Raw genomic sequence first — 144,179 nt, 5'->3', positions numbered from 1 at the left:
AGACAGAGATAGAGACAGAGTGTGAGCTGGGGAGGGACAGAGGGAGGGGGAGGCACAGAATCCAAAGCAGGCTCCAGGCTCTGAGCTGTCAGCACAGAGCCGGACGTGGGGCTCGAAATCATGGACCACGAGATCATGACCTGAGTCGAAGTGGGACACTTAACTGACTGAGCCACCCAGGCGCCCCTGAAATTCTATAAATGCATGCAGGTTTGTGTATCAATAAAAAGGTTTATGTCACATGGAAAAATCTCCAAAATATGTTTTTATGTGGAAGAATTGGAAAGTTTATAGGAGTATGTATAGTTCATTAGTACACGCTTGTTCTCCTATTGTTAAGATAGATGATAGATAGACAGATGATAGATGATAGATAGATAGATACTTCCAAGTAAAGAGCACTGAGGTTTTGGGGGGGGGGGTGTTGGTACAGAGGACAAAGATTTCTTCATTCTGTACTGTTCTTTACCATTTGAAGGTTTTATGTGGTTTATATATTACCTTTATTTTAAAAATTCTTTTTCATCAGAAAAAAGGTCTGGAAAGAATTGGGCAAAAAAAGAAATATTTCCAGAGTAATTTCTGCCCTAAAAGTAAATGCAAGAGTGGTTAGCATTTAATATCTATATAGATATCTGTAAAGCCTGATAATCCTACACCTTCTGGAATCCAAATTTGTGTGTTGCTAAATTGCAAGAAATTTTAAACATTTGTAAAAGCTGCTGCACATAGCTCGTGGTGGAGACTGCTTTTTGTCCCCTAATGTTTGTTCTCCCATTGTGGCACAGCGATGGAATTTTAACAGCTCAGAATAATAGATAACTGCCTTTCCCAGCTTTGACTCCTGCCCTGCCAGCTTCTGTCCCTCTTCCCCCAGCCCACCCCCACCCCGTCACTATCTTCCCATCCACTCCTTCTCTTCCTTCCCCACGGAGACCTCACGGTAGTCAGATGTTGTGCATGATAGCTGAACGCTCCCAGGATGAATATCCCAAGAGATACTGGCAAAAGTCTCATTTCTGTTTCTTCCTACCTGGGAGATCACACGGCATCACTTTTGCCACTTTCTAAAGGCCTGGGCAGGTTCAAGGAGAAGGGCTGTATCTCTGCCAGTTTCTGTTGGTTTTTTTAAAAATATTTTTTTAAGTTTATTTATTTTGAGAGAGAGAAGAGAGCACAGGCAGGGGAGGAACAGACAGAGGGAGAGACAGAGAGAATCCCAAATAGGCTCTGCGCTGTCAGCACAGAGTCCTATGAGGGGCTCAAACTCACAAAACGCGAGGTCATGACCTCAGCTGTAATCAAGAGTTGGACGCTTAACCGATTGAACCACCCAGGGCCCTTCTATGCCACTTCTTGATGGGAGTGTCTGGGGATTTGTGGGTATGTCTTAGAACCATCACAAAGACCCTTTCTCTAAAGGGAGTGCATACCCCTTTTCTCTTCCTTATCCTTCCCTCCATGCTGCTACCTGGAATGTGGCTTTTACCATCCTGGACCGTGAGGTGAGGCCACCACCCACAGAGCAACAAGATGGAGGGAATCTGGGTCACTGTGAACCATCACGCCGGCCCTTTACCGCCTACTTGGACTCCTACTTCTATTTTGTTTCAGAATATGTTATTCTGAGGTTTCCATCACTCACAGCCAAATCTAACCCGTGCTGATTAGCAAGGTCAGCAGGACTAGACAACGAAAACCTTAAAAAGATCAGGGAGTAAGAGCAATCCTATAAAAACGCAGGAAAAATAACATTCCACTAGCCTACCACCCTTGAAAACTGAAGTTATTGTTATGGCTTTGTAGGGGGAAATCTCATATTCTACTTTCTGTAGGTAGTCAAGGGGTCAGCCCTACAGAACCAGAGTGATGGATGTGAATTGCAGTGCACGTGGTAGGTGTGTGTGTGGGAGGGGTCCGTCTACCTTGACCGGGGTGAAGCTGTGTGCCTGGTACACGAGCCTCCTCTGGCTCATCTCCTTAGATCCTTTGATGAAAACTCTCACAGATTCTCAAGTCAGAATACTTCCAGGGGCGCCTGGGTGGCTCAGTCTGTTAAATGTCTGACTCCGTCACGGGTCACGATCTCGCGGTTTGTGAGTTCGAGCCCCACGTCAGGGTCTGTGCTGACAGCTCGGAGCCTGCAGCCTGTTTCAGATTCTGTCTCTCTCTTTCCCTTCCCCACTCGCACTCTCTCTCTCTCACTTTCTCTCTCAAAAATAAACATTAAAAATTATTAAAAAAAAAAAAAAAGAATACTTCCAGTGAAGCTGACAATCACCTCTTAATCCAAGGCAGTGCTTAGCATCTGTGAATGAGATTTGGGACAGATTCCAAGGGCTGCTTAAAGTTAAGGAATTATTGAAGGGAGGGAATTGTATGATGAGTAGCTACATACAATACATATATGAGTAACGGTATAACCCACTCCACCAGGATTACATTTTCCTACACAAAATATTCCTGCAGTCACTTTTTTTTTTTGAGAAGAACTTTTCAGAGCCCGTCTATCCTCTGACCGTTTATCATTTGGGGTTTTCCCGTGTCTTATATCCTTTTGGGTGAGTTTTTTCGGAATCAAGGTGTCTGGTAGAATTAATTCTGATGCATTTTAATGCCACTCTTCATTGTTAGTCATTCTCAGAAAATTATAAATATTTCATGTTGGGTATTGCCAAATGTTACGCATCATGGTTCTACATGAATAATCTCTTGCTGATAATTGCTAGTGAGGCTTATGGTCTTCCGACTTGCTAGAGTTCATGGAGATTTATTGACTTAGAGCTAATTAAATTGCTGCCTGCTGCTTTTGAAATTCTGCCACAGAAACATGCCTGTCATTAGCACAGCCTTTGTGCAGGAAGCCTGAGTTGGATTGAGACACAGACATTTTTCCCAAGTGCTTGCTGGGGCTGGGGGTGGGGAAATGGGATGGCTTCATAGGGACTGAGGTTGTATAAAAAATGTAATCACGGGCACCGTTTTGCTGTTTTGTGTTTGCGTGTTTACTTTTGGTTTTCTGAGATTTTCGAAATGTATGCTTAAACTTGCTACATTTCCTTTCCAGAATTTCTCTACAAAAAGGGATTCTGTTTGCTGGCCAGCCATCCTGATTTCTTTTGATGTATAACTTTTAGGAGCATTTTTATTTTTAAAATGTTTTCCAAGTTTATGTATTTCGAGAGAGACAGAGACAGCAGGGAGAGAGAGAGGAGGGAGGGAGAGAGAGAATCCCAAGCAGGCTCCACGCTGCCAAGCACAGAGCCTGATGAGGGGCTTGAACTCACGAACCGTGAGATCGTAACCCGAGCTGAAACCAAGAGTCGGATGCTTAACTGACTGGGCCACCCAGGTGCCCCTTAGGAAAAAAATTTAAAACGAGTATATTTTGCTGCAAGATTGTGAACCCATGAATAACTTGGGATAATTAGAGAATTTGTGAATACGTGAATAATTTGTGAATATCTGAATAATTTGGGATAAAACAAAATACATAGATTTTTGATTTAGGACATGACTGAAGAAGCTTTCGGAGCAGAACTAACCATCCTTTGTGGCCACATTAGACCTGTGATGTCCCTTCACATCAAATCTGTCGGAGGAGAAATGATCAAGAAGCCCAGCTGTGGCCTGGAACACAACTGCCTTCTGCCACTGCCCAGTTATGTGGCCGCTTTGTCGGTTGTATGTCATTTAATCTCTGCCTCAGTTTCCTCCTCCAGGAAATAGTGATCGCAATCGTACTATCCCATAAGGTGGTTGTGAAGATTAAGAGACCACCTGTTCACAGGCTTTAAGATGGTCAGCAAATGTTAGTTGGTACTATTTTTATTTTCATCGTTATAATTCTAGTAATAAGACTCACGTATATGCTGAGCTTGGGCGTTTAAGAAGTTTTCCACCTGCCGTTTCATTTGACCTCAACCGCAAGGAACTCAGTTTTGTATTACTTTTATGATTCTGTCTTAGAAACGAGATCTAGATTAAAAGGTTAAGAATTTTTTTGAGAGTCTAACAACTACTAAGTGGTAAAACTCACATCGAGCTCTGCTCACTCCAATCTTCCCCAGTTATTTACTACATCGCTGTGTTTTTCTCATAGTATCATTGAATTTAGAACTGGAGGAGGTGCCAGAAAACATTTATTCAGACTCCCTAATTGTAGAGGTGGGGAAAATGAGGCCCCCCCCCCCAAAAGTGAAGATTTGCCCAAGATCACATACTTTGGAGAAGACCCAGATTTCTTGATTATCATCTAAAAAGCCTTTTGCCACAACCCTTATCAGGCAATAGAAATTCCTGTAAAGCGCTGAGGACGCGGTGATAACATTCCCACATGAAGAGTAAGGTTTCCCTTCAGCAGTTTGAGAATTTTCGTTATCATTACCGTTCTGCAAGCTCACTGTTGTGAGGCAACGGGCAAATAACAAGGCAAATAACATCCTTCCCATCGATGAGTTCTGGTCATACCCAGAGGATCTCTTTAACTTCTGCTTTGTAGCACTTTGGTTTTGTCTCCTAGTAATTTCTCCCTTTTCCATGGGGAACGAAGGATCCCACGGTGGCTGCCCTGCCTCACTGTCATTATGCTCGTGTTTAGCGCTTCTGTGGACTGTGAGGTGTGACCACAACGCAAGAAGGCTAATCTTCACGTGCAGCTTCTGGAAAGCAAAGAGGAATCAGGATGTCGGGTAGCACACGTCATCTTGCAGCCTCGGTGGGACAAGTGCATGCAGTTTAGTGGTGGCAACTTTGTTACGCATGTTACAACAAAGGAGAAATACATTATTTTGTGTGAAGTCAGCTCTCCAAGCCTGGCCCTGTGTTATGGGAACGAGAGGGAGGAGGTAATTTCAAGATAGGAAATCTGTCTATCGCGATGGCTGAAGGGGTGATAGAACGACTCACTGGAAAGATTTCTGGGAAGGGCTTTCTCTCCCAAGTCCTTACCAGACCACTCTCTCCTCTGATGCAGGGAACCTGCATATTCTATTTGATTCTTGTCCTTCTCCATATCCTACCTGATTCTTTTACAGCGCTGGTCACAATTTTAAATTACTTGTTTATTGTTGCAATAAATATTCTCTCCTTCCAGCTCGATTTTAAGATGCATGAAACTAGCGGACATTCAACTCGTAAATTCAGTGCCTAGAAGATGCTTCGTAAACACGTGCTGAATGGATGTATTTGGTTTGGCCAATTAGATTGGATAACCGAGATCCTTACTAAGGCTTAAAGTGAAATAGCACATTTAAGGAAAACAATTTAAGATGGTATCAGGGCGTGACCACAAAATAGCAACTGATGGGTTTTAAACCAGCAAGTCTGTGAATGAACATTTGTCCTAGTAGGTGCCATTCCAATGTCAGAGGTAGCCTAACCCTTGAAAGCAAAGTTAAATTGGCATGAAGCTACTCCACGTGCTCGATTTTCTGAGTCCCTCCAACTCTCTTGGGGTTTGGGCAGAGGACCCTGGTTCTTGGTCACCTCTGGATCACCTTCCGGTTTTGCTGAGTCGTTTAGCTCGTGGGGATCTGAACGGCAAGTACTGTCCTTTCCTTTGTCCTCTGCTGCCACACACACACAATGCTCTACTCTCCTCCAACGTCAAATTCCTGCTCGATCCTTCTTTAGCAGCTCAGTTCTTTCCGGCCAAGCTGTGTCTTAGAAATTTTATCATAAATCCCTAAGCTACTTTTCAAGGTATTTTCATAGGCAAAAATAGTTCTATCCCTTAGAGCCATTCTGGGGCTGTTAAAATAATTTGTTGTCTCACCTTGCTGCATTAAAGTTCATGTGGTTATGAGCAACAGAATCCAAATGAAACTAAGAAAAGCAGGTTAAGGAATTTTTGTAAGGATGGTGTGGTTTCTAACGGAACTGAACTGAATAACCAGGACTTGGGAAGTTGTCTCATAATAAAAACAAGTAGTTTCTAGGGCTCCTGGGTGGCTCAGTCGGTTAAGTGCCTGACTCTTGGTTTTGGCTCAGGTCGTGATCTCACGGTTTGTGGGTTCGAGTCCTGCATCAGGCTCTGGGCTGACAGCACAGAGCCTACTTCAGATTCTTGGTCTCCTCTCTCTCTGCCCCTTCCCTGCTCTCTCTCTCAAAATAAATAAACATTAAAAAAAATGAAAAATAAAAACAAGTCGTTTCTGAGGATCATAGACAATTCCCACAGAAGGGGAAATCTATGAGCTAATCAGACACCCCCAGAAATGTCTGTGATGTGACCTGCTGAGTGTACAAGATCTCTGCCCATTTCGGGGGGGGGGTCCCTGATTATAGAACACTTCACGGTATGCATGCAACTTTTACATATAACCATTTTCAGATTTTTAAAAAACATACTCATTGTTTCACTTGGTAAAAAAAAGAAAAGAAGAAAGAAAGAAAGAAAGAAAGAAAGAAAGAAAGAAAGAAAGAAAGAACTCCTTTACCATTCAAGTGAGACGTGGATGAGAAAAAAAAAATTCCCTTTTATTTATTTTAGAGAGAGAGTGCACGAGCAGGTGCGTGCACAAGCAGGGGAGAGGAGCAGAGGGAGAGAGAGAAAGAGGGAGAGAGAGAATCCTAACAGGTCCATGCTCAGCATCGAGCCTGATGTGGGGCTCACTCCCATGAGCCTGGGATCATGACCTGAGCTGAAATCAAGAGTTGGATGCTCAACTGACTGAGCCACCAAGGCGCCCCCAAATAATTGACCTTTCAAACTAATAATGCCAGAAATTATATTGACCTTTGAAGCGACCATCTTAAAAGCCCAATATTTATTCTGTGCTGCTATTCTTAGCATTTGTGTGTGTGTGACACTACATGCCCCTGTGAGACATGTAATAGATATTTCGCTTCTACAAAATTTGAGATATAGTGTGGAGACGCTGACAACGTGACTCCAGCTTCCCCCCCCCCCCCCACCTTGGTCTCCCCTCTGGCCCACGCATGGTGCCACTTGAGCTAACTAGCCGAGATCCTCTAGAGCACAGGTGGCTTTTCTTTCTCTCTTGTTTTCTTAATAGGCTTTAATTCTTGAAAATGGCATCAAACGTGGCTTTGGGATAGGTGCCCGCCGTGCCAATACAGCTGAAGTGTGGCAGCCATTAGTGCCAGCCCATCACCAGTAGCATCATGCGCTCAGGACTCGCATGGTGTCAGTGCCTCTGGGGACAGGGAAGAGGCGCACCAGCACAGAGCCACAGCAGCCGGTCACCTTGCACGGAGTGTGGGGCTTGACGACCTTGTTCGCCCAGCAGCCTCACCCGCACAGGGACGACAGAGGGCTTGGCCAGGGAAATGGCCCCAAGGGTGGCAGCGGCTACCTCCCCAGAGCCCTTAACATCCAGACCCACGTGTCTGTCGTAAGCTCTGACGGCAACAGTTGCCTTGAACTTGGTCCCCTGGCCGGCGGGGGTCTGCTTTTACGCGGGCATAATCAAAACCTCATCCTTGAGGGAGGCCCCCAGGAAAACTCAGTGATTTCATATTCCCTGATGGGCCGGGAGAAGAGAGACATCTCTCCTCCAGGGACCCGATCGTGTTCCGGACCCGGTGGCCCAGCCTGGGGAAGGGGATCCACTCCTCGTCCTCAGCCTTGTCTCCTCCCCGGCTGGGGAGGCTGCTGCCCAAGGCTGTGCCAGAAGCCAGTGGCCGCCCATCCAGGCCCTGCCCTGCTCCGGTGTCACGTGCCATCCGGGGTTTTCGCAGAGAAGAAGCCAGGTGCGATGCTTTAGGTAACTCCCACGTGACCTCCCCACCAAGCCCCTGGCTCCATAAGAGCGTGGGCCGGGCCCCGGCAGGGGGAGCTTGGCTGGGGAGACATGGCTGCCTTCTGTCTGCATCTTCCACCGGGGGCTCTCCCAGCCGGTAAGTGACCCTGAATAACTGTAGACGCGTCAGAGTGGGTTGCTTCCTGTTTGGGTCTCAAAGTGCCTTCTCAGTCTGGAGGATACGTTTGCTCACCTTCCTCCACCTTCTAACTCTTGGCTTAGCCAGCAGCGTACCGGAGACCAAACGAGCATGGGTAAGGGGGCCGAGCTGGAGAAGAGCCTGTGGTCCCCGCCAGGGGAGAGCCCCTTGTCCAGGCCCCGGGGGAACTCCTGTTGTCCGTGCAATTGGGGGAGCTACTGAGCCGCTTGAAGCAAACAGGCCGAGAAGGGCCGGCACCTTGGGTGTCCCGACTATGGGATCCTGGGGGAGACGGTGTTGTGTTAAGTGGGTCCCAGATGTCAAAAATGGTCTCAGTCACTGTTCAACCTGACTTTCAGAAAAGAGTGTGTATTATAGGCATGGTAAAGCATCTGTAAGCGCTTAACTAATTTGATTGAGTGGATGAATGCCAGCATTAAGATCACCTGGCCTGACGAAGGGAGATGTTCCCCCCCGCCCTCTGCCAGGCTGAACCTCTCTGGAAGAACTACAAGAAATCGTAGGTGGGAATGAAACGTGATCCCTCTACCCAGTGTTGTAGAGGCCCGGACACAATTATTTTCCTCCGGTATGAAAGGTCGTACCTCGCAGTCAGCCCTGGGGACACGGTATGGGATTGGAGTATCTATCCTTGCCCCTGTGGTTAATTGGGCCATTGCTACAGTGGCCACTACGATGGCTGATGTAAGTAAGACCAAAGAATTTTCATGGGGGAAAGAGATGGGTTGAAAAACAGGGACGAACCAAGGATCCTGCTGACGATAAAATGGTGGAAAAGGGGCGCACCAAGGTCTCTTGTAAACAACTGTGTCAAGTTCTAATATCCAGGGCCACTCAAGAGAAAATACAAAAAACCTGATTGTCTCGCTAAGTCTATGGAAGGCATTGCCTAAGGGAAAGCAGTGTGCTCCCTTGGAGGAAGGCTTAAGAAGCTAGCTGTGCTACCAAGAGCCCCTCCACTGAAGAACTTTGGGGCTGGATACCCCTAACCCGAGAGACCAAGGGTTGGGCCGGTGTTGCCTTCTGGGGCATGCAGTCGGGGGCGACCAGAGGCTCCATGTGGCATTAACCACTTATTGGTTCCACAGCCTGTCCTACTCTGATAGACAATGGAGCTGGATGCATACTCCTCAAAATTTGGGGGAGAAATAAAGGCTGTTGATGGTTACGGGGGACAAAGTAGTGTTTGCCTACTGATTGGTAGGCTTCTTCCCTGTTTTCTAGTGCATATTTCCCTTTTTGAGTATATTTTGGGTGTAGATGTTCTACAGGATCTGGATCTAACTGCAACAGCAGGTGAGTTCAAGTTGCATAACTTGTGATTTATACGCCCTGTCTCAAGCGGCCACGTCATTATTACCAGCATACTTAAAGCCATGAGGATGACTGATAAATACCTACAAGATCCAAGGGTTGGGTCAATCAGTAAAGCTCCTGGGCATCAGCCTGGGGAAGAACAAAGGGATGCTGGAGGGGGTTCCTGATAAAATGCAAACCTTCCCAATCCCTAAAATGGTAAAGGAATTACCGGCTTTGTTGGTTTATTGGGTTACTGGAGACCTTTTATTCCCCATCTAGAACACCTCTTAAGACCTTTATATGCCTTGGTTAAGAAGAAAAGCCAATGGGCGTGGGGTGAACAACAAGAGGCTTTCTTAAAGGCCAAAATGGTAGTAAAACGAGTATAGAGCTTGCAGGTATTAATGCCAGATGTGAGTTTTGAATGTAAGTTCATATCCAGAGGGTTTGGCCAGGCCTGTGGCAATGACAAAATGGGAAATTGTAATTATTTGCACAAGTTCAATAAGAATCTGTTCTCCTTTTTACATGACACCATTGGAACCATTGGTTATATTAGTAAGGCTTTGACTGGAATGTTACATTTGAGAGCAACCTGCCTAGACTCGGGTATGACCAGACAGCTTGAAGGGACTAGGGTTGACTTTATGGAGCCTAAGAAGCCCCTTGGAAAAAAAAAATTGGCCTGGTACCTTGCTCACAGGGTTCCTGGGAGCCTTACCAGGTGAATAAGTGAGGGTCACTTTCTGGCAGGCTCTGGAACCTCAGGAGATTTGGGGGATCTTGAAAAGAGAGGAAGCAGTCCAAATCTATAGCTAGAGCAGGCAAGTCTGATGGAGAGTATTTGCCTTGGCGCTCAGCCTTGAAAGGCTGTTAAACGCTCACTCTGAAATTCCTTATTAAAAGTTCGAGTAAAGCAGATTTAAAAGCACCCAAAGGGTCAGTCACTATTCTTGCTGCCCTTACGTAAATAGGCCAAGGTTGTTAAAACCGGACTTGTCGTTACAAACAACTTGGTCTTAATTTCACTACCTTTTCTAGAAATAGGGGTGACTTTAGAGGAGAGAAACAGAACTGTTTCAGTAACATACCTTTGTAGATGTTGGATTCTAGTTCTGATTGATTGTCCTCGAATGTTTATGGTTTACCTCTAAAACCAGGCTGAATCCTGAATTCTGGTTTCCTTGCGTATCTGGTGAAATTTCTACCTGATCGCTTGCACACTGTAGGCCTAACGGTGAAAGGCCATCTGCAGGACCACCTCCTGACCTGAGACCACTGTTTAACTGAACTGACCTAATTTACCTTGTCATGACATGGGAGAACAGGTGCTGAGACTATCCACGAGTGTTCCAAAATAATGGCTCTGCGAAGGATGGGGCTCGACTTAGTACTAAGGAATGTCTGCAGTTGGACGCAAGACTGTTTCATTGCTCAAAATCCTGCTCTGTGCTCCTTTTCGGCAGGAAGCGGCTAGATCTGTACCTCAAGACTGAGGATTGATGAAAAGCCAGGGGTGGTGTTGGCTCATGGGGCCCAAACAGGCACTGTGGTGTCCCAATAAGCTTTGTCATTGCTGTTGCCTGTGAGACAGGTGTCTGATGGCCCGCAGCCTCACCTTGCTGGTGTTGGTTTCTGTCGCGTCGGAAAACGTCTTCCTGTCATGGGGCCACCACTGACACAGAAGTTCACAATTGCTCCCACTGTTAAGTCTGGGGAAAGAACCCATTTTACCAGGTCACGGGGGGAATCTCCTGTTGCTCTTGACATTGCTGCTGTGGGGTAGGGATGCCGCTCCCCTCCCGATACCTGCCTCTAGGGTCCTGACAGATCGGCGTGCAGAGATGATAGGGTCCTAAAGATGTTGGGGGTGGAGGGTAGGCGCGCTGCCAACCGTGACTCCAGCTTCAGCTCCCTATCGTGTTCTCCCCTCTGGCGCGCACACACACGGCGCCACTTGAGAAAACTAATGGAGATCCTCTGCTGCACAGATGGCACGACTTGAGATAACTGGCCCGTGACTACAGCAGCGTGCCCCTCCCTCCCTAACAGCCGTGGGCAGAGGGCCAGGCGAGCTGGAGACTCGGCTGGGGGGAGGGACGCTGGAGAGCCAACTGGCGGGGCAGAGCAAAGCTGGATCCCACCCGTCAGTAAGTTGCTGTGAATAACACTGTCAACGGGTACGGAGTAGCTGGCTTCATTTTGGGGGTATTAAAGTGCCTTCTTGGGATTGAGGATACACTTCTGACCCTCTTCCACCTCCTCAAATAGAGTTATTTTGCCATTTCCTACACGAGAGAACTGAGGCTTGGGCAAGTTAAGAACGCGAGGATTTTGCATCTAGCAGATAGTGAAAATATTCACTCAACTTTCAGGCTTCAAGGACTATGATTGAAAAGTGTTCTCCTTGTAATATGGAGGGTGCATGTGGTATGCATATATGTATATCTATATACAGGCACACATTTTAGAGCATGAGTGGGGGAGTGGGGAGGGCAGAAAAGGAGGGGGAGAGAGAGAGAATCTTAAGTAGGCTCCACACTCCACCCGAAGCCTATCGTGGGGCTCCATCCCACGACCCTGGACTCACGACCTGAATCAAACCTAGAGTTGAATGCTCAACCAACTGAGCTACCCAGGTGCCCCTGAAGGATATTTTTAACAAAGAAGTTCTTAAAAAACAAAAACAAAAACCACTATGGCCTTATCTAAGAGGATAGTTTTTTTTTTTTTTTTTTTTTTTGTCCAAATGAAAGTAGTCTTTAAGAATACGGATTCATCCAGTCCTCAGAAGCTGAGGCTCCGGGTTTCATCCTTAGATGTGGCAGCACCACCTAGTGGTTAAAAAAAAGCCCAGCCCTAGTGAGTTGATTTTCTTCGTTGGACAACTATCCCCGCTTTGAATAGTAACCAAGATTAATATGGGGCTTCCAATTAAAAAGACTAGGTATGTTTGTCTCCTTGTGAAAAATTCAACAAATACTAAGACAGAGTACAAAAGAACCATGCATAAAAATAAATTCAAAATGTATGAAAGACATAAATGTGAGGCAGGAAACCATCAAAATCCTACAGGAGAAAACAGCAACTTTATATGTCTCTGGAGGCAAGGGAAATAAAAGCAAAAAACGAACTCTTGGGACTTCATCAAGATGAATAGCTTCTGCGCAGCAGAGGAAACAATCGACCAAACTAAAATGTAATCGATAGAATGGGAGATATTTGCAAATGACATTTGGATAAAGGGTTAGTAGCCCAAATCTATAAAATAAATCCAGGAAACAAATAATCCAGTGAATAAATGGGCCAACATGAATAGACGTTTTTCCAAAGACAACCTCCAGATGGCAAACAGACACCTGTGAAGAGATGCTCACCATCACTCATCAGAGATCTACAAATCAAAACCACACCCTGGCAACCAACCTCACCCTGGTCAGGGTGGCCAAAATTAACAACTTGGGCAACAACAGTTGTTGGTGAGAATGTGGAGAAAAAGGAACCTCTTCCAAGGCCAGGATGCAAACTGGTACAGCCATTCTGGGCAACAGTGGAGGTTTCTTAAAAAATTAAAAAATAGAACTCCCCTATGACCCAGCAATTGCACTACTAGGTATTAATCTATAGGATACAGGTGTGCTGTTTCAAAGGCACACGTGCACCCCAGTGTTTATAGCACGACTATTGACAGCAAAGTATGTAAAGAACCCAAATGTTCATCAACTGACGAATGGATAAAGAAGATGTGGTGTATATATACAATGGAATATTACCCAGCCATCAAAAAGAATGAGATCTTGCCATTTGCAACTATGTGGATGGAACTGGAGGGTATTGTGCTAAGCGAAGTTAGAGAAAGAGAAATATCCTATGACTTCACTCATGTGAGGACTTTAAGACGCAGAACAGATGAACATAAGGGAAGAGAAGCAAAAATAATATAAAAACAGGGAGGGGGACAAAGTGTAAGAGACTCTTAAATACAGAGAACAAACTGAGGGTTACTGGAGGGCTTATGGGAGAGGGGATGGGCTAAATGGCTAAAGGGCATTAAGGAGGATACTTGTTGGAATGAGCACTGGGTGTTCTATGTAGGGGATGAACCACTGGATTCTCCTGAAATCATCATTGCACTATATGCTAACTAACTTGGATGTAAGTTAAAAAAATAAATGAAAATTCCTCCTGCCACCCCAAACATCTGGTTTTGCCCATTTGACTCCATCATCGCCTCTGAATTTGGTAAACAAGTTGTTCTCTTAGGCTGCTATAGGTGAAGTCTTCATGACTGGCCACTTAGGTTTGCCCTAAACTCAGAGGCGTGTGAACCACCAGACATTCTCCAAAGAAAATAAATTACTAGCTTCTTGTCCTCATCATGTTTAATTCCTAACATTTATTTTATCAAAATGCCATCTAAGATTTATCCCCTAATGATGAAGTTTGAAGCACAGATAAATTTATGCATTTCTTTGCGTTAATGAGGTAAACAAATATTCTATGTGCTTATCGATGTAGTGAAGTTTATGAACTTTCAGATAACATCTGAGTTAACCTCTCATCTAGGAGGTTGGCAGAACCATTGTAGGCTAACTAACAGTAGGCTTTTGTGCCTACGTGTACCTGTCTTCATTAGTAATTACTGTAGTTGATAGAGAATTCTAGGCTTTTGCTCAGGTTGTTCCCCGTGTCTAGAGTTCACTCCACTTTACCCAATTAAACAGACTTCATCTTTAAGACCGCCTAGAGTCCCTCGTTCCAGGAAGCTTGCACAACAACATCACCACCCGACACTCCTATGGATTTAACTGATCATCTTTAGAACTTAATGCCCCAGGTGTTTCTCCATTCATTCTTCCCACTGTAATGAACTCACCTTGAGGGCATGGATTTGGTGTTAGTTTGTGGCCAAGCACCTGGTGGGACATACTAGATGTTCTTTGTGTTAATGAATAGAAGTCACAATTGCCCTGAAAGAACTTTTACAGGTGGTTCTATAGCCAAAGTTCTCCTGGCTGTCAGTGATTTCTTAGATTGTGGGGGCAAGGACTGGCTTGAATTTAAGATGTGACAGATGTCAGAATGGACCATAGGAATAACAGTGTCAAATAGAGGCCAAAGGACAATGATATGGTAACAGACCATTCAAGGGGATTCTTCTGGTTAATTTCCTTAGCCTGAACGCAAGGTCTTGTGAATAGTACCAACGTAGGGAGAGGAGAGAATTGGGAATTCAGCCGGCTCCCAGAAATGCGGATGTCTTTAGGACCAGAAAACTTAAAAACTTCAATTTGACAACTCACTGCGATATTTCATACGTTACTGTCGGCAGCAAAAAAGTCTCAACCAAATGGGATATAAACTAGTAAGAGTTGAGGATGAAAATGTGCCACATCTTGTCTTTAAAGGGTATCATTTTAATAGACAGTATGAAGCTTGAGATTTGGTATGTATTCCTCTATTCGTGTCAATTGTTACAAACTTCGGATCTTTGGAAGCTGATGGGGGGAATTTTTAGACTTATTAATTGAGACTGTGCTACAACTGAGGAAATGGTGGCAGATGGTGCTTCCTACTGTATTGTTTTTTCCAAGTTTCTACCAATATAGTATGAAGAAACCTCTAGTAAGCCTCTTCTGTCTAAAAACATGTCCAAACAGCAAACAGAGCGCTTGAAGGATTGGATAACTGGAATGATGGGGAAATTTTGCTTCTTTTTAAATGTCCATATCTTCTCTTAAAATGTACGTTATGCTTGTAATCATATTAAAACAAATGACTAAACAATCCTCTAAATCACTTTTCAAGGTTTGGGCAGCATTCCCCAGTGCATTTACAAGTAAGTCTATGGATGGGGCAGGGGTGGGAAGGAAGTCTGAACCAGACATTTACATGCAAATCCCATTTCCTCTACTGCCCCTGCCCCTCCCCTACCCCCACCCCAAGACTATGTGGGAAAATAGGCTAGAAAGAGTTCTACAAGCTTATTTCAGCCTGAAGTTGATCTTCTGAACACTAGGTGACACTGGTGTGCCTCTACAAGGAAACCTTCATTTAGAAATTTTCAGTAATTAGAAACAGTGGACAAATTGCCAAATTAACCCAAGGAGAAATGGAGTATACATGTTTTCTTGACACATTTTTATGAGCAGGTCAGAAAATTTTATCTTGGTAAGACTGTCTGTTTTCAATTAGGAAAAGATAACATTCTTATTTCTGCCTGAACATCCCCATATCTAAACTCTACATTGATATATAAGACTATGAACATTGAGTTAACAATCACTCAAAATGTGCGTAACGTGTACATATTCATCTCCTTCCAAATTTTTGGGTGCCCCCATGCAGTAAAAAAGTCAAGACCTATCTTAGACTTAGCCTCCCCCACAGTGTAACTGAAAAACATGTTTCCTTCCTGGCTTTGGGTTATTTTGCACAACAGTCTTCCATTAATGTAACAGAAGATGGCACAAAACCCAGCTCCAGTCAGCTCGTGGGTTTCCCCAGCAGTGGAAACTGATGCCACCATTCTTGGACTCAGGGCCTTTTTTTGACCTTCCTAATGTGTTTTTTTCCTCATTAAGACATATACACAAATGTGTTACTGATAAGTGCAAAAAGAATATGCATGTTTACTAACAGAAGACATAAATTGTGGTAGGTTCATGAAATGGAATACCATCTAGCAAGGAAAGTGAACGAACTAGAATAATGATTGAAATAAACTGGACACAGGGCGCCTGGGTGGTTCAGTCAGTTGAGCGTTGGGGCTCTTGATTTCAGCTCAGGTCACGATCTCGTGGTTCGTGAAATTGAGCCCCGACTCGGGCTCTGTGCTGACAGTGCAGAGCCTGCCTGGGATTCTCTCTCTCCTGCCCTCTCTCCACTTCTCCCCTATTCCTATGTGTGTGCGCACATGTGTGTGCACTTAAACATTTTTTAAAAAGCTGGATGCCAAAAGCATATGATTCCATTTTTATGAATTCAAAAACAGGCAGGATGAATCTGTGGTTTTAGAAGTTAAGGTAGTAAATTTGGGGAGGAGGTGAGGGTAGTAATTTGGAGTGGGTGCAAGAGGAACTTCTAGGTTCTGGTTACGTTCTTGTGCCATCTTCATATTTTGACATTCTGACTGGATGTCTTGTTATAAATTCTGGAGTACGGGAATAACATCACTTCAGTCTACCGTGAAGAACTTTTTGTGGTCTGTCACGTATGGAAACAACAGGGTGAGATCAACAGGTGAATATCTGGTAAGGGATGCTTCTGGAGGAGAAAGTCCTCTTTCTTTCTGCTACCTTTGTAATTTGACACCACCCACTGCTTCAACCTCCTCTAGGCCCCCTTCTCGCCTCCACTACTCTGCTTTTGGCCACTTGGTAAGCAATACTTACTCCCCCGTATCTCTGCTGACCCCCTTGTGTGGACGACTCCCCACCCATTGTTTCACCTGTCCGGTCCTGGCCATTTATCACTTATCTGCTACCTCACTTCATCTATTTCAGAGCTGCCATCTACTCCCCAGACAGCACAGCCGACCCTGGCGCATTGATCAGGCACTTCGACCTCCATGGACCTGTTTTTTCCCTACTAAACTATATGCTTCTAAAAGGCTGATAGAATCCCAAACACCTGTCCCAACGTTAGGCACAAGGTAGATGCCAGTGCGTATTCTCAGAACCAAAGATCTAACTGTGAATAGGAGTGTTACTAAAAGAGATCTAGATTGTCTCTGTGTGGAATTCCTAACCTTCATGCACCGTCAACAACGTGAAACACAGGTAGCATTAGAATCTGTAAAATTAAGAATGAAAATAACTTAAAGACAATTGCGTTGTCCCAATAAATGCGTGGATCCCTTTGACTTCATAAAATTTTTATTTCCCTATAGACCCCCTTGATGTTTTAATTTTAAAATCTTTCTTTAAAACATTTTTTTTAATGTTTAATTGAGAGTGAGAGAGAGAATACGGGGGAGGGGCAGGAGGAAGGGGGAGAGAGAGAATCTCAAGCAGGATCCACACTGTCAGCACAAAGCCCAACAGGGGGCTGGAACTCAAAAACTGTGAGATCATGACCTGAGCTGAGATCAAGAGTTGGACCCTTAACCAACTGAGCCACCCAGGTTCCCCATCTTTAAAACATTTTTAATTTTAATTCCAGTATAATTAACATACAGTGTTATATTAGTTTTAGGTGTACAACATAGTGATTCAACAGTTCTATATATTATTATTCCATGCTCATCATAAGTGTACTCTTAATCCCCTTCACCTGTTTTACCCAACACCCCCTGTGCCCCACTCTGGTAACCATCAAATTGTTCTCTATATTTCAGAGTCTGTTTTTATTTTTATTTTTTTTATTTTTGAGAGTGAGAGAGACAGAGCATGAGCACGAACTGGGGAAGAGACAGAGAGGGAGACACAGAATCAAAGCAGGCTCCAGGCTCTAAGCTGTCAGCACAGAGCCCGACGCGGGGCTCAAATCCATGAACCGTGAGATTATGACCTGAGCTGAAGTCGGATGCTTAACCGACTGAGCCACCCAGGTGCCCCTAAGAGTCTGTTTTGTTTTTGTTTTTTGGGTTTTTGTTTGTTTTGGTTTTTGCTTGTCTTTTTTCTTTGAGCAAAATCATGGTATTTGTCTCTTAGTTATTTCATTTAGCACTATATTCTCTATATCCATCCAGATGGCAAGATTTCATTCTTTTTTTATGACTAATATTCCATTGCATGTGCGTGTGTGTGTGTGTACCACTTTATGCATTCATCTATCAATGAACACTTGGGCTGCTTCCATAAATTGGCTATTGAAATAATCCTGCAATATACAGAGAGATGCATGTAGCTCTTGAAATTGGTGTCTTTATATCCTTTTGGGTAAATAGTAGTGAAATTACTGAATAATAGTTCTATTTTTAATTTTTTGAGGAATCTCCATACAGCAGCTGCACCAGTTTGCATTCCCACCAGCAGTGCACGGAGGTTCCTTTTTCTTCATACCTTTGTCAACACTTCTTTCTTATATTTTTGATAGCCATTCTGACGGGTGTGAGGTGATCTCTCCTTGTGGTTTGGATTTGCATTTCCCTGATTAGTGATGGTGAGCATCTTTTCATGTACCTGTTGGCCATCTGGGTGTCTTTGGAGAATTATCTGTTCATGTCTTATGCCCATTTTTAAATTGGACTGTTTGAATTTTTGGCATGGAGTTATAGAAGTTCTTCGTATGTTTTGGATACTAACGTTTTATGGGACCCGTCCTTTGCAAATATTTTCTCCCATTCAGAAGGTTGTCTTTTAGTCTTGTTGCTTGTTTCCTTTGCCGTGCCAAAGTTTTTGTTTTGATTTAGTTCCAATAGTTTATTTTTGCTTTTCTTTCCCTTAGGAGACAGAGCTAGAAGATTGTTGCTATGGCCAGTGTCAGAGAAACTACTGCCTGCTCTCCCTTCTAAGATTTTTATGGTTTCAGGTCTCACATTTATGGCTTTAATCCACTTGGAGTTAATTTTTGTGTATTTTGTATGAAAGTGGACCAGTTTCCTTCTTTTGCAAGTAGCTGTCCAGTTTTTGCAACACCATTTGTTAAAGAGACTGCCCTCTTCTCATTGGATATTCTTTCCTGCTTTGTCAAAGATTAATTGAACATATAAGCATGGGTTTACTTCTGGGCTCTCAAATCTGTTCTATTGACTTATGCATCTATTTTTGTGCCAGTGCCAACTGCTTTGTAGTAGAACTTGAAATCTGGGTTTATGGTGTGTCCAGTTTTGTTCCTCTTTGAGATTCTTTTTTCTGTTTGGGGTCTTTTTATGGTTCCATGCAAATAGGAAATTAGGGTATTTTGGTTTTTTTGTTTTTGCTTTTTGTTTGTCTTAGGATGATTTTGTTTCAGCTCTGTGAAAAATGTTGGTATTTTGATAGGGATTGTGTTGAATCTATAGATTGTTTTATGTAGTATGGACATTTAAAAAATATTCTTCCAATCCATGAGCATGTTATATCTTTCCATTTGTTATCTACAAATTCCTTTCATCCATATTTTACTGTTTGCACAGTACAGCTGTTTCACCTCATTGGTTAAGTTTATTCCTGTTTGTTCCTAGAGATTTTATTCTATTTGATGCAATTATAAATGGGACTGTTTTCTTAATATCTCTTTGCACTGCTTCATTACCAGTGTATAGAAATGCGAGAGGTTTCCATACATTGATTTTTGTAAACTTGCTGAATTTACTTATCAGTTCTAGTAGGTTTTTGGTGGAGTCTTCAGAGTTTTCTGTATGTAGTAGCAAAAGTTTTACTACTTCCTTACCAATTGGTATGCCTTTTATTTCTTGTCTGATTGCCATGGCTAGGATTTTCAGTACTATGTTGAATAAAAATGTTGACTGTGGACATCCTTATCTTTTTCCTGATCTTAGGGGGAAAGTTCTCCGTTTTTCTCCACTCTGTGTGATGTTAGCTATGGGTTTTTCATATATGGCCTTTATTATGTTTAGGTATGTTCCCTCTAGACCTACTTTGTTGAGGGTTTTATCATGAATGGATGTTGTGCCTTGTCAAATGCTTTCTCTGCATCTATTAAAATGATCTTTCTTTTTTATCCTGTCTCTTGTTTATGTGATGTATCATGCTGATTGATTTGAGAATATTGAATCACACTTGCATCCCAGGGATAAATCCCACTTGATCGTGGTGAAAGATTTTCTTTTTTTTTTTGGTCATGTGTTGTTGGATTCGGTTTGCTAATACTCCTTTGATAATTTTGGCATCTATGCTTATCAGAGATCTGGGCCTGAAGTTCTCCTTTTTTCTTTTGTAGTGTCTTATTTAGTTTTGGTAACAGGGTAATCCTGGCCTCATAGGATGAATATGGAAGCTTTATTTCCTCTATTTTTTTGAAATAGCTTCAGAAGAATAGGTATTAACTGTTTTTTAAGTGTTTGTTAGAGTTACCTGTGAAGCCATCTGGTCCTGGACTTCTGTTTGTTGGGAGTTTTCTGATTACTGATACAATTTCATTACTGGTAATTGAGCTTTTCAAATTTTCTGTTTTTTTCCTGGTTCAGTTTTGGGAGCTTTATATGTTTCTCAGAATTTATTCTCCTAAGTTACCCAGTTTGTTAGCATGTAATTTCTCATAATATTCTCTTATAACCCTTTGTCTTTCTGTGATGCTGGTTGTCATTTCTCCTCTTTCCTTTCTCATCTTGTTTGAGTTCTCTTTCTCTCTCTGTCTCTGTCTCTATCTCTATCTCTCAATGTGTCTGGCTAAAGTTTTATCTATTTTCTTATATTTTCAAAGAACCAACTCCTGGTTTCATTCTTCTGTTGGGATTTTTCGTTGCCATATCATTTATTTCTGCTCTAATCACTATCATTTCCTTCCTTGTACTGGTTTTGGGTTTTCTTTGTTCTTTTTCCAGCTCCTTTAAGGTGTAAGGTTAGGTTGTTTATTCGAGATTTTTCTTGCTTCTTGAGGCAGACCTGTATTGCTATAAACTTCCCTTTTATTTATTTTTTTTAAATGTTTATTTTTGAGAGAGAGCGAATGGGGGAGGGGCACAGAGAGACGGGGAGAGAGCATCCCAAGCAGGCTCTACACTGTCAGCGCAAAGCCCAATGTGGGGCTCAAACTCATGAACCGTGAGATCATGACCTGAGCTGAAATCAAGAGTCAAACGCCTAACCAACTGAGCCACCCAGGTGTCCCTAAACGTCCCTTTTTAGAACAGCTTTTGCTATACCCCAAAGATTTAGGGCTATTATGTTTTCATTTTCATCTGTCTACATGTATTTTTTATTTCTTTTTTGATTCCTTGGTTGCCCCAGTCATTGTTTAGTGGCATATTATTTAACATCCATATACTTGTGTTTTTTTTCTAGATTTTTTTCCTTGGGGTTAATTTCTACATTCATAGCATGGTCGAAATAAAGGCTTGGTAGGATATCAAACTTTTTGAATTAGTTGACACTTCTTTTGTAGTCTAACATGTGATCTGTTCTGGAGAATGTTCCATGTACACTTGAAAAGAATGTGTATTCTGTTTTAGGGTGGAATGTTCTGAATATATCAGATCCATCTGGTGCAATGTTCATTCAAAGCCACTGCTTCCTTGTTGATTTTCTATTTGGGTAATCTATCCATTGATGTAAGTGGTGTGTTAAAGTCCCCTTCTCTTATTGTATTACTATTGATTACTTTATGTTTGTTATTAGCTGCTTTGTTTTGGGTACTCTCATGTTGGGTACATAAATACTTACAATTGTTCTATCTTCTGTAGGATTGTTCCTTTTATGATTATGTGGGGTTATTCTTTGTCTCTTGTTGCAGTCTTTGTTCTAAATTCTATTTTGTCTAATATAAGTATTGCTACCCTGGCTTTCTTTTCACTTCCATTTGCATAATAACTACTTTTCCATTCCCTTCACTTTCAATCTGCAGTTGTCTTTAGTGTTGAATGAGTCTCTTGTAGGAAGCATATAAATGGGTCTTCCTTTTTTATCAATTCTGTCACCCTATGTCTTGATTGGAGCATTCAGTACATTTATATGCAAAGGTAATTATTGGTAGATACATATTACCATTTTGTTAATTGTTTTACAGTTGTTTTTGTAGTTCTTTTCTGATAATACTTTTCTTCTCTTGCTCTCTTTTCCCATGGTTTGCTGCCTTCTTTAGTGATACACTTGTACTTGTCTTCATTTTTTTGCATATCACTGGTTTTTCATTTGTGGTTACCATTAGATTTATATATAACATTTTATGCATATAGCCATCTATATTAAGTTGATCATTACTTATGTTTTTATTTAAAAAAATTTTAGAGAGAGAGCATGAGTTGGGGAAAAGGGAGAGAGAGAAAAAGAAAATATCTTAAGCAGGCTCCATGCCTGATGTGGGGCTCAATCTCACAACCCTAGGATCATGACCTGAATAGAAATTTAGTTGGATGCTCAACTGACTGAGCCACTCATGTGCCTCCATGGTCGCTTATGTTTAAACCCATTCTAAGAGCATTAAATTTTTACTCTCTATTCCCCCACATTGTTATTATATATACATATATATATCCACACACACGTGTGTGTGTGTATGTATGTATATAGTATCATAGTTTACATCCTTGTATTTAGTGAATCTCTTGACTGATTTTTATAAATCCACTTAATTTCACTGATTTTGTGTTTCCTACTTTTCTTACTCCTGCTTATGGTCTTGCCATTCCACTTAAAGAATCCCCTTTAACATTACTTGCAGGGCTGGTTTAGTGGTCATGAATTCCTTTAACTTTTGTTTGGGAAACTCTTTATCTTTCTTTCTATACTGAATGATAGCCTGGCTGGATAGAGTATTCTTGGTTGCAGATTTTTCTCTTTCAGCACTTTGAAAATACCGTGTCACTTCCTTCTTGTCTTCAGAGTTTTTGCTGAAAAGTCTGCTGATAACCTTATGGGGTTTCCCTTGTATGTAAATGTTGTCCCCCCCTCCCTTCACCCCCAGCTGCTCTTAAAACTGTCTCTATCACTACTTTTTGCCATTTTAATTACTATATGTCTTGGTGTGAACTCTCTTGGGTTGATTTTATTGGGTGTCTGTGTGTCTCCTGGATCTAGGTTTCTGTTTCCTTTTCCAAATTCAGAAAGTTTTCAGCTATTATTTAATCAAGTAAATTTTCTGCCCCTTTATTCTCTCTCTTCTCCTTCTGGGATCCTATAATGTGAATATTGCTACACTTGATGGTGTTGCTGTGTTCCCTTAGTCTATTCTCATTTTTTACTTTTGTTCTCTGTTCTGTTCAGCTTGATTGCTTTCCATTACTCTGTGCTCCAGGTCACTGATCCATTATTCTCCTTCTTCTAGTCTACTATTTATTTCCTCTAGTGTATTTTTTAATTTCAATTACTGAGTTCTTCCTCTCTGATGGGTCTTTTTTTATGTTTTCTGTATCTTTGTTGAGGGACTCACTGAGGTCCTCCACTCTTAATTCCATTGAGTATCTTTAAGACCATTATTTTAAATTCTCTATCAGACATACTATCTCTATTCCATTTAGCTCTCTTACTGTGATTTTTGTCCTGTTCTTTCATTTGGAACATCTGTCGACTCATTTTTGTCTAACCCTCTGTGTCCATTCTGTGTGTTGGGAAAGCCAGCCAAGTCTCCTGCTCTTAAAAATAGTGGCTGTATGAAGAAGAGATCCTGTGGTGCCCGGCAGTGCAGTGTCCCCTGTCCACCATAACTTGGCACTTCAGGGGTGTCTCCTGTGTGTGTTGCTTATGCCATACTGTTGTGGCTGAGCTTCAGTCATCTGCAATGGCTCTCTTTGCCTGCTGTGGGCAGGGTCAGGTGCCTGTTTGGTTTGGCCAGTCTGGGCTGCTTTGGGCTTGAGTTGAGTCACATCACGTGTTTGCCACAGATGCAATAGTACCCAACTACAGGTCTTTCCCTGTGTTGTCCCTGGAGAAGCTTTTGCTGGTGGGTGGGGCCCATAGTCAGACCATTTGACTGCTCCCAGCCCACTGCTGGGACAGTAGTTGAACTGGTGTGTGTGGTTGTCTTTCCCCTCTCCCTGGGGCCCAAGCCACTTTGGGGTGGTGCTGGCCCTGTCACAGCTGCTTGCACAATGCCACGCCAGTGGTGCCAGTTTGGATGTACTCCTCTGGAAGGTGTGTTGGAGGGGGTGAGTCTGCAGGAGAACTTGGGGGTGAGGCATGCCGTTAGCAAGCTAGGTGGAGAGTATTGGAACTGCGCTCGTTCCCACGGGTATCCCTGTATGTAGGCCAGGGGGCAGGCGAGGGAAAGGGTACCTGCCAGCTCTTTTGTTCTTAGAGAAGTCTTCCAAAGTTCCCTGCCCTTCCAGCACACACTATGGGATGAGTAAATAAATCTCTGCATATACTCCAGGCATCTTTCAAATTGCTGCTTCGCTGCTGTATCTCAGAGGATCTGTTTGTTGTGCTGTGTCTTTAATGGCAGGGACTCGGTTTCCTATTGCCCTCCTGGCTCTCCAGAACCAAGCCTGCTGGTTTCTAAAGTTCCAGGTGGCAAGCCCCACTGATTGTAATAACTCATGAAGTTTAGCCCCCTTTGGTTTTCAACGCCAAATGTTATCAGGGATTTGTCTTCTCAGTGTGGATCCCCTGTGCCTGGGATGCCTGGTGTTGAGTCTGTGCCTCTCTCTTCTGTGTGCCTGTAGCACCCCTTCCTCACAGGGACCTTCCTGCAGGTCGGTTTGGCTCCTGACCACGTCTCTGCCCTTCCACCGTGCTTGATGTGGCCTCTTCTCTACATTTTGCTTTGAAGGATCTGTTATGCCAATCCTTGGGTAATCATTTACACTGACTATTATCTAGGTGTATCCAAGTGACGAGGTGAGCCTAGAATCCTCCTCCTCTGCCATCTTCCCCATCTTAATTTGAAAATCATATCAAGTTGATGGTAACATGAAATCATTTGTTCATGTATATCCAGATATATGGTCATTCGGTACACATTTATTAAGTAGTATATATACAAGGTGCTAGAACCATCCAGACAATTTGACTTGGGATGGAAGGATGGATTTTCCTGTCTATGTGTCTCACATATACCTGCTAGTCTGAGTGGATTTATAAATAGAGGTTTCTGGATCCAAAGGGATGATTATTGTGAGTCTGGTCTGCTAATTTGTCTCTAGGTCCCTTCCTTTACTCATGTTTGGCATTTTTATCTCTATCTACAAATTCTCTACTTCCAGTTACTAGACTAAGTTATAATCTGAGAAGAGAAATTTTCAACCAGTTGCAGCCCGGCTTTCTCATGGCTTTTGCATCATAATCCTTGTCAATCTGAAATGAAGGTTGTATTAATGTCCTGAGGCTGCCATAGCCAAGTGCACCACCTTACTTATTACAGCTTTGTAGTAAAGCTTGAAATCAGGAAGTGTGAGTCCTTCAACTTTTTTTGTATGATTTAGCGTTTCCATTAATTTTAGGATTGGTTCAGTTCTGCAAAACAAAGGCATCTCTATGCATAAGGAATATTGTTCTATAGTTTTCTTGTATCTTTGTCGTAGCCAGGAATAAAGCTGATTTTTAAGAAACCTATGAAACAGAAACTGTAACACAATACTCGAGAGTGAATTTTGTATCGTTAAAGTAGTATTTGAAAAGATGAGAGAACATTTCAAATCAAGATATTAAAATTTTGAGTTAACCTGAATTATGATAAAAAGTAAAAGAAAATCACCTTAGAAATGAAGACTTAGTTACATGGTGATCAAATAAGAACAGATGTAAGTGAGCATCTTAACTGATTGTGAAGAGGGTAATGAAAACAGCCTAGAGAATTGGAAACAAAGAGGTAAGAAGGATAGGAGAGAAAGTAAGAGAGAAGATAGGGAAAGAACAGTCAATGAAGAAAACCAGCAAATTATTTTTTAATTATATTCAGGAGAACTTTTTATTATAAAAGGTCTGAATCTACACATTAAGAGTCCACCATGTACCTAAGAAAACTGAACTTCTAGTGTTCAAGTTTGAGTCCTAGCCTTAACAAACTATTAGACTTGAATGACTTTTTAAGTTGGAGGCTCCAGGTAAAAATCTAGATCATTTAACAAAAGAACAGAAATCGGTGTGGTGTGATACTTTGAGTAGCGCTCGCGCACTTGCTCTAATAGTAACTATTGCAACTATTTCACTTGCCACTTACTGCGGAGTCTAGGAGTTGAGCATTTGAGTACAAGAGGTAAACCACAGGTCTGTTCTAATTCCACTGATGTGGAAATATTCTTGGAACTAAAGGTATGTTTTTCTTTCACTCCCCGTGTTGCATAAGGAGTTCTTAAAACCTTTCACCTTGCCATTTTGTTTCCTTTTGTCCTTGCTTAGACATGTTCTAGCATGTTCTACTGTCCAACAATGATTTATTCTGTGTGCTGGTGCATCATTGTTTCTTTACCACAGACACAAGTTGTTGGTGACCAGTTGTTGGTGGCCGTAAAATTCATTCCATAACCCCACATACACACACCTTTTTCCTTCCCTCCCTTCTTCCCTCCCTTTCATCCTCCTTTCCTTTGCCTTTTGAAAGTATGTGATCTATTGTCGCTTCCTTGGAGTATCTTGACTAATTTCAGTGGCATTGATTTATAAAGAAATCAAGTAGATCAAAGTTTGGTAATTATTCACTGAGTATTCAGCAATAAAGGCATTTCAAAGAATACAGAAGCTATTTTAAGTATGGGGCACAAAAGCATACAAGATTTTCCCGATTTAAATGTTACATAGCATTGTTCTATTTTTGTTCATTTTGTTTTCATTTGGATCTCTGCTAGTTGAAACTACATGAAGGGATAAGAATATCCTGCATGAAATCCGAGTAAACAATACAAAACATGTAAAAAGTACAATGCCTGATGGATGTTCTAATCCGAACAGGCAGCAAGTAACACGGGGCAAAGCAGAAAGACCATTCATGCTGCTTGAGAGGTTGGGCATTTGACAGGAAAGTGCTTTTTTTTTAGTTCAGCCTCGGAAGATAAATAGAATTTCAGTATATAGTATAAAGGAATGTGGCTTCTAAGGCCAGGAACCAATGTACAGGGGTATTAGTGGAGAGTTCTTTGAGACTCTGTTTTAGGACAGATGTGACACAAATTCAATAAGAGGCTGGGAAGCAGAGGCTTCACAGGCTGAAGCCAGAGTGAAAGAGGCTAATTAGGTTTTCTCCTCCCTCCAAAAGGGACCATCAAAGGTTTTCAAGCTAGAGGATCGGAATTTTAGAAATATTTTCCTTGAAGCGATGAAGGAGGTAAATGATGGAGAGACCATCAGAATAATTCATGAAAGGAGGTGATCTACACAAGCAGTCCTGAAACATTTTTGCTCATGAAGTCCCCCCAAAAAAATTTGAAAAATGATGTTCCTCTTCACATATTTTAACTTGAAGTATACATTTTTATCATAAATTTGAATAATGACAAAGTGCAACTTTCAGCTTATTATAACAATATTTTAAAATAAAATAGTTTAAGACTTTTTATTTTTTTAATGTTTTTATTTATTTTTGGGGGGGGTGGAGGGGGAGGGGAAAGCCTGAGTGGGGGAGGGGCAGAGAGAGAGAGAGAGACAGAATCCAAAGGAGGCTCCAGGCTCTGTGCTGATGCGGGGCTTGAACTCACCAGCTGTGAGATAATGACCTGAGCTGAAGTCGGACGCTTCACCGACTGAGCCACCCAGGCTCCCTAAGACTATTTTTAAATGTATCTAATGGAGTAAATATGATATGATTTTTACTGATAACCATTTTTCTTTTAGATATACAATTTCTTTAATCCTTTTGTCCTTTAGCTTATATTTCCATTCCACTAACCCTCTAAGAATGTTATGGTTATATAACATTTTATACTTGAAAGTCTTTCATTAATCATGATATATATTTTTTGCAACAAAACACAGGTGTGTGTATATGTATATATGCATGTCTATATACATATATACATGCTAGACCCAAATCCCTTCAAGCTGGAAGTTAAAAATTGAGCTACCTCCTTGAAATAGTTTTTTTTTAAATTTAAATCCAACTTAGTTAACATATAGTGTAACCATGGTTTCAGGAGTAGAATTTAGTGATTCATCACTTACATATAATACCCAGAGGCCCACCCCTCTACCCACCTCTCCTCTGGTAACCATCACTTTGCTTCTTGATTTCTCTGTCTCTATTTTTACCTTTTGTTTCTTAAATTCCACATAGGAGTGAAATCATAAGGTATTTTGCCTTTCTCTGACTGACTTATTTCACTTAGCATGATACTCCCTAGTTCCACCCATCCAGAGAGTATAACATTTTTGCAAATGCTCACATTTCATTCTTCTTCATGGCTGAGCAATGCTCCATTTTGTGTGTGTGTGTGTGTGTGTGTGTGTGTGTGTACATACATACATATACACAATACAATACACAGCTTCTTTATCCATTTATCAATCAAAAGACAATAGGGTTGCTTCCATATTTTAGCTATTGTAAATACAGCAATAAAAAAAGAGTGCACCTATCTTTTCAAATTAGTGTTTTTTATCCTTTGGATAAATACCCAGTAGTGGAATTACTGCATCATATGACAATCCTATTTTTTCTTTTTGGGGAATCTCCATACTGTTTTCCATAGTGACAACACCAGTTTGTATTCCCATCAACAGTACATGGGGGTTGGTTTTTTCTTCACATCTTCCCCAACCATGTATTTTAGCCATTCTGACAGGTGTGAGGTGATGTCTCATCATAGTTTTGATTTGCATTTCCCTGATAATTGATGGTAAACATCTTTTCATGAGTCTGTTGGCTATCTGAATGTCTTATTTGAAGAAATGGCTGTTCATATCTTCTTTTGGTGTGTGTGAGTGTCGAGTTGTGTACATTCTTTATATATTTTGGATACTAACCCCTTATTGGATATGTTATTTGCAAATATCTTCTCCCATTCGGGAGGTTGTTTTTCAGTTTTGTTGATTGTTTTCTTTGCTGTGCAAAGACTTTTTATTTTGATGTATTCCCAATAGTTTCATTTTGCTTCTCTTTCCCTTGCCTCAGGAGACATTTAGAAAAATGTTGCTATGACCAATCAGAGATATTACTACCTGTGATGTCTTCTAGCATTGTTGTGGTTTCAGTTTCACATTTAGTTCTTTAACCCATTTGGAGTTTATTTTTGTGTGTGGTGTAAGAAAGTGGTCTAGATACATTCTATAGCATGTAGGTGTCAAATTTTCCCAACATTTATCTAAGAGACTGTCTTTTTCCCATTGGATATTCCTGACTCCTTTGTCGTGGATTCATTGACCATAAAGCATGTGCTTATTTCCATGCTTTCAATTCTGATCTATGTGTCTGTTTTTGCGCCAGTATCATACTGTTTTGATTACCACAGACTTGTAGTATAACTTGAAATCTGGGATTGTGATACCTTCAGTTGTGTTTTTCTATTTCAAGAGTGTTTTGGCTACTCAAGGATTTTTTTTCTGGTTCCATACACATTTTAGGATTATTCTTTGAAAAATGCTGCTGGTATTTTGACAAGGATTGCATTAAATCTATAGATTGCTTTTGGTAGTATGGACATTTTAACAATATTTGTTTTTCTAATCCATGAACATGAAATATCTTCCCATTTGTGTCCTCTTCAATTTCTTTCATCCACGTTTTACAGTTTTCACAGTATAGGTCTTTCACCTCTTGGTGAAGTTTATTAGATATTTTATTCTTTTTGCAGTTGGGATTGTTTTCTTAATTTCTGTTTCTGCTGCTTCATTATTAGTGTATAGAAATAGATTATTACATTATTAGATTAATACATTATTAGTGTATAGTGTATAGATTGCTATATGTTATGTAACCCGCAATCTTACTGAATTCATTTATCAGTTCTAGTAGGGTTTTGGTGGAATCTTTAAGGTATTCCATATATAGTATCATGTCCTCTGCAAATAGTGAAAGTATTACTTCTTTGTTACCAATTTAGGTACCTTTTATTCCCTTTCCTGATTGCTGTGCCTAGGACTTCCAATATTGTTTTGAATAAAAGTGGTGAGAGTGGACATTCTTGTTTCCAATCTTAGGGAAAAAGCTCTCAGGTTTTCACTGCTGAGTATGATGTTAAGCTGTGGGTTTTTCATATATGGCCTTTATTATGCTGAGGTATCATGAGTGAATGTTATATTCTGTCAAATGCTTCTTCTGTGTCTTTTAAAATGATCATATGTTTTTAATCCTTTCCCTATTGATATGATGTATCATGTTGATTTGTGAATATTGAACCACACATACATCCCGGGAATAAATCCCGTTGGTCATGGTGCATGATTTTTTTAAATGTATTGTTGGATCTGGTTTACTAATCCTTTTCTGAAGATTTTGACATCCATGTTCATCAGAGATATTGGCCTATAGTTTTCCTTTTTTTGTAGTATCTTCATTTGCTTTTGCTATGAGGACAATTGTGACATCTTCAAATGAATTTGAAAGCTTTCTGTCTTCTATTTTTTTTTTTTTTGGAATAGTTTGAATATAATAGGGATTAACTCTTCATTAAATATCTGGCAGAATTTGCCTGTGAAGCCTTGTGGTCCTGAACTTTTCTTTGTTTTTTTAATTTAATTTCATTGCCAGTAATTGATTTGCTCATATTTCCTATTTCTTCCTGCTTCAGTTTTGGGAGGTTATAGGTTTATAGGAATTTATCCATTTCTTCAAGATTGCCCATTTTGTTATATAATTTTTCATAATATTCTCTTATAATTCTTTGTCCTTCTGTGGTGTTGGTACTTATTTCTCTTTGATTTATTATTTCAAATCCTTTCTCTTCTCAATTTTGTTTATCTTTTAATGAATCAGCTCCTGGCTTCATTAATTTGATCTATTGTTTTTTTTGTTTGTTTGTTTTTTAGTTTCTATTTCACTTATTTCTGCTCTAATCTTTATTTCCTTCCTTCTGCTGCCTTTGGGTTTTGTTATCCTTCTTCTAGTTCCTTTAGGTGTAAGGTTAGGTTGATAGAGATTTTTCTTGCTTTTGAGTCAGGCCTGTATTACTATCAACTTCCCTCTTAGAATAACTTTTGCTGCTCCCCCAAATTTTGGACCATTGTGTTTTCGTTTTCATTTGTCTCCAAGTATTTTTTGAAATACTCTTTGATTTCTTGGTTGACCCATGTATTGTTGAGTAGCATGGTATTGAACCTACATGTAGTTGTGTTCACTCAAGTTTTTCTTGTGGTTTAATTCTAGTTGCTTACATCATTGTGGTCGGGGAAAGATGCATGGTATGTCTTCAATCTTGCTGAATTTGTTTACACTTGTTTTGTGGAGAATGTCCCATGTGCACTTGCAAAGAATGTGTATTCCCCTCTTTGAGGCTGGAATGTACTGAATGTATCTATTAGATATGTCTGGTCCAATGTATCATTTGAAGTCACTGTTACCTCGTTTTTCTGTTTGGAGGATCTATCCATTGATGTAGGTGGGGTATTAAAGTGCTTTACTATTATTTTATTACTATCAATTACTTTGTTAATAGGTGCTTTATGTATTTAGACGCTCCCATTTTGAGTGCACAAATATTTATAATAGTTCTATCTTCTTGGATTGTTCCCTTCGTGATTATGTAGTGTTCTTCTTTGTTTCTTGTTACAGTCTTTGTGTTAAGGTAGATTTTGACCCATATAAATATTGCTACCTTGGCTTTCTTTTCACTGCCGTTTGCATGATAACTGCTATTCCAACCCTTCACTTTCAATGTGCACGTGTCTTTAGGTCTGAAAGGAGTTTCTTGTAGGCAGCATATGGATTAGTTTTGCTTTTTTTATCCATTCCATCACCATGTGTCTTGTGATGGAACATGTAGTCCATTTACATTCAAGGCAATTATTGATAGGTCTCTTGTTGCCATTTTGTTACTTGTTTTATGATTATTTTTTTCTCTGTCCCTTTATTCTTTTTTTTCTTTTATAGTTGGCTTTCTTTAGTGATATGCTTCTGTTCCTTTTCTTAATTTTCTTGCATGCCTATTACCATTTTCTTTTTTAATGGTTATCAGGTTTCTGTACAACATCTCGTGCATATAGCAGTCTATGTTAGGTTAATGGTCATTTAAGTTTGAACACATTCTAGAAGCACTAAACCTTTACTCCTTTCCTCCCACCCCTCCATTTTATATATAGAGACATACTTCACATCCTTTATTTTGTGAAATCTTTGATTTTTAGCAATATACTTTTTATTGTTTTCATGTTTCCTACTTTCCTTATTCTTGGTTATTGATTTTCCTTTATACTCAAAGAGTGCCTTTTAATATTTATTTGTAAGGCTGGTTTAGTGGTGATGAATTCCTTTAAGTTTTTTTGTGGCTTTTTCCCCCCCTCCCCTGGGAAACTCTTTATCTCTCTTTCTATTCTGAATGATAGCCCTGCTGGATGGACTATTCTTTGTTGCAGGTTTTTCTCTTTTAGTACTTTGAATATACCACTCCCTTCTGGCTTGCAGTTTCTACTGAAAAAGCCACTGATAACTTTATGGGGTTTCCCTTCTTTGTAATAGTTTTCTTTTAAAATTCTTTTACAATTCTGTCTTTATCACAACTTTTTGCCATTTTAATTACTATGTGTCTTGGTGTGACCTCTTTGATTTTATTGGGGGCTTTCTGTGCTTTCTGGATCCATAAATCTATTTCCTTCCCCAGATTAGGGAAGTTTTCAGCTATTATTTTTTCAAATAAATTTTCTGCCCCTTTTTTATTCTGTCTTCTCCTTCTGGGATCCCTACAATGTGAATGCTTTTAGGCTTGATGAGTCACTGAGTTCCCTTATTCTATTCTTTTTGTTTGTTTTTTGAGAGAGCACTCACACACCCTAGACACCCTAGCAGGGGAGGGGCAGAGGAAGAGGGAGAAAGAGAATCTTCTTTCATTTTTTATTTTATTTTATTTTTTTATTTTTATAGAGTGTGAGTCGGGGAGAGGGGCAAAGGGAGAGTGAGACTTAGGCTCCATGGAACCTCACATGGGGCTTGATTCCATGACCCTGAGATCATGACCTGAGCCAAAATCAAGAGTTGAACACTCAACTGACTGAGCCACCCAGACACCCCTGTCATTTTTTTTTTTAATTAAAAATTTTTCTTCTCCTGTTCAGTTTGATTCCTCCCCATTACTTGATTCTCCAGGCTGCTGATCTGTTCTGCTTCCTCTAGTATATATTTTTTTGTCTAGTGTAATTTTATTTTATTTTATTTTTTTTCAACGTTTTTTTATTTTTGGGACAGAGAGAGACAGAGCATGAACGGGGGAGGGGCAGAGAGAGAGGGAGACACAGAATCGGAAACAGGCTCCAGGCTCCGAGCCATCAGCCCAGAGCCTGACGCGGGGCTCCAACTCACGGACCGCGAGATGGTGACCTGGCTGAAGTCGGACGCTTAACCGACTGCGCCACCCAGGTGCCCCTCTAGTGTAATTTTAATTTCAATTATTGAGTTATTCATCTCTGATTGGTTCTTTTTTATGTTTTCTCTCTTTGTTGAGGGTCTCACTGAGGTCTTCCACTCTTTCCTCAAGTTCAGTGAGTTATCTTTATGACTAATAGTTTAAATTCTCTATCAGTCATATTATCTCCATTTCAGGTCTTGTGATTTTGTCCTGTTCCTTATTTCGGGACATCTTCTTCTGTCTACTCATTTTGTCTGTGTGTCTCTGCATTTTAAGAAAGTCTGCTACGTGCCATGCTCTTGCAAATGGTGGCCTGCAGTGCCGTGTCCCATTTGCTAGAACTTGGTGCTTCTTGGGTGTCTGTGTGTGTGGCATGTGCCCTACTGTTGTGCCTGAGCTGCATTTGACTTCAGTCGTCTGCAATGGCTTTGTCTGTAGTGGGCAGGGTTTGGTGCCTGTGTTGTTCATGTGCCAGTATTGGGCTGCCCTGGGCTTAATTTGAGTCAGAACAGATGTTTGCCAGAGCTGTGGCAGCACTAAACTGCAGAGCCCTCTCCCTGTGTTGTACCCCGAGGCTTTGGGTGGGTGGGGTCTGCAGTCAAACCAGATGTCTGCCCCCAACCCATTTGACCAATGTCAAACTGATGTGTGGTTATTTTCCTCTCTCCATGTGACTCCAGTCACTTTGGAGTGGTTTTGATCCTGTTGGGCCATTTGCACACTGCCAGGCTTGTGGCACCATTTTGGGTGGTCTGCTGAGGGTGGGTTAGAGGGGGTGGGTCTGTAGGAGAACATGGGGGCTGGTTTCACTGTGAGCGACCTAGGTGGAGAGTGTTGGAGCTGCACAGGTTTCGGCAGGTGTCTGTGTCTAGGCTGGGGGGCAGGGGAAGGAAAGGGTACCCTCCAGCTCTTTTGTTCTTGGAGAAGTCTCTTAAAGATCCCTGCCCCTAGAGTGCATGTTCTGAGATGAGTAAGTCAACCTTCTTCCTGTATATACCAGTCTTCTTTCAAACTGCTGCTTCTAGGTTGTATCTCGGTGTCGATATGTGCTGTGCTATCTCTTTAAGGGTGGGGACTCAGTTTCCTGTTGTACTCCTGCCCTCCCAAAGTAGAGCCCACTGATTTTTAACTTTCCAGGTGTCACCTCACTGATCGTACGAACTTGTCATGTTAGGCCCCTCTGGTTTTCAAAGACCAGTGTTAGGGGGATTCCTCCTCCCAGTGTGGGTCCCCCATGCCTAGGGTGCTTGGTGTGGGGTCTGTGCTGCTCCCTTTCCTGTGCTTGCAGTGGCCCTCCCTCCTGTGGACAGTCTCACAGGTCAGCTTGTTTCCTGACCTGGTCTCTGCCCTTACTACTGCTTCCAATGTGGCATCTTCATGTTGAGCTTTGGAGTTTGTTCTGCCAGCCTTTGGGTCATTTTCTGGATTATTTGCCGATTGGGTGTTGTCTAGGTATATTCATGGGACAAAGTGACTTTAACATCCTCCTACTCCACCATCTTCCCTGGAAGTCCTCTGGCTACCATGGCTTAACAGTTTTACTACTAAAATAGTTTTCCACATTTACTTCTCTTTGTATTTCCTAATACTGAACAGTGAAAGAACAATGCCAAGTACCCTGAGTTTTTTTAAAAGGTGCATGCCTATATAATCATTCTTTACTACTATTACTGTTTCTAGTTTCAGGCCTTCAAACTTTCGTGTACTTGAAACAAAAGTTGATCCGTATAATCATGATGTTCATAAAGGTTCACGTGGTCACAATCTCAAATAGTAAAACCCAAGAGTAATGTAGTTGTGGGTTGAACTAGATGGCTGGCCATCCCTACAAGAAGGACATCAAGGATTTCCAAAGAAAAATATATTACCTGCTGATCTTACTGATTTCATTTTTACATAATATCTTCTTCTTCTTAATATACATGGTAATGGTGGTATAATTTATACTTTTGTTGAATTGTACATTTTCACACAGTCCATTTGTTGCCAGTCGTAGGCACCGGTTTTTGAGTTTTTGCTGTTCTAGAGGCATTAAAAGAATATCCTCATTCATGTGGATTCTATTTTCTTGAATTATGAAGTTACTTCCTCTAACATAAGATTCGTTCAAAGAATGACCGTTTTAATAATCCTTGATACATACATTGCAACATAACTTACTAAAAAGATTGTTAGCCATTTGTTAGCCACAAAGCACATGGCTAAACCTGGTTTGGCCATCTCAAGATCTCGGGGAGGTGCTTACGAACTAGTTCTAATTCCAGAGGTGTAAAATGCACTCCCTGCCACATGTAAAGTCTGCTATGTCAGAAAGTCGAGTGACTCATTTCCAGACTCTTCTCTTCTTTACACAGTGACCTTCTTAGATCTGTTTTCTGTAACTTGACATGGCAGTTTCACCACACATTAGCAGTGTAAATCCTTTGACAAATCAGTCTTTCCCGTTTTCTCATCTGTACAAGGAGACTGCCTGCTTCAGTTTTTTCCCCCCTGTGGCTTAACTCTTACATTTTGAAAGTAAGCCTATATTCTTTTCCATACCCTAAATTGTGACCCCCCCCAATCTTTAAGGATATATTTAATTTTGGTGAACAGCCAAAAGCTATTTGGAGGCAGGTCGGCAAAAGAGCTCATTTATTAAGTTGAATTATAAATGTTTTATCTATAAGAAATGTTTAACATTTTTAAAATGTTGGCATTTAAACATTGGTTTATGAAGAAAAATCATATCAAACTCATATCATTGGGCCATTCCTTGTGTTGTAGATCAATGCCAGACAGCTGAGTTATTACTGTTGTTTGTCCTCTACCTGTGTTTGTCCCCTCAGTTTGCCTTGTTTCCCTTTAAATGGATGAATTTGGTCCCTGGGAAAGCAAGTAGGTTATTGTCTTCAGGTTGGAGACAATGATATTCTTTTCCACTTTCCTTAAGAAACTTCTATTAGAGGGGCGCCTGGGTGGCTCAGTCGGTTGGGCGTCTGACTTCGGCTCAGGTCATGGTCTCGCGGTCCGTGAGTTCGAGCCCCGTGTCGGGCTCTGTGCTGACAGCTCAGAGCCGGGAGCCTGTTTCAGATTCTGTGTCTCCCTCTCTCTCTGACCTTCCCCCATTCATGCTCTGTCTCAAAAATAATAAACATTAAAAAAAAATAATAAAAAAAAGAAACTTCTATTAGATAGATGTCAAAATTTTGAATATACCTTCCATGTCTCAATTTTTCTCTCATACTTTGGCCTAACTGGTCTCTCACTGTGTTCTGGAAAGGGCTGTAATTCAACCTTCTACCTTATTAACTCATTCTTGGCATTCATTCTTCTATTTATTTCATCTACTTATTCTTAGGACTCATTCACCAATCTGATAAACTTGTATTGACTGCTTGTGGTACCAGAGACTGGGACATTTTTTAGATCTCTAGATCTTTTTTGGGATTGCACATCCTTAATTCTAAGGATACTGAGGTTTGTCTCGTTTCGTTTCTCCTCAGATTTCTAGGATTTGGTTGTCTACTTCTCTTTGTCATTTGGGATCCCTGTTCATTCTTTTGGGGTTGCTGTTTCAATCACAGGTAGTCTGCCTCTGTTGATTGTGGGAGAACCCTGGAACACACTGCTGCATGAGGTAGGTCAGTAGTTTGTGGTCCTTTGAGGGTTCTCCATCCTATTGGGCATCTGTAGCTAATGGTTCAGGGTCTTCTCTGGCCCAATGTCCACATTCTGTGATTTGGTCTGAGAACAATTGCTGTTTCTGCCTACTGCTTGGCCCAAGTAGGGAAGAAGCCAGATGATCCACCTAGGTCAGGTATAGTCTCCCCAAGAAATCCTCTGGGGTTTTCCAAGACCTTCCCCTAGCGTGGGGTATATTCCTCCACTTCTGCAAAGCTGTGGTCTCCTCAGTCTTAGGGGAACAGGATTTGACACAGATCTCAGAAAATTCCTCATAAGCATTTGTCAATGGGTGGGTTTTTGTCTTCACAATGTCATTAGACTTCATTCACTTCACTGTCATTTTTGTTGGATTTGGGGAAGGAAGAGAAGGCAAAGGTTATTTCTCAGTCTAACCATCTTTATCCAGTCTCCCTTCTTAATTGGCATTTATTTCGGTTCTGTTCAGTGGTCAGCCTATTAAATCTGTTGAAAGTGCTAGACACCAGTCATAATATTCACAAGAGGGTTGGCTCATGCATGATTCATTTATCTCCTGTAAGTGCCAAAGTACAAAGTAAGTGCCACTTATCTCCTGTAAGTGCAAAGTACAAGGAAGCTGTGGAGTTCGGAGTTCTAGCTGAGTGAAGGCATTAGAACTGGACCTCTAACAGGAAGATCTGGACATGTAGAGACAGGTGTATTAAGATGAGAAAAGCAACAACTGGCTACTTTGACTCTGGCTTGAAATGCTGAGAACTTAGTCACTTAAAGCGATAAGGGTAAGACTCTGTCAGATACGTATCTTTCTAGTTACATGGTATGTAAGGTGCAGTTGGAAAAAATTATTTGGAGATGTGAAAAATCTATACACAGAATAACAGAACATTCATCACAAAATTAGGATCAAATGATAAAAGTCATGAATTCCCATTAGTAGCCTATGTATCCTCTCTACAGACAGAGATCATTTAATGCCCATTTGTGGGTGCACGTGCATACCACAGATGTAGATTGGGCACCAGGTAAATCCTACTTCCTTCTCATACATGCTTTGAGAACTATAGGTAAACTTTGCGTGTATGCTACTACCCAAACACTACTTAACAGGCATTTAATAGTTGGTTATAAGAATGTTGAACACTTCAGCAGGACTATGGGTAAGGTAACTTTGGGGGGAATGGCCCACTCTTGAGACCACGTTTTCTGGAGATTTTTCAATAGTGTAATTGTGGGGGCAAAGGGTGGTCTTCCAGGTAGTCATTTCTTAATATATTTTTATAAAAAGATTCACTATTAAAAAATGATTTCTTTATATCTGGAAAATCCTAGCTGGGAAATGGGGGCCTGAAATGGTCAGTTCTGTTTAATGGTGTCAAATAAGGGTAACATGAAAAATGTCATCTTTATTCTAAAGGGACATGGCTTTTTTCTAAATGTTGAACCAATAGTACTTTAAAGGATTGTTCTAGGGCCCGAAGTCTCCTTAAGATACTGCCAAGAAAAAAAAGTAAACAGTAAGCAAAACTCATCTGTCATACTGACCTAAAGTTTAAGAAAAAAATTATGAATTTAGCTTTTATTCAAAATTAAATAAGCAAAAGCAAAAGTTTAAGAAACTTTTACAAAGTACTTACATAAAAGAAAGTTAATCGGGACAGTCACAAGTTTGCAACAAATAATTACAAAAGTATCTAGGGCAGCATGAATATAAACCATGTCACAGCATGGTGATCTAATTGTGGTATGAATAAGGCATAACTAACATCTGCACCAAGACTAGAATTAAAAAATAAAACATACTTTAAAAGCTTACTTCTACATTAAGCTTCTTCTCTTCCCCCAGATCCTTAATGGGTTTATACTATGTAATATATTTTTTTTTTAAACACATCATGTCAAACTATAAATTATATTGATGGGCAGTTGATGTGAAAAGCCCCCTAAAATGCACAAACTAACTGGTACTGAATTGAGTTCTCCATTTACCTTTATGTACAATTAAATGTAAACCATATTTTCACAGTTTTAAGTGTTTTATGAATAGATGCACAGTACCATGGCAGGTTTGCAATTGTTCCTGAAAACTGGCTCTAGGTTCTGCATCCAAAGCCTGTTGGCGGCTAGGATGCAAGTATTTACATAAATAAGAAACTGTGTCATAGTCAATGGTCAAGACAGTTCAGCAAGAGCAGTATTTCCAACAAAGAGTGATACTCAATACCATAGTTTACATACTTGTGCAAATATAAGCATTAGGACAGATAAATCTGAGGCAAATTCAACTTGCAAAAACTTGTATCGCTATTGTTGTAAACTTGGGCAATAAAAACCCTCAGCAAGTTCTGCTCTCTATGGCTTTTTTTTTTCTTTTAAAATTTTAAAGCCAGAGAAAATGCACGCGCGCGCACACACACACACACCCCACATACACACAGTTCTCATTTCGTTTTTAGAATATGGTACATAGTGCAACTTCATCACAATGTAGAGGTTTAACACACATTCAGTGCGTGTTTTTCTGTGCAAGTTCTTAGTGGTCTAAGTCCTAGTTGAAGGTAATCATTTGCAGAACCACATGATTCAGGAGGTTGAAGGAAAAAAAAGTTTCGTTACGTTTCTCAAACCAGCACTGGATGTGCAAAAGGCAGCAGACAATCTGGCTGTCAACACAGCCAGATTAGGGTAACTTTAAAGGAAGATCCAAGCAGTTAGTTACTTAGATTGGTCTCTAGAAAAATAGGTCAGTATATGCTGTATCTTTGTCAACCGTTCTTTCAAAGATTTCATTGACAAAACCGATAGCTGGTATCGGGGATCTACGGGAAGGACTGCAAGAAGCCACCAACACCACGCGGGCCCATTAGGGGTCGCCTAAAAATAAACAACAGTTTACAGTATTAATACAATATACGTCTATGTAACAAAAACAGTGCTCATATATCCGATCCTATCTCAAACTCTTAGCGATCATGGAAGGAAGGCTATTATGTCCCTATACAATGAGGAAACTAAAGACCAGAAATGTGAATTGTCCAAGACTGAAATCCAGACCTGACTTCCATGACTAACACTCTGTCCCCTGCACTGCCTGAATGCAGGGTTTCTCGACTTCAGGCTGCTCACATTTGGGGCTGGATAATTCTTCGATGCGGGAACTGTCCTGTGCTCCTGAAGCATGTTGAGCAGTATCTCTGACCTCTATCCAATAAGATGCCAATGGCACCTCCCAGTTGTGACAGTGCAAAATATCTTCAATTTCATGAGGAGTGAAACATTGATAGAGCCACAAATAAATTGAAGCGGCAAGGGAAAAAAGTTAGAAAAGACTTGCTAAAAGTATAGGAAATGATGCATCTCCCAACTGTCAAAGAACAAGACACTGCCAAATATGCCAAGGGGGCAAAACTGCCCTAATTCAGAACTACTTTCTGAAAACACATATTTAAAGCATTAAGTTAATTAATATTTAAAAATGTCTCCCAGGAACCATGGCAAGACGTAAGATCCTAGGCAAGACATAAGAAAAGGTCTCAGCCTCTAGTTTTGTTTGAAAAATAAACATTTCCAGCAAAGAAGTCCTTCTGATGTTGCAAAGGCTGACTAGTGGCCATTGAAAGAACTTGGAATTTACACAAAAGAATTTTTAAGCCATCTCTGTTGCACACCGAATTGCTTTTTATTGAACCTGAAACCTGAAGTTTCAGAATGACAAAAGGAGCTCCTGATCTCAGTAAGCTCCCTCTAGAATCACACTAGATTTCTGTAGTTGTGTACTATCTGTTGTCCACTCAGCATCACTATGCCATCCTTCTTGCATTTCAGAGAGGTCAGAAACATTTCCCAGAATCCTCTCCCTCACATGGTTCTGGGTTAGATTTGGCCTAGGAGAGGCATAATCCCGTGAAATGTGGAAGCTGGAAGAGAAGAAGCCATTGTTCACTGGAGACTGTTGCCAAGTGTCGGCAGATTTGCAGGAGCCTTCCAGAGAATTCTTAACCACCTGCTACACTGCTCCAGACTGAGAGATACTGGTGGGTACCTCCCTCGTACTCCTAAGAAATACGAAATTTTCCCTGCAAGTTCTTGAAAAGCACAGTGCTCCCCTGTGTCAGGTACCCCATCCTCCTTCCGTGAGGACCCTCATCTTCACTCCTCCAGCTCTGCAGACAGCTGCATCAGCCCTCCATCCCACAGCACACCCTCCGTGCCTGGATTATGCAAGAGTGGCTGCTTTTGTTTCACTGACCAAGTCCTGACTCACAATACTACCAACAAAGCAGTGGTAGAGGGCTGAATCATAAAAGGCAAGAGTGGTGAAAGTTTTTACATTTAAGATGTACTTACTCAATTTTATGCTTAGCAAAGGCTATTTCTATCAAGTTTAATCAGATTTAGGAAGCCAGAATAAAACAAACATGAGCAACTGATAATATGTACGACACCGAATGAATGCTCAGTTTAGAGATGATCTGATGTTATAATTTCAAGTTCAGGTGAAGGACTCAATTGGGATTCAGACAGACTGAGGCCAACCTTTGAAAACCAGAATGAGAGGCAGTGTCCATCACAGTGGGCTGTTTTCTCTCCATCTCCGTATATTTATAGCCATTCCATTATGTAATCTACCTTCTGACCATAACCATTTTATTCAATTCAAAATGCTTGTCTAAAAGTTAGCGCCTTGATCAGTCTATCAGATTTTCCAGAGTCGTCTTTCTGTGCGTCTTACAGTGCCTACCACACCGATCTGCTTGCACAGAAAGTTAACCGTCACCCCTAAGCACTTGAACAAGACCATCAGAACAATACTTTCATGAGGAGTGAAGCATTAAACATGAAGAGACACAAGGGAAAAAGCTGGAGAGAAAACGAGAGGTGAAAAAAAGATCTCCCAATAATTTACTGTAATGCCCCATTGTTAATTTCCTTATTCCGCCTTTGAGCAAATCCTCAGTGAAGGGCTTTCTCCTTCTGTGCAGTCACAGCTATGGACCCCTCAGCTCCCAGCTCTGTCCATCCCCTTCCCCTACAGATAGCAGCAGACAGCACTGCTCTGGAAATACGGTCATCACTGTAAAGACAGTGGGGACAATGGAAAGGCTGTGCAAAAAGGAAAACAAAAAAACTTAAAAACCCATTGCTAAAAAAAAAAAGTGAGACTTTTGGAAACAACATCAAAGCCATCATACCTGAAGGTTTTCCTCCCTCCCGGGCATTGAGCCAAAGTGCTGAAGAATTTGGCTTCGAAATCTGTCTCTCAAATTCTGAAACCAGCTGCAGGCTTGTGAGTATACCAAGTCATGAAGCTGTCTGAGATTCTTGATCTCCTCGTCATTCTCAACCTAGAAACAAAACAGTAAGACGTGCATCTAGTCCCCCTGGTCCAGATCACTAACCCAACAGAAATGCAAAAATAAAAATGTAAAAAGAGGCATTCCCAATTTCAGTGCTGGATCAGAGTATTCTTACGCAATACATATCCTGTGCTTCTGCCTCACAAAGCGCCAATGGCCAGACTAAAGAGACACCACAAGGTGTGACTGCCACCTGGCCTCGTTACCGAAGCAATGCAATACTGTGGAACCCTACTGCCGGCCTCCAGCTGGGAGGGGTACAACTGACAGTGAGTTGGGAATTCCTTTTTGTCTCTCTGCATTGATGGTTTTTGAAAGCAGTGGGACAAGAAAGGAATATCGTCACTACAATAAGAGGGAAGATTGGGAGAGGTTTCAGGCAGAGAGAACATGGCAGAAAGCAGGTAACAGGAGGGACAATAAGCATAAGTACACCTTTTACCAGGGAACTGAGTCAAAACACAACAAGAATCTTAGCATAGAAAACCAGTATATCAAAAGACAAGAGAAGAAATTATGCAAGGAGGAAGTTCTATAAAGGCAAGGCTGTGGCTACCTCCATCGTTCCTCCTTGCACCCTTCAGATCACCAAACTACAAACATAAAATTAAATGCATCAGCTTTGCAGCCTCAGATCCAGAAGTAGTAGTCTCACAGGACACAGGAGATGAAATAGAGCATTAACTCCTCCATCTTCTATTGATTTCTGTAGCACGCTCTTCTAGCCCACTCGCTATGTGCCGGGGAGGGCTCTAGTTCACATACATTAACTCATCTGAACAAATACCAGGCCTGACTCAGCCTTTCATACTTCAAGAATGACTCACTATAAAAGGGACTCTGAACACATACTTTTTATTTCTGAAAGATGTGAAATGAAAAAACTAAAAAGCACCTGCCTTTTGCACAATACTGTGAATGTACTTAATACCACTGAGCTAAATAATTAGCTATGATTAAACTGGTAAATTGGGTTAAAGAAAAGGTAGAGGAGCCAGTTGAAGACTTCTGCTCTTGCAATGACTATACAAGATTCAGTCCCCTGCTAACACACGTTGGTCTTGACATGAGCTGGAAATAAACTTGTGACTTGTTAAAACTATTAAAGAAAACCTCTACGTTGCACCCTTACAGAATTCAAGGAAACAAACCATGGGCTGTAGAAAACAAGGAACGACACAAATGACAAGTGTCTGACGTGGAAAAAGGAGCTGGCTAAAAAGCAGGCAGAACTTTAAGGGACAAAAAGACTGCTTATAAAGAAAATTTGAGAAGCTTTTCCAGAAGGAAGGGACAAGAAATCATTACAAAGATGAGACATTAAGATGAGGAAAAATTATTAGACATTCCTAAGACTGCAAAGACAGCAAACAGTTTCTAAACACCACACTCATAATGCTTTCAAGATGCTATTGTCCTATATTTCTATCTAGGCATATGGTTGGCCATATACTCAAGGGATTGTGTCATCAAATCCAAATGTGAAGATGTAAACTTACAAAGAATGTTGCCTTTAGCAAATGATTCCATTAACTAAGCATGCCTAAGGCACAGAAACTACCAATCAGCTCAAAATTTCAACTTCCACAACACTTTTGGCCTACTGCACAAAAAAGTCTCCCCATAGCATCTTAATCATAAGACAGGACAGGAAATATCAGCCCAATCAAGTTGATCAGAGAGGCAATATGGCATCATGATGAAGCACAGCACTTGGGGCCAGAGAGCTAGCTTTAAATCATTTCTATGACTCTACCTAGAGGATCTAAGGTATATTTATTACCACTTTTGGATCTGACTTTCCTCATCTAAGGATCTCAGAGTTCTGAAAATTCAAAGAGCTAATGTTTGTAATGCCAGCGTTCAATAAACGATTAAAATGAAGGGCCCAAATCAATGAACAGGGAGAGCATATGATCAATGGTTTTATAATGCCCTTCCAAAAGAAACTGCCTTTCATCTGATACTCATAGCATCACAAATCATTTTTTTGGTACCTAAACTAACTGCAGATGGTGAATTACTGGAATGATCAAAAGGCCCACATTAACCCTTTGCAAGAAGGTTATCACAATAACGCACTCCAGGAAAGCTCTCACCAGTGAGGCTAGTGACAGTACTTTCTCTGTGAACACCTCTCCTCTCACTGTGTCCATGTTGTCATTAAGGCTATGGCAGATACATACAGAACAGTTTTTAAAGGCTTTCATGTGTTTGCCTACTAATAGATTTGATTAAAAAGGGCAGGGATTAGCAGCTTTCATAACCTAGATGGGTTCTAAGTTCAATTCAATCCATCGCTGGTGTTAAGTGCCCACCATGCCCACGTACACTCTAGGCACCACGTTGGTTGGGGAGCCTACAGAAATGAAGAGGATCTGTGCTCTGGACTCTTCCAAGTTGACACACCGTGAGTGAGAGCAAGATAAGCAAAAGCTAACTGGGAGCTAACTTGTGTAAGTATCGACCAGAGTCTCTGGGACAAAGAACTGTTGTATGCGCCTAGACTATCAGCCTGTGCAATGCCAAGGACAGAGTACCCCGAGGTGTGCTCAAGAAGCATTTAATACCTTAACATCTTCCAGATATTCAATGTCTGCAGTGCAATATCCATCTTTCATTCCTCTCTTTAAGACCCTAAACCGCTTTCCTCCAACTGTGTCAACCACAGACCTCCCGTCAGGTAAGAAATGTACATTCCGAATTTGTAGCATACACCCATAATCTGCAAAACTAAAAGAAAACTTCTGATTAATATCAAAGTTCAAGTAACAAGCATGCAAATTCTCAATATTCAAAGCAAGTTCCAATGTAAACAAAAATGTTTCTGTACAAAAACATACCTATTCTGGGTATCACTAACACACATCCCAAACTGTTTAGTTCCAGTTTGTATACTTCTTCGAATCATCAGTCTGTATCTTGGCTCAAATACATGAAGAGGGCAAGGCACAGTAGGGTAGGCCATAGTGCAAACAAATATTGGAACATTCTTGGTCAAGCTGAAGAGGAAAAAAGTCTCATCATCCATCAGAACGTACCACAAAAATGACTGAAGCTTGCAACACTCATCAGCATCTATTTATAAAACTAAATCTGAATTTAAGATACCAGCTTGTCATACAGAGCTAAGTATCTTTATGAAGCAGGAGTACAGTTTGTACTAATACAAACTTTTGTTTGTATTTTGTATTAATCTGTTTAAAATATTTAGAACAGTTAGTCTTTTATCCATCAAATACTCTTCCTTATAGATAATAAGAAAAAAATGGGCTCCCACAGTCCACAGAAGGCAAATCATTAAAATTCCTAGTGCATTAAAATATTTTCAAATTCACGATCAAAAACATAACTCAGTAACATTTTTTCTAGGTAATTAAAATTATAGAATATTTTTCACTGCCAGATTGGCAGGAAAGAAGGAGGACAACAGTACTGCCCAGTTCTGGCACGGGCATGGGAAAAACTGGCAGGGCTGAGGGCAGTTTCAAACAGTACAACCAAACTGAAGAAGAATCTGGCCGACCCTTTAAAAAGTTCATATCCTTTAAACTCCTAGAAAAACTTATACAAGTACTTGAAAGGAAAGCTCACTGTAACTGTGTACAGTAACCAAAACTTAGAATAAACTGACATAACCATAAAATGAAGATATACGTGTGTGTGCACACACACACACGTTGATATGGAAAAAAAGATCCCACTTTTGTTGAAACTGTATTTACACATCTTAAAATCTGGAAGGATACATGCCGAAATGCCAACGGTGATTCCTTTTGGGTTATAGATGACCTTTGCCACCCCTGCTTATTTACAGGATCTTCTAGCTTTTCTTCAAAATGACATAATTATGTGAAAGTAATACAAGTATTAGCTCCTCTTTTAAAAAATGTGTAATCTACCATGACTAAGCATTCCATTTGGTCTTTTTCAGTTCTTCTGCTGACAAATATTAATCAGCAAAACTCTGAAGTACCAGGGGATGAGTACTTAAGATGAGCACCCCATAAAACAGCCCTGGTAGTAAGTAACCAAGACTCCCTCAAGCTTCTCTGCATCACACTGAGCCCCCCTCATGTGATGACTTCATCTGTCATTTGCCGATTCCACTCGTCTGCCGGGAGTCTGGTTGCAGTCACTATACTTAAGATTTCAAAAGCATATCTGCGGCTTTCCTGTAACCAGCTTTTGGCAGTGTTGATCAAGAAAGTTCATCATCCTCATATCAGGACATTTTCTATCAAAATCACAATGAAATATCAGTATCATGGAAGACGAATCAGTACCAACTTAGAAGAATGGACACCGTTCTTCTATCAAAGGGCACTGGCCCAGTGAAGACATTTGGTGGACACATACTAAGTTTGCAAGCACAACTTTTTCTTAGAAAGAAAGAAAAAAATAACTGTGTTTCCATTATTTTCCAAAATCTAGTACATAAACACGGCATGTAAAATGTGCAGTTCTGTTTCTTTGGTGTGTCCAGTGAAAGAGAAAGTTAAGAAATTACGCAGGAAAGAAATTTAAAGAGACTCCTGTGACTCGAGCAAGAGGGAAAGACAGGAAGGGAAAAGAACGTCAGAAAAGGACAAGGAAGAAAGAATACAAAGCACCAAAACCAGGTCCAACCTACCCAGCCCCAACTAGCGAGTGCGTGCTCGCTCTCAGTAGTGCTCTGTACCACTCTATCCCTAAATTACCTCCCGACACTAAATCTGCTACCGGTAATCTTGACTAATTGAGACTTTGGCCCCTAAGCCACTCCTACCAATTTCAGCCTCAAGGTCCCACCCACTTCCCGACCTCTCATTGGCTAAAGCAGCTGCCAGTCCAGGCCGTCTATGCTCCACCTTCCTGCTAACCCTGCCTGGTACCTGAGGGTTCAGTTCCCAACTCCACTGCCTGAGGGCCCGTAGGAAATTCCTCCTCCACCGAAACTGCCACTGCGGTGCAAAGGGCTTGAGTCAACAACCCCCAGTGGAGCATCTGGAAGTTACCAAATGAACTTTTAAAAACTCTGTCTGTTGAGGAGAGGGGAACCTGACCCGGGTTTGTTGAAAATAGCCTGGGGCTACACTAGGTTGAACTCAGGATCCAGCTGGCTGCGAGAAGGTCTCTCCTTACTGTGTTAAAGGGTGGTGGCTCGGGGCTTGATCACATTAGCTTTATGAGAAGAAACTTACTGTGACAGCTCAGCAGTTTCTTCATCATATATTTGTTTTCTCTCAGACAGCTCATCAGGCAGATACTTCACTATCAATTCTTCCAACAGCTGTGTCACACAGTACCTCCTATCTGCTAGATACTAAAAGACAGTGTTATTTCACACTCCAGTACTTTTCCTACAGCAGAAAACAGGCAAAACAGTTCATAGTAAAGCCTTTATTACATATTTATACAGTCGATTCTGAATTAATTTGTGAGGAAGAACGTGACAAGTGATGCCACACAGGTCAATCTGCGCAGGCTTTGCCCCAAAGCACTGAAGACACGTGGCTGCGGTGGAGACTACCGCCGTCCAGAAGACCCTTGTCCTGCTACGACCTCAAATCCTTTCTGGGCAGCAGGAGGCCCTGCCCTCTCCCACACCAAAGGCCAATTTCTATCTGACAGCTCGTGGGTACTTCAGACTAGCATTTTAACTGAGAACCAAAAAAAATAAGCTAAGGAATAAAGAAAATAATACACTTGCTTTTATTTAGGAAAAGTGAAACTATTCTTTTTGTCCCAGTTTTGGTGGCCGAGTCTCCAGATCGTTTTTCTTGACGATTTTCCTTCCCATGTCACCCACTGTCACTCAGACCCTTGTCAAGAGGTTGCTTTTCCTACACGATCCACCCCCCAACTCTATATAAAATGGTACATTTGTACCACTCCCTTAACACTCCGGAAGACCGCCACTTGCATTTCCGCGTCATTATTCCAACTGCTAAAAGCCACCCCTCTCCTTCCAGCCTGTAAGCCTGCCTAGCCTGCAAGGTCTGGCTCCAACTTTACCTTTGTCATGAAGTCTGCCTTAATTTTTCTGTCTCCCGAGAAGCCCAGTTTTACTGCCTTTATCCCATAAAAGGCAGTTACCACACACCGCACTGTATTCCATGGACAAAAAGACATGTTTCTGTAGGTAAGTTAAAAAACTGCATAAGGCTGGGACCAGGTCAGGACGTGGGTACAGAATTTTGGAACAATAACCCATATAATAAAGTTAGGAATGACTCTTGGGAGACAATCAGAGGATAAAGAGAAGCCACATACTTTTAATCTGCAGTTGCAGCAAAAATAAGGGTTTGTCATTATCCAAGGAAGAATGGAGGAGGAGGAAGGGGGAGAGGTTGGGAAAGGGTAACAGGAGTGGTTTTCAAACTTTAGCATGAAATCAGGCTTGTTGAAAAGCAGATGGCTGAGCCCCACCCCAGAGTTCGTGATGTCGTGGCTCTGAAGTGGGGGTCTGAGAATTTGTAACAAGTTCTCAGGGAATACAGATGCTGCTCGTCAGAGGAACACATTTTGAAAACCAATGGGCTAAATAGTAGATATAATACTCGTGTATTAATTTGGGGGGAATAGGAATCTAAATTGTACAATATTTCTGGGGGATGTAGGTAACCCAGCATTTGGTTTTAAGAGTCTTATAAATACATGGTTTTGGATCAGCCATTCACCTTCCAGAAATTTATCCTAAGGAAATAGTCAAGACGCAAATCACGGAATACAAAAAAAAGAACAAAACAACTTACATACCCAACAATAGGGAAATGTTAAATCAATGGATTATTCTGCTATAAAAAAATCTTAAATACATTCCGATGAAAGAACAAAAGAAAATGACAAGCATAAAATGATAGAGCGTATCAATTTGTTTTTTTAAATATATACTTAGATTTTACCTATTAATACAGGATACCTTTAGGACACAGGATAAAGTTATTTTCAAACAGTATGCTGGCTGTATTTTTAAATAATGCTTGTTTTCCTTCAAACTCCAGACCTTTCTTAAGGTGAGGTAGCTCTAAATTTAAAGCCACGTATCTAATTATTAATTTGAAAAAAAAACACAATATACTACAGAATATTTAAAAACTCTGGAAACACACAAAAAAACATGATTAGAGTACTTCACCTGAAAACATGAAGTATATAGGCGGAAATGTAATTAATAAACTTTTTAAGAACGAGTGTGTCTTAGGTTTTTGGACTTTGTGAAAATTCTATATATGGTTTTATGTTTGACATATTGGCTTGTTATGTAAGACTCCTATCCATGTATTTAATACACATATGCTATTATAATATCTGTACAGAGTTGTTTTTTTCTGCATAGGAATTAACTATGTACATTCAAATGCAAAATGGCTTATTAATTTTTTATTCATATTTGGAAGACTTTTTTTTAAGCAATGCTGTCACCCCCCAGAGATAGGATCATTCTCGTGATCAATGCTACGGTCGTAATTGGGACCCAGAATTATAACACTGGGGCCTCACCTTATGGCTAAGGACACCCAAGCAGGATTGGGAAAATGCTGTCTTCCCATTGGTTACAAAAGATATGTACCTGAGATCCAGCTATTTCCCTAACACAGGTTATGAATAGCATTGATCATGACTGTACAAGGGGTGTGGGAAGCTGTGCCTCCAGTAAGTACACCACTTTCTAGAGCTGTGCTGCCCAAATGGTAGCCACCAGTCACATGTGTCCACTTAAATGAAAATTTAAAATACAGGTCTTCAGCTACACTTGCCACATGTGACTACCATGTTGGACAGCATAGTTATGGAGAATTTCCATCAATGCAAAAAATTCTATTAGTTGTTCCAGATGTTAAGAAGGCAGGACTAGGGCTGAAATCCAGGGTATTAGTGAGGGTGGAAGGCAAGGCAGTTGGGTTTTCCCAATACTGTCTGTCATCATTAAAACTGAACCAAGTCTCGGCCAGGTACTTGACCATACCCCCCTTTGTTTAAAAAAAAAAAAAAAAAAAAAAAAAAAAAAAATACATGGGGCTTGGCCTCCAGAACGGCCCTCCTTTCCCCTATGCTCTCCAAATTCACATTTCTCCAGCACTAGCATTTTGGGTAATGTAATGTTTTCCTTCTTGGTCAGTCAGCATATATAATGTAATTTATTCTGAACATGATAATCACTCTATTTCTGTGGGCTAAATACAAATCAGTATTGCCAAGCTTAAGATCAATAAACAGATAAATATGCAAATGTTTACCTCTTTTAAGCTTTCTTTGCAGAGAGGACAATACGGTGTATGATCTAAACAGCGCTCAAGGCAATTCTTACAGAAGGAGTGTCCACAAGGGGTTGTTACTGGCTCAAAAAACAACCTGAAATCAACCAAAATACATGTTTTCACATTAAACTATCCATGGGAAAAAGTGAGGAAATAATGGAACCATAAGACTAATCTCTATTTGAGGAAGAAGGAGGGTCTAGTGGGCAGGAGAGGAAGGAAGGGGCAGTGATATATACAATTATCCCCTCCTGAACCTTTTAAAAGTTCTCCGTCAACAGGGGTACTACTCTGCCAAGGGGTGAAAGCTATACTGACCAATGGAACAGCCCACATGGGAGCTACTAAACATTTGAAATCTGGCTGGTCCAAACTGAGAAGTGCAATAAATGTAAAATGCACATAGTCTCTGAAACTTGGTGTGTAAAATAAACAATATGAAATATATAATTATTAGTTGTTGACTAGAGTATTTCTTAATAAGCCTATAAAAGCCTTACTATATAAAATCCGTGAAAAAGAATAACCCAATAAACTTTACAGTTAATTCGTAAAGAAATATTAGGCTTAATACCAGTAAGTAATGAACAATATAGAAATACTAATTTTACTTACATGATAATTATTTCCTGAAACATGATACTTCGGAATTTCCTAGATAAAAAGGTACTTGAGAAATCATCTGGCCTAATGCCCTCACCTCACAGGTGGATGAAGCAGTCTAGGCTCAGAGATAAGGGACCTGCTCAGAACACAGCTCGTTCTTACCAGCCTGATGTGGCCAGCCACCAGGTCTCCGGGTCTCCGTGCACTGTTCCTCTGACTCCACCACAACTCAAGTAAATGGAACATGTCTTTCAAAACTATTAGTCTTCTAGAATTACAAGCATTCTACACAATGGAAATCTTTTTTCATTTATTTTTATTATTTTTTAAATTTGTTTTAAATTTACATCCAAATTAGCATCTAGTGCAGCAATGATTTCAGGAGTAGATTCCTTAGTGCCCCTTATCCATTTAGCCCATCCCCCCTCCCACAACCCCTTCAGTAACCCTCAGTTTGTTCTTCATATTTAGGAGTCTCTTCTGTTTTGTCCCCTTCCCTGTTTTTATATTCTTTTTGTTTCCCTTCCCTTATGTTCATCTCTTTGGTCTCTTAAAGTCCTCATGTGAGTGAAGTCAGATGATTTTTGTCTTTCTAATTTCACTCAGCATAATACCCTCCAGCTCCATCCAAGTAGTTGTAAATGGCAAGATTTCATTCTTTTTGATTGCTGAGTAATACTCCATTGTGTGTGTGTATATATATATATATATATGGAGTATATATGTATATATACATACACACACACACACACACACCACATCTTCTTTATCCATTCATCCATCGATGGACATTTGGGCTCTTTCCATACTTTGGCTATCGTCGATAGTGCTGCTATAAACATGGGGGTGCGTGTGTCCCTTCGAAACAGCACACCTGTATCCCCTGGATAAATGCCTAGTAGTGCAATTGCTGGGTGGTAGGGTGGTTCTATTTTTAGTTTTTTGAGGAAACTCCATACTGTTTTCCAGAGTGGCTGCGCCAGCTTGCATTCCCACACAACGGAAACCTTTATCCAACTTTACTTAAAAAGGACTTTATAGTTAAAACAAGACAGAATCATATATATACAACACGTTGTTAGCATTTTTACCCAAATCTAAAACCATGTATGTGTCTAAGTTTCAATAATATGTATAACTTTTATAGTCCTTTACAATATGTAAGTCATTAGATTCTTACAACACCTGCAATATAGGCTATGGAAATACCCCACTTTGTATGTAACGAAAATCCAAATAATATTCAGAGATTACCTGCCCAAGTTGTGAAAGGTAAGCCGAAAACTAAAATTCATATCTTTTGATTTTTAGTCCAGTATTCTGTCACTTTAGAGTAGATTACCTTTATGTACTCTGTATTTTATTTGGTAATATAAAATATGCATCTTTATAAAATTTTATACACTTACCTCATGCAGAGAGAACACTCAAAATCTGCAACATCTATTAATTCTTCTGGGATGTCACCGTAAGTTAATGAAAACGTACAGACTTCATTGCGAGTTTCTATTAAAACAAAGAGGGTTATCATCTTTAGGAAAAAGTTTAAAGACCATTCTAAATAAATAAATGTGTTCTAAATGAGTGTAGTGACATTTTTACCTCCTTGTTTTTTAAGCTTATTTCTTCCGTCTTCGTCAACAATCACATCCTGGTCTAAAAGAGACAACTTTCTTTTCAGCAGAGCACCTTTTTGTTGAACAGAGAGTAGAGGTTCCGAGGACACTCTTTTTAAACAGTCCTCTCTGGCAGGCATTTCTGTTGAATTTATAGCCTGTGCTGACCATGCACGGTTTAAGCTTCCTTTGATAAGCTCTGAAGTGACCTCTGGTATTTCTTCGTTCTACAAAAGTACAATAAACAAGGGTAACTGTATTGCGGCTCTCACCACGAACCAAACTGAAATGAAATTCCACTGTCTCAGAATGTTCTTTTTACCATTCATTTAAAAGCACCAACTTTTAATTCTAAAACCCTGATAAATAAATCATTTTACTAGTAATTATAATATAGCCTTAGACATCAAGCTGACATGTTATAATGAGGTCGATGCAGTTATGCTAATATAGTTGTTACAACCCTGAAGAAACTAAAATAAATACCACGTTCTACATTTCCCATGAGACTAAAGTTTTCTGATATTCAGGTGACCTAAAATTGTGATTAATGAACACATATTTTACATAAAAGTTCAGTGTAAAATAAAAGGCTACAGACAAAAAAATCTAATTCAGACCATGCTTAATAGATTCTATTTCTTGAAACCCAGAAAGTGAAAATCTTAACCTGTAAAAAAACAGATGCACTCAACCCATGAAAATCTTTTCTCACCCCTTACCTGCTCTGGGCTAAGCTCTGTGGCAGAGTGAGACTCTTCCATTACTACAGGAAAACCAAAAGGTTTGTTTTTAATACATGGCAATGAACTCCAGGAAGAGTCCTTCAGGCCTTCTTTTAAGTTTTCAGGTGACAATAAATCACATAAAATCTGTAAGAGAAATGTAAAGGTAATGGAAAATGTATGATTAGGGATAATTTAATATAAAGCTATCTAAGAAATTTTAGAAAATTCACAGCAGACATTGTTTTTAATGAGCAGAGGAGGAAGAGATTAAGCAACAAACAGAAATGCCAAACTATTCAAAAGTCTTGTAAAACCACGGCGTGCCTGAATGGGGTCAGATCACGTCAAAGAAATAATTCAAAAGAAAAGCATTGGAGTGGCTAGACTACCAGCCTAGAAGTTACCCAATATTAAAACTGACTTTTTAATGGAGGATTATAAAGAGATTTTTGGATGAGAGAGAGAGAGAGAAGGACTATGGGAAGGGCAGACAGAGGGAGAGAGAGAATCCCAAGCAGCCTCCGCGCTGTCAGAGCAGAGCCCAGCACAAGCTTGAACTCATGAACCATGAGATCGTGACCTGAGCTGAAACCAAGAGTCAGACACTTAACTGACTGAGCCACCCAGGTGCCCTGTAAAAAGAAGAGATCTCAACAGAAGTAGAAAATATTTACCTCTCAACATTAGTGAGCCCCAGCCTATCAAGTTCACAGTTCACCCCAAAGTATACTTTAAGACTGGACTTAGAGTGTTTAAGTGAATTAAAGAACTTGTAATTCTAATCACAAAACTCTTAAAATTCCACTTATTTACCCTGAATTTAGCTTCTCACTGAGTAACCTACACGGGTAGCCACCATTGCCCAGCTCTCTCGGGTGGGAGCACCATATGGCAGCTGTCCCTTAACAGCTGTGAGTTAACCTGGGAGGCAGCTGTCCCATCAGAATTTCTGGGTGCTTCTATCAGGAATACATCTTAAACAAAACCATGGTAGGTTAAGCGAGGGAAGAACCTGGCTAGAAGGAAATGAGTAGGACCCAAATGATTGTTATTGTCGAATAAACTATATTAAATGAACAGCAGAGCATTTCTTAAAGTCTAAACGTGGATGTTTAGTTTTTCAGTTGCATTACCTCTCAAACTCACAAAAATCAGATTACTCCTGAATCATTGCTATAAGGTAAATAAATAGGAGATATATTCAATGTACATAAAAGTGCTTATCTGGTAGGAGCTCAAGCAATATCCCCTTTAATGAACAAACAATATTCCCTTTAAAATTTGTATGTTTTTACTTTTCTCCTGGCTTAAAAAAATGCATTAAACACTCAACTACTCTAGAACCCAGCAACTCCACTAAGTATTTACCAAAGAGATATAAAAACTTACGTTCACAAAACGACTTGTTCAAGAATGTTAATTCATAGCAGCAGCTGGTAACAATCCAAATGAAAATCACTATTAACTGTGAATACCACAAATTGTGGTATGTTCCTACAATGGAATACTTAGTGAACAAGAAAAAATTGCTGGATAGATCCCAAAACTATGATGTTCTGCAAAAAAAGCCAGCCACAAAAGAGCACACACTGTGTGGTTTCACTTGTACGAAGTTCTAAAGTAGGCAAAACTACTCTGTGGTAATAAAGATCTAAACAGTAGTTGTCTCTGGGAGCAGGGATAGAGGCGATTTGCTGAAAAGGGAATGACTGGACTTTCCAGCATGGTGACAATAGTCTATATCGTGCTGTTACATGGATGTTTAATTTCTCAAAACTCACCAGACTGTAAAATCCATGCAGTTTATTATATGTAAATCATACCACAATTTACAAAAAGCGTACTGGGAGAAAACCAAATATTTCAGAGTATCACTTGTTTTGCATTTACCTGGCCTTATTAAACAACAAACAAATGTTTACAGAAATATAAGGATATCTAGTAGCATAGAAAATGCAAAATTATAAGCCCTTAAAAAGGTCTGCAGTGTCCCCAGGGAGATACCACTAACAAATATAAAACAGTTGAAAAACACATGAGAGTAAACGATTTTTTGTTAAATCAATGGGCTGGAAGGTATATGCAAGCAAGCCTCAGAGAAGATACGCAGAGGTTAGCTGTATGTATGAGGCATCCGGGACCTGAGAAAATTTTCAAAATTCTCATACTTCAAAGTGCACAAGAATTTTCCTAGGTGTTTGTAAAACTATGCCTGAATTCCAGAGATTCTAATTCCAAAGGTCTGTGGTGAAGTCCAGGAATCTTTATACTTACCATGCCCCTAAGGTGATTCTAAATAAAGCCACAATGTAAAAAACACTATAGAGGTGATAAATAACACGGCATGTTTTAAAGATATTGAGGAGAACATCGTGATTGGGCACTGCAATTGTATCGGGGTAGATTTTCCAAAAACACTTTTCAAAGACTCTAGTCTTTCCAGATACTCTAAATAAGTTTGACAAAAGTTGAATGCTACCGTCATGTTAGTACAGCAAAAACTGAGAATTTCTGAACAAACCTGTTTAACCTGGTTTAACCCAATGTTTCCCAAAGTCATTTAATCAGAGAACCTCCTCCCTTTTTTCTTAACACCAACTAACACACCACAAAACAAACTCTGGAAAGTGATAGATGGATTACTGAAAAAATTAAGAAAGAACGAACCGGGGCAATACTATGGGCAACCATGGAAAATAAGCAAAACTTAGACTGGAAATTAAACGAAAAAAGCAAGTCAACAAAAATTCCTGAATAGGAGTCCCAAAGTGAGAAAAGAAAGAGTAGGAAAACTTATTTGAAGAAGTAGTGGCTGAAAACTTCTCTAACCTGGGGAAGAAAATAGAATTTGCAGATTCAGGAAGCACAGAGTTGCAAATCAGATGAACCTAAAGAGATCCAAACCAAGACACATTATAGCTCAAACGGGACAGTTTAAAGAGAGAATCCTAAGAGCAGCAAAAGAAAAAACTTATTACACAAAAGGGAAACCCCATATGGCCATTAGCAGATTTATTACCAGAACCTTTGCAGGCCAGAAGGAAAATGGCATGACATATTCAAAATGCTGAAGCTGAAAGGAAAAACCGTCCACCAAGAGTTCTCTACCCAGAAAGATTATCATTCAGAATTAGAAAAAAAAAAAAAAAAAAGATTAAGAGTGTTCCAGGCAAGCAAAAGCTAATGGAATTCATCACCACTAAACTGGCCCTACAAGACATGTTAAAGGGACTTCTCTAAACTGAAAAGAAGTGGCACTAATATTAACAAGAAAACATATCAAAGGAAAAATCTCAGGGGGAAACATAAATATACAGTAAAGGTGAGTAGAGCAACCACTTATAAATAAAGCAAATATGAAGGTTAAAAGACAGAAATAGTAAAATTAACTGAAATTACAATAATTGGTTAAGAGATGTCTGAAATAAAGAGATGTATAAGGTGACATCAAAAATATAAAAGGTGAAGGGGGAGAAAAATGTAGTTTTGGAATGTGTTCAAACTTAAGTTGCCATCAACTCAAAACAGACCATTACAAAGTAAGTTATATGTGAGCCTTACAGTGACCACACAAAAACTGACAGTAAATATGCAAAAGAAAATGAGAAAAGAATCAAAGCATAACACTAAAGGAAACCATCAAACTACGAGGAGAGAAAAAGGAGAAGAGAGAGGAATGATGAAAACAGGCAAACAATAATTAACAAAATGGCAACGGGCACATAACTATCAATATTTAAGTGAAAACAGACTATACTTTCTAATCTAAAGACAAAGGGTGGCTAAACAGATAACAAACCCAGATCCATCTACATGCTGCCTACGAGACACTTACTTCGGGATACACACATTATGAAAGTGAAAGGAGAGACGTTCCAAGCAAATGGAAATGAAAAGAAAGTTACACGCTGTACTCATAGCAGACAAGAGACTTTAAAACGAAGACTTTAAAAGAAGAGCAGCACATAAAAATAAACAAGATTCAACAAGGAAACAACATTTATAAGCATATGTACATGCAACACAGGAGTACCAAAATATGCAGCAAATAAAATGAACCTAAAGGGAGAAACTGACAGCAATAATAATGAGGGACTTTAACACCCCATTTACATCAATGGATAGATCATCCTGATAGAAAACTAATAAGGAACAATTGGTCTCAAATGACACATTAGACCAGATGGACTTAACAGGTATATACAGAACGTTGCATCCCAAAGCAGCAGAATACACATTCTTCTCAAGAGCACATGAAACATTCTGCAGAACAGATCATGTTGAAACAAGTCTCAAATTCAAGAATACTGAAATCCTATCAAGCATCTTCTAGAACCACATTGGTATTACACTAGCCATTACAAGGGGGAAATAAAACTGAATAAAAACAACCCAAAATGTGGAGATTAAATACCATGCTACTAAACAACAAATTACTCATCAAAGAAATCAAATAAAAAAAAAAACAGCTAGAGACAAATGAAAATAGAAATACAATGTACTGAAATCTTTACGATGCAGGAAAAGATGTTCTAAGAAGTATACCTCAAGAAACAAGAAAAATCTCAAATAAACAATCTAATTTTATATCTAAAGAAGCTAAAAAAGAGGAACAAAGCCCAAAGTCATAGGAGAAAGGAAATAATAAAGATCATAGCAGAAATAAATGAAATAGAGACAAAAAGAGGGAAGGTCAAAAAATTAAGAGCTGGATCTTTGAACAAATAAATAAGATGGACAAATGTTTAGCTAGACTAACCAAAAAAAAAAAAAAAAAGAGAGCTCTTGACTTAGAAAGAAATAGAAAATTTGGACAGCCCAATTCCTGGCAATGAAATTAAATCAGTAGGAGCGCCTGGGGGGCTCAGTTAGTTAAGTGTCCAACTCCTGATTTTGGTTCAGGTCATGATCTCATGGTTCCTGAGTTAGAGCCCCACATCTATCAGTGCAGAGCCTGCTTGGAATTCTCTCTCCCTCTCTCTCTCTGCCTCTCCCCTACTTGTGCACGTTCTCTGAAAATAAACTTTTAAAAATAAGTAAAACATTGTATAATGTTTAAAAAATGTATAATTGTTTAAAAAAATTGAATTAGTAAACAAAAACGTCCCAACAAACAAAAGTCCAGGAGCAGATGGCTACATAGAGGAATTCTAACCAAATATTTAAATAAGAGTTAACGTCTATTCTCAAACTATTCCAAAAAATCAAAAGGAAGGAAAGATTCCAAATTCATTCTATGAGGCCAACATTATTCTGATACCAAAACCAGATGAAGACAATACAAAAAAAGAAAACTATAGGCAAATATCTCTGATGAATACAGATGCACAAATCCTCCATAAAATATTAGCAAACAGAATCCAATAGCACATTAAAAAAAATCATTCATCACAATCATGTGGGATTTATTCCTGGGATACAAGGGTGGTTCAATATTCACAAATCAATCAACGTGATATATCACATCAATAAGAGAAAGGATAAAAGCCACAGAACCATTTCAATAGAGGCAGTAAAAACAATTGGCAATTCATGATAAAAACCCTCAAAAAAGTAGGTTTAGAGGAAATATACTTCAACATAATAAAGACCATATATGAAACCAGAGCTAACAACATACTCAGTAATGAAAAATTGAGAGCTTTTCCCCTAAGGTCAGGGGATAGGCAAGGATATCCACTCTCAACACTTTTGACATAGTATTGGAATTCCTAGCCATGTAACTGACAAGAAAAAGGAATAAAAATTATCCAAATTGGTAAGGAAGAAGTAAAACTTTCACTATTTGCAGATGACATGATACTCTATATAGAAAACCCTAAAGACTCCACCAAAAAACTACTAGAACAGACAAATGAATTCAGTAGAGTCATAGGATACAAAATCAATGTGCAGAAATCTGTTGCACTTCTATATACTAATAAGCAGCAGAAAGAAATCAGGAAAACAATCCCACTTACAAATTATTTATTGATAATTGATAATCTTATTAAAATAATAAGATACCAGGAATAAACCTAACCAAAGAGGTGAAAGACCCGTACTCTATAAACTATAAAACACGGGGGAAAGAAACTGAAGACAACACAAATGGAAAGACATTCCATGCTCATAGGCTGACGAACAAGTATTATTAAAATGTCTATACTACTGAAAGCAATCTACAGATTTAATACAATCCTTATCAAAATACCAACAGCTATTTTCACAGAACTGGGACAAACAATTCAAAAATTTGTAAGCAACCACAAAAGACCTCGAACAGCCAAAGCAATTTTGAAAAAGAAAAGCAAGCTAGAGGAATCACAATTCCAGACTTCAAGATCCATTACAAAGCTGTAGTAATCAAAGCAGTATGGTACTGGCACAAAAACAGACAACAGATTAATGGAGCACAATAGAATACTCAAAAATAAATACATGATTACTTGGTCAGTTAATCTTCGACGAAGCAGGAAAGAATATCCAGTTGGAAAAAAGACCGTCTCTTCAACAAGTGATGTTGGGAAAACTGGACCACTTTCTTACACCATACACAAAAATAAATCCCAAATGGATTCAAGACCTAAATGTGAGACCTGAAGCCATAAAAATCCTAGAAGACAGCACAGGCAATAACATCTCTGACACTGGTCATAGCAACATTTTTCTAGATATGTCTCCTGAGGTAAGGGAAACACAAGCAAAAATAAACTATTGAGACTACATCTAAATAAGTAGCTTCTGCACAGCGAAGGAAGCCATCAACAAAACAAAAAGACAACCTCCTGAATGAGAGAAGATATTTGCAAATAACATATCCAATAAGGGGTTAATATCCAAAACATATAAAGAATTTCTACAGTTCACCACCCCCTAAAATGTAATCCAATTAAAAATGAGCAAGTACATGAATAGACATTTTTCCAAAGAAGACATAAACCTGGCCAACAGATACATGAAAAGATGCTCAACATCACTAATCATCAGGGAAATGAAAATCAAAACCATAATCAGATATTGCCTCACAGCTGTCAAATGGCTAAATAAAAAACACAAGAAATAACAGGTGTTGGCAAGGATGTGGAGAAAAAAAAGAACCCTTAGGCATTGTTGGTAGGAATACAAGCCGGTGCAACTACTGTGAAAACTGTGTAGGTCACTCAAAAAATTAAAATAGAAATACCATATGATCTAGTAATTCCACTACTGGTTATTTACCCAAAATGAAAACAGTAATTTGAAAAGACAGATGCACCCCTATGTTTACTGCAGTATTCGTAATAGGCAAGCTATGGAAACAACAGATGAGTGGATAAAGATGTGTGTATATACACACACATATATAATGGAATATCACTTGGCCATAAAAAAGAATGATATTGTGCCATTTGCAACAACATGGATCTACAAGTTATAATGCTAAGGGAAATAAATCAGTCACAGAAAGACAAATACCATATGATTTCACTCATACGTGGAATTTAAGAAACAAAACAAATGAACAAAGAAAAAAAGAAACAAAACACAGATTCTTAAATATAGAGAACTGGTGATTGCCAGAGGGGAGGTTGGTGGGGTGGAGGTGAAACAGATAAAGGGGTTAAGAATGCATTATCATGATGAGCTCTAAATAATGTATAGAATTGTTAAATCACTATAGTGTACACATGAAACTAATATAACTGTATATCAATTTTACTAGAATAAAAAATAGTAAAAAAAAAAAATCTGTCAAATCCAAAAAAAGAGGGCTCAGAGAAACAAAATGAGAAATGAGACGTTACAAATGACACACCAAATTATAAGACACTACTACAAACAATTATATGCCAACAAATTGGACAACCTAGAAGAAATGAATAACTTTGTAGACATACACATTCCTCCAAGACTGAGTCATGAAGAAACAGAAAATTTGAATAGATCAATCACTAGTAAGAAGATTGAATCAGTAATCAGAACCTCCCAACAAACAAAAGTCTAGGACCAGATGGCTTACTGATGAATTCTACCAAACATTTAAAGAAGATTTAATACTTATCCTTCTCAACTCTTCCAAAAACTTGAAGAAGGAACACTTCCAAAAATAATTTTATGATGCCACCAAGCTGACAAGAACACCACAGAAAAAGAAAATTACAGGCCATTATCAGTGATTAAAATTAATGCAAAAATCCTCAACAAAATATTATTTAACTGAATTCAACAATACAGTAAAAGGTTCATGCATCATGATCAAATGGGATTTATTCCAGGGATGCAGGGATGATTAAACAACCAATCGATCCAATCAACATGATACACCACATTAACAAAACAGGATAAAAATCATATGATAATCTCATTAGATATGGGTTTGACAAAAGTCAACATCCATGTATGACAAAAACTGTTAAAGTAGATACGGAGGGAATGCACTTAAACATAAAGAGGCCACATATGACAGACCTGTAGCTAGCATCATACTCAGTGGCAAAAACCTGAGAGCATTTCCTCTATGATCAGGAATAAGATAAGGATGCCCATTCTCACCACTTTACTGATCATAGTACTGGAAATCCTAGTCACAGCTATTAGGCAAGAAAAAGAAATAAAAGGCATCCAAATTGGAAAGAAAGAAATAAAATGTCACTATTTGTAGATGACATGGTACTACATACAAAAAACTAAAGATTCCACAAAAGACCTGTTAGAACTAATAAAAGAATTCAGTAACTTAGCAAGATACAAAACCAACATACAGAAATTTGTGGCATTTCTATAAATTAATTAGGATTTATCAGAAAGAGAAAATAAGAAAATAATCCAATTTACAATTGCATCAAAAATAAAATATTGGGGAATAAATTTAATGAAGGAGGTGAAAGATGTATACACTCTAAGACCCTGATAAAAGAAAGAAACAAATAAATGGGAAGATATACCATGATCATGGATTGGAAGAATAATATTATTAAAATATCCATACTCCCCAAAGCAATCTACAGATTCAATGTAATCCCTATCAAAATCCCAATGGCATTTTTCCATCCAATTAGACCAAGTAATCCTAAAATTGTAGAAAACCACAAAAGATCCCAAATAGCCAAAGCAATCTTAAGAAAGGAGAAAAATGCTGGAGCATGCTCCTTGATTTCAAACTATAGGACAAAACTACAGTAATCAAAACAGTACAATGGCGGCATAAAAACGGATACACACACACATGGACCAGAAATGAATCAAACCCATACATATATGGAGAATTAATTTACAACAAAGGAGCCAAGAACATTCAATGGAGAATGAATGAGTCTCTTTAATAAATGTTGCTGGGAAAGCTGGTTAGACACAGGCAAAAGAATGAAACTAGACCAGTATCTTTCACCATACATAGAAATTAACTCAAAATGGATTAAAAATGTGAATTTAAGACCTGAAATCACAAATTCCTAAGAGAAAACATAGATGGTTAACTCAACACAGGTTTTAGCAGTATTTTTGTGGATCTGACTCCAAAAGCAAGAAAAAGAGCAATAATAAACAAATGGGATTGCATCAAACTAAAGAGCTTCTGCACAGTATAAGGAATCATCAAAACAAAAAGGCAACCTACCGAATGGAGATTTTTGCAAATCATGTATCTGACAAGGGATTAATATCCAAGATATATAAAGAACTCCTACAACTCAACAACAAAAAAACCTAATTAGAAAATGGGCAGAGGATCTGAATAGACATTTTTCCAAAGACACACAGATGGCCAACAGGAACATAAAAAGGTGCTCAGTATCACTAATCAGGGAGCTATAAATCAAAACCACAATAAGGTATCATCTCACAATGGTTAGAATGGCTACTATCAAAAAGACAAGAAATAACAAGTGTTAGAGAGGATGTAAAGAAAAGTGAACTGTTGGTGGTAAAGCCACTATGGAAAACAGTATGGAGATTCTTTGACAAATTAAGAACAGAATACCACATCATGCAGCTATTCTACTTCTGGGTATGTATCTTTAGAATGCAAAAACACTGATTTGAAAAGATTTGCATTCCTATGTACATTGTTATGCATTCCTATGTACATGTAGCATTCTTTACATAGCATTCTTTACATAGCATCCTATGTACATATGCATTCCTATGTACGTGTAGCATTATTTACAATAGCTGAGAAACGGAAACAACTTAAATGTCCATTAATAGATGAATGAAGATATAGTATACCTATGCGATGGACTACCACTTAGCCAAAAAAAAAATGGTATCTTGCCATTTGTGACATCAATGGACCATGAAGGTATTATGGTAAGTGAAATAAGTCAGATGGAGAAATGCAAACATTGTATGACTTCACTCAAATGTGGAATCTCAAAAAAACAAAAAACAAAAAAACAAAAAACAGATAGACATGAACACACAAAACAAAAAGAAAACAAATTCCCAGATATGGAGAACAGACTGGTGGTTACCAGAGAGGAAGGGGTCTGTATAAAATGAGGGAAGGAGGCACTGTATGGTGATGAATGGTAAATAGACTTTTAGTGGTGATCTCTTTGTAGTGTATACTAATGTTGGATTATAATGTTGTACACTGAAACTTATATATGTTATATACCCATTTTGTTTCAATTAAAAAAAATTTCTGAGCAGGAATATCATGATAACAATATTTAATTAAGGATGGTTAGTCTGGCTGCAAACAAACTATTAAAAACACCTAAATTTAAGCAAAAATAATGCTTTTAAATATCTGTGAATGAAATAGTTTGATTTCAGTAAAAACTCAATATACTAAGTATATGAACCTTAAAACCACTTGTCAAACTGCTACTGAAGTTGACTCATGGACTCCTTATGCTCTTTCCCAAAAAAGCATTTTTAAAAAGACCTATGTCTTAGACTTGCCTTGAACTATTATAGTTGGTAAACCAGTTACCTTTTCTACTTCTAGCTTTGCAGGTGCAAAATCTTCATCAAGGGCTAGGCATTGAAGAAAGAGTTGTAAGGCATCACCTAAAAAACCAGCATCATGGAGTACTTTTCCTTTCCTGAAGTAGACCTTCAATGAAAGCACACATACACAACCTTTACTAACAGAATTATTTCTTAGAAATCCATATCAAGGAAAATAAAAATGGTCTGCTTGGAAATGTGCATTTTGAAACTCTAAATGACTCTGAGAGTCCGAAGCATTTCAAAGGTATATTTACACACTTCCCTGGAGAAGCACTTCTGGGAAAATGACTTCAAAATCAAATTTCTAATTATATCACTTCAGTAATAAATCTAGAGATTCTTTTTTTTTTTTTTTTAACAGTTTTAAAGTTGTGCATACAGATTATTTCCCTTGTTAATATATATTTGCCTTGGGCATCATGGGATTCTGTATCATTTTCCTTATTAATTTAGAATTTTTACAACATCCTTACTATTGTGTCCTCAAAAGCATGGTTTTGAACGGGAAGAAATCATATAAAATAGTAACTTCTGGCTTAAAAGGACATATATGAGACATGAACTGATTTGCCTTGGCAATTTAATAACAAGGAGAATTAATAAACTGATTACTTATAATATACTTGCCTCAAGTCTTTTTTAAAACCATATGGGCAAGGCAACCTCCACTGTTCCCATTTACTGCATTAAATCACTGCCTAATCTGATCCCCATCGTTATGCCTCAATTTACAGCCTGAAGGACCTCTTCTCTTTCCATCAATAAACTTCCTTCATCAGTTTTCAGTTTGGCTCCACCTTTACAATGTGACCAGTTTTATGTGACGAAATTCTGTATAATAAGATCTCTTATTTTTTTTTTTCCCCTCTGTGCCTGAATTCAGGCTGTTCTTTAGTTAGGAAATAGAGGTCTCTTATAATTAAAAAAATTGTTAGATAGCCATCCACTCAAAATATTAACCCTAGATTTCTAGAGCTCCATATACTTTAAGAGTCAATCAATCTATTCTGTTAAAACTTATAACCATAACTTAATGCATGCTCCCTACAGGTTAAACTTGAAACGTATGCAAATGTGAAACAGTAACTTTACCTCAGGCCAATTTGGCAGTTCCAAGAGAACTGCATTTAAATCTTCTATGGCTGCTTTAAACTCTTGGAGACCAGCATATGATTCTGCTCGGTAAATTTTGAGAGTCACATCGCTGGGCTCTGAAACACATGTTTTATAAAGGTTTATTTTAAAAATATTATTGTATAATCTACAAAATACATACCAGATTAAGAACTGACTTAGTGATTCCAGCCAATAACCACCAAAGTACAATACAGGTGCAACCCATTTACATGTTGAGTTTTATCTAGAAGTTTTATCACATGACTATTAAGTAGACATTGTGAGCACAGGAAATGATGGTTTTTAAGTACTGGAAATATTTTATAATATGAATAATCACCTTAAAGAAAATGAATGTTTTCTTAAAATAGGGCATTCTATACAAATTTGAAAAACGGGTCTTAGATGTTTAAAGATTTATCTTTCAATGATAAATCTTATGCTATGATAAATCTTAATTTTTTATACCTTAAATTCTAAGTCCTTACTTATAAACAACCATATATGTAACTAGTGCACAGTGTACAAAGACTGACCAAGACTGTCTTAGGCTCAAACTAGTAACAAAGACTAACCAAGGCTCAAACTTAGGAAGGTATACAATGGTCCTGATTCTGGAGGAAGTGGGGTGAGAATTTAAGAGGTCAAAATTTGAATTCCTGCCATTTGCAAACACTGGTATTGGATCATCCCAAAACAGATTTAATTTCAAGTATTTCTGAGGAAAAAAGCTTTGTCGATAATTTCACTACTACCCTCTACATCTTTACCTGAGAAACCAAAGTAGTATTCAATAGCATTCAGAATTTTGGTTAGCTGGTTCACCTATATGACACTATAATCAATTACTGTAGGTACACAGATCGTAAAAGTCTGAGCCAGAAACTAATTTTCAGTGCATCTAGACAAAATTAATCTGACTTTTCTTTTAAAGCTATTCATCTTTGAAGCCTTCAAAAATGTATGCTTACCAACTAAAGCTTTCATCATGAAAAGGGCATAAAGACCCATAATGCCTCATTAAAAAGACAAAAAAACCCACTAATAAAACTCCCCAAGAGCTCCTTGGTTTACTCTAGTTTTTAAAGGACTGCTTTCCTACAGGTAAGTCTCAACAATGAAATTGGCCTTTTTCAGCTGATGCTTAAGAATTGGAACGAAGTATCTCAGGAAAATATTTCATGCTTCCCAAATAAAAAAGACATGTCTAGAATATTTTGTCTTTTGTTTCTTAAAGTAATAGAATTGGAAACCATTCTCTCTGAACAAAAGCACATGGAAAGTGAAAGCTCAGCATGATTCATCATCAGGCAAGAATGAAGAGTCCTGGCACAAGGCTTGACCCTGTAGGTGTTCAAAAGATTTTGTTTTATCCCCATTTTATCCCTTGAAGAGCTTACAATCTAATTAGAAATGTTCATTTTATTGTGAAATGGGATCATGTAATCCTCATTTGACAAACACAACTGGAGTTCAGAAAACGGAGAGCAGCGTGCCAAAATAGTCCAAGAATGAGTAGTCAACGCAAAAGCATCTAAAACCCCGAGCCGCAAAGGACTGCTCACCCAGAGCTGGGGTGCTTCCAGTAGCCTAAGACCCCTCCTCTGCTCCAGCACCTCAGAGAGAGGGAGTTCACTGTTGCAAATCCTTGACTTTGCCAACTTTACATCCTTCATTTCTTCAATCTGACCCTGGTCTTTTCCAATCTTACTGCTAACAGCTTTTGTTAAGGGTCCAGACCCACATCTCTATGATTTTTGCAACAGCTTGCTAACTGCTCTCACTGCCTCCATCCGGTTTTACCCTACTATATCCTCACCATCCACAAGATCAGATAGGTATTTAGTACAACAGACCAATCCCTACACACCCGGCATCTGCCCATCCCTCCAGCCTTTCTTCCTGCATGGTCAACCTCCCCCTTTGGGCTCCAGGAATACCTAAGCTCATCCTGCCCCACACGTGCCATTCTATTTCATGCCTCCTTCCTTTGCTCACAGAAGTCCCTCCTTGTCACAGCTCTGCTTCAGTGCCACTCTGCTGCCCCATGGTCTGGGGAACGGTTTCTCATCCAGCACGACTCCGCTCAGCAGTCTCTTCTCAAGATGCTTTAGCCTGAGCCCGCCTTCACTTGGCACATTGCAAGGATCAGGAGCGGCAGCCCTGAGGTCACACCGCCTGGGTTCAACTCCAGGCTCCTCCACTTGCTCGGCATGACTGGGACAAACTGCCAAACACCTCTGTACTGTTTCCTCAGCTATAAAATTGAGGATTTTTTTAAAAAAATTATTTGTGTTTAAGAAACACCACTTGGTGTATACTATTCTAGATGACTTACACCTTCAGAACAATCCTAGTTGGGTCTAGCATTATCCACATTCTCATAGATAAGGAAACCAAGCACAGAATTTAAGTACCTGGCCCATGATATAAAAACTGAGAAGTGGAGGATTCAAGATTCTCTCAGGCAGTCTGGCTCCAGGGTACTCGCTTGCACTTCTATGCAGATAACAGCATTTACCTCCCAGGACTACTCCAGTGCAAGTTAATGTATGCAAAACACAACAGACTTGGTACCTTGCAAGTGTTCGCTGTATGATCATGTTCCTTCATTCTATGTGCACTGCATTCATTTTAAAATCTATTTTTGAGCTCCCTCCATTATTTCCGGTCTTTGTGTTCTCAAATCCCGGCTTTGCTAAATGTTTGCCGAACAAGGGGAAATTCATTAAAATCTGTCCCCTTATGCTCCTTAATTCATTGCTCCCATTTTCTCTTAGACCTAGTAATATCATGAGTCATCAGGCAAATTTAAAAAATGAAATAAAATTCTGCTACACATCTGAGGAAATCAGGTCTTTAGCAATCTGAGGAATTTCATGGGCTGAGGAACGTTCTCCGGAGTTCCAATTCCTCATCTTTGTTCTAATCCTTAGGGTTAAATGGTCAGTAATGGGTCTATGGGTTGTTTCCTTAGTTCATCTTCAAGAAACTTTGTTTCAGATTATAAAAGTTATAAAATGTTTACTTATAAAAATTTGAAAAATATACAATATTAAGAAATAAAAACCTTTCTCCCCATCATAAAGAAATAACTAGTATTGGCATAAAACATACCTTTCTCCTCTGTGTGTAGATTATATTTGTAATTTTATAGTTTTATGAAATCTACCATATATACAGTTTATAACCTGCTTTTTTGCCAATGTCATTAAATTCACATGATTTTTAATGGTCGCAAAGTATTCTACCATGCTCACAATTTAAAAATGTCCAACTCAGCATTTACTTCCAATGTTTGCTAATATAAAAAGTACTATCATGAACATCTATCTGTATGCCTTTACATTATCTGCTTATTTCCTTAGTCACAGTCTACAAAGATGAATGGCAAAGTTTTCAATACATTCTGCTAACCCTCCTTTAATAAAAACTTATTTTATATTCCCACAAGCTATGTATTTTTGTTTCCTGGAAAAATACAAAAAATTTATTTTAATGTGCTTAAACTTTAATAAGTTTGACCTTTACAATATATGTTTATTGATTACTTAGATTGTGTATGCATAAGAATAAACCTTCCACGTTCATCATCTTTCACTTGTTCTTCGGAGTGTTTTTTTCTTGGATTTCTGTATTGAGCTATTTCAACAATTTCAGCAGCTAACCAAAATGCCAAATTTCTTTGCTTTGATTACTTTTTCAAGTTCAGTATGGTAGGACTTTGTTATCATAAACTAAAAGCTGCCAATTGACAAGTTATTAGGCAGTGATTAATAAAGTCCAGGAATAGTAACTGGCATACTTAAGATCATAACCACTGGATTCAGAACATCTGGTTGAGATCCACTTTGGACAGTCTATCTTACTCTTTAAACCTCAGTCTCCTCGAGGACCTAGAGAATGCTGGTGACACATCTTCTGTCGTGAAGACTACGTAAGACCACGCATGTTGACAACACAATGCCTGCCACACAAATGCTCAATAAACGTTAGTATTACAAAACATTTCTAAATAAGTTGGATAGCAGTGAGATTTGCTCTTGATACAAGGCATTAGGAAAAGTACTTTCTTTTATCCAAATAGATCTTTGCCAGTGAGCAACATCTTTAGGGATCAGTAGTGCAGACTGAACAAAAGGAGAAGAGGGGCGCCTGGGTGGCTTGGTCAGTTAAGCGCCAGACCCTTGATCTTGGCTCAGGTCATGATCTCTGGGTCTGGGAGTTCGGCCCGCATGTGGCTCTGCACTGGCAGCATGGAACCTGCTTGGGATTCTGTCTCTCTCTCTGCCCCAAACCCTAATGTATGTACGTGGCATGCGCACACACACTCTCTCAAAATAAATAAGTTAAAAAAAAAAAGAGGGACGCCTGGGTGGCTCACTCGGTTAAGAGTCCAACTGCAGCTCAGGTCATGATCTCACGGTTGGTGAGTTCGAGCCCTGTGTCGGGCTCTGTGCTGACAGCTCAGAGCCTGGGGCCTGTTTCAGATTCTGTGAGACCCTCTCTCTCTGCCCCTCCCCGACTCGTGCTCTCTCTCTCTCTCAAAAATAAATAAACATTAAAAAAGAGAGAGAGAGAGGAAGGTGAAGAAGAAGAAAAAAAAAAGAGAGGGAGAAGAAAAAAAAAAAGACTGATCCTATTCTACCAAAGTGGGGGAAATCTGAACAGAAGTTTCCGTATTGCATTTTAGAGTCTAAGTCATTCATCTTGTACAGTAAAACACAGTACAATTTTGAAAAATATCTCTCCAATGCGAGTGGTAGAATACTATATAAATTCATTTAAAATTTCACACGAATATATCTAAGCCTCTTAGAAATATTCCACTAAACAGAAAAACAATTCTGAATATACCAAAGGTTAATGTACAAATAACTAGAAATCTAAGACAATGGAGTTTTGGTAAATTTTTCATTGTCTCATGAATCAAAAAAGATAAAAAATGGCATTATTTAAAACAGAAAATATAATATTTACATAACCCCTTTTCCCATCTTCTGTATCAATAAGAGTATGCCATTTAACTGATCCTTGTAGTGATGCTGAGGCACTGCAAAAATCCTCAAACTTAAGTTAAAGTAACATCCTTAAAGAAAGGATGAATCAAAGATCTCCCACGTTATAGGGTCTGTTTGTTAGAAGTCAATTTAGCAATATAAACCCCTGTTGTAGTGATTTTCAATAAATACCAATTTGCTACAATTTTAAAGGAAACACACAAAAAAATACACATTCTGTAAGGACAGATATTTTATTTTGTTCACTTCTATATTTCCAGCACCTAAAACAATGCCGTTTATGTACTAAGTACTCAGTAAGTATCTGCTGAAAAGACAGTATGGATACTTGAGATTTGATTTATATGCTAATTTTTTTTTGAAAGAGGGAGAGGGACAGAGGGAGAGAGAATCTTAAGCAGGCTCCACACTAAGTGTGGAGCCCAAGGGTGTCCAACCCAGGGCTGGATCCCAGGGCCCCGGGATCGTGACCTGAGCTGAAATCAAGAGTTAGATGTTCAACCAACTGACCCACCCAGGGGCCCCTATATGCTAATTTTTTATATCAATTTTAGTCTTAGAAGCAATATCCACTGCTTCTACCTTTCAGTTCCAACTTGGTTATTTACTTGCCTCAAGAAAGTCACTGAAAAGTCTTGGAGCTCCCATCTTCAGTCTGTAAATTAGCAATGCGAAAGCTGCCCTCCTAAATCACATGAGCTTTCCTAAGGATCAGTTAAGATAATGGAAATGAAAATATTTTGTCAACTAGGAAACATCATATAAACGTCCAAGTGTTTACAGTTTCAAGTGTCTTACAGAGTAAGTTAGGACACGCAGAAGTTTACTGATAAAATAAATTGAAATTTCTTCACATTAACCTAGTTAAGATATTAAACACCTTCATATCTTCTTTAAATGTATTCAGTAGATACCTATAATCTGACTATTCTTTTTATAACTAAAGCCTTGCAGTATCTGTATTTTATCAATGTATGCTAAAAATGTTACTAATTCACATATACAGGCTAGAATCAAGATTCAACCCTCACTCGGGTAATATTATTAATGTGGTAGACAGAAAAGAACAGGACTTGACATTACAAAGTTTAGATTTTAATTTTAGCCAAATCGCCTTCTGGCTGTAGCACAACTTTCATATTTTAAAAACATTTTTGTTACTATTTACTAGGCATTTATTCTCCCAACAGCCCTAGGTAGCTGTTACTACTGGTATCTATCTTGCAGATACCATTCTCGCTTTTTCAGATAAGGAAACCAAAACAGACAGGTTAGACAACAGGCCCAAGGTCAGAGAGTAAGTGGAAGGTTGCCCTGGGATTCAAACCGAGGCAGTCAGCTAGCTTTAACCACTAGGCCACACTGCACCTCCACTTCTAGATGCCTCAGTTTCCTTCTGAGGATTCTTTGTGAAGACCAAATGATATAAAAATTTTTTTTAAATGCTTAACAGGTAAGAACTACATAATTAATTTTAAAGACAAAAATTTACAAGTATTTTAAATACACTATTCTCCCCCTTATGACCTTTATTTTTTTCTTTTAATCAGTTCAAACTGTTACTTATACGGTTCTTTGGGTGAGAGGGGTGTACACAGGGAAGAGGCAAGCCAGCGTACAAATTTATTAAAAATAAAAGGAAAATAGCATAGCAAAGTGAGATCACTTCAATAGGCTCCTATGTATAAAGATTCCACGTAGAAAAGACTTTTACATAATATTCCTGAATACTAAAGAGACAGAAAGTTATGAAACATCTGAGAGTTAATACCAAAAGATCAATAGATTAAATGTTATCTAAATATATTTCAATTCAACAGAAACTTATGTAATCTCAATGGGAAACTTCTGATTTTGGCAAAGGTTTTCAAGCTTGCCTTTCTTGTCAACAGGGATAAATTTGGACGGGTGTGGGCTAACTGTAGACTAGATTATCTTTTTCTAGTTAATAGTATTTAGTTCTTTCATCATAAGAATTCTATGAAGAAATTATAGTGGTCTTTCTTCTCATCAGCAATAATGAAAAGTATCTATCATTAGTAACCACAGAACTGTACAATTATATAAATACATTTCAAATGCCTATCTAGTGAACTAGCTGACTCTGAAAAGTCAAAGCCTAATAATACAGATATATAACTCTACTAAACATTTTTATTTACCCCATATATTGTTAAACACTTGGTATCTATAGTTGACCAACTACAATTTGTTAGCTGTAAGGTTTTTTTTTTTTCCCCTTCCCACTTTGCACTAAAAATTTAAGGGATGAAAAAAATTTTTCTTCATTAGTAACATTCAGACACACTTTTCAGTATGGAATTCATGACTTTTGAAAGACCTCAGAGAATAAGGGAAAAGAAGCTAATGAGGTGAAAGTCAAAAGACTTGAGTTCTAGTTCTGCCAAAGTAAGACTTAAGTAGCTAAATAGGCAAAATCCCTGTGGGCAGTCCATGCAAATTGGAAAAAGGAGAGAAAAGGTCTTTTTTTTTTTTTTTTTCTGTTAAAAAAAATGTCTTTAACCCAAGGCTCAGAGTCTTCCTTAATTAAAAGATTACTGGTTAGAGAATATTAAGCCAGACCTTAATTAGTAAATGTGCTCACTGTTCTGTAGATTAGGATATGAATTTTTATGAAGTGTCTAATTTAAGAGGTCAAATTAGTAATTAATACTGCATAGTGCTGTCCATAAGTTTCATCCTTTGTTTTATACGAGTGACAGGAAGGAAGGAAGGGAGGAAGGGAGGGAGGGAGGGAGGGAGGGAGGGAGGGAGGAAAGAAAGAAAGAAAGAAAGAAAGAAAGAAAGAAAGAAAGAAAGAAAGAAAGAAAAAGAAAAAAACTTCCCTGGAAATTTGTATCAAACACTTTTCATTGGGTGAGCTATAAGGGCAGAATGGGCCCTAGTGCAACATTTAGGAGAAATGGAGAATATGATGTTGCCTCTAAAACCAGCTAGCTGTGTGACTTTGGACAAGTCATTTCACTGCCCTAGCTTCTGCTTCATTGTTGAAATGAGGCCCATGGCCTAGATGGTTTGTGCTTCCTTACTCATGCTCCATTTACCCAGAGAGGCAGAGCTGTCTGTATTAGAATTCTGTATTCCAAATACTGTTGTTCTCTTTCCTTCTATCATTTTATTCCATTTTATAACTGCCTACACTTCCCATAAAGATACTGAAAGACTATGAACATGTGCCAAGTTTATGCTTTGAACTCCAAAGGTATTAAGTAACTCAATGTATTGTCACTAGTTCAAAATGACTAAGCACTTAGGATAAAAGACCTGCAAAAAGATCGTTTTGGTGACACAGTGTATAAATTTACCTAATACCGGTTTATATTTTAGACGTCTGTTTTCTCGGGGATAATTCCCTCAAGCATTATTTCATGCCAATAAAGACACTACTCTTGCAATATACTTATTTAACACAAGGTTTAACAGTGACACTATTGACATTTTGGGCCTGACAACTGTGCGGGAGGCTGTCCTGTGCGCTGTAGGATGTTAGCATCCCTAGCCTCTACCCACCACATGTACCAACCAGCACTACACCCACAAGGGGTGTCTCCAGTTATCACCAGATATTGCTCTAGATAATGTCCCCCGGGGCGGGGGGGCTGCTAAAATACCTCTGGTAGAGAACCACCGATTGACTTAAAGTATTCTTCATTTCACCTAGGTAAGTCCGGCAGGGTCCCCTTTGGCAGCCCGAAACCACCTTAAGAGTGCTAACCTAGGTTAGGAAGCTGCTTCTTGGAGGCAAAGAAACAAACAAAAGACCTAAAAGGCTTTTCCCCACAGCTTGATCAAGAGTGGAAAGGCAAACAAAAGCGTGTCAAAGAACTCGATCAGAGACTACCTCTTTTTCTTTACCGAGAACTAGGAGTGCTCGGAAAGTAAGCACACGTGTGTTTATGAAATAAGTATTATTTGAAATAGGCAGGTAAACCATCAAGAGCAACCAAGGTTGCAGACGTTTCAGGTAAGACCTAACACCCCCGGGCAGCTCCGACACCCGCCCCAAGCCCAGTGGCCGGCGGGGCCTCCCGGAGCTGGGTGCGGGCGCCGAGCTCCCGCCACGCCCACGGGACGTCACCCGTTACACAACCCCCCCCCCCCCACCCAGCTTATGCAATTCTGCCCTCCCGCGGCTTCAATTGCCCCAATGACTTTCGTGCGAGACGACGGTAAACGTTGCACGCCTATCCTCCGGTGGGGAGATCCTCTCCCCGCCCCGGCTGTCGTTTGCCGGCGGCGGGCCCGGCCTGGCCCGGCCGGCCAATTACCGGAAAGAGCGCGGCAGGAAGCGAGCGGCCGCTCGGGCTCGCCCAACTTCCACCCCATCCCGCGCTCCGGCGGCCTCCACCGGACCACCCGCTCCGCTCGGGACGCCCGCTTCAGACCGCAGGGCCGCGGCCAAGGGAACCCCGAGCCTGCGCGCCCCTCCCCGCGCCGCGTCACAGTCGGCTCCGAAGGCGATCCCCATAGTGACCGAAGCACCCCGGGGCGCCGCCCCCTCCCACACCCTCGAGGACCCCGAAACCCCACGCACGGGAGTCAGGCAACCTCGGGGAGGCAGAGACGCCGGGCAGCCAGCCCGTCGGGGAAAGGAGGGTGGGGTCGCCCGGGCCCACGTCGCATCCCCGCGCGGTCACCTGCTCGAAGCGCCTCGCAGGCGGCGGCCAGGGCCTCCCGGTAGCGCCCCTGGTGCAGCAGCTCCCCGAGCCGGCCGGCCGCGCGGGCTCGCTCCCGCTGGCCCGGGAACCACTTCTCGGCCAGGTGGTTGAGGACGACGCTGGTTCTGAAGCCCGAGGCGGCGATGGCGGCGGCCAGAGGCGGCGGCCGCGGGGTGGTGCCCTCAGCATCTGTGGCGGCGGCAGGCGGCAGCCGGTCCCGGCAGAGGCGGCAGCGGGCGCGGAGCTCTCTCCGCAGGCAGCGACGGCAGTAGCTGTGGCCGCAGGGCACGGTCACCGGCTCGCTCAGGAAGCCCCGGCAGCCCAGGCAGCTGAGCAGCCCGCCTGCGCCGGGGTCCGCGCTCGCTCCGAGGGTCGCGCTCCAGCCCAGCCCGTGGCGAAGCCGGTAGTTGAGCACCAGGCAGTCCACCAAGGTGCCGAGGCACTCGGGCCTGACCGGGGCCCCGCGGCGCAGCGCCGCCGCGTACGCCTCCAGAGCTCCCTTCAGGTGGCCGCCCAGCGCCAGCAGCTCGCCGCGGCGGAGCAGCAGCTCCCAGCGCTCCGACTCCGCCGCCGCGCGCTCCAGCCGGTCGCCGCTGCCGCCGCCCACTTCCCAGAACCGGCCCCGGCTCCGCGGCGTGGGGGCCATCTCCCGGCTCCCTCCGGGGGAGCTCCTCGCCACGACCGGAGAAGACATGGCCCGCGGAGGGCTGCTCCTCCGCCGCCGCCCGCCGCCACGGTCGCGGAGCCTCCGGGGCGCGCGGCTCCGCACGCGGCCCGCGAGCTGGGGGGCGTGGCGCGCGGACACAGCGGGGCGGCGCGCGCCCGGGAAGCCCCGGGGGCGGGGCCTGGCGGGCGCGGGGCGGGGCGGGGCTTCGCTAAAGCGCCCGGGACTCCCCCGCACGGCCGGCGCCCCGGTCCCGGAGGAGCCTCGCGCCTGGCCCCGCCCCCTACGAAGCCCCTCCTGGGGAGGAACGCGAGGTCAGATGATCCCCCAGCGGGGATCTAATTGGCTTCTCCCGAAACTGGGGCCTGGCTTGTAATTGAACAAAGCCTCTTGGAACCCAGGCCTCCGCCCCTGTCGCCAATCCGCGGGACAACTACCCTCACCTGCCAAGGCTTCTCTCCTGATGCTTGCTTGGTGGGCGGTTTTTCTGCCAGGCGTCTGGCCTCCCGGGACTAAAGCCCAGATCACCAACAGTCTCCTGACACACCGGGCTTCCTGAGTGGCGACTCGCCCCCTTTTCCTGGCCGGTGGGAGCCTCCCGGAGTAGTAGTCAGGTGCACGTCTGCATTTTTTTATGCCCAAGTTACAGATGGACATGTAGAGGCAGAGGGCCTAGGAATGCGCAAAGTCAGTTTGATGACTTTGTGACTCCTCAAGTCTAGACTAGGTCAACTTTAGAAACAAAATAACCCCACCCATGTTTCTGAGCCGACTCCCTCCAGAGGGCAAGACAGTTTTCTATGGTGGCAAGTTACTGCTGCTTTTCCACTTTAAAACCCAACCCCACCTCGAGGAAGAAAGCCCACAGGTTCCCAAGATATCAGACGTACTCTTTACATCTCATTCGGGGCTCCACAGCTGGCTAAGTCCTATGTTTGGCATTTTTAAAGAGAAGACACCAGGATGAATAGTTTTCATACAGCGGTCACAATACCACTACACCCCAAGTATTGCCAACAGAAGAAAAAAGACAATCTGGGTTTTGTATAATGGATTATATTTCCTTTAAACTTGATGTCAGCGAGTGTAAAGCTCTCAGCTGAAAATACAGATTTAATTATAGGCTACTAGAGTGTTAATGCTGGAAGTGACTTAGAACTTTTAGTCCTTTTTCAAATGGTTAGAAACAATGGCCCAGAGAGGGAAGGTTACCTGTCTCAAATCACACAGCTAATAATATACAGAGGCCCTGCTCTCTTCTCTCATTTCACTGTTGGGTTACTATGTTAGATCTTAGAAATATATTACATGAGATTTTCAAAATAAAGGAAGTTGGTAAATGGAATGTTAACCTGAGCATGCTATGCCTGAAATTGGCTAACGTTTAATTAACAGCCTTCTTTATATGGAACAGGCAGTTGGGCTCAAAACTGCTTTGAGTTACATATGTTTTTACTACACAATGAGCAAATCCTGTAACTTCAGAAAAGATGTAGATCTATTGCCCTAAAAGGAACAAGGAAAAAGCTAGCTGAGGAAAAATTGAGGCTTCTGTTCCAACAGGACACAGAAGCAAACAGGTTTATGTACCATCCACATGGCACCTGAAACAAACTGTGGCCAAGATACAGGAGCAACTCCTCATCATTTGAGGTGGGGAATATTGGGATTAATTCATAAGCATAACCTTGAATTTAATGCTAACCTCCCTACCATGGTACTACCCCCCTTCGATGAGCAGAAGAATGACTTCACACAGATGCTCACATACTCATTTAAGACTTGAAACCCTAAGTGGTTAAACAAATATCCATATGTAGGTGGATATTGAGTTTTTGTGATACATTCCGGTCCTTAACAACAGCTTGCAAAATGTACAATAGTAAATACTTCATACATAAGTTCATGATTACACACAAAGTATAACAAATTCATAAATATGCTTATATTTCTTATCACATACAGTTCAAATCTGGTTTTATTAGGGAATTTCCGCCAAAAGTAAAATGTATGGTTCAGAACATAGTGTGAAGTATCATTTGTCCTTTGGAGCTTCTCTCCCTAATAAATGTGACAGATAACCACATTTGATTCTGGTGTGAAATGAAGTGGTACAATTACAATAATGTGAGAGGGGAAAAAAAAATGGGACTGTGGGAGGAATCTTGCCGTGATCTCCTTGGCATTTGTGAATGGTTATAATTCATGTTTGCTGGTTTATACATTTACATAACTGGTTCTCATTTATGTAACTTATTTATGTAAGAGGCTGTACTGCCTCTGTGGCCTTTGTGTGCTGCACAGTTTCCCTCTGAAACAGGAAGTCTGGGGCAAGACAATCACCGGCTCGAGACAGGTCCTTCTTCCATCATTCCGTGCCACCACAAGAGGATATGCACTTTGATGTGACTGCTTTTTAGATTAAGAGGAGAGGAAAATTAGTACCTTTCTTCATTCACGTTCTAAAATTCGGACTTTGGTCTCTGGCTCACCCGGCAGGCTGCAGTTGGAGAAGAGGGAGCCGGTGAAATACCACCCCCCCCCCCCCCGGGGGCCAGGAGGAGAACACTAAGGGTGAAGCTCTCCTCTCTCTTCCTCCGAGCATTACTTGCTTCTGTCTCAGCTAACCAAGTAGTAAAATCATGAGATTTGTATTTCATTTCAGTTTTTTAGTGTTGTCTTCTAAAATAGATCAGTTATGTAAGAGAGTAAGAAGAAAAGCATATCTGTTTCCTAATTTGGAAAATGCTTATCACCATCATTCCGTTCATATCCCTGCCCTCCCCCCGCCACACCAGAAGGAGACTTTTCCTGATATAGTTAGGTAAACTCCTATTTAAGAATAACGTAACATAGTGCTTTTCCTGGACACGAGTCAGCTGAAGATGTGTATTTGAGCCTTTTCTTTTTTTTTTTTTTTTTTGCCGTGGGTGAATTTACCATTTGTTTCTTCACATTCTTACCATTAAAAAAGACTGAATTTGAGCTTTAAAGAGCCAAGCAAAATGATGTCCTCTTCCTGATTTATTTCATCTGGTTACATCCTAGTCAATGCATTGGAAACCATAAACTCTAAAGTCCAATATAATCAGTATACACCTAATAGCATATCTGTACATAATGCACAGAAGAAAAGGTCTTCAGAGATCACCTCTCCTACCCCTTATTTTTATGTGGATGAGAACACTGAGATCTGAGAAGCTCCTGGTTTAATGGAAGTCATAATGGAGAGGCAATGCAGAGACCTGGTGCTGACCGTATTTGTCCCTCTGTGTCTGGGAGGAAGTCGTCTGGCTGCCCCGAGAGAGCCTCATTTGCCATCCGTAAAATGAGGGAATGGAACGATCTCTTGGGTGCCTCTACTTCTGGAGCTGAGCCCCAGGGGTTTGTTTGAACACAATGAGAGGAGGCAGAGAGCCTTCCAAGCTCAGGAACACAGCAACGTGACACCTGATGAAAATGTAATAGCAGAGGGAAGGCTGAGAATAGAAGAGGAGGGTATCAGGAAGCACACTTTGTTGATACACGCCCAGCCCTGTCCAGGGGAGGGGGAACCAGTCTCTGGGACATGAACACTTTTTGTCACAGGACAGGGATCCCCCCACCACACGCACTTCCTCGCCCCTACTGTAATTCTGTGAGAGGCTGGAGGAAAGTCTGGGGGGGGGGGTGGTTATATAACTTGGGCATTTGTGGGGAAGTTTATATAAGATGCTAAAAATACAGTATATGATTGCTATAATGGTGTTCTAAGTGAAAAGCCCTAATGAGGACAACCTGAGTAGGTTAAATAGAGGTGATGCTAAGTAGATGCCGAAACCCAATTGTCTGCAATGACTACTGTCTTAACCAAGTGCAGTTTACTACTGATTATTAAAATATTCTGCTATCCTCATGGGGAACACTGTCAGTGTGCCAAAGGGCACCATTCTTAATTCTTCTTTCCAATACTCAAAAGAATCTAGAAATACTAAGCATGTAACCCATATTCCATTTCATGGTAGTCAAATTGATAAAATGAATGTATTTCCCAGTATCAAGCTGTTAAAAAAGAAATAGATGCAGGAATAAATGCCATGTATTATTCAACAAGTTCTAAGAATTAACCACATATGAATTCCTCCGGTACTTTCTCTCCTCCTCCCTTGTCCGCACCCTGCCCCCACGCACTTAGCACTTACCATCATCTGACATGTTATATTTATATAGAGATCTATATTATTTGTCTCTATCCTGGAGAATGTAAACTCCTCAAGAGCTAGGATTTTCTGCCCATCCTGTTCACTGATGTGTCTCTAACACCTAGGGCACTGAAAAGACCCTAGCTAGTCACTGTTGAATGAGTCACCGACAAATTATGATGCCACCTAATATTCTTCATTCTTGTTAGTGATGGACACACATTTACCACTAAGACACTAGGACAATTTATTTTCTTCATTTCTCCTCTCCTTCTCTCATACATCCCACCTGGTCTGCCAGAAAAGTTTTTGGGTTCTGCCTGCAGATTGTATTGACAATCTGACCCCTGCTCACTGCTCACTCTGCTCCCTAACCTTTTGCTCCCTCCCACACCCCCTCCACACTCCCCGCAGTCACCCTGGCCCAGGCTATCAACATTTCTCCTCCTAAAGTAACCAGTTTGGGTATTTTTTAAAAAGTGTTTGTTTGTTTGTTTGTTTGTTTGTTTATTTATTTAAGAGGGAGAGAGCAGAGCTAGCAAGCAGGGGAGATGAAAAAAGGAAAAAGAGAGAATCCCACGCAGACTCCATGCTGTCAGCACAGAGCCCAACGCAGGGCTCAACCCCACAAACTGTGAGATCATGACCTGAGCCAAAATCAAGAATGGGCCACTTAACCGACTGAGTCACCCAGGTGCCCTGAGTTGTGGTATTCTTTAGAATAAGAGAAATAGCTTTGCAAATGGAAACAGATAAAAAGAAAATTATGTTCAACTATATATACGTATACACAAATCAAGAAATCAAAGAAATATATAGTCGAACAACACAAATTTGAACTGTGCACGTCCATTTCCACGTGGATTTTTTCCCCAATAAATACAATACAGTACTCTGAGTGTGTTTTTTCTTATGGTTTTCTTCATACTATTTTCTCTAGCTTACTTTATTGTAATAATATAGTATATAATACATATAACATACAGTATATATGTTAAGCAAATGTTTATGTTAACGGTAAGGCTTCTGGTCAACAGTAGGCCCTCAGTAATTACGTTTTGGGGGAGTCAAAAGTTACACGTGGGTTTTGGACGGCATGGGGGGTGGGTGTCAGTGCCTCTGTCCCCTGCATTGTTCAAGAGGCAACTGTGTACCCACCTAACATAGCAAATGAAGCTTTAATAATTTGAAAAGCACTAATAATCTGGATTGAATCTAGCATTATTACTACTGTTATTATTTAGAAATGCTTGCTAAAGTGGGAATAGCAGAAAGCCTTTGAAGATTTGAGATGGTACGGTGGGAAGCCTGTATGGGCCAAAAGATCCTGGAGCCACCCTCAGCTCTGCTCTTTCTTTCATATTTCACATACACTAGGCTCACAAATCCTTTGCTTCTACCTTCAGAATGTAGCCAGAAGTGCAACGCACTTTTCCCTGGCTCATTTTCAGCTCCTGTGTGGCTGTTTCAGAATCTGAGTTATTAAATTGCAAAAATTCAAGATTGTAATTCGTAAAAGAATGGCTGATGTGTATAAAGGGAAATGCTGGAGGAAGTTATCTGGGCGGGGTGGGCATTTAAGCTGGTGAAGGAGATCCGCCAGATTAGGTAGGAAAATACATGTGACTAGATTAGGCCAGATGATCTGTGTCCCAATTTGGTCCACACGTTCTCCAAAGAAGGAGAGATAAGGACCTCGGATGATGGAAGAGTTCACAACCAGGAGATGAAAATGTACAGATGAGAGAGTCAGAGCAAGGACGTAATGGTGGAATGAGCAACAGGTTGGAGGGTTCGGGTTAAGAGAAAACCAGAGGAAGAGGAAGATATGGAATGCTCAGGTGGATGTGCATTACAAACCATCTTTATTCAGGGTGAAGTGCATGCTTTAGGCCAGGCTGGCTTGGGGCCTTGGACAATGGGGAAGGATCTCTTTCTATCCCTTTTCCAATTCTGAAATAGCTAGATGAAGTCACATTCTTTCAAACTTAAGTGAAATAAATTGAGTCTATGACAACATAGACTCTTGTCACCCAGCATGGAAAACTGTCACAAAAATAAAGGGTTTTGAACAAATTTAAGAATGATGGATACATTAAAATACTACTGAGGGAAGTCAGACTCAAGTGGAGCTTTAGGTTAGCAAGAAAGACAGTGATACTTTCCCATGATGCATCCTTTGGTGCTTTTGTCAATAAGAGAATACTGGGCTGGAGGGTCCAAGGACCTAATCCGGTAAATTGGTTCCTACATTCTTTTTTTTTTTTTTTTTTTAACATTTATTTATTATTGAGAGACAGAGAGAGACAGATCATGAACAGGGGAGGGGCAGAGAGAGAGAGGAAGACACAGAATCCAAAACACGCTCCAGGCTCTGAGCTGTCAGCACAGAGCCCCTATGTGGGGCTCGAACTCATCAACCACGAGATCCTGACCTGAGCCGAAGTCACAGTCTTCACCGACTGAGCCACCCAGGTGCCCCTGGTTCCTGCATTCTTATGTGTTGTTCTAATAAGTCCCATCAACACCCTTAGGAAACCAAATCACAAACACATAATAGCTTCGAATAAAATGCCTTGCAATCAAAAATGTCTTGACTTGAGCTGTTAGCAGATTGTAAAATACAGGAATATGTTCATATTTATCAGCACATGTATTGGTTGATGTTAATTTCTTCTCATTCCTAACTGACTAGCTCAAATGAACTCCGAGAATTCTGGCCACTAATTTAATCTGATTCTGACCCCAATCTCTATAAAATTCAGAACCTGAGATCTCTGACTCTGACTCATTTGTTAGGTGACAGTGCTTCTGACCCAGGGTGGAGGGAACCAAAGCTTCCCGAAAAGGCATTTATTACCAGGGTAACTTTGCTACAAGTGCCTTTGGCTTTAGAGGATTTATTTGTCCAGGTATCACTTTATCATTCTCCCTATTACATCAACTCAGGCCTAAAAGAATTAGGCCTATCCCATAGAAAGTGCTTCTCCAGATTTAGATCAAACCTTTCTGACCAGAAGAGGCATTTTGAGTAATAGAACAGCTCCATTTTTGTTTCTCCTAAATTTGATGTAGCCAAGTTATTCGGCTCCAAATGTAACTAGACAGCTCAATGCAGCTAGCAAGAGCTGCTTTTACTAAGCTCCCATCTACAGTTGACCCTTGAATAACACAGGTTTGGACTGTGAAGTTCCACATACAGGAAGCTTCTTTTCCACAGATTCAGTACGGTATTGTAAATGTATTTTCTCTTCCTGACAATTTTCTTCATAACATTGTCTTTTCTGGGGCGCCTGGGTGGCTCAGTCAGTTAAGTATTGACTTCAGCTCAAGTCATGATCTCAAGGTTTGTGGGTTCGAGCCTGGCATCCGGCTCCAGGCTGTCAGCTCAGAGCCTGGAGCCTGCCTCGGATTCTATGTCTCCCTCTTTCTTTGCCCCTCCCCTGCTCATGTTCTGTCTCTCGCTCTCAAAAAACAAAAACAAAAACAAAAAACAAAAAACAAACCTAAATAACATTTTTTCTCTACTTACTTTATTGTAAGAACACAGTATATAATACAGATAACATACAAAATGTGTGTTAACAGACTGTTTGCATTATCAGTAGGCTCTCAGTAGTTAAGCGTTGAGGGAGTCAAAAGTTATACTCGGATTTTTCATCAGGCAGGGGTCAGCACTTCTCTGTGACATGTAAGAGTCATATAAGTGACATCTAAGAGTCATTTATATGTACAAGAAAAGTCTGCAAGTACGGGGACGGTGCAAATTGAAGGGCACTGTATTGTACACGGTGATAAACACAGTGATGCCAAAACCCATCTCACCCAGAGGCTAAGCCGCCCGGATTCTGTGTACCTACGGGGAAAGTTCTTCCAACTCTGTGTGCGATGAGCGGTTGTAATGCCTAGTTTCTGAAGTCCCTTCCAGCTCAGGGAGGCTGTAATTGCTGAACAAATACATCTCCTGCCCTTTGATAATTTTCCAGCGGAAAACCACGCCGTTTGGGCCCACATGTGAAATCTTTAATTTTCTACTTAGAACCTCCCCTGCCACTAAGGTTTCCCAGTTCCTGGGGTGTCGGTGTCTACGCATGTGCAATGTGCTTCCTCCTGGGCGGGTCTCTGAGTTTGGGGGGTGGAGTCCCTACCCTGAGTGGCCCACAGTTGCAGGTGGAGGACCGAGGGCGAGGGCGGTGTGACGGTGTTAGGTCACAATGGGCAGATGTGACAGTGGTAGGTCACAAGGGGCAGGAGCGGGTTAAAGGTGGGTTGGTTGAATGGGAGGTTCAGGAAGCAGGCATTTGGTTTCAGCTTCAAAGCAGAAGTGGAGGTGACCTGGGGGGCCAGCTGGGGGAGGCCCCTCTTGAGCATGCCCTACATCTCCTGCTCTGGCAGAGCATGTCAGGCTCGTCCCCAGCAGGCTGCAAAGCACCCCCAGAGCTTCCTGGCTGCTCCCCTCGAGGTGTTCTGGAGCAAAACGGAATCTGCGCAGACCAGACCCGGCCACCTGTCATCGAGGCCTGGGGAGCACGGGTGGGCTGCTTGCGAGGGTGGTGAGGGGGGTGTGGAGGAGCCACGGAGCGCTGTCTTGATAAAAGATAGCCAGGAGCCGCGAATCTGTGCTCCGATATGACAAAGCAGAAAGAGTGTTCAGTGAGGATTTTTATCACCTCCACGGGGACCCTGCGCTGACAACCACACAAGGGAGAATGTGCTTCATTCAAGTAGCCACCGATCTTTGAGAGAGACTTTATCCAGATCAGCAGAAGAGAAGGGATCGATGTATACACGGTGTGTTAGTGGTGACCTTGAGCCTCATATCCACCAGCCCAGCAACACCTGATACTATCTGCTGGCCCCAGCAGCTGCGAGCTATGAGAAGCAGGCCAGATGTGGACACACCCAGGGAAGAGGTCACAGACCTACACAGACCTTTGAGCTAACCAGGCAGCTTCCCTCGAGGTCAGTCTTGACAAACAACAGCCCCCCTGGAGCTTGCCATTGTGGCTACATTTTGAACTTTTAGCTGTGTCCCCTTCAGGTGAAAGTGATCTTTTCTTCTTTTTTTCCCTTAGGAAAACTTTGTTTATCCCCTCAAGACCACCAGTGGAGGCTTACAGCTGTACCCAGGCCATGCCGGTGGAGGTCACAGTGGACATACCTGTGTTTGAGGCAGAGCCCAGTGCTTATGGAGCCACGTGGACAAGAGGGTCACCATCAGGTCCACATCAGGAGCCTCCCCCATCATCCCTGAGGTGTTTGGGGCTACCTCCTTTCATTATTCGGAGGGGGAAGGAATCCAACATGCCTCCTGCACATACCATGTTCATGAAAGCACACTGTCTTTCCTAATCAGAGCGTCTACAGTGCCTGACAAAGGGGCAGCAGTGGTCGTGACAGGCACCATGGTCGGTGCTGTAGACAGGGGGGCATCTGAGCACAGGCTGGGCACATTCATACAGCAGGAATGGCTTTCATGGAAAGGTTCAGCAGGAACTGGAACCTGCACGGCCAATGCAAGTGCTTCTGATGTGGCCTCAGAGGTCTTCACGTAGAGCGAGTGCTTGATCCCAGTGCATAATTGCAGCCTGTGACCAAGAGCCGCAGGTCCCTCACCTGCGGGCAGCACATGCGTGGTGACTACAGGGCAGAGACGACCAGCAAGCCTGTGGCAGAAGTTAAAGGCTTCGCAATGAATGGGACAGAAGCCAGGGAGTCCCCCAGCCCAGGGCTGAAGCCTGGAGGGAGAGAAAGGAAAAGGACAGAATTCCACCGGAAGTCAGCCTCAGCACCATAGGGGAGGACAAGACCACCCTAGTATCAGCCTCTTCTGCTCTTTAGCTCCCTAACAGTAAGAGTGAAGAAAAGGAAAAAGCCCCAACAGCTCGGGAGGCTCCTCCCCCATGAAAACACCAGTCTCAGCCCTACCACAAAGGTGTCCAGGTTATCCCCCAAACTGGGAGGAGCTGAACCACCAACTAGTTCGGGGTCTTCACGCAAAAATGGTTCTTGGTGAACTTCAAAGCCTGCCTTACTGGACAGAGTAGAGAGGTGGACACCAAATCCAACATGGCAGAGGAGACAGCACGGCGGCCACTGCCATCTCAGTGTGGCAGGGGCTGGGGACCCCTGCAACCGTATCTGAGACCAAGAACACAAAAAGCAGGAGTGCCCAAGGCCAGATTCCAAAGCCCAGGTGAGAAGCAGGACCTTTTTGTCCCCAATTCTGCCTCTCTTTATCCTCGTTTTTCACAAAACTGGAATTAATGCATCTAACACATTTCCTCATTTCGACACATTTGGAGGAGATAAGAGACTGGCCCACAGGAAAAAGTGAAAACTGAAAGTCTGACAACAGAAGTGGCCTAAACCGCACAAGACACGGGCGTAAGACCTACAGATACTCATCATTCTGGGGCCGTTTGTCTAGGGGCGAAGAATACCTCAAAAGGCTGTGAGGTCAACAGTACCCCACTGTCCTGTACAATATTTGAATTTTCAAAGCGGGAGTCAAATTAGATGTGGCACACACTACTTGAGGAAACAGGAAATGTATAGTGTTATTAAAAAATTTTCTGTATCCAAATGATAAAAGACAAATGAGTTAGAGCATGGAGACCTAGGTGTCTCCAGTTTAGCTTGCCTTAGATTTAAGTAAATAACTTAAAACAGTGAATAAGACACATTCTAAGAATTTCTGTTTTTAAGAAAAATGTTTATTTTTTGAGAGAGAGAGAGCATGCACAAGCCGAAGAGGGGCAGAGAGAGGGAGAGAGAGAAAATCCCAAGCAGGCTCCACACTCCGTGCAGAGTCTGACACGGGGCTTGGTCCCACAACCACGAGATCATGACCTGAGCCACAATTAAGAGTCAGACGCTTAACCGACTGAGTCACCCAGGCGCCCCCTGAGAATTTCTAATCCTAAGAATTAGAAAAACACCACCACCATAAAGCACACTTCAAAGGCACATCTGTTTTCATCATGAAATTCATGTATATGTGTGTTGGTGAGAAGAGTCTGGTAGGTGATGAAAGAATCTGAAAATACTTATATTCACACTGAGACTGAAACAGTGATTCCGTGGGCCTATGCTGGTCAGAAGAGGAATCTCTTACCTCCTTTCTTACTGTTTGGACTGCTGTAACAAAAATATCATAAACTGACTGGCTTATAAATATACATTATTTTTCACAGTTCTGGAGGCTCAGAAATCCAAGATCACCGGCACCAGCAGATTCAGTGTCTGTTGAGAGTCCCCTTCCTCATTTATGGCTGTCTTCACATTGGAACCTCCCATGGCAGAAAGGACAAGGGGTCACTCTGGGGCATCTTTTATAAGGGCACTAAATACATTCATGAGGGTCTCATCACCTCTCAAAGACCTCATCTCCGAATATCATCACTTTGTAGGGTAGGATTTCAACATAAGAATATTCAAGGGACACAAGCAGAAAAAAATCTCTAGTGCAGTCCTTCCTTTTCTCCATGATGCACATGTTTAATTACTGGTGTAGCCTAGAGATTCTCAAACTGCAGTGGACTTAAGAATCCCCAGGGGTGCTCCTTGAAATGCTGATTCTTGGCCTTAGACAAACTGAGCTAGAACCATCTTAAGTTATTCTGATGGAGATGATTCACGATCATCACTCAGAAGAACACTGGTATGTGGTCCAATTTAAGAAATGACCTACAGACGCTTAGATGACTCCATTAACTAAGCCTCCAACTTCAGCTGGTGTCATGATCTCATGGCTTGTGAGTTTGAGCCCCACACGGAGCTGTGTGCTGACAGCTCAGAGCCTGGAGCCTGCTTCGGATTCTATGTCTCCTCCTTCTGCCCCTCCCCCCCGGTGCTCCGTCTCTCTTTCAAAAATTAAAAAAACCAACCAAACAAACATGAAAAGAATTGACCTTGAGAGTCAGCAAGTAAGCCCTGTAGGTTTTTCACGGAGATGCGCTCATCTTTTTGAACTCTGTGCTGGTTCATTTCAATCATACCTACTGTAGACATTCACTTATTAACAAATGGTGGAATAAGAGCTACTGTATGCCAGGAACTGTTTTAGGTGTCTACCAGTTGAAACTTTTTCTTATTCATTTTAAAAATTTTACTATTTTTTTTTTATTTTAACTTTATTTATTTTTGAGAGACAGAGCACACAAACGGGGAGGGGCAGAGAGAGAGGGAGAGAGAGAAACCCAAGCAGGCCAGGGGCCCAATGTGGGGCTCAGACTTACAAACGGTGAGATCACGACCTGAGCCAAAATCAAGAGTTGGACATTTAACTGACTGAGCCACTCAGGTGCCCCGAACCTTTTGATTTTTTAAAGAAGCTTTTTATAATGCTATATACAGTCTACCTTATTCTTTTAGAGGCTGTATTGCATGGAGAGTGCTGTATAACCTAAGGCACAGAGAAGAGAGACAATGGCCCCTTGTTCTTATCCTTCTGATAATTACCTTTGCAAAATATAGGGCATGCACTGAGCCTCCATGGCTTTATAATTTTGCCAAAAATAGAAATACAAATATGCCATGAAATATGTAAGAAAAGACAATTGTTTACCGGCACTGGGTTGGTTGGGGGGAGGTTGTGAAGCAGAGGATACACAATACAAAAGAAAATGACATACCTTTCTGTTGTTTTGAGAAGGCATCCAAATTGGGAAACCTAAACTTCTCTTCCTCCCCTCTTAATGACTGGGAACTAGATTAAAGGAATAGAACAACATACATATTTAAGGAAATGAAATAATATGCCTTATTGCCTTAAGATACCAAATGATTGCTGCTTTCTCACAATATTACCTCATCATAGTCTTGGGTCACATGTAGGAAAAAATAAGGTCCTGTAGCAAATTATGGTCACCATTGGGAAATCCATTTGCTCTGGTGTTCTTCACCAACAGAATGAGAGGTTCACAATGTTGACAGGTCTGGTATAAGACCTAAAATGAAGGCCCTATAGTATGGACCACCTTGCCATCTGGCAAAATTGGGGGAGGGGGCTTGACTGTCCTAGTGGACCTCATGGATAAGGTCCCCAGCCAAATAACCATCCTTATCAAGGAAACCAGAGGCAGTTCCTGCTTATCTGGAAGGAATGGGTTTCAGTCATCTGTCAACTGGCAGAATTATTCAAACAAGCCACCGAGGGAACCAGGTGCCATCCCACTCTCTCAACACTACGAAGTCTGCCTGCCACAGCCCTTAGCTACTCATTCTGTTCCTGTGTGGTCCCGCATGACATCAGTGTCCTCCTCTAGGCCGTGAGTATATGTGACTCACGATTCTTCTGAGGGTCTCATCTGTCCAGTATCCATGTCCTATGTTTGGCCATCCCTATAACCCTAGGGTGTAGGAGGTAAATTAAAACATGTTTCATTCACTGACTAGGATCTTTGTTAAAACAAAACAAACCTCTATACATCTAAATAAAATATGCCTGGGAGTAATTTTAGAAGGCATTGGAACTCAAGTCTTTTTTCACCAACAACAAGACCAAGGTCAAAAAAAGTGACCAAGTCGGATACTTTCTTTTCATCATAGACTGTCCTTGTGATAGATCGGCAGTAAGAACAGAACTGGCCAATTATACAGTGTCTGCAAGGGCCACAGGTTATCATGGCCACAGCGAGCCCAGAAATTAGTCAATATGGGAAAAGGAGGGAGACATCATTTCTCAGGAAGCAAGCTAAGCAAATACAAGAAACAAGCCTCCCCAAATTTATGTGTAGGTTAGGAGTATGATTCATAGCTGTTGCTTACTTAACCACACATAAGAGCTAAGCTCCCAAGCGGTGGGCAGCACAGCAGACATCAGGGCTCCAGAAGAAGGTGTGAGTGGGAAAGAAGGGAAGAGGGGGTGTGTCACTGAGTCAGTGTTCTGACCCAACTGCACATGCCCAGTAGGGGCACAGGGGCTCTTCGTGATTTCTGCCCAGGGATGGTTTCCACCCATAAGTGACTGGTGGCAAAGCAATGAAGGTCCACTTAGGCTTATGTTATATGAAGAATGGCCTGGGGCGCCTGGGTGGCTCCGTTGGTTAAGCGTCCAACTCTTGATTTTGGCTCAGGTCATGATCTTATGGCTTGTAGGCTCAAGTCCTATGTCAGGCTCCGTGCTGACAGTGTGGAGCCTGCTTGGGATTCTCTCTCTCCCTCTCTCTCTGCCCTTCCCCCCTTCCTCTCTGTCTTTCTCAAAATAAATAAACTTAAAAAAAAAAAAAAAAAAAAAAAAGGATGGCCTGGGAGGTGAGGCCAGCAAGAACGGGGAAGCGGCCTTGGACCTACCAAAGGCAGCGCTGTGGCTGAGGGGCTTCCTCTGCTCATGTTTGCGAGAGAGCTCCTTCACAGCTCCCCCCTGGAGTGGACCATGAAGGCTGGTGTGCACATCATCAAATGCAGCGGGGTGTTCTATTATCAAAGTAGCTACCACTTATTAGCTACTGTGTGCCAGGCCCTGCTACCTTATCTCCTTTAATCTGCTAACCACTCTTTTGAGATAGGTACTATCCCACATTTTACCCATGAGGAAACCGCAGTTAAGTAATTTCTTCAGTGTTGCACAGCTAACAAGAGGTGGAGTCTAGATTCAAACCCGGAGCCACGGTTCTTCATAGCAATCAGGATGCGTCTGGGCATTTCTGGGGAGAAGGAACTAGAGAGATGGAGTGGCTCTCTAGGACAATCATCTCCAAGTACAATGTTAACAAAGAGACGTGGCTTTACTACAGACACAATTTTGCATTAGAGAAAGAAATCAACCAGGTGTCCCATAAGCATAAACCATTAGGGCCTAGTTGGAATACAGATGGATCTACGTAGGAAGTGACAAGCCAGTTAAGACGGAATAGATGCATAACCACGCTGTGTATTTTGATGCCATTTTCTAAACAGCTTGCAACTTATTGTACCAATTTATCAGAGTAGTGCTTTGTGTTGCGTATAAAGCACAATTCAAAACATGCGTGCTCTGGCATCGATCAGCAACCCGGGCCGCGTTGGTTGCGTGTTTATTTCTCCTTTCCTTACGTAAGCATGTTTACATAACATCAATACCCAGAGCAGCAGCCAGATGATGTTATGCTAACTGATGGGAACAGAAAAGTACTGCAGAGCTCAGCACTTTAGGACAGCGCTGCCTTCCGATGGTATCTAGTAATGAGAAACTCTCCACCTGGAGAACATACCTCCTGGAGATGTGCACTCAGTTCATTTACTTTTACTGCCTCTCTTGGGTTGATTGTAGCCTGTCTTTAATTCCCATTGATTAGTTAGAGTTTGATTGAAGCCACGATAAAATCCCCTGGAGCTTAAAAGAACTGACCTGGCTGAATATGTGGTGACCTTCATGAAGATCTCTTATAAAAATTCATTGCGATGACATATTTTAGACATGATTTATAAGGGCATTTTCAGAGCTTACTGGCAGGTCTGAAGGATTCCCTTGTCAACTATGTAATCTGAGCTACATGCCTGATAATTGTGTTAGTTCCGAAAAGTATTTACATGGCTATGAAATCACTGTTTTTGGGGACACTCTCTTCCAACCAGATTAGGTTAGTTCCCCTCACTCCCTCACCACTTACTTTAATTAGTATTTATGCACACTATATAAATATATAATTGTTTGTACATATCTGCTCTATGGCCTCTAATTTGCTTTGATCCCTTTTTATTACATTGAAAACAAATTTTTTCGGATGCATTTATGTCTCCCTCCGCTCCAAGTCTCAAAAGTCCTAGTTGAATATTCTGAGCATTGTGGACGCACACTACAGGATTTCGTCTGGCAGTACGAGTTCCAAAGCAATTAACGATCTCGCAGCTTTGCAAGCCTCTCATAGGAATCAAACCAAACTGACTCTTCCCAGATACAAGTGATCTCTTGGGTAGTTTCTTGTCTTAGAGTAAAAACACTTCCAATTACTTGTTTATGTAATCAAATGGCCACATGCTCCTCGGAGAACCCACATTACAAGGAAATTCAGCATCTAAACAAGGATTCATTTGTAAAAGATCTTCCTGCATCTACAGGCCAAAGATAGTTTAAATGTATATGCTGCTTCTACGTTATTTACCTACTAATGTACCTAGTTTCCTATTTACATTATTTTTCTCAGCCTTTTTGCTCAGAGCTATCTGTGACATTTGATTTTCCCAGTCTATCCCTATAAATATTCCTAGAGCTCTTTTGTATGCATTGGTTACCTGACAGGTGTTTCTTAGTTAAGAAAATCAGATATATAGGGGGCGCCTGGGTGGCTCGGTTGGCTTAGCATCCAACTCTTGATTTAGGCTCGGGTCATGATCTCAAGGTTGTAAGATCAAACCCCACATTGCACTCTGTGCTGACAGCATGGAGCCTGCTTGGAATTTTTTGTCTCTCCCTTCTCTCTGCCCCTCCCCTTCTCACTCTCTCTCAAAAATAAACATTAAAAAAAAAAAGAATTTGACTAAAAAAACCCAAAAAATAAAATCAGGTATATTAAAGTCTGAACTTCTCTAATGGTTAAATTGGGAGGGATTTTTTTTTTTTTTACATTACAAAGGATTTTTCTCTTTACTAAAGGGACCAGGTATTGAGCCCATCTGTGAGATAGAAAGAGTTCTCCGAATGACAACACGACAATGTGAAAGTACTTACTGCCACTGAACCGTGCCCTTAAAAGTGACTGAGATGGTCATTTTCGGTGTATTTCACCACAATTAAAAAATATATATTATGGAGTTACGGCGTGCTTGCACGGTGCTAAATGCCATGGCCATGGCATTGAGTTCTCCTCACTGACCACGTGGCCCTTCTGCTCTAGTGGGATTGTCTAGTGCACTGACCAAGTAATGCAACAAATGTGGCCTTGTGCTCTGAAACCTACGTTGCTACGATCAAATATCTAGCAGTCGAGACCTAATTTACACACAGGGGCTCAGAGGAGGCATGACATCAGGAGGGACATTAACATGAGATGTGTGTAGCCATCGGAAGCGTGCAGGGAAGGGCTTCACCGTCAAGGGATCGGCGTGGGCAAAGGATCTAAGGTGGGAAAGAATTCAGTGTATTTGAGCAACTGACAAAAGGCCAGTGTGGCTGAAGAAATGCAGGGGTGGAGAAAAATGTGAAATGATAAGAAATTGGAAAGGAGTCAGATTCCAGATCTTGCAGGTAAGAGGGATTTGGAGTTTATTCCAAGTGAAAGGAAAGCCACCAAAAGGTTTTAAGTTGGGGATTTGATGTGATCTTATTTATAGAAAACAACAACAACAACAAAAAAAACCAATCCCGACTGTAGTAAAGATAATGCGTTGAAGAGGGAAAGTAGAAACAATAAATGAGGAACTATTTGAGTCTAAAAATACAATTTGCCTTTATTTATTTATCTATTTTTAAAGTTTATTTATTTATTTTGAGAGAGAGTGTGAACAAGGGAGGGGCAGAGAGAGAGAGGGAAAGAGAGAATCCCAAGCAGGCTCTACGCTGTCAGAGTGGAGCCCGATGTGGGGCTCGATCTCATGAACCGTGAGATCATAACCTGAGCCAAAACCAGGAGTCAGATGCTTAACCGACTGAACCACCCAAGCGCCCCTAAATTGTCCTTTATTTTTATTTTATTTTATTTTATTTTTTTAACGTTTATTTATTTTTGAGACAGGGAGAGACAGAGCATAAACGGGGGAGGGTCAGAGAGAGAAGGAGACACAGAATCTGAAACAGGCTCCAGGCTCTGAGCGGTCAGCACAGAGCCCGACGCGGGGCTCAAACTCACGGACCGCGAGATCATGACCTGAGCCGAAGTCGGACGCTTAACCGACTGAGCCACCCAGGCGCCCCCTAAATTGTCCTTTAAAACACAAAGGGCATTAAATGTTTCAGGTAAAATAAATGCAACGTACATCCACTGCTAATTGTTTCACTATATGCATCTGATTTTTTTTTTTCTTGCTTTTTCTACTCTGCTACTCTTTAACTTGCTTTCTCTTGTATTTTTCCTGAATTTTTAGGGGATGTTTTTTGACCAAAGAGGTCATTTATGGTAAAGCTATAACCTATAGGCCGTCTAACATGACTCATAGGTAATGTGTCACTATTGTTGTTACTTAATTATCATGGTAAGAACACTCTAAACAATATTTCACTGGCTCAAAACATGTTCTAAAGTACTGATTCTTGTCTTACCATCCGAGGTCGATGTTGTCTTCCCTTTCATCTTATTTGAAACATCCAATTCTTCCCTGGCTGATGAGCATCAAATTGGAGGTTCGTGAAGAAACAGCACGTCTCTGGAACAGGCCACGTACTCCAAGAGGTGTCTGCTTCAACATTAAAAACAAACAAACAAACAAACAAACAAACAAACAAAAATTTAATACCGGAATCACCAAAACCAAGGCCTGGCGGAAAACACACATGGAATGAGGACCGAACTCCCATGACCAATAGTGAAAATGAAGGTGCGTTGAGAAGATGCAGGTGGCACTGTTTCCCTCACTCCCTCTTCAGTCTTCACTTCAAAGAGCAAAAATCACCTAAAGTATAAGAAAATACCTCATGATGGAACAGGACTCAAAACCCGCAGGCTGTACACAGCAGAAAACAGGACTTGTGTCCCTATCCGCAGCCTTGTGGTTTGGCAGGTAGCCTATGCACTGTCATCCTACCTACGGGAGTCCCACCCTCTTCTCCAAGCCTATGTCTCTCCAGATCCAGCCACTCACAGGAAATAACTGCGATGGGAAGGAAGAGAAGGAGGAGAACATATATTGGTTTAAGTATGTTCACTTCTGAAACAAATAAACGCTGACATTTCAGTTGATACAGTAGAGCTTTTCCCTCCCTCGCACAGTAGTCAAAATTGAGTTGCAGGATGGTGATGAGGAGGTGAGGCAAGGTCTGCGCACAGCGATGCAGGGATCCAAGGTGCCACAGGCTCTGCCCTCTGAAATATGTGGCTTCTTGAGGAGAAAGGTAGGGGGAATGGGAAGCAGTTCAAAGGGTGTAAAGTCAACAGTTATACAAGATGTATAAATTCTAGGGCTCCATCGTACAGCCTCGAGTCAACAATGTGGTATTGTGCACCTTGAAATGTATTAAGAGGGTAGATCTCATGTGAAGTGTTTTGTTTTGTTTTTAAAGTTTATTTACTTATTTTGAGAGGGAGAAAGAGAGCGGGGGAAGGGCATAGAGAGAGACAGAGAGAATCCCAAGCAGGCTCCAGACCAGCTATGCAGAGCCCCACATGGGGCTTGAACTCATGAACCGTGAGTCACGACCTGGGCTGAAACCAAGAGTTGGATGCTTAACCGACTGAGCCACCCAGGCACCCCACATGTGAAGTGTTCTTATCACACACACACACACACACACACACACACACACACACACACACACAAGCAAAAGGACACATGGAAACCTTCTGAGGTGATGGATATGCTTTGGGATTTTTTTTTGAAGGATATGTTTATTATATATTGTGTTGGTATCACAGATGTGTGTGTAAGCCCATGCTTATCAAATTGTACACATCCATCATATGCAGTCTTTTGAATATCAATTATGCCTCAATAAAAACATGTGGCTTCTATTGTTTCCCAACAGCCAGTGAGCAGATGTGGGAAGGGAGAGTGGGCTGCATAGGGAAGCTGTTGCTCGGTCAGACCTAGGAGCACTAGACATCACTTCCACTCATTCCTGTGGCTAGAATCCAAACTGCAAGGGAACTGAGATAGGTAGACTGGCCTGTGTCCAGGGAGAAGAGGAGACCGGCCACCTCCGTCGCTTTGAGAAGGCTATGGTTCTTGTGCATAAAGAGCTCAAAGGGTAGAAGTAGAAAGTGGAACCCTGGAAACTGTTTTATGTAGTCATTTTCTCACACAGAGAATGAGAAATTGGGGATGGAAAAAATAATTTTTTATTTTGCAGTAGATGAATATCAGTTAGAAATCTGAAATAGCTATCAACTTATCTCCCCTAATAATCTAAGCAGGGAATTCATTCATTATCTACATTCAGGGTCAGGGAACAACAGCGATTCATCTATGGTATGTTTCTATTGGCAAACACTGAATGAGTCTCTACTGATTACAAGTAAAGTCAAAAACTAAATGGGGCTTATAAAAATTTTTCCTGCAAAAAATGAAAGGAAGGGCACCCCGGTGGCTCAGTCGGTTAAGCCTCTGACCTCGACTCAGGTCATGATCTTACAGTTTATGAGTTTGAGCCCTGCATCGGGCTCTGTGCTGACAGTTCAGAGCCTGGAGCCTGCTTTGGATTCTGTGCCTCCTTCTCTCTCTGCCCCTCCCGCACCCGTGCTCTCTCTCTCTCTGTCTCTCAAAAATGAACAAATGTTAAAAAAAAAAAGAAGAAAAGAAAAAAATGAAAGGAAGTATCACAGGAAGACAAATGAAAGACAAACTTCTGAACACGATTTATTATAGAAACTAGGAGTAAAACACCCTTAGTTGCATGAGAGACAGCAAAGCTTCTAGGAAATGAAAGTTGTGGAAGAAATAAATAGCCCAAGATGAGAGAACTGTAACATAGAGGAAAGGGGGAGAGGGTCATTAATGGCACAGGGAAGGACTGAAAGGGCACTAAGAACGCAATAGGAAAATTAAAATCATCTTTGGAAGTGCGGAGGGCACAACTGGAGTGGAAGACGATGAATTAGGCCCATGGAAACACACTTGCATTATCACAGAATAAAAATAAGGTGGATAGATGTGAAAAGATGTCAAGAAAGAGAACTGAGCTCGTCACGCAGGTGAGTTGGTTTTGGAAAAAAGGCCTGAAAAAAATACTTGTCGACGGCGATTGCATAGCTGTAAGTGGCGATTAAGAGCCATTTAATTCCAGGCAAACGTGAAGTAAAAGATACAAAGAGACACATCCTGGCACATATTTTGAATTATAAGGATAGAAAAAAATATAAGTCCTACCCAGGTCAAAAGACAAGCCACCTACAAAACCAAGGGAAAGCAGGTAAGATCCACCTGCCTCTTCACCCGTGGACAGCTGGCGATGAGAAGAAACTCCTATATCCTATGAAGACAAAATCATTTGAGATCCAGCTTGTCGTAGTCAGCCAAACTGTATTGTACATAAACTGTAGTGAACATAAAGATATGTTCAGAAATGCAGCAACTTCAAAAATGTATCATTCACGTCCTGTTTTGGAAAAAAACATTCCTCGACAATACAATCAAACTGACTAATAATGAAGCAAAATCAAGAACTCAGGGATGGGGGAAACAAAGGTGCAGGAGTGCTTGGGGTGAGCACCAAAAGTGGTTTCATGTCGCATTAAATCATCTTATTTTTTTTATTATTGTTTAAAGTTTACTTCTTTATTCTGAGAGTGAGAGAGAGAGAAAGTAAGCAGGGGAGAGGCAGAGAGAGAGAGGAAGAGAGAGAATCCCAACCAGGCTCCCCGCTGTCAGCAGGGAGCTCCATGCAGGGCTCAAACTCACAAACCGTGAGATCCTGACCTGAGCTGAAATCAAGAGTCGGACGCTTAGCCGACTGAGCCACCCAGGTGCCCCCTTTTTTTACGTATTTTTTAGTTTTTTATAAATCTTAATGCTCTCCTAAATCCTGCTGCAAATGAAATTTTATCAGAATGTTTCTTGGAAGACAAAGTAGGTAGGGTTAAAATCCTCTCATTTATTTAATATACACCCTGCCCCTTCTCTATCCCTGCAGCAGCGTCTCGGGCACCTCTCCGGAGGTTCTCAGGAGACACTGAAGATCACGGGCTCTTAGACCAGTCATCTGGTACTTAATTATGTACTGCCTTGTCCTTGTCCAAGATGACACCAGATCTTCTTCTGGGGTGTTTTTCCTCACAACAATCCTGACACCAAACGTGTGGGTTTTTTTCCACACCAACAACCAGTTCTCCAAGTCTCTGGACACCAACTGGGTGTCCTACAATTCAACTCAGCTCTGATACTGCCCGGAGGTAGTATTAGACTGCACAGGGTAAAGGTTCAGTCCCATAAGGCTGCCCTCATTTAAATGCCAGTTGCAAGTTCCAGGGTGCCACTTGTACATCCAACCGACTGGCTATAAATCAGGGATTCCCGTGAATTTGCTACAGAGAATGGGAGGAAACCCTTTCCCTACACTCACCAGTTGACCATAAAGGAGACAACTCAGGAAAAGCCAGATTGGAAGAGATTCATGGGGCGACGTATAACCGTGGGGGTGGGGCTTCTATGCCGGCTCTCAGGGCACCACCCTCACGTTATCTTGACACATCCCCCAACCCGGAAGTTCTGCGGATCATGCCATTTAGGAATTTGTGTGGAGATTTCACTACATAGGATGAAATCATTGAACTCAATCTCCAGCCCCTCTCTTCTCTCTGCATGTCCTGGGGCTGAGGATGAGAGTTCCAACCGTCCAATCACACGGTTCCAGGCAACCAGCCCCCGGTCCCATAGCTAGCTAGGCACCTACCAAGAGCCACTTGATCAACATAAACCCCTGTGGTTGAAAGGGGCTTGTTATGAATAACAGCAACACTCCTATCACTCAGAATATTCCAAGGGTTTTAGAGGCTCTGTCAGGAACCATTGATAAAGAGCAAATATACAATCCTTATTATATCACACTTCTCATAGTTTCATGTGTATTATTTTATTATTGCTTTTTGTTTGATTCTTGCATGCTTGTGGTCTGAGTTCACTCATGAATGTGGCAGGAGAAAATATCTTAAAGCATTGAATAATACAAAGAGTGCACACAGAGTAGGCATACAATCAAAATCAATATAGCCTGCAAGCTAGTCAGGAAACCAAAGGCAGCGGCTCTGTGTGCAGTGTATTTCCTGTGTTTTCCACAGTTTGTCAATTACTTGGAAGAAGGAATACAATTGGCACATAGAAGACATAGCCCAGCGAGGTAACTGTGGAAGTTAGCACCTATTCACATGTTTCTCTACTTTTTTAAAGAGTCAAATAGGACCACTGTTTGTTCTTCTATGGACCCTCCCCCCCCCTTTTTTTTAAAGGAAGCTCTATGCGGAAATTGAACTCATACTCTGAGATTAAGAGTCACATGCTCTACTGACTGAATCAGCCAGGCACCCTTGGACCCCATATTTAAGATGATTTTATCCACCAGCCTAACTGCAGTATACTAAGTAATGGCTTTCCCAATTTTAGGCAATGTAGATATGGATCATGCATTCACAATAGGGGCAAAAATTAGTTCTTATGGACTGAGTGAAAATATCTTACTCTTAATCATAAAGCACAGATATATAGATATGTGGGTATATATACACCACATAAGAACATTCAATATATCTGTGGTATTAAAATTTCATGAGGGGTAACTAGGGAAAAAATGTCGAAAAATACCCTTAGGGAGATGACAATAAAAAAAAATGGTAATGATGTTCTGCTATAAATGACTTTCTTTAAAAAGTTTATTTATTTTTGTAAGTAGTCTCTACCCCAACATAGGGCTTGGACTCACGACCCCAAGATCAAGAGTCGTATGCTCTTCCAACCGAGCCAGCCAAGCTCCCCAAATGACTTCTGATCAGAACTTTTGATCTGTGTGACCTTACCAGTGTTATCACATTCAGTTGGAATTTCAATCAAAAGCAAATAAATGCCATATCTTAGCTTGTGGGTAAATGTAATTGTTCATTAAACAGTGAGCACTTTGCCAGGCAACGTTCTAGAATACAAAACGCTCAGAATATAGAAAGATAAAAACTTAATCCTGCCTCTATAGAGCTTGCATTCTAGTTGGGAGAGAGAGAGAGACAGCAAACAAACTAATAAAAATATTTATAATATATCAACCGATGATAAAGTATTAGAGGAAAAATAAAGCAAGACATTGACAGAGAGAAAGGGTGTGCTGTTTCATATAAGGTGGCCAGAGAAGGTTCCCTTTGGTGAGATGACATTTGAGTAGAATCCTGAAGGTGTTGAGGCAGAAACTTTTGGGATAACTGGAAGAAGAATGTTCTAGGTAGAGAGAACAGAAGTACAAAGAACCTGAGGGAGGAGTGGCTCAGCATGTTGGAAGTATAATAAATAGCAACAGAGTGAGCAAAAGGAATGAGCAGGAGCTAGAATCAGAGTAGCAGCTAAGAGGGAGAGGTCGGGGATGTAACGAAATCACAAAACTGGGTGAGATGGCAAGCCTTTGAAAAGTCTGAACAGAGGCACTTGTGATGTGATTTCCATCTTCAGAGATTACGGTGTCTGCCTTGTAGAGACCAGACCTTAGTTCGATGAGCTTAGAAAAAAGGAGACCTACTGGAAGGCCACTGTAATAGTCTAAGCAAGAAATGGCGAGGGCTGGACATGGGTATTCAGATTTGGGACATATTTTACAACATGCATTTTTGGAAAATCCAAAACAGCTCAAGATCCCCACACTGAAAGATTCATACTGGGAAATACAATATCATCCCAAAGTTCTAGGTCTTATTTAGGGGAAATCTTTGTATGTGTTTAAAAAAAAACCTCTTCCTGGGTATGGTAGTTCTTCAGGTTGGCAAAAAGCAAATCACCAAACCTCCTATTTTCTTTTATAAGAAAAGTGTGTTTGCAGCTGGACCGGATTCTTATTTGGGCAAGGAGTGGCCCTCATTAAAGACAAGCGTTGTATGTTTTGTTATACAGATGTCCTTTATTTTCTGAAGCTGTCAACAACATTTCCATGATGGCAAGTGGTCTAGGTTGATGTAACCTGAGATATTATGTAATATTTGAAGTGCATTTGTATTTCCGGAGCTCAGAAAGTACATAATGAGCATTAATGAGTCTTCCCATGCAATTTTTAGCTCGCTCCTGGCATTGATCAACTGTGATGCTGAGTGTGGTGAAACTTTCTTCCAGATAAAAAATCCGACTTTGGCCCTGAAGTCTGTTTTTCTGATGGCTATTAATCAATTTTGCAAGCTGCCTCACATTCTTTTTGGAGATAGGCTGTCATAAATAAGTAAAAATAGTCGTTGGTTGGTCCGGAAGTGGGGAAGTGCGAGTTCGCATGCCTGCCAGGCAGACTGGCTGGACATATTTATGCACATGGAAAGGACTGACGCTCTTCTGTGGTCACGTGGGTCACACTGCTCGCATATGGCCCTCTTCTCCGTCTAACAAAGGGTTGTAAACAGCATGTAATCCAAGCGGCTGCTATCAAAACAAATTCATTTCACGAAATGGGAGCTGTCCCTTCACTTTGGCAATGACCAGAGATCACTGGTTAGGGTTTTTACAGCACATTTTCATAATGGGCCTGCGTCCCTTATAAAGAGTAGGATTTCCAGGAGAAAAAATTCACGAGGCTTTTTAAACAGAGATGCACACTGGCTTCCTCATTCGTCGAGTGCAAATAAATCATATGGCTAAGCAATAGGTATGTAAACATATATTGAGAAAATATTTATACTTTCTGTCAAAGGTATTGTTTACCCTGTGCATGTTCAGAACATACTTCTAAGTGTTTACAAAAGGAAAAATCATGTGGCTTATCTCGCACCTCAGATACAGTGGGAAAAAAGAGCGGGCAGGCCTGAGAATGGGAAATGATCATAAAATTCTTAATGACCCGAGGACCAGAAGGAAAGGACTAAGGTCAAACTCACATGGAAAGCAGTGCAACCAGTAAGCCACCAAAAGAAGGCTGTTTCTCAGATCCTGATTGGGAGTGCAGGGACGGGAGGTTTGGGGACCTAATTATTCATGGAAGGAATGCATTGGAATGCAAACTCCTGAAGAGAGAAGCCCATGAGGGAAGCCAGCAAGACAGTTGCCTCTTACATGTCAAGAATTGACATGTTTATGATCTTTGGGTAAGCACATGAAGGAAAGGAAGGGATGAAGGAAGAGAGGATAGTCCAAGCTTCTGGTATAACCCTGCTATGGCCACTAGAAACAGAAGACCACGAAAGCCACAAATCCTTAAACCTGAAGTCTATTCCAGCTCCAAAGGTAACATACCAGCTCCGAAGGTAACAAATCATGGGAGGGGTTTAAAATAGAATGGCCCTAGAATCTACGGCATGTAACGATTTTATCCATGAGTGATATGTGATATGTTTTGATTTGAAAGTGATCATCATAATGTGTCACATACGGTATAACTATATGTGTATATATCACTTACATATCTATATTAGTTATCTATGCCACATACAGTATAACTGCATATAGTGATACATGTCCATAATATATGTATGTATCTTTCACTACATATATCAGTTGTAACTTAAGAATCTCACAAGATTATATTACTAAGTAATTAAGCCACCTCACAGTTTATTTAGACTGGGTCTCATTGTTAAAAAATTACTTCCAAAAACTAAATAGAAAATAACCCTTTTTTAAAACAGCATGTGGGAGACAGAAAAAAATAATAAAAATCCCATTAGCATGAAGGTGGGGGGAGCAAGCACCAGTATTCATATTTTACAGACCCTTGAGAGCTCGAGACTGTTTTGGAAATCTCACACCCTTATCTCAAGAAGTCACTTTTGCTATGCACAGACCAAGACCTGGAACCCATTTACAATATCCAAAACCTTTAACGCGCCTTCTAACTAAGTTTGCATCTCAAAAGATCAAGTACAGTAAAAGCAGTTTTAAAGTCAGCAAGGCCCCACATATGCTTGGGAATCTTCTTTTTAAGCCTGGCTCTTAAGTAAATCTGTAACTATTTGTGGCTGTTTATGTCCTTATATGGAAAAAGAATGTATTTTGCTGGAGAAGAACAACAGTAATGAACTGGATTTATGGCTAACTTCTCTCAATTATCTTCTTCCACCAGACCTCAATCCAAGAATTTTCAGTGAAATAATGTTCCATTTCTAGAGACAGTTACCAGAAGTGCAAACACTACATAGGAAACAGATATTTCGTTTTTAGATCGCATATTGTAACATTCTAAATGCCTCCCATCCCAAGAACTGGGCACTAAACTTCTTTCTGAGTGAGGAGGCCACTGAAGCAGTTAGGGATGACGGTAATCTTGTATTACTGTTGATTTCCAGATTTGATAGCTGTCCTGCAGAGACCTAGGACAGTGCCTTGTTTTAGGGTAATGCACACTAAAGTGTTTATAGTTAATGGGTATCATGACTACAATTTACTCAAATGGCTCAGGGAAAAAAAACAGCAGAAAGAGAGAGAGAATGAGAGGTCAAATGTAAAATGTTAACGACTAGGTGACAAATGAAAAAGCTTTTTGTGTTGTTCTTGCAACTTTTCTGTAAGTTTGAAATTATTTCAAATAAAAAGTAAAACAAACACAAGAGACACAGTTTGAAGGGCCTGCGACTGGCCACATTTTAGACTTCTTTGAAGTTCAAGAAAATTGTGACTTTAATAGTAACTCAATGAATAAATAAGAATCCATGAGTCCACAATAATAGGAAGGGAGGGAGGGAGGGGAGAGGGAGGGAGGGAGAAAACGAAGTGCTTACCACCACTAGAGCCTATTATTATGCAAACATCTTACTCTGACATTTTTTAGTGAAAAAAATAAATAACCCTTTACCATGTCTTTTTGAGAGGAATTGTAATTATCATCAGTTGCTGGTGATAGAAAGGTTTTTTTCAGAAGAATGCCGGCTCATATATATTGAAGGAATGATAGACCAAAAATCACCATTTAACAACTGTTACTGGGTCGCTCAGTTCTTGTCCCTGATGCACCAAAGAATTGGGGACCTGAGACCGTAACAGGGAGATAGAGTTTATTGAATAAATAAGTATAGTGCACTTGCAAAAGAGAAAGCGGGCCAATGTCACAGCGTGGGTGACAATGGCCCCAAGAAGCCCTAGCTTTTTGCGTATGTAAATTTGGCTTTGACATTTTTGATGGACAGCTGGTGGTTATACACACTGGCTTCTGTGCATGTGCCTACCCATGATGCATTCTGTTATAATTGTATTTATTTGTGTATTGCATATTTATGAGTTTCTAATAGGCTTTGTTGTGGCTCAGAGTTACCTAAGGGCGAGTCGCACTTTTTGTGCACATGTTCAGCTCTTTGGAAGTCCCCTTGCGGCTGTTGCACAGAGGCTCTGTGGTTAGGCCTCTCCTGTTCGGTTAACCCTACAGGATGGCTCGGAGGGTGTGGCCAGCACCTGCTTTATCCCTTCTCTCTCACACCTGACTGCCTAATGTTCCCAATCCCGCCCCCCCCCAAATGACTGGACCCCATATCATTAGGCATTGGGAAGATTACCACTGTGACTTCTTTGAACTGTTAGGAGGAGTTGGGCAGATTTAGTGAGTCCATCACTTGTGGACTGTCGAGGAGAGAAGGCAATGGTGTCTGGCCGTGTCCATCCAAGGCACTTCTGAAAGGGAAAGAGTTGCAGGCATCTAAATGTTGACATCCTTGATTGAGGGCCAATTGAATACTGATGGCTTGTAATCTGGAGGAGACAAAGGATACTAATACATTGATTAGTCTGGGTCCAAAGAGTAATATCAAGAGAGGCCCCAGAAGGAGGGGAATAAAAGGTATATATAACCCATTGCCATGTGGAAGAGGAGGGATTCCACCTGGGGGTTTGTGTGTATTTGTTTTCAAGTTTGGTGGCCCCGGTTACAAGTTCCCGTATGTCTTGTTGGACTTCGAGGGGTTTATTGACATAAAGCAACATTCCTCTTGCAAGAATGGACAGGTTCCTCCTTGTGCCGCTGTTAGCAGATCTGGGGCATGTCTGTTTTGGAGAACAACTGTGCAAGAGAGCCACCTTTCCAGACCTTGATTAGAACCTGGTCACCAGGTACATATAGAGGAGGTGCCTTTTGTTTGGTGGGGAAACTGTTAGGCCATATTCCTTTAAAGCCCATTGGTCTTTGGAGAGAGAGATAACATGAGTTTGTATCCCTAGAGTCTCTGGATCCACCAGGAAGTCTGTAGGTAGGAAAGGTCATCCATAGAGGGCCTCAAAAGGACTCAGACCCAGGGCCTCCTTGGGAGTATGCGATGATAGAGAAGGGTGATTGGCAAGGCTTCTTTCCAGTTTGGTGGTGTATCTTGTGTGAGTTTTTTAATAATATCTTTTAGGTATTGGTTGGCCCTTTCTACTTCCCAGAGGACTGTGGCCTCCAAGCACAGTGGAGGTGGTATTTGATACTCAGTGCTTTGGAGATGGATTGAACCATGATGGCCACAAAGGAGGGCCCGCTGTCGCTCTGAAGTGACTTTGGGAGATCAAATCGAGGGATGCTTTCATGGAGAAGTTTGTTGACTACTTCAATTGCTCTTTCAGCCGATGTAGGGAATGCCTCTACCAACCCTAGGGAAGTGCCAACAAGCCTGAGGAGGTGTTTGTTTCCTCTGCAGGGTGGCATCTGAGTGAACTCCATCTGCCAGGCTTCCCTAGGGTGGGATCCATGCCTCTCTATCGGCTGGATTAGTTGAGGCCGACGGGTGCCCTGGGGGTTGTTATATGTGCAGGTGGGGCAAGAGGAGATTATTTGTTGAGCCATCTGGGAGAGTCCTTTACCTGGGAATGTTCTAGAAATGAGAGTTTGTAAAGCATCTCCCCCTAAGTCAGTGGGGTCATGAAGGGCTTTAACTAGTTTCCACTGAAGATTTTAAGGAACGGCCAAGATGCCATCTAACGAATACCATCTGCTGTCGTCTGGGAAAAATCCCTTTTTGTTTGTCCAGACTCTGTCCTTTTCTGTGTATTTGGTCAGTGGCAGTGGCAGAGGGCTGGGTATGAAGGCCCCTGTAGGGGAGGCTCTTGTTGGGCTGCCTCCTTGGCAGCCCAGTCCGCGGCCTGGTTGCCCTGAATTATTTCTGGGTCCCCTTTTTGATGACCCTTGCAGTGGACCACTGCCACGTTCTTGGCTTAGTGTACAGTCTCAAGCATGTGGGTTATGAGGGTTGCATGTTTGGTGGGCATATTTTTGGATGTGAGGGATCCTTTTTCTGCCCAAATGGCTGCGTGGACATGGAAGACTAAGAAGGCATATTTGGAGTCAGTGTAGATGGTAACCCTCTTATCCCTAGCCAGCTCTAGTGCTCTAGTAAGAGCAATGAGTTCAGTTAGTTGAGCTGATGAGCTGTTTGGGAGGGCTTATGCCTCTATGGTAGAATAGGCACTATGGCATAACCAGGTTTCCCTTGCCCTCTTCCATGAAGCTACTACAATCAGTGAACCATATTTCATCAGGATTTTGTAAAGGTTGTTGGTGAGGTCGGGCCGAGGCTTTGTGGACGTAGAAAGGATCTTTGTGCCTGAACGGAAGGCTTTTGTGTCATGCTTTCAGATTGGTAATAAGGTCGTGGGGTTGACAACCCTGCAATTGCAGACTGACATTTGAGGGTTTTTTTTTTTTAATATTTATTTTGAGAGGGAGAGAGAGAGTGAAAATGTAAGCGGGGAAGGGGCAGAGACAGGGAGGGGGAGAGAGAATCTTAAGCAGGCTCCATACTCAGTGCAGATCCCCACACCAGGTTCCATCTCACGACCATGGGATCATGACCTGAGCTGCAATCAAGAGTTTGACGCTTAACTGACTGAACCACCCAGGCACGCTGAGGGTTTTTTAGTAGAATTTGGTATTTTAGAAGTCTGCTGTCAGAGAGCCAATTTGATGCCTGATTAGTTATGAGGTCTGGAATTTGATGAGTGGTGAAGATTTATATGGGTGTTCCCAATGTTACTTTGAGAGCTTCTTCTGTTAGTAAGGGTAGGGCCCTGAGGGCTCAGAGACAGGGTGGCCATCCTCTGGCTATGGGGTCAAGCCATTTAGAAACATAAGCCATGGGATGCGGAGTGATCCCAAGTTTTTTGTGAAAACTCCCAGAGTGATGCCCTCTTTTTCATGGGTATAAAGTTGGATAGTCTTGGCTGGGTTGGGCAGACCTATTGCAGGTGTCTTGCTTAAGAGCCAACTGTTGCCAAGATCCCCAATTAAGAGGAGTGGAGTCTGATTTGCCTTTCAGGGCCTCATAGAGAGGTTGGACAATATGTCCATATTTGGGAATCCAGATTCTGCAGTATCCTGTAAAGCCCAGGAAGGCCCTCATTTGCTTATGGGTGGTAGGCATGGATAAGTTAATTATGGCTTGGATTAGTTCTGGGGAAAGACTGGTGTCTCCCAGGGGTTATGATAACTCCCAGGTAGGACACCTGTTGCTGTACCAATTGAGCTTTAGATTTGTCAAAAAGTTTAGGGTTTGGACAGTATGTTGGATGGCCAACACTTGAGTGTGGGAGCAAATGAGCAAATCATCCACATATTGGAGGATAGTTCCCCCATCAAGTTGTAAGTGTTGTAAATTCTTAGAGAGGGCTTGGCCAAACACATGGGGGCTCTCTCTGAATCCCTGCAGAAGTACTGTCCAAGTAAGTTGTTGGTGGGCCCACAGGGGCGTTCCCATTTGAATGAAAACAGAAAGTGGGATTGTTGGGCCAATGGAATGCAAAAGAAAGCATCTCTGAGGTCCAGGGCCATAAACCAGAGGCTGTTTGGGGGAGGTTGCTCAGTATAAGATATGGATTTGGCACTATTGTGTGAAGGGGTATAACAGCCTCATTAAAGCTTGTAAGTCCTAGACTAGGCAATAGCTGTTGTCCTTTTTCTTAACTACTAAGATGGGAGTATTGCGGGGTAAAATTGTGGGGATAAGAAGCCCATGTTTTAAAAACTTGGTAATAGGGGCACCTGGGTGGCTCAGTTGGTTAAGCATCTGACTCTTGATTTCAGCTCATGAGATTGAGCCCCAAGCCCCAAATCTAGCTCCCTGGTGACAGCACAGGGCCTGCTTGGGATTCTCTCTCTTCCTCTCTCCCTTCTCTTCCTCTGCTTGCACTCTCTCAATCTCTCTTTCTCAAAATAAATAATAAAACTTAAAAAAAAAAAAAAGATAAGCATCTGACTTCAGCCCAGGTCATGATCACTCAGTCTGTGAGTTGGAGCCCTATGTTGGGCTCTGTCCTGACAGTTCTGAGCCTGGAGCCTGCTTTGGATTCTGTGTCTCCCTCTTGCTCTGCACCTTCCCCCCCCCCCCCCCCCGCGTGCTCTCTCTTTTTCTCTCTCTCAAAAATGAATAACCATTAAAAAAAATTTTTTTAAAAACCGATAATTATGGGCAGTAGCCCCAGGGTTACTTCAGGTCTGAGAGGGTATTGTTTTTATGAGGGTAGTAGTGGGGGTCCCTAAGTTGAATTATAATGGGTGTGGTTGATATTGCCCTTCTAGTACAATTCCATGATCCAAGACATCAGGGTTGACTAGGGAATCCCAGTCTTTTCACATCTGTGTTGGAATTGGTGAAGGTGATGTTAAGAGAGCCCCCAGCATGTTCCACAGATGGTTTTCAGTACGAGGCCCAAAGATGACTTCGGCTCTCCATTTTTGTAGGAGGTCCCTGCCTGATAATGGGCTGAGACATTCAGGCAAAATTAGAAAACTATGGGCAAAGGCTTGTCCCTCCCAAACACAGAACAGGGAATTGGTGAAATGTTTGATGGCTGGTCAGCCAGACACTCCCACGATGGTACAGGTTTTAGAGGAGGAGGGTCCAGAGAAGGAAGTCAAGGCGGAATAGGTGGCCCCAGTATCAAGTAGGAAAACAGTTGGCCTACTTGTCACATCCATTTGCACCCTTGGTTCCAGTCCAGTCATGTGGATCCTTGAAGGTGGGGCCAACTGGAGAGGGCCTCCTCACTCTTGGGCGATCATCTGGGATGCTGTTGTTGGCCCTTGCCTCCTTCAGGTCGAGGGACAGAGAGCAGCCCAGTGCCCCTGTTTCCCGCATTTGTAACAGGAAGTGCCCAGTGCCCTGTTGTCAGCAAATATGGTATTTATTTTTGCCTTTTTCCTTATTTGCTGGGGTGCCTTTGGAGGTGGCCTGGCCCTGTAACGTTGCTAGCATTTGGGCATGCCTGACTTCCTTTCTTTTTTCCTTCCTTTTGCTTCCTGATTATGGTTATAGAGGACTGTGGAGGCCATGGTCACCATTTCATCTAAGGTAGCTCTCAGTTCCTGAGCCAGTTTTTGTAGTTTACATCTGATGTCAGGGCTGATAGGGTTAGAAAAGTATTCATCCCTCATAGGAGTCTAAATTGAGATTGGTGTATTTTGTGCAGACCTCTTTTAGCCTATTTAATTTTTTTTTAATTTTAGAGAGAGAGAGAGTGTGTGTATGTGAGTGAGCAGGAGAGAGGGGCAGAGGGAGAGAGAATCTTAGCAGGCTCCACGCTCAGAACAAGAGTCCAAGGTGGAGCTTGACCCCATGACCCTGGGATCATGACCTGAGTCGAAATCAAGGGTTGGATGCTCAACCAACTGAGCCACCCAGGTGCCTCACTTTTCACCTATTTAGAAAGGTGGATGGATTTTCTTCTGGGTCTGAATGATAGTTAATGACTTTAGAGTGGGCCCCTTTGAGCCCTGCCTTAATACAAATAAAGAAGTGATTTCTTTCCCACTGGTGGCTTCATTGTTATAGTCCCACCCAGGGTCCACAGGTAGGACTACAGTCTCTCCAATAGGATACTTAGGATTGGAGAGGTGCAGACTATCTGCAAACTTTCTTGCTTCCTTTTTAACCCTTTCTAATTCGGTGTCAGAAAGTGTTTGTCCCAGGCTAACCATGTCTTTCCAAGTCATTTCAAATGTGAGGGTAATGCATCGAAAGCCTTCAATATATCCATCAGGGTTATCAAAGATACTCCCTAGTTTGGCTTTGATTTGTTTTAGTTCCATTAGGGAGAAAGGCTTATGCACCCATTGAATCCCAAATTCGCCACCTGCTACCTCCACAAGGGGATGGATTTTTGATGGTGAGAGTAAGGCAGGTCCCTGGTATGGCAGGGGACTATAATGGGATTGTTGAGATGAGGATGCCTCGGCAGGAGCCGAAGGAGACATAGGAGATGGGTGAGGTCGTCCTAATTGGAGGCTGGCAACAGTAATCTTTCGGTTCTCCACTTGGTCCTTACTGTCCCTTAGGAGAAAGAACGCCTGAACATAAGGGACTTCTGTTCATTTGCCTAGTCTTTGTGGTATAGGTCTAACTGAAGAATAGTGTTAGAATTTAGTGATCCATTAAGGGGCCACATTTCCCAGTTGGGGATATGGTATTGTGGCCATGCTGTGTTGTAACAGAACACTAATTTTCTTTTCCAAAGACTTGTGGGGTTAAACCGTGGCCAGTTTTTTTTTAAGATGCAGCTCAGAGGCATTCCCTCTGGGATAGGTTGTTGATTTCCCATCTAGAAAACAGCATGGAATTAGAGAGCCCAGGGTTCCCAGGGGCATAATTCATGGTCCAGCTTATGGCTCAGCACCAAAAGAGGAGTTGGGGAGGACGTCTTCTACTGGTACCCAACTGAAGGACCCACAGAGGCTGGTGGCCATTTGGCACATATAGGAATCCCTTTCTAGTGGAAATCTGGGGGAAAACTTACTGGGATGGATCAGCAAGATTGGTGATTAGCCTATGAGTGACCAGAAAGAGAGTAGAGTCCTGGGAGCAAGGGATCTGCTCGGCCAAGAAGAGGTAGTGAGGACAGATAGAGAATTGATTGAGGGGCCCTCCTGCAGGCCACAATATATAAGAAAAGAGATCCCTTTACCTAGCGATCCGAGCCATGGCACCACAAATACCAATGAAATAATCAGTTATGCAAGGATCATTAATGCATACTGGGAAAAGTGTGTGTGTGTATAAATATATAAACAGAAAGATAAAGACAGTAAAATGTTAATGATACTGATATTAAATCCATGACATGGGTGCACAGATATTCTCTGTATTATTCCTTCAACTTCTTTGTATGTTTGAAAAACACGCAAATATACGAAAAAGCTTCTCCAATACCAGTGCCACTTGATGTTTGACTAGAGTTATAGAAACTCAGTCCTAGAGGAGATCGTCTATCCCATCAAGTCGTTAAGAGACACATTTATTACTCTGCTTACATCCTCAACCACAAAATACACATAATGGAGGGGATTTTCTGTTGGCTGCTGAATTTAACAAAAGAATTAATTCCTGGGGTACCTGGCTGTCTCAGTCAGTGGAGCATGTGACTCTTGGCCTTGGGTTGTGAGTTTGAGTTCTATGTCGGGTACAGAGATTACTTAAAAATAAAATCTTAAAAAAAAAAAAAAGAGAGAGAGAGAGCAATTCCCGAGGGCTGCCCAATGACTTGCTTTGTGGGTAGGCAATGAGTTCATAAAATAAGGAAAAGTGGCAGGGGGTTCTGCCCTAGACTTCCCCAGGTGATGGGTACTACTTGGCCCAAAGTAGAGGACCGGGCTGATTGATATGCTGAAACCAGCAATGAAACATCCAGCTGTACTTACTACTTACGGTCTAAGAGTTGCCATTATTCACATATTAAGGGATAATCGAACTCCTCCTTAGTCTCTATGCTTATTAATACACATCTGTCTCGAGAAAAGTCTGCAGAAATGGTTAATGTTAGATTGTGTCTTGTATCCATGGATAGTCCCTCTGCCTTCTCAGCTATGAAACGTCTCCACGGTAGCAGGAATTGCAGAGAAGCTTCATTGATTCTCATGGAACGTTAGTGATGTCCTCAAATCAGCAAGTCTTCTCTGAGCTCATATTCAGAGAAAATGTCCACTGTTGCTAAAGCCAGACAGTAAAAAGCTCTTATGGTAAATAATGTTACTTTTGCACAAACAAGAAAAGTGATTTTTAATGTTTCTACTCTTATTATAAAATATATACAAAATTACCTAACCATACCTAAATACTTTAATCATACCATATTTAAACATGACACGAGATGACTGATCTTTGTGTATAAAAAAATACGTGACCTACAACTGCACTGTTTTTGTGGCCACACATCCCACTGCTCCCTGGGGACTGGAGGTCCACTTCAGTGACAGTATTTAGCAAACTGAAATGTATTGCTATTATATGTTAGAATTGGTCCATCCATCATGGGCATGCCACAAACTCTCAGAGGGAACAGCCAGCACTGCAATCTTGCGGAGCGAGACAATCAAACCATGTAGGAGGAGAACAATAGCTGAAAAGCAATATTGCATGAAATTGTAACTTCCAGGGAGAGTTTGTTCAGAATAAACAACTCTGTGAAAAACTTTCAAGGACCAGTGCTTTGTACACATCAATCCTTAAAATAATCAGCTCGGAAGAGCTCTAGTTTTAACATTCTGTAACTCTTTAATTATGCCTTCAGGGAATGGTGGTGTCCAGAGTGGGGGTGCATGAGAAGATTCACTGTGGAACTTCTATTTCTGTTTGCCTTTTATCTAAAAAAAGATGGGAAGACTTATTAATATTGAATCCACAGGTTCACACTGGCACCATCCATCCATCTAGACATCAACTGTTCACTTGTGGCCTGCTGCATACCAAGCAGAAGCCAAGGGAAGAGTGGGAGGGGGGTTTCATCATATTCATGCTGACATGAGCCTTCTTCAGCTTTCAGTCTATTTGGATATGATGCTGTTCTGCTTGACCCAATTAAGTTGGGTCATGCATTACCAATTGATGTGTTACACGGGCATTTTGAAAGAGAGTTAAAGGGCACCTGGGTGGCTCAGTCAGTCAAGCATCTGACTCTTGATTCTGGCTCAGGTCATGATCTGGTTCATGAGATCAAGTCCCCCACTGGGCTCTGCACGCTGACAGCATGGGGACTGCTTGGGATTCTCTCTCTCCCCCTTTCTCTCTCTGCCCTTACCCTGCTTGCATGCTCTCTCTTTCCTAAAATAAATAAATAAACTTAAAAAAAAGAGAGGGTTAGGGGCTGCTGGGTGGCTCAGTTGGTTAAGTGTCCGACTTCAGCTCAGGTCATGATCTTGCAGTTTGTGGGTTCGAGCCCCATGTTGGGCTCTGTGCTGACAGCTCAGAGCCTGGAGCCTATTTTTGGATTCTCCTTCTCTCTTCTGCCCCTTCCCAGCTTGTGCTCTGTATCTCTCTCTCTCTTAAAAATAAACATTAAAAAAAATAACAATAAAAATAAAGAGAGGGTTAATACTCAACCAAATGGAAAATGACTTCATATACCCATACTGTACTGAGCCGTGAATCCTTGGTAGGTGTCCCTTTCGAACCATTCAGATCTAAAGAAATCTAAGGTGGGAGAACTAGCTCTCAATGGGGCTGAGTAACATTTATTTTGCTCATCAGCAAGCAGAGCTGTAATATTTTTGGTTATAATAGTTTTGAAGCGTACATGTTTCACGACACTTGGACACATTTCTATATTTCTTATAATTAGTTATCATGACTAATTATAAGGACAAAGTGAGAGTCCGTTCTACTGAAGCAGCTGATTCATGAAACGATGTGAGTCCTGAAATTGTGTTTCTTGTTGAAGGAGGTTTCAGGGAAGCCACTGCCTTGGGAACAACATGAGGCTGGGCCATCTGCCTTGGTCACCCTCAATCTTGTCTCAGGTGCACCAAGCAGCTTTTGGTTTTTCACTTTGGGTGAGACACTGAAATTGGCACAGTTTACTTAAAACCTCCCTCTCACCTAGGAATACTTGGGGAAAGGCACATTTTTCATTCCAACCATGGGTTCTCCAACGTTTATATACTGGAAGACAGAAGGTAATGATAAAACCAGTATAAATTACCTGATATTTGCTCTCTGTATGGCACTGTGGTTAGTTTACACACATTATCTATTTCTCATTGTACGCTGTTTCAAAAGAAGCCTTAGGACACTGACCACACTTCATTTTATTTTATTTTATTTTATTCTTATTATTTTTTAAACATTTATTTATTTTTGAGACAGAGAGAGACAGAGCATGAACGGGGGAGGGTCAGAGAGAGAGGGAGACACAGAATCCGAAACAGGCTCCGGGTTCTGAGCTGTCAGCACAGAGCCCCACGCAGGGCTCGAACCCACGAACCGCGAGATCATGACCTGAGCCAAAGTCGGACACTCAACCGACTGAGCCACTCGGGCACCCCCACACTTCATTTTAAAACAACCATGACTTGATGCTTTAACGCTCATAAACCCAATGCATGCAAAGACCTTCTTTTCCCTGATAACCACTATGGAGCATGAGTTTTCTCTGTGCAGATATTTTAGGCTTGTTTCAATTATTCTAGCTTGTAATAGATCCCTAGATCTGCTTTCAATTCCTCCTACCTCAAGCTTTTCGCCAGCACCACCGTCCCTCTGTTGAAGCTTAGCCCAGGGATGGTGTGAGGTCTGTAGTAATTCTCAGTCTCTGAACTTGGTGGGATTGCAGAAACGCAGCCCAAAGCAAGTGGCAATTGCCATCCAAAGCTACATCCTGGCTCAGTAGGGACACCAGAGATTCGTGGAACACATGTTACCTCCCTGCCACACCTTCTCTGGAAAAAGCAGAGTTAAGTGTAATAATGGCCATTCAGGAGAATTTAATATGGGCCCTGTGGTTTGCTAAGTGCTAATATGTTTGTTACTTCACACAGTTGCAGGCTCTAGAGTCACATAACCTCAGTTCAAACCCCATCAACCTACTTACAAGCTAGATGACTTGGGCCTCAGTTTCCTCCTCAACAAAGGAAGGATGGTAATAATACTTACTTCCCCGGATTGCTATGATGATTGAACGACTTGCTTTTTCTAGATAATGTCGGTTACACAGTAAACTCTCCAGGCAGAACACTCTGGCATTTGTCCTGTAACCTGGCACTCCATACCCCTGTACTCTGGTCACCAAATATGGTTATTCTGCCACACTAGCTGGCTATCCTACAATCCAGTTCTGACATTGTCTACCTGAAGCTGGAATCAGATCACACAGGTCAAGGACTCAGTCCCACAAGACTGTCTTCCCTACCCGCCCACCACAGGCACTAATCTCAAGTCCCAGGGGTCCGCTGTGCTTCTGGCCAATCAGCTGTAAATCAGAGGCTCCTATGACCACCTTTGTGGGTTTGACTGATTTGCCAGAGTGGCTCACAGAACTCAGAAAAACAGTTTGCTCACTAGATCACCAGTTTATTGTAAAAAGATGTAACTCAGGAACAGCCAGATGGAAGAGATGCATAGGGCAAGGTATCTGGGAAGGGGCGGAACTTTCCGTGACCTCTCTTGGTGCGCCACCCTCCCAGAGAACTCCACGCATTCACCAACCTGGGAGCTGCCTGAACCCCGCCCTCCTGGGTTTTTATGGAGGCTTCACGATGTAGGATAGTTGATTGTATCATTGGCCGTTAGTGATCAACTGAACCTCCAGTCCCCCTGTCCTCCCTGGAGGTCAGGGGTTGGTGGTGACAGTTCCCAGGCTATATTCTCTTGGTTGGTTCTGCTAGAAACCAGCAGCCATCTTTAGGGACTTTCCAAAAGTTACCTCATTAACATAAACTCTGTTGCAGTAGAAAGGGGGTTGTTATGAATCACAAAAGACACCTTTACCACTCTTATCACTTAGGAAATTCCAAGGGTTTGGGGAAATCTGTGCCAGGGACAGGATGAAAGACCAGGTATATATTTCTTATAAATCACATTATCACAGAAGCACTTGACATATTTTGGTTATTTTCATCTCAGTCCTCGCAACAGCCCTGACAGGCCATATTGTTGTTCTCATTTACAATTGAGGAAATAAGTTCCAGAGTCGTTAAGCAATTTTCTTGGGTCATACAGCAAGTAAGAAATGGTGCTTATATTTGTACCTCAGCTGGTGGATCGGACTCTTCAATTCAACTTGTTTTCTCACAAGCTCCATGAGAAAAAGTAGATGCTATAAATGAGAACCAAGCACAACCTTAGAGTACAGAGAAGGCTGTCTGAGTCATGTCTGACCTTCATTTTTATTTTGGTCAAAATATCTGGAAGTCAGCTTTGATCTAAATCTTTTTCAGAATGTAATGATTATGACAATGAATGGGGAGCTCTAAATTTTGAGGAGCTATGTTATGAGATGTGGGGAAATTAGTCATTTCTTCAGAGGTATGTAATAGCTGTGTGTGGAATGTGGCCTGGAGTTTCAAGTTTAATTGTCCAACCGCCTGTTCTCGTGACTGTTCCTATAAGGACCAATTTAAGGATCTCCCCAATTCCTAAATTACGTATTGCCTGTACCACAGCTTTGATTTCTTGGTTTCCTTCTACGTAAGCTTGTGTGACTAGAAAAAGCTAGAGAAGACTAAAAAAACTAAGCTTTTCTCTCTTTTTTTTTTTTCAAGAATTAGAAATGCTTTACTCCTAGAGACGAGAATCCATGAAAATTGAGAGAGCTTAGCAAGTAACAACAGGGTAGCACACTTTTCTTTTTCCCCAAGCTGTCGATAACTGGAATAGTTCAGGCATCACATCTAATCTCTTACATAAGTCTTATGCAAGAGATGTGAGCCAGTTCTTTCCTGAAACAGTGCCAGAGCTGATTCAGATATTGAAGGGCTTTTGCTTCCTAATATTCCTGGTAAGTGTGGCATACACTTACTTTACTTAGTTCACTTAGGTTATTTTTAGATCAGTTGGGTAAACACACACACACACACACACACATTTATAAACATCCTTGCCAACACAGTGAAAGCTCATATTGTGTTTGTTCAAGTATGCTGAGCCTGGGCGGGGACGGAGAAAGGACGAGAAAGGTTTGGGATGATTAGCACTCCTTCCTTCATCTTTTGTAGAAACATATACCATAACTGAAGACATTTTTAAAACACGCTGTCGTTATTCGTCAGGCCTTTTGTAGGACATTAACTCCAGCACACAGGGCTGGCAGCTTTTGTTAACTAGCTTGGGAATTTGATTTTTCTTATTCTACAAGTGAAGAGGGAGGGAGGCAGCTGGAAGTCCCTGACTCTGCTCAAGAACAAAGAGGACAGATTAGGTCTCAGAGATCCGGTTTGGACCATGAGAGCAGAGGGTAGCAAAGAGGGAACATGAAGAGGAAAACAAAAGACAAAATTCAAGGAAACTCCTAAACTCTTCATTTAGAGCTCAGACTTCTAGGATGGCCGTCTTAATCTTGGTCTCACTGGTTTACCCCACTAATGCAGAATTATGTGATCTTTCTGCTTCCCAGGTGGGAGTAGGTAGTAGCCGCTTTCTGTAGCTATTTCTCTTAGAATATTAATTAACCCAGCATTACCTCAGGGCAGCTATTGTTCTAGTCACAGGGAATAGGGCACTGAATGAACTCCTCTTGGTTCCTGCCTTCATGGGATTGATTTGGAGGATATTATTCAGTACAATGGTTCTCATCCCTGGCTGCACTTAGAATCAACCAGAAGCTTTTATAAAATATCGTGCCTGGGGCCCACTCTCCTGGGGGATACTTATTCACTTGGCTTGAGGTGGAGTCAAGGGGGGGTAGCCAAGGTCGCGAGTTACTTGTCTGGGGGGCAGGGGGATGGTGCTGTGTCAGGATGTTATGTCATCATGTTCTTCAGTCTTTCGTGTAAACCATTTTCTCGAAGTGTGTATTCATATCCCTGATGACATGTGAGGGGAGTTTAAGTAGCTCAGAGATGAGTGTTTCTTATCCAAATAGTTATGTACCTTTTATGTGTACTTGAAAATCTGTAAAACTTGCATGCCAAACTTGCGAATTCACAGATGTTTTCGCTCTGTAGAGCAGTATGGGAGTTTCCTTTAAGATAAATGAATTCAAACTAAAAATGAGGATATTGCAGAAATCATGAAGCTGGTATGAAAATGACCCCAAATTAGAGACATTTATTTATTTATTTGTTTATTTGTTTATTTATTTATTTATGTAAAGTTTATTTATTGTGTGTGAGAGAGAGAGCGAGCAAGAGTACGAGCAGGGGGAGGGCAGAAGGAGAAAGCGAGAGAGGGAGAGAGAATCCCAGGCAGGCTCCACACATCAGTGCAGAGCCCAACGCGGGCCTGGAACCCATAAACCAGGAGATCGTGACCTGAGCTGAAACCAAGAGTTGGTCGCTTAACCTACTGAGCTACTCGGCACACCCAGTTTTTAATTTTTAAAAAATATTTATTTATTTTGAGAGAGAAGGGAGCATGTGCAATGGGGGAGGGGCAGAGAGAGAGAGAGAGAGAAAGAATCCCAAGCAGGCTCTGCAGAGCCCGACGTGGGGTTTAATCTCATGAACCATGAGATCCTGGCCTGAGCCAAAATCTAGAGTCAGATGCTTAACCCACCGAGCCACCCGGGTACCCCTAGAAATGCTCATTTAAACACTATGAGAAAATCAATGTGCAGGTTAAAACATGTCATGGGTTGTCTGAATTATTCTTGGTGGTGGCTCCCGTGTGTACATCGTCTACAAGATGAGAAGGAAGTGAAGCTGACTTTGATCAGTTTCCTAAGCGACTACTTAACAAATGGTCACTTCACTAGATGGCCCCATTGCTAAAAGCCACATCACTGAATGATCATCTAACCAATTGAGCAAATGGATGCTGAGAGACAAAATCCCTTTTGGTGTTTTGCCATGGGAAGCAGAAGCAAATGTATGGGAAAGATCTGGTATGGGACCTAAGTCCTCAAAAGTAGAGAGTAGGTTGTACTGAAGTCAAGCTCCCATTATCCATTAGAGAAGTATTCTAGTATCTAAGATTTGAAACATACTTGGGATTCACATTTGACTGAGCTGGGCCCAGGAACTCATGGTGAGATACTGAGGGACACTGAGGAAAAGGGACAATTAAACAATAAAAACCCACCAGTAACGTAACAGCTGATGGAAGTAAATTGATTTCTGCTGAACGGTTTTTTAGTGAGTCAGCTGCTTGACAAACTGGCTTTAGAGTAATAGTTACTTTCCTTATGACAAATGGGAATACAGTTTTCTGTGAGTCTTTCTACCTTCTCTGTAGAGGCCACTTTTAGGAAACCCAACTTGAAGAGCGGAAGCCTGAGTAAGATGAAAGGGTCCACAGTGACCTCCTATCCCCTGGCTGAATTCAAACAGGCCATCAGGACACTTGCCTCAAAACATCCACGAGCCCTAGCTGACCAATGGGTTACTTACACTGGGACAGAGGCACCAAACAAGGAAAACGCGATATGTTCTCATACCTTCTCACCTTTCCCCTTGACCACAGTCCCCTACCACTGGCTCTTGGCAGACAGTCTCTCCCGTGCTGTCCTGCCTGCTGCTCCCTCACAATATATTCAGTAAACCTCTATCTCCTTTGTTCTGCCTCACGGGAATTCTTCTGCTGCCCACACCGCTAGCCTCCACCGGATCAGGTCACTGCACATTTGGTAGTCCCCCCCCCCACCTGATTGGGACACCCCACATTCTCTCACATGCTACCTCTCGGAAGTGCTGTGTTACAACTTTGTGTTCCCTGCAATACCTGACTGGTATTAGCTGGCTGAGCAGGAAAAAGACCTAAGGTGTGTCTGGGTACAGTCCCCATTTCCTCACATTGCCACTGAGGGCACACAGTCTCAAATTCAAGCATCAACTGAGTCCAGCCAATTATCTATGAATTATACTGAACGAGTCCCGTCCAAATATCTATGAATAGGGATGACGGATATGAGATGTATCCATCTACCTATGAAGAGAAGATGAAGTTTAATAAGAATTTAAAAAACCCAAATAATTGAAAAAGACTAATTTCATACCACACATCATGAACTATATACATTTAAGTATAGAGTTTAATAATTTAAATGAGCAATTTTTAATATACAGTGAGAATTCTTTTTTTTTTAACGTTTATTTATTTTTGAGACACAGAGAGAGAGAGAGCATGAACAGGGGAGGGTCAGAGAAAGAGGGAGACACAGAATCTGAAACAGGCTCCAGGCTCTGAGCTGTCAGCACAGAGCCTGACACAGGGCTCGAACCCATGGACTGCGAGATCATGACCTGAGTCGAAGTCGGACTGAGCCACCCAGGCGCCCCCAGTGAGAGTTCTTTAAAAAATTTTTTTAAATGTTTGTTTATTTTTGAGAGAGAGAGAGAGAGAGAGAGCATGAGTGGAAGAGGGGCAGAGAGAGAGGTAGACACAGAATACGAAGCAGGCTCCAGGTTCCGAAGTGTCAACACAGAACCCAATTCTGGGCTCAAACTCAGGAACCCCGAGATCATGACCTGAGCTGAAGTTGGACACTTAACCAACTGAGCCACCCAGGCGCCCCTTTCAGTGAGAATTCTAATACCTATTTATGTCTTCTTCCCAGCAGGTGTTAACTTGTTGACTTCCTTCCTTGATATGACTAGTAGAATTGCTTCTGTTCTAATCTGGTCAGAACTCTCACCTTACATTGAGCCTCCAGGTCCTGTTGAACTTAATATCTATATGTATCTTTATATATCTTCTGTGGGATTCTAGTCCCACAGTGTTTTGTACTGGGGTTGTCCCTCTCATGTATTAAAGGCAGAAACAGTCCCTTGTAGTATAAATGGTCACAGTACTGATTTTAAATGCAATCTTCACCTGCTATATTTAAAGGGGTTGCTTTCCTCCACGGATCCCTGTTAAGTGCTGGCTACATAATGGGAATGTCTCCCCTCTTTATTAGTGACCTTGAACTTCTTCCTCTGACTCAAACTTCTGTATTCTGCCTTCTGATGGCAATAGAAACATTTAAAACTTGGCAACTTCAAGCAGGAAGAGTATTTTTCTGATCTGATCTGATCTGAGCATATATGACCCTTCTACTGTTCCAACACTTTCAGTCAAAGACCATTAAGTGCTCTATCTGGCAGCAGAATTTCGAGGTTTTACTGCTTACCCATTTCAGACTCATTGTTATACAAGCCTCATTATGGTTATGGGACCTATAGTAAGTGTGGAATAATAAAAAAAAAAAGACAGCAACTTTTCAAACAAGGTACTGCTTGACTATGACTGCCCTATTCATCTCCCAAATTTGATCCCTGTAGGAGATATTTCGTGTTTTGACCTAGCCGATGGGTGCAGCCAGAATAGAACCAGAACTAGGCAGTCACCCAAATACAATGTTTTTTAAAGAGTATAGGGTACAACCCCTATCCCAAATTTTCCTCCTGAAATTCTATAATGAGAGGCATTTCAATCATCACTTTTAATTTGAAACTAAAATATTGCTGAAGAGGGGTTATATGTTACACTCCCCAAAGTTAACATCTGAACTGGGTTTAGTGAACAGATACCTTGAAACAAAAGTGATCTGGTAGACGGCATAAGAAAGAATGAATCTTGGCACTTTGTGCGATGAGATAGGGATTAGGGACTGAGAAGTCAACTGATATGGTGGGGAAAGCAAACCAAAAATAGGAAGTATCTAGTTCCCAGCCCTGTGAAAGCATGCCTGATCCTAGACAGTTGCTTTTTGACAGCAGCAACGAAGTTTACAGACAATCTCCAGGTCTAGACTAAGCAGTGACAGTAGAAATTTCTGAAACGATGGAAATATTTTCTGTCTGCTCCAATAGAGTAGCCACTGGCCACATGTGGCTACAAAGCATTTAAACTGTGGTAAGGGCAACTGGAGAGATGATTTTTTTATTTAAAAATTTAAAAATAAATAAGTACATGTGTCTAGTGATATCAGCACGGGTCTCCCATGTTCCCATTGAGAATTCTGCCTATATATTGCCAAGATCAATTTTTTTTTTCGTTTATTTACTTATTTTGAGAGAGGGAGGGGGAGAGAGAGAACAATCAAGGGAGAAGGAGAGAGAGAGAGAGAGAGAGAGAGAGAGAGAGAGAGAGAGAGAATCTTAAGCAGGCTCCATGCTATCAGTGCAGAGCCCAACTCAGGGCTCAAACTCAGGAACCACGAGATCATGACCTGAGCTGAAATCAAGAGTTGGACGCTTAACCAACTGAGCCACCCAGGCGCCCTTACAGAACTCTAATTCTTTAGTTCCCTCCTTCTTCATATCTTTTATTGAGATAATATTTCCAAGTGAGATTTACCAACTTAGTGTTACTATTTCTACTTCTACATTATTGAGCATGTGTTAACTACTGAGTACATTTATTATTATTTAATTTGAACAAGGTAAATATGAATTTTTTTTAACAGATGAAGAAACAGGTTCAGAGAGGTCACGAAGATAATAAAGAATGGCATTGGCATTTAAACCTAGTCTGATTTTCAACTCTATGTTCTTTCCCCTACACCACACTAACAGCACAAAACCATATGAAACTACTTAAAAATTATGTCTATGTCTGTGTTTCTAGGTCAAACCATTCCTTAACTGCATTATAGTAGCCTGAATAATGAAATTTTCTCTTACTCCATCATTTTCTGTACCCATTTCTATTTGGTACAAAGACCAACTGACATCCCCAACGGAAGTGGTTTTTCTTGGGAAACACAAATGGAATCGTAAAAGACATGAACAAGTTCATGCCTAAAAGGCCCATAAATTGCTATTAGCACTTTGGGATACGGGTACTTAAAGTTTGTTAGGTGAAACAGGTGTATATTCCCATTGCTTGTTACTTGAGGTAACTGTTCACACCTGAACACTGGGATGGTTTGACCTTGGCATGACTCAGTTCAAATCCCTATGTCCTTATGACAGGCGTTAGCAAATTAAGGAATGAGAATTCTACCTACCTCTCAGTTGTAATAATTTACAACTAATAATTTATTAATTCAGGGAAGTTCTCTTGTTTTAGCTACCAGTGTCATTATGCAAAAATGTTAAGTATTTGAAAATGTAAGACTTACGAAAATCAAACAAACAAAAGTATTCAAATAAACTCATCACAAGCAATATTAGTTTTAGAGAAGGTAGAAAAGCATCATAAAATTGACAACACAGTTGTAAAGAGAATCCCAAGTAATGAATTTTTAAGTGCTCTTTTCAGTTGTTGAAGTAGGCTTCTTAAATCAGAGTTTAGATGGCAGTAAAATGAGCCAGAATCAAGAAAGAAAAAAACTAAATATCCAATTTGAGCCACGGTGTCCAGAGAAAGCCAGTGTTTTGAACAAGCAAGTCAGGTCAAGGGTTAGCTATTTTAGGAACAAATGGTACCCAGAAATGTGAGCTTAAAAGGAATTCTAAAAATTAAGAGTTTGTCCTCAGGAGAAAACCGAGTGATATACAAAGTAAAGGCCCATGGTAACTAGCAAGCTGAGTCAGATACTGGGACAAAGCTTAAGTGGGTGAGCAGTTGGCATTAACTGCATAAGGGTCACTGCAGGTAAGGAGGAAATGAGGTCAACATCAGAAAATCCAAACACTGGGGATACTATGGTACAAGACAAGAAACAGTCTATGAGAGGACAGCGTGTGCTATGGTCTGAATGTTTGTGTCCCCCACCAAATTCGTATACTGAAACCTTAACGCCCCAAGGTGATGGTGTTAGGAGGGCGGGGAGCGTGGCTTTGGGAGGGGCTTCGGTCATGAGGGCGGAGCCTCGTGAATGGGACTGGAGTGCCCACAGAGCTCCTTCACCCCTTCTGCCATGTGAGTACATGGGGGGAAGGTGCTGGCTGGGAAGCAGGAAGAGGGCTCTCGCCGGAACACCGCCATGCTGATCTCAGACTTTCAGCTTCCAGAGCTGTGAGAAATACATGTCTGTTGTTTGTAAGTCTCATGGTCTGTGGCATTTTGTTCTAGCAGACCAAACCGATAAGACAGGATAGGAGGAGACTGGCTCCTGAAGAGCTAGTGTTTAAAAAAGGAAACCAATGCTAAGTCCTGAATATACAGCTGAAGGAGCTAAACACAAGACTGACTAACTGCTGAGCAAGCGAGCTGTTCCTCAGAATCAGGGACAGCGAGGTCTCAGTTGGCGTGGGTGACCGGTTGGGCCAAGGGAGGCCTCAGTAGGGTCTTTAAAGATCGTGAGAAGGCTTGATGTATAATCTTACTGAGAAGGGCTAATGGCTTTAGGGATCAACACAAGGGCATCGCTTCTTGTGGCTGGTTGCAAAAGGGTAGGGCGCCAGGGCCCCTACTTGCCCATGAATAAACACGGAAGGGCCAGTGCTAGCTTGGCAGGCAGTAAGGAGCATAGTAACCTAATCTCTCTACCTCCCATCCCTCCATCTACAGACATATCAGAACTAACCAGAGATTTTTCACCCTGGTCAGCGTAGAGGCCCTCTCTGAAACACAGGTGTTTTCTGACGGCAAGGGCCATCATCCGTCTTACTGTCCTTTTTCTTCCCCGGGAAAGCAAATGCCACCGTGTCTTAGGTGCCGTCAGTCCGTACCCAGGAAAACCACGGCGTGTTCCTTCTGTATTTGCACCACGGATGGGGAGATCTGGAAGTACCAAAGGCCACACTCCTACGGTGCACAACAGAAGGTCACCGATGATCTCTGCCAAGGAAGGGCATGCTTTGGAAACCTCACAGGACTTGATGCTTTTGCACTGGCATCCGTTCAGTCCCTTCCCATGGGTGTTTATCGTCTCCCCATTCCCACGTGGAAGAGTCACAGCAAGCACACTTATGGGTTTAGCTTCTTTCTTTATATGACGGGACGGGCTTGGCTTGTGACAGGAGAGGACGATGGGGAAGGAATGGCTGGGGGATGTGTATCTGGGGACCCACTGTCAAAAGGGCAGCAGTGAAACCTCCTCAATTTCCCATAGGCTTGCACATGCTTGATTCTCCCTAGTACCCCTCGTGTCTCTCAGGATTTAGTTTCTTTTTGAAACTATTCATTGGGCTTGAATCATGGAACCCTGGAGCTGCTTGACAAACATCCAATCAATCTCATAATTATCATAAGAGAAGCATTAAAACACATTAAGGATACGGCTGTAGAAGTTTATAGGTATTTTCTGTAATGAAGAAGGAAGTTTACGTTCTATCTTGTGGCATAATATGCCCAGGAGGAGGCAAGGATGATACCAAATAGTGAGAAACAATATTGCAAAGACTCTTCCAGAGTCATGCTGTTTTAAGGATTATGTTCTAACACGAAGATAAATCTAACAGTTGGAATAGTGTCTTCTCAGATCTAATTTAAAAAGTGTTAGATCCCGGAAATATCTTACTTGTTCCTTTGTTTGTGATTATTTTGAACATTTGTTTTCTGTAATCTATGATGAGATTTAAAAAAATTCTTTTTAATGTTTATTTATTGGGGGGGGGGGAGGGAGGGGAAGAGAAGGAGGGAGACACAGAATCCAAAGCAGGCTCCAGGCTCTGAGCTGTCGGTACAGAGCCCGATGCGGGGCTCGAACCCACAAACCATGAGATCATGACCTGAGCAGAGGGACGCGTGACTGACTGAGCCACCCAGGCACCCCAATGATGAGATTTGAAAAGAGCACGAATGGACTGGATCACGGGCAGTGGGAGTAACCTGTCTTTGCTTACATAGGCATTTGTTGGGTAGCATCGCTGCATGATTTTTAAAAGTTCTCAGAGGTGAGAAGGGTAACTGAAGCTTTCAGTATAAAGAAAAACTACAAAAGAAGCTCATTTTTATAAATGGTATTGTCTTATATAACCCCCTGGAAGACACCCAGTTCTCACTCCTAAGCGCTCTTATGAGTCAATTTGTCATTTGATATTTTGTAGAGTTTGCAGTAAATGATAAACTAAATCCACTCAATTTTGTTCTTTAGTTCCTTAAAGGAGGCTATTTTGTCTCTTTCCTCTCCTTGCCCAACCCCTCCCAATATCTAGGAGAGTTTCTTATATGTACTAAGCACTCAGGAAGTATTTGTAGAATTAAATTGAATTTTGGAAAATCTTCCTTGTTTTGGATATGCAACGAAAAAACCCATGAAGCCAGAAAGTTTTGCCGGTCTCCCCCCAGGCATCAACCCTCAAGCGTCTGCCTTTCCTGCGGCTGGTAAGGAGATTCTTCCCCGGCCCTCCCCAGCCTCCTGTCCTCCTCCTCTCTCTCCCCTCCACTTCCCTTTACCCACTTCTATAGAGAGTCTAACCAATCTGTGCAAACAAAGAACAAAAACCAATGGGAAAACAAGATGTCAATTTATTAACAGCTGGCAAGGACTCAATGATCCCCATGCAAGGCAGATTTGTAGAATAGGGTTTAAGTAAGGAAATCTAAGGGAAGCTTCTCCTCATTTCCCGAAGTCTAAGATGATCGGGGAACCCAGTTAACTTGCAAAACACAACTGGGAAGATATCTGAAGGTCTTACTGCAAGACATTGGGACTCATCAATGTCCCCAGCCGGAAGCATAGAGCCTACCATTGGACACAAAATCCGAAGGGGAATTTAGGAGGTGATTCAATCCCGGTTCTCCAGAGGAAACCGCACCGTAGAGCTGGAATTTTGCCCCGGGCCCAATGGACTCCGCTCAACTCCCACCCAGCATCAGCCTCTTCATTTTCCCTCCCGCTACTTGCCATGCTGCGGCCAAATTAGACTCCTTTTAAGTTCCTTAAACAGCCTCTGTACTTTCTTGTCTCCACGTCTTTGCTCACTTCCTTCCCTCGTACCAGTCTGTAATAAGCTTCTGTCTGTATTCTTCAGGACCCAGCTCAGATGGCACTTCTACACGACCATCTGTAAATGCGCCGACCGGAAAGACTCAAGCCCGCACTGCTGTGCCCAAAGCATGTCTTCTAGTGCAAAGAGCGAAGGTCTAGCAGTCTGAGACTAAACACCTGGCTCCCCAGACCTTTAGCCTTGACCTGCAGCACGTTACCTACCAAGTTCCCTGACTGGGTTTCCTCATCGATCACAGTCAACGCGTCATCACGTCATGCTAATCCGGGTCAAGTAAATTATATTCTATAATGCCTGGCCCACAGTGATTTAGTTGCCAAGAAGTCAGCCTCCTATTACTGCTTATAGACATTTTACCATCGATTATAAAATAGAGTGAATCATATTTACTTGTGGACCCGAGTTATCTCCTCCCACTGGCTAATACACTTGCTGTGGCAGCAAAACTGGCTGCCCATTTTTGTATCCCTCCCATGTCCACCCCAGTGTCTTTCACAGGACATACAAACAATATACGACTGATAAATGGGATTAACTCACATGTGTCAAAATAGATTTGATTCTCTCTAGCAGCTCATATCATACTAGATCATTCATTGCTATTACCTAATGAAGGCACCGAGTAAATTATCTATCTGTATCATAAAACACTACATGTATTAATTTACTCAAAATATCAGATGACCTAACATATATATATGCATTTCTAAAAACAGTGCTTTATTGAATAAGGTGTTATAACTTACTAATCATTTATCCCAACTTGTGCTTGGCCATTGCCAGAAGCTCAGACCTTGCTAAAAGTTTTTCCCTCCACCTGGTGAAGAACTCTTTTCTTTAGCTTTTAATCTGATGTTTCTATCAGAGAACACTCTTCTTATCAAGATAATAGCCTTAAAAAATGAACAGAGTTTGTCGAAATGTCTTATATAATTGAGGGTAGTGATGATCCTTTATAGGCCGCATCCTGTGCCTTTCTGCTTCTCCCGGGCAGGTTTATGCCACATGTGGGTTTGGAATGGTGTCTGAACACCTCCGTGGAGTAGACAGATCCCTTTTGTAAGTGCTATTACTTTCAACCACATGCCTCTTCAGCTCAGTTTGGAAAAAAAGAAAACTGAAAAAAGTTGTGAGTAGAGGAAGTTTGCATTACATTAACTCTACACCATCTTTAAAGGCAAAGGTTTGCTCAGAAGCTGGTAATACCAGACAGGGCCCCTTTGTTCCAGGACGCGCTTCGCAAAGAGTGGTTCCAACCCCAATAGGCTGCAGGGGCACACAGTTGGCCCTGGGCGAGCCTGCCAACAGCCCAGAGAGGATTCCCGGTTCCCGGAATCTTCCCATGCCGGCTGAAGTGCCAACAGGCTCTGAAGCAGAAAAGACCCTGCTGTTGATAGGAATGATATAGCTCAGAGAGTCAGAAATCAGCCTGCTCAAATTGCTCAGACCATCCTCCACATAGTGCCTCTCTTCCAAGCAATGCAAGCACAGAGTTTCCTTTTTAAACCTTCCTCCAGTAAAGTACCTTCCTGCTTCCCTCCGCTGAAAAAAATCAAAGCTTTAAGGTTCTTTAAGCCAACTGGAGTCCGCTCCCCTTCCGCCCAGCCCCCAAGCTCTCCTAGATTCCGAGGGTGGGGGCGGGGAGGGCTGCGGTTGGCAGTGGCTCCCCTCCTGGGTCTGCTTCTCTCCCTGGCATCTCCCTCACCTCAGGCTCAGTCTTGTCTTGTGGGGCCCCACAGGGAGATGAAAAGTAGCCTTTGCTTACAGAGAATGTGCGAACCCCCGCGGTCCAATGCGTCTGGTCTTTTCTACTTTCTTTTCTGTTTACTTTATCCTTTGATTTTCTAAAAACGGTATAACGCCTGTTCTGGTGGTTTTAGGGACATCAGTGTCTGAGTGCACAAGACGTTAATGCTAGATGATACAGCTGTGAGTCTGTCCCTTTAAAAGTTAAGGAAAGATAAATTATACCCCCAAAAAGCTGGAAAAAAAAAAGTTAATGAGACACACACAGAGCGAGAGCGAGAGGGGCAGAAACATGCTAGCTTAGTACTGATTTTCCTCTTCTTCTGCAGTGATAAAACCCCTGACGTTTACCTGAGATACCCGACCATCTGGAATACAGACTTCCTTTCTTAAATTCTCCGGCAGCTAAAGGAGGCCTGTAACTGAATTCTGGCCAATGGGATGCAAGAAGATGCTCTCGAAGCACCTCGCAGAACATGTCTCTAAAGTCCAAGGCATGCCCGTTCTTCAGCTCTTTCCCAATCCTGCTGCCTGCCTGCCTGCCTGCCTTGCTTGGGTGCCAAAGGCAACATTCTAGGAATGACAGTGTAACAGGACAGAAGGAGCCTCACAGGAGGCAGCCACGACAGCATCCCTGCAGTGTCCGTCTCTGGACTCTGTCGAGAGAGAGAGAGAGAAACGCAATCCTACCTTGTTTAGGCCACAGTTAACTTGACTTTTGACTTTATTTCGTACAGCCAATCACATCTGAGGCCGAGGCGGATTTTCCACGAAGCTACCGAAGCATAAGGTCCAGAAACCCTCACTCGCCTGGGACTATTCCAAGGAACAGGGAAGGAATGGTGTTGCCTTCGTGGTCATTTTGTGTTTGTTTCCTTAAAGGGCTTCCCCAAATTGCACGGCCCCCCCAACCCTGAATCCAAACCTCCTCCTCAGTAAGTCAGTAAATTTGTTCATGAGTGCTTCTTCTGGAAACCCACCTCCCCACGTAGCGCGGTAAATAGTTCCACTTTCTCTTGCGTTAGGGAGCTTTCGTGCGCTTGGTGGGATCTAGGAATGCTATCGCTCATTGCTTCTCAAAGTATATTCCTAGATTTTAATGGATGTTACAAGGAAAAAGAGTGTCCTAGTGAGATAATTTGGGGCGATACAGTATTAGCTAAAAGACGTTTGTCTAGGTTTTAAATCTCTCTGAAAGGGTTTAATACGCAAATACACATAGAGACACTCCCAGAGAAAGAGAATACTGTCTTTCTGAAACGTATCGAATAACTAAACATTCCTAAATGAGTGGTTCACGGGCTTGTTTTCTGTGGAGCATGATTTGGAAACACTCAGCAGGTCTCAGCGGGAATTATTTGTAGGCCATCTCTTAGGGCAAACTATGTGTTTTAGTTTTTAGTATTCGTGGAACAATATGATTTTTCTTCCTTGTCTTTTTTTTTTTTTTTTTTTTTTTTTTTAAGTTGCTCCCTGTCTGGATACTGCTCAGGAAGCTTTCATTCCAATAATATTGTCATTTTTAGATCGTCACTCTCGAGTCTCCCATATGAGCTAGCAGTATTCTGTATGAAGTGTTAGATCAGCTGTGGATTAAAGGATATGATTTCAAGGGAACTGGGGGCACACTGAGGTTTTTATTTCCCAGGAGGAGTTTTTTAGATAGTGGGGTATGGAAAGCTATAACTATCCATAATCAGAAGTGGGTTCTTCATAAACGACCCTTTTTTGTTGTTGTTCCTTATGTCAATGCTTACAGAAGTATCCCAGCTCATTTATGGGAGTCAGATTTTCATTACAGGGCAATAATTAGTCCCCATGCTTCTGGCCTTTAACTGCAACGTAAGTGTTCACACTTGTGTTTGTCTTCTAGGATTTCTGACACACAGGACCACAAACTGGGTGGCTTAAACAACAGAAATTTACTTGCTTCCGGTTCTGGAGGCCAGAAGTCTGAAATCAAGGTGTGAGCACAGCCATGCCGCCCCCGGGACTCTGGACAGAATCCCTCCTTGCCTCTTTCTGGCTTCTCCTGGTGGCTGTCGATCCTTGGTGTCCCAGCCTGTAGTTATACCACTCCAATCTCTGCCTCTGTGTTCCCGTGAATTTTCCCACTTTTTATAGGGGTTAGGACTTCAATGTATCTTTTGGGAGCATACAATTCAAACCATCACAACACTAAAGAATGCTTAATTTTTTTTTTTCAACGTTTATTTATTTTTGGGACAGAGAGAGACAGAGCATGAACGGGGGAGGGGCAGAGAGAGAGGGAGACACAGAATCGGAAACAGGCTCCAGGCTCTGAGCCATCAGCCCAGAGCCTGACGCGGGGCTCGAACTCACGGACCGCGAAATCGTCACCTGGCTGAAGTCGGACGCTTAACGACTGCACCACCCAGGCGCCCCAAGAATGCTTAATTCTGTTGGTGGGCATGTCCTGGTGGACAGAGCTCTGAGTTTGCTTTGTACCCTTTCAGTGATAACAGATGAATTGCTATTGTCTTTAAAGAGAAACATGATTAACGTGGGTAATTGAAATCTGGCATATCATCTCATGCCTTTCTTTAGACAGTCATTTTGACCTCTACCCCGTTCAGCTCCCTACCTGCAAGAATAAGGATTAAAAACAAGTTTTTTTGGTAATGTTTATTATTTATTTTGAGAGAGAGAGCGCGCACAAGCAGGGGAGAGGCACAGAGAGAGGGAGACACAGAATCTGAAGCAGGATCCAGGCTCCGAGGTGTCAGCACAGAGCCCCATGTCGGGCTCAAACCCACAAACCAAAATCGGACGCTTAACTGACTGAGCCACCCAGGCGCCCTAAGAATTTTTTTTTATTGGTTCCTTTGCCCTGTCAACTAAGTGAAGTTAGGTGGGGACGAGGATCCTTGTCAGTGCAACCAACTCACAAATTCAATATAAAGCACTGAGTCATGGGAAAACATCCATATTGCTTTAATAACGATTCTCTGTGTTTTAACTCAAGGTAAAAGACTGAAAAATGCCAGTGGAAGACTTTTTAAAGACTGGATATCTAGTATATCCAGAATTACTCAGCATCCATTATATATAAACTACTACCCTTAAAGTCGTGGACACAATAATAAGGAAAGCAGAACTGTGGCTCATCCACCCGTGTCCTAGGTCTCCAGAGACACAGCAGGTAGTCAGAGGAATTTGCATGCTAGTTTCCATTTTGCAAAAGTCCCTAAAGTCACATTTTTTGTTGAGTTAGTACAGTGTAACTGAAATGTTCTTCTTTTTCCTTCAGATTGATTTTATTATGTAATTTGGATTATACTGGTTCCCTCATGCAGGTAGATGTTCTCTTTGGCAATCATAAAGCTTTTTAAATAAATGAAACTGAATTATTTATAACATGTAATTTTTTGGGATATACAGAATCTTATAAAACATGGGAATACAAGGAGATTGAAATTTTAGAAAGGGATTCTTAGTACTTAAAATGTTGAGAAAACAGTAGAGGAAAGGGTGATTATTGACCAGACAACTCTATTTTAACAAACATTGACAAAACAAGGCAGTCTTCCAAATGCTTTGTTCTCTTTCTACTTAAACCCATTATTTGATTTATATGCCTTTAAACAGTGAGATTCTAGAAGTTCCTGATTAGTCCACTGTTTAAAATGTAGTTGGCTGGCTGATTTAACATTTCAGAAGTCTCGTACCATTTTAATGATTTCGTATAGTGTGCCTTTGTTCTCAGCACTAGAAGTAAACAGAGCCAAAACCCTCCTGAGGATAATTTATGTATTCAAGAAAACCTCAGACAGGGAAGAATGCTTTCATGATAGAGTATTTAAAGTAAGACAAAGCTGGGAGGGCAGAATCACCATTCCTGACAGATCTCAATCAGAACGTTTGCCATAAGGAGACCGCAATGTTCTCCTGCGTTTGTTGAAGCAATCTGTGCTCCTTCATGATCTGACAATCCCACAGGGTTTCTCCACCCTCTCTGGAATCCCTGACAACATCAATTAAAACTGCACCCCTGACCCTTGTTGGGTGATCTCCATCACCTTCTCCAAATTTTAATTGAATTCTATCTTACTTATCATTTATGTTTTCTTAGAGTAGAAAAGTCCTTAGAACCAAGCATTCTTCACTCTCTGGGTAAGGTTGTTCCCAGGTAGGGGAGAGGGTGTGTTTTCTCTTTCATCCAGAGACTCAACAACAAGCAGTAAAGTATGTTTACTTTTTCTAAGAACTCGTCTTAAAATCAGTTCATTTCCTTGAAAGGAAGGGATATCACCTACTCACTAATCTCTCTTGGAGGGCATGTGCAATGAGAAAAATCACACCCTGAGTGACTTTTTAAAAGGTAACTGTCTTAGGAAGTGTAACATACATGCATAGTGGACCCAAGGGTCAGATCAGGAAATTTGATGCAGTGAACCCACTTGTGGGGCCACAACTATTAAAAAAAAATAGGGGCACCTAGGTGGCTCAGTCGGTTGAGCGTCTGACTTCAGCTCAGGTCACGATCTCGCGGTCCATGAGTTCGAGCCCCGCGTCAGGCTCTGGGCTGATGACTCAGAGCGTGGAGCCTGCTTCCGATTCTGTGTCTCCCTCTCTCTCTGCGCCTCCCCTGTTCATGCTCTGTCTCTCTCTGTCTCAAAAAATAAATAAATGTTAATAAATAAATAAATAAATAAATAAATAAATAAATAAAATTTGCCAGCATTTCAGAAGCCTCTCTCAGGCCACTTCCCAGTCACTCTCTACCCTACTCCACCCCAGAAAACAACCATCTTTCTGCTTCTATTAGTGTAGATTATTTTGGCCTCTTTTACAAATGTATGCCAATGGAATCAGAGAGTATATACTCTTTTGTCCCTGGCTCGACATTCTGTTAGTTGAGGCTGGTGAAGCAGTAATTTGTTCAGTTTTATTGCTGACTTATACTCTGTGGCCTGAAAATGCAACAATTTATTTTGTGGTCTATCTTGGACTGACCTTTGGGGAGTTTCTAGTATTTGACTATTAAGAATACCACTGCAATAAAAATTGTTGTGCATGCGTTTAAGAGAACACCTGTGCATATTTTTGTGAACATATCTCAAGAAGTGTAATTTCTGGGTCATAAACAGTGGTGTGGTGGACCGGGCTTGTCCCAACTAGAAGAACCTTTAAGTCTTTAGGAAATTTGCAAGCCAGTTGTTAAACATAGCCATTATTAAAAGTTAAGTTATGTAAACTTACAATTAAATAAAGTAAATAATTTTAAAACAATAGTAATAGATATTCAAAAATCACTCATTTCCTAGTTTTTACTACATCTTGCTATTACCCTGAGGTTATTTGTATTTATTATATCTTTATGGTAGAGATAGAAAATAAGAGGGTGCTGCTACGCATCTCTTCCCAACTCCGCGTTCAAGAACATCCTCTTGGCTGCAATACATTGGTTTTGGCGGTAATAAGTACACCATGGAAACTGGCAATCACTAAAAATCAGGATTTGACTTGGTTTTGTTGATTATCAGACTTAACAAAGGTGGGAAAATATTAATAATGCACATTAAGCACATTTGCGTGCCGTATCTTTGTCAACACATTGTCAATTACGTTGTCAATAGCATAAAAAATTGAGAAAGTATTTTGGAATATTTGAAAACTATTATCCAGTTTAGCAGAGAACTGCTCATGTAATTGACAAGTGAAGTTCCAAAATATGTCCTTTCGCCTTCACTTCTATCTTACTTGTTAACATAAACAAAAATATCAATCACCGTTTATGTTGGAAATGAACTTGGAGAGTGCTAACCGTTTGTCAGCAAAACACTGGTCAGAAGGTATAATTATGTTCAGTATTTAGTCACTCTTCATGTTAGTCACTCTTCATCTTCTTTTTTCTCTTAATTTTAGTCATTCTGATTCATCTGTAGCAGTATCACATTGTTGTTTTTATCTGCATTTCCTTTACGACTAACGATACTGAGCATCTTGTCAAGTGTTTATTAGCTATTAGGATAACCCCTTCGGGAAGTGGCTGTTTTTATGTCTTTTGTGCATTTTCATATTGGGTCGTCTGTGTTTCTCTTAGTGCTTTGTTGGAGTTCCTTATATATTCTTTTACAGATACACACCTTACGTCTGATGTCTTCTATCTTCTATATATCTTTGTCAGGTATACATCTGTCCATCTGTAGTTTGACTTTTCCTTCCCTTAATTGTGTCTTTTAGATCTTAATTTTAATGTAGTCCCATATATCAGTCTTTCCCCTTATGCTTTTGGTGTACCATTTAAAATAATATTTGCTGGGGCACCTGGGTGGCTCAGTCGGTTGAGCGTCCGACTTCGGCTCAGGTCATGATCCTGTTTGTGGGTTCGAGCCCCGCATCAGGCTCTGTGCTGACAGCTTGGAGCCTGGAGCCTGCTTCACATTCTGTGCCTGCTCGTCTCTCTGCCCCTCCCCTGCTCATGCTCTGTCTCTGTCTCTCAATAATAAATAAATGTTAAAAAAAATTAAAAATGAAATAAAATAATATTTGCCTACCCAAGGTCATGAAGATGTTCTCCTCTATTACCTTCTGAAAGCTTTATCGCTTTCTCATATTCAGATCTATAGTGCCCCCTGGAATTGATTTTTATGCATGTGTGAAAAGAGTTAAACTTAATTTTTTTCTTTATTGGTATCCAAATACCATCTGATTTTTCTATACAGATATCCAAATGGTGTATGTTGATCCATATGCCATTTGTTCAAAAGACCATCTTACCATATTGCAGGGCAGAATAACTGTTCATAAATCAAACAACTGTATACATATGTGTCTCTTTATGGACTCTCTGTTCTGTTCCATTGGTTTATTTGCCTATCCATGTCCCAAGGCTACCACGATTAAAATAAGACTTGATATAAGGTTGTATAAGTCCTCCTACTTTTACTCATCCTCAAGACTGTCTTGGTTATTCTTGGCTCTTAGTTATTTTCATAAAAATATATAATCAGCCCTTTCTCAACTTGAGAGAGGGATCAAAGGGAAGGGGATGTTGTATAACGATCTGTTGGTATATATTCAGTGTGAAAAGAGTCCCTTCTGATTTGATGACACATTAGGTTTGTGAACTATATCAGTAGAATGACTCAGGATAGAAATATAGAAAACTTCAAACCAAGAGATAGCTTCAGTTTGGGGGTAATGCATCCATAAACAACAATATCCCAAGGAATAAACACTGTTTCTTTTTTGTGTCTTACTCAGGACAAATGGTACCTCCACCAGACTTCCCCTTTCCTCATTGGCCAGAATTATATCTTTACACCAATCAGCCACTTCGTAATGAAATGGGGCCACCATGATAGACTTAGATTGCACCTGAGTTGGTTCATTTCCTAGTTGTTTCATGATTTTGCATAAATGTGTCTACCTGAATGAAAACAAAGTGGTAAAAATAGCTGTGGGGTGAGCATATAACTATTTCTTCTACAGACAGACTATCCCTTTGGTCACTCAACATCCAAACACATTCTTCAATCTACATTTCCAAAGATAATCACGCCTGTGTGAATTAAAATCATTGATTTCTTAAAGGAAAACAACCCAATGTCTCTGTCAATTCCAGTGTCTCTAGATATTGTGAAGTCTTATCAGGTTCAGCTATAGCTTCTCATGATCCAGCATCCCAAACAGAGATTTAGGGGTGTGGAGTTCACCACAGAAGTTGAACAATCTCTGGTTAATGTTGGCAAATAGTGGGGTTTCTCCAGAAAATAGTTCTATTAAAAATATCATATAAATTGGGGCGCCTGGATGGCTCAGTCGGTTGGGCGTCTGACTTCGGCTCAGGTCATAATCTCACGGTTTGTGAGTTGGAGTCCCGCGTCAGGCTCTGTGCTGACAGCTCAGAGCCTGGAGTGGATTCTGTGTCTCCCCCCTCTCTCTGCCCCTCCCATGCTCATGATCTGTCTTTCTCTATATTTCAGTAATGAATAAACATTAAAACATTTTTTTAAATGTCATATAAATATGTTTCTTTTCCATTTCATGAGCTAATGGCTACAGTCAGAGCATGTGAGTCTCAGAATCCATGCTCCATATTGATGATTCTCTGTGCCTTGGTCTTGTATCAATGGCATCTGCCTTGATTTTGTTCAAAATAATAGCCTTGTGCGAGCAGAGACCAGCCATGATCCAGCGTTTCCTACACTTCATTCTCTTTTCTTGGTTAGAGAATGGCTGATGGGAAATATTTGGGACATGTGTAACAGATAAGGCTTGCCTTATTCTCCAATTTTATCTCCTCCAAGTCTCCAGCCTTCCTCTCTGCTCTCAGAGGGTCACCTTCAGCCTAAACTCATCTCTCTATTGTAGAACTTTGTGAAAGTTACAGAAGTAGACCATCCTCAAAAGCGTCCTAAATCATTCCTGCCATTTCTTTAAATACTATACTCTGTCCTGTGATCAAAAATACAATATATGATAGCTTGACTAAATGGTTTACAGGTGCAGAGCCATCTAACCTAAATAATGGAACCCTAACTCCTCCACTCAATCGATTTAACATGTTCGGGTCTGTTCCTCATCGAATCCCATCCTTGTGTTATTTTAGGATCTAACCACAGTTCACAGTCACCAATAAAGAGATCCAACTCTGTACCGTTTACACAGAAAAGGAATATGGTGAAAGTATTTTGAGTGGGCACAGAGTCTCTGTGAGAGCCAGAAAACTAAACTTAGAGGTCACTTAGCTAGAAACAAGGGCCAAAATCCTGCCTTGGATCAGGTCTGGTGCTGATAGCACTCTTGTCACTGCGAAGCATAGATGTTGCAGGAGAGACTGTTAACACCAGTGGAATGGAAACCAGATGTCCCTGCTAGCAACGCAGCTAACATTGGCCCAGGAAACTTGGCTGGCAATGTTTCGAGGCCACATTGCTTGTAGTCTTTTCTCTCAGAGTTCCAAAAAGGGTGCAGGTCATAAAAGTCCCTCCAATTTTGGCATTTCCATTATCATATCTATCCCATCTCTTCTCTATGCTTTTAAACCAGGGGGATAGAGGCTAAAATGAAGGTGTTCCTTTCCTTTGTCTCCTGTCCTGTCCCAGAGTCCATCTGGCTCATAAGAAGTTGGCTTTCCCTTCAGGGTCCTTTCTGATTTCCACATTTTCCTTCAAGATATTTATTTTTTTTATTAAAAAAATTTTTTTTAACCTTTATTTATTTTTGAGACAGAGAGAGACAGAGCATGAACAGGGAAGGGTCAGAGAGAGGGAGACACAGAATCTGAAACAGGCTCCAGGCTCCGAGCTGTCAGCACAGAGCCCGACGCAGGGCTCGAACTCACGCACCGCGAGATCATGACCTGAGCTGAAGTCTGCCACTTAACTGACTGAGCCACCCAGGCGCCCCGATTTCCTTCAAGATATCTAGCCTCACGACTCAGCTTTCATGTGGTAAAGGCATCTCCTCTATACCATGAAAGCAGTTCTAAGGTTTGAGTTGTCCAGACGTGACACTTGACAGGAGAACCATGTAGGGACTCAGAAACTAGTCATTTCAAATAACAGAAACATGCTTTGGTTTAACAGCCCCAAAATATTACTTCCCAATATACCGCATAGATTTGCTGCGTCCATGGAACATTCTTTGGGAAATGGCCAACCAAGAGACTTTTAGGTTCTTGTGTTTGATAGCCCCAGGCAGAGCTGACTCCTCTGGCACCCACCAGCATGGCTGGGGATTATAAGAATGATGAATTATATTATTGATTATTATTAGTACGGCAGTAACAATGGCAAGCAGAGAAAATAATCAATAATACAAATCCAGCACGCATAGATCATCTCAGAAATTGCACACACAACAATCCTAACATATTTTTCTGGTTTGAGCTTTGGAGAGCAGGGTTCGGGACCTTGCCAAAGATGTGCTGTTTCAGGTGGTGGAGAATTCTTTCTAGGTTTAAAATTATCGGGCGAGAGACGGTGCACGTGAGCAGAGCTGAGGAAGATATTTCTGGGAAATCGCCAAAACAATGCCTAACACTGCCCGAGGGATGAAGACGGGTACAGACTCAGCAGCTGGGGAGCTACTGGGCATAGCAGTTATTTGTTTGGGTTCTCTCAGAGGGTTTGGGGGAACTTGCTTGACACCTTCTCTTGATCCACGGGGTGAGAGGGCACCCCTGGGCACAGTGAAGAGGACTACGGGGGAGGCAATCGACTGGGGACCCTCGTTGACAGCCAAAGGATAAGCACACCAGTAAGTAACCATGTGAATTTCCCTCTGGCCCCACACCAAGGGCAAGCTGCTGGACAGAGAAGCTGGGTGTCCCTTCAACATGCCCTCGTGCCTTCTCCCTCCTGAGGCAGACCAAGACTCAGCCAGGGTCCTCTTGCCTCTGGGCAACTGCAAAGCATTGCCCAACCTGTTAGTAACTGCCGTATGCATTTCTTTTATTCTCCTCCCTCTCTTTTATCCCTCTGTTTTATTTGTGTATTGCATAGTAGCTGAGCTCAAACCTGCACAGACTGACCACAGATTGACCCACACAGGACCTGCAGCCACTGTCTCCCACTATCTTGCGGGGGGCAGGGGGTGGCGGTGGTGGGGAGGGCAGACAAAAGAGGCAGACTCCTGGCAACCAAGATGAGCCTTCCTCCACCTCACCCCCTATTTCCTTCTCACCTTCCTCTCACCTTCCGGTTCACTTATGCCAGGGCAGGCTCCCAGTGGGCAACCTGCCCTGCAGTCCTGTCCTGGATTGTGAAGGGTCAGAGGGCATGGCCAGAAAGGAGGGAAGCCCTAGAGAACAGTGGGGAGATCTGAGAGCTGAGATGAGAGACAGTGACCCTCTGCAGGTGCTCTGGAAAACAGTGTGGAGGTTCCTCAAAAAATTAAAAATAGATCTACCCTATGACCCAGCAATAGCACTGCTAGGAATTTGCCCAGGGGATACAGGAGTGCTGATGCATAGGGGCACTTGTACCCCAATGTTTATAGAAGCACTTTCAACAAGAGCCAAATTTTGGAAAGAGCCCAAATGTCCATCAACTGATGAATGGATAAAGGAGATGTGGTTTATATATACAATGGAATACTACTTGGCAATGAGAAAGAATGAAATCTGGCCATTTGCAGCATCGTGGATGGAATGGAGGGTATTGTTAAGTGAAATAAGTCAGGAAGAGAAAGACAGATACCATATGTTTTCACTCATATGTGGATCTTAAGAAACTTAACAGAAGACCATGGTGGAGGGGAAGGGGAAAAAAAGTTACAGAGAGGGAAGGAGGCAAACCATAAGAGACTCTTAAATACTGAGAACAAACTGAGGGTTGATGTGGGGGGGAGGGGAAAGTGGGTGATGGGCATTGAGGAGGGCACTTGTTGGGATGAGCACTGGGTATTTTATGGAAACCAATTTGACAATAAATTATATTAAAAAAAAGAGAGAGAGAGAGACAGTGACCCTCATGCACATCCCAGCATCACAGACCATCTTGTCATGATTAATTTAATGGGAAAGTTGTGAGAAGTTTGATGTGGAGGGAACATGTGTCTAATAAATTAGAGCTCAGACAGGGCCGTCATGTGGCTAGTGACAGCCATGTCAAACAAAAGATCATCTAAACAATTTTTAAAACTCAATAAATAATTTTGGGGGCACCTGGGTGGTTCAGGGGTTGAGCATTAAAATTTTGATTTCAGTTCAGGTAATGATCTCATGGTTCTTGTGGGTTTGAGCCCTGTGTTGAGCCTCTGTCCTGGCAGCACTGAGCCTGCTTGGGATTCTCTCTCTCCTTCTCTCTCTGCCCCTCCCCTGCTTTTGCGCTCTCTCTCTCTCTCTCAAAAATAAATAAACTTAAAAAAATCAATAAATAATTTGGAAATTATTTTAATTATTCAAGGATTTCTACCACCAATCATTTGGCAAGTGATTTTAAAACGCAAAGGAATTTTTAGTTTTTCTCCTAAGAGTTTTTTCTAGTTATATTTTTAAATTTTGAAATTTACATTAATCAATTTATATGACTTTTCTGGCTATTAAATATTTTTAAGCTCATTCTTAGCCAAAAGTCTACATTACCAATGAAAATATTTTGCTTTCGGCACACAAGAGTGTTTCAGACTTCTTCCCCAAACTGCGAAGGCACTGAAATCAAACACTCTTGACATCCAGGCTCTTACTTCTTTATTATGGTAAAACATGAGTAATTTCTTAATGTCCTTTTCCTTTCCTCCTTTCCCCTTTAGTCCTGGGGAAAGGGGATTACCAAGGATTATGGGTTTTGTCGATGCAGAAATATGTAATGAGTTCCTTTCAGAGAGATTTCTGTGACCTGGCTGTGCTGGACCCCAGGATTATTCATCTGTAAAAGGTACCAAAGAGCAGATTCAGGTCGCAGTGGTTATTTTGGGATTATCAGAAGGTTCCACTTGCAAGCCTCAGGACAAGGCTTTTTGTGTTCTGGATATTCCCTTCTAGACTTCCCAGGACAAGAGGTCTGCAAATTCTCTGACCCTCTACCTCTGGAATGTCTTTCTAGCTACCGCTTTCAAATTTGGGCAGCAAATCTCATTGCAGTTAGCAAGACATTTTGAAGTATTCTTTGTCTCTCTTCACATGACAGTTGTGTTGACCTAAGATCCCTTATGTCACTATAGTTGGGCACCATTGCAACCTTAGACAAATTTCCTTGGCTCTCTCCATGGCATGAACATTAAGTGATTATGAAAGTTTCATTATTACTCAATTTATGCTTATACATATTTTATGATTCCAGTTAATAAAAGGTATCAGTACAGAATAGGAATAACCAAAGCATTTTACTTTGATGGATCCATCCAATCTTGAGAGTCAATGGATCTCGTGATGGATCCATCCAATCTTGAGAGTCAATGCTTCCCTATTTTACCAGTTGCCCCAGAAAACCTGAAAAACAGAACTTGGAAGAGACCTCCAAGAGACAGAAAATACTCACAGGGCTTTGAGAGCATTGAGCAGATCTGCTGTGCTAACCCTATGACTTTGGCCAACATGTACAAGTGGTGTCATGCTTTGATTTTATACCAGCAGCTCTGCTCTGGACTCGCTGCGAGACAGGAAAAGAGAAATGCGGGGCGCTGGAGAAGAGAAGACCAGGACCTGTCGGAAAGTCGCATGCTCGCTCACCCCCATTTCCTAAACATCTTCAGATGTGATTCAGGATCACAGAAAGATTCTCAGGTGCTAGAGAATTTGGTAAATGGGAAGGGAGAGTTCCAGCTAACACACAATCTTTGTACATATCCAATCAGATGAATTCAAGTTCATTCGTTTCCGTTGAATTTAATTATAACTTATCGAATCGCTTCAAAGCAGAAGGCTCTTTGTCCGAGGGTCTTATTTCAGGTAATATATTTCTAACTGATTGTATGACCAGTCTGAGGCTCAAGACTAACAACTATTTGGGACAGTTGATTAATACTAGGTGATGCAGCATATGCAAGGTCTGGCACCCAGTGACCACCGGTGCCGCTTGACGTTGACTTTGTTTTCCTGATTACTGATAAGGGTGGTGCATGCATGACAACAATAAAACTGTTCAAGGAGCTGTGGCAGCCTCAGGTCTCATAGCCACAAATGGTATTAAGTACAGGAAAAAAAAAATTAGAGCCTCTCCAAGTAACTGACAACACAATACAGCATAATGGAAAACAAATGAAATAACACATCATGAAAAAAATGCCCTGACAAAAGTGATCATGGGGCAAATGCTCAAAGGGTACACAAATCTATTGATAACATTTATTAGGCCAGAATAAAATATGCTGTATGTATTTCCTGACGGAGGATCATGTGAGTTGGATCATAGGAATGTGAGTAAATGGCACTCTTAAAAAAATTGCCATTACACTAGTACTTACTGTTACTTCCACTAGACTCCAAACTCCTCTGAGTGTTAGCTCCATAAATCATTTTTCCCAGGATCTGATAGTTTCTGGATTAATCATACTCTCAGTTTTTAGCTGAGAGGACAAACAGAATAGAAAGAGCTAAAAGCAACCATAAGTCTTCCTGGATCAGCAGACTTGATATGAATGCTATCAGGCCCTCTCTTTTGAAATTGTTTTTATTCAGATAAAAGTCACATAACATATTCTGAGTGTTTTTAAAGTATATAATTCAATACTTAAAAAAAAAGTTTATTTATTCTGAGAAAGAGAGAGCATGTGTGAAAGTGGGGGAGGGGCAGAGAGAGAGAAAGAGAGAGAGAATCCCAAGCAGGCTCCATGCTGTCAGTACAAAGCCCAACATGGGGCTCAATCTCATGAACTATGAGATCATGACCTGAGCCAAAATCAAGAGTCGGAGGCTTAACTGACTGAGCCACCCAGGTGCCCCTCGATACTTTTTAATATATTCATAATGTTGTAAAACCATCACCACTATCTTATTCTGGAATATTTCCCTCACCTCCAAAAGAAAACTCTTGTTTAAACACCCTTCTGGAGGCGCAACATATAAAGTCCAGCCCTAACATTTATACATTTTCAGATTTTTAAAAAAATTCCTAAGACAATAAAAACTTCGATGGATTAGGGAAAAGGAATCACTTGAAATGGGGAGAGAAAAATATTGAAGCAAGTATCAGGAATTCATTATTTCTGGTGGTTGTGGTGCCTGCCTACAAGATAGCCTCCAGTGATCTCTGCCTCCTAACAGTCATACCCTGTGTGATCTTCCTCTCCATTGTACCAGGATTGGTCTGTGCAATCAACAGAAGACTGCAGAAAGGATGCTATGTCACTTCCAAGGCTAGGTTATAACAGACTCTGTGGCCTTGCTTTACTCTCACTGAATCCTCCCTCTGGGGGAAGCCAACTATTATCTCAGAAAGACACTCAAGAAAACTACGAAACAGAGAGGCTCACTTATCAAGGAACTGAGGCCTCCAGCCGACAGCCATATGAGGCAGCCATCTTGGAGGCAGACCATCCAACCCCAGTCAAGCCTTCAGATGACTGAAACCTTCGCCAGCAACTTCAATGGGGCCTCCAGAGGGACCCTGAGTCAGAACTACCCAGCTAAGCTGCTTCTGGATTCCTGAGCCTCAGAAACTAGGTATGATAATAAAGATTTGTGGTTTTACACTGCTGAGTTTTGAGGTAATTTGTTAACAGAATAAGACAGAACTACTGTAGGACCATTAAGGTGATAGTTCAGCAAAGCTTCCAACAGAAGAGGAAGTACCTATACTACATAGAGCCAAACACCTGAGACTCATAGACATGCCATTAATGCTCAAACCCTTGAACCGGCACCAAGCTTAAGCAGATTGCACTGTTACTTCCTTCATATACTCTTTTCCCTGCCACGGGGATGCTCTGTTGCAACCTATTTTCCCAATCAAGAGGATCCTTGTTCAAATTAAACCTGTCTCATACAGAAATGAATAGAGAGCCCTACATGGCATGATTTTTCTTTGGGCCCCATTTATGCCTAGAGATGGAGGACTTTGATTCCCTGAATCTCCACAGGGACAGAGCTAAAAGAAGGGTCAGACGAAGACTTTCCAGAGGGGCCTCCCAATTTTTCTGCTTGTTTTCGCTGGATTTTTTTTTTGAAAGAGGTAAGACAAACAATTTAATGCAAATAAAATGGCAAATAAACAGTTTACGGTAAGCAAGGGGTCAAGAAAGAGTTTGAAAATGTTAGATCAGGTATAATATCTTTACCATTCCTTAAGTTTCTGGAAAAGGACTGGTTTCCCCTTCCCTGCTTACAAGTTTACGCAGACACTCTATTCTTTGAGTTGCTTAACTACTTTACGGTGTTTTCTCTTGGCACCAAAATGTGTTTATATAATTCAAACCTCCACTCTGCTCAGATCTTGTTGAAACCTGTTATGCTTTGCTCACTCACAGTAAAGTAGATGCATTTTAGAGTTTAGGCCATAGACCTAAGCCATGTTTCACTAGATGTTTCCCTGATAGGATCAATTTCTCTCCCTTGGTCAACAAGTTACTGGAGGTGGGGTTAATTTTCTTTTTGTATAAATGTGACCAAAAACGTGTTTAATGATCGCAGGTCACAGTTTTGTTACATTTGCAGTAACTCTTAGATGGCAAATCTAACAATAACCCAGATGCTGTCCAGTTACTAACATCAGCAGTTGGGAACCAAGGGAACTCATTTCCTGTTTCATC

At 41.5% G+C, this 144,179-nt stretch overlaps 1 protein-coding gene and 1 long non-coding RNA gene across 2 annotated transcripts; both read right to left on the bottom strand.

The window, feature by feature from the left end:
• Nucleotides 1-38,378: 38,378 nt before the first annotated feature.
• LONRF1 (LON peptidase N-terminal domain and ring finger 1) lies at nucleotides 38,379-75,928 on the bottom strand. The gene is made up of 12 exons (XM_027077291.2): nucleotides 75,098-75,928; nucleotides 65,395-65,513; nucleotides 64,283-64,405; nucleotides 53,377-53,526; nucleotides 52,641-52,881; nucleotides 52,448-52,544; nucleotides 50,412-50,526; nucleotides 47,373-47,494; nucleotides 45,033-45,191; nucleotides 44,760-44,922; nucleotides 42,025-42,177; nucleotides 38,379-39,706 (listed from the first exon to the last, which is right to left on the bottom strand). The coding sequence occupies exons 1-12, from the start codon at nucleotides 75,810-75,812 to the stop codon at nucleotides 39,548-39,550; spliced, it is 2,316 nt and encodes a 771-aa protein (XP_026933092.1). The 5' UTR covers nucleotides 75,813-75,928; the 3' UTR covers nucleotides 38,379-39,547.
• A 10,729-nt stretch (nucleotides 75,929-86,657) lies between these two features.
• Nucleotides 86,658-94,478, bottom strand: LOC128314354 (uncharacterized). Its single transcript, XR_008295889.1, has 3 exons — nucleotides 94,143-94,478; nucleotides 88,600-88,673; nucleotides 86,658-86,885 (listed from the first exon to the last, which is right to left on the bottom strand). It is a non-coding gene; the product is annotated as an uncharacterized LOC128314354 (long non-coding RNA).
• Nucleotides 94,479-144,179: the final 49,701 nt, after the last annotated feature.

This window comes from Acinonyx jubatus, chromosome B1, assembly GCF_027475565.1.
Source record: "Acinonyx jubatus isolate Ajub_Pintada_27869175 chromosome B1, VMU_Ajub_asm_v1.0, whole genome shotgun sequence".
Lineage (NCBI taxonomy): Eukaryota > Metazoa > Chordata > Mammalia > Carnivora > Felidae > Acinonyx > Acinonyx jubatus.
Note: the sequence above shows the minus strand (reverse complement) of the source record. Positions and strands in the feature narration are given on the sequence as shown.

What these genes read in the sequence shown, in the direction of transcription:
- LONRF1 (XM_027077291.2), bottom strand. Translation starts at nt 75,812, where the DNA reads ATGTCTTCTCCGGTCGTGGCGAGGAGCTCCCCCGGAGGGAGCCGGGAG. An exon ending in CAAAGCTAGAAGTAGAAAAG is followed by an intron (nt 53,527 to 64,282) that starts GTAACTGGTTTA and finishes TTTCTCTTACAG; the next exon opens with ATTTTATGTGATTTATTGTC. An exon ending in GCAAAGAAAGCTTAAAAGAG is followed by an intron (nt 47,495 to 50,411) that starts GTAAACATTTGC and finishes ACTGTCTTTTAG; the next exon opens with TATCTAGCAGATAGGAGGTA.